General features: G+C 42.9%; 2 protein-coding genes and 2 long non-coding RNA genes across 8 annotated transcripts; all 4 read right to left on the reverse strand.

The window, feature by feature from the left end:
- Positions 1–21,650: 21,650 nt before the first annotated feature.
- LOC128145153 (uncharacterized) lies at positions 21,651–24,902 on the reverse strand. Its single transcript, XR_008236358.1, has 3 exons — positions 24,792–24,902; positions 23,474–23,813; positions 21,651–21,902 (listed from the first exon to the last, which is right to left on the reverse strand). It is a non-coding gene; the product is annotated as an uncharacterized LOC128145153 (long non-coding RNA).
- A 44,669-nt stretch (positions 24,903–69,571) lies between these two features.
- On the reverse strand, positions 69,572–71,613 carry LOC128145297 (uncharacterized). The gene is made up of 2 exons (XR_008236417.1): positions 70,738–71,613; positions 69,572–70,130 (listed from the first exon to the last, which is right to left on the reverse strand). It is a non-coding gene; the product is annotated as an uncharacterized LOC128145297 (long non-coding RNA).
- Positions 71,614–72,367: 754 nt separating this feature from the next.
- Positions 72,368–119,404, reverse strand: MRPS6 (mitochondrial ribosomal protein S6; the record flags this gene model as incomplete). The annotated part of the gene is made up of 3 exons (XM_052795084.1): positions 72,368–73,025; positions 85,303–85,442; positions 118,757–119,404. Coding segments are annotated over 3 exons (969 nt in total), but the record flags the coding sequence as incomplete, so codon positions are not given.
- Positions 96,602–118,887, reverse strand: SLC5A3 (solute carrier family 5 member 3). Of its 5 annotated transcripts, none has more exons than XM_052794959.1 (3): positions 118,757–118,887; positions 114,665–114,740; positions 96,602–104,977 (listed from the first exon to the last, which is right to left on the reverse strand). In XM_052794959.1, exon 3 carries the CDS (start codon positions 104,673–104,675, stop codon positions 102,534–102,536), a length of 2,142 nt encoding a protein of 713 aa, XP_052650919.1. In that variant the 5' UTR covers positions 104,676–104,977; positions 114,665–114,740; positions 118,757–118,887; the 3' UTR covers positions 96,602–102,533. The 5 variants fall into 5 exon arrangements, with proteins under 5 accessions (XP_052650919.1, XP_052650917.1, XP_052650918.1 ...); XM_052794957.1 differs by having other exon boundaries at positions 114,468–114,740; XM_052794958.1 differs by lacking the exon at positions 114,665–114,740 and adding an exon at positions 109,558–109,845 and having other exon boundaries at positions 118,757–118,873.
- Positions 119,405–133,928: the final 14,524 nt, after the last annotated feature.

The raw sequence follows: 133,928 nt of genomic DNA on the forward strand, positions 1-133,928 counted from the left end.
GGACTCCATAGAGACCGGTGTGTCCCATGAATCAGAATAAACTGGCTAGTCCAGTATCCTTCCTGCTCAAGGGATAGCTCTTACTGAGGAACAGCTAGCATAGCAGTTTTGCACCAATTTACTGTGTCATTCCAACTCAACAAGCATGGGGAACTTTGTTCACATGGTGCCTAATAGCTGAAAATGTTTTTGGGGGCCTAACCAGCCTGTTCCTGATTCCAGGACTGAACATTTCAGAAAAGGGAACAAATCTGGCTTCATCTTCCCATCTTTACATCCCAGATGAGTAAATAAGGAATGACAGATAATGAATAGCCAATGTATAATTTGTACATAGATACCCTTGCTTGCGTACTATTTAATATACTATTTAATATCATCATCAATGACATAGATAGCGGGATTGAGTGCACCCTCAGCAAGTTTGCAGATGACAGCAAGCTGAGTGGTGCAGTTGATACCCTAGGGTTGCCATCCGGAACAACCCTGACAGTCTTAAGGAGTGGGCCAATGTGAACCCCGTGAAGTTCAACAAGGCTAAGTGCAAGGTCCTGCACTTGGGTTGGAGCAATCCCCAGTATCAATACAGGCTGGGGGATGAATGGATTGAAAGCAGCCTGTGGAAAAGGACTTGGGGGTACTGGTGGACAAAAAATTGGACATGAGTTGGCACTTGCAGCCCAGAAAGTATCCAGCTAGTCATATGCTGGGCTGCATAATAAGAAGTGTGGCCAGCAGGTTGAGGGAGGTGATTCTCCTCCTCTGCTCCACTCCATGAGACCCCACCTGGAGTACTGCGTCCAGCTCTGGGGTCCCCAGCACAAGACAGGCATGGACCTGTTAGAGTGGTCCAGAGGAGCACCACAAAAATTGGGGCCTCCCATTTGGGGAGGCTGGAACACCTCTCCTACAAAGAAAGTCTGAGCGAGTTGGGGTTGTTCAGCCTGGGGAATAAAAGGCTCCAGGGAGACATTACTGCAGCCTTTCAATATACAAAGGGGGCTTGTAAGAAGGATGGAGGGAGCCTTTTTACTAAGGTGTGTAGTGACAGGACAAGGGGCAATGGTTTTAAACTGAAAGAAGGTAGATTTATATTGGACATAGGAAGAAATCTTTTACAATGAGGGTGGTGAGACACTGGAACAGGTTGCCCAGAGAGGATGTGGATGCCTCATCATTGAAAGTGTTCAAAGTCAGGTTGGATGGAGCTTTGAGCAACCTGATTTAGTGAAAGATGTTGCTGCACATGGCAGGGGTGTTGGACTAGATGAGCTTTGAAGGTCCCTTCCAACCCAAATGATTTTATGAGTCTATGTATGGAAAAGGGATAAGCTATCCCAAACAGCAGCGTCTCCTTGTGATTGCCACAAAAAGTGAAAAGGTTGTGAATATGAGGGAGATAAGCAACTGGAAGGGATGCTGGCAGCACTGACCTGCTTTCCTTACCGTTCGACAAGGACAAATCAGTCATGCCCCCTTGCCTGGCCTCTTACACTTGCTTCAGTTCATCCCTTTCCCACAAGAGGGTGATGGTCCTCCCTCTCCGGGCAGTAGTACACAAGTGAATCCCAGGGAGGAGGTAAGACCAGGTGGAGCAGTTAGAAATCTCCAGAGCATGCAATGAGCTATAAACCATGGCTGTGAAGGTTCCTCCACACTCCAGTTACCTGGCAAACAAAAACCATAACTACTTTATCACAGCCTACTGACAGGCTTCTGTTAAAAAAGCCAGGATTTAGCAGTCCAAGGATGGAGCTGGAGCCATGCTAACATCCCTTCTCTCCCGAAAACTTCACGCCTTGCTGGCAGTTGCCTGGCTGCACTGTTTCTCTTCCTCCTGTCTGACCTCCTCTTCCTCCCATGGCAGCACAGACTCCCAGTGTACCAGAACTGGCATTACAAACCTATATAAGAAACAATTCAGTAATCAGTCAGCACAGATTCCCAGCACCTTGTTGCATGTGGATAGTAAACATTCTTCACATTCTCAGTAATTCGTTAAAAGAAAAGCCAAATCAAGATATTGCTGTTTTTTCAGTTTGTCTGCTTCCAAATACCTAATAATAAAATATTAGTTACATTAGAATTGATTCACACAGACACTGGGCTTTGAAGGGGAGAGAGGCACAGTTAGTACGCAGCAGAAAAGGCTGCCCACATTATTTGTTAGCTCTGGAAGTAAAAGACAGCAGCTAGCAGAGTGGAGTCCTGGTCCCAGCCTAGGGCTCCAGGCCATGCCTGTAATACTCCTAATAAATAATCTTGAACATATTGCTGAACTCAAATTTGGGTCCCAGGAGCTCTCCCAAGCTCTCCCTCCACAGCAACCTTACAGTCCCCATAACAACCTGGCTAGTTCAGCTGTCCTTGTCTTTCTCAACAGTCCAGTTTCCCACTGCTCTGTAACAAAACATTCAGACTTACACCCTAAATCCCTGTCCCTCTTCTCTTCTGCCATTTCTGCTTATGTTCCTCTTTCAGGCACTCCCCTTTGTCCCTTCAGCCCATCCTCACAATGACCTGTTCATGCTAGGACTGGGGTGACAAGAAAAGTGCACCTCAGAGGTACCTGACTGGGGTACCTAGCACATCTGCTCCCAACCCCTACGTTTGATATCATTAAGGAATTTTCCCCCAGGAAGCAGAAATCTGGGTTTTCTTCCATTCCTGTCCCAGCAAAGGCTGTCCCCTTCTCAGTTTGATCTGGGTACTTTTATCATACCCCACCCCTACTACTGCAGAAATCAAGCATGTTGATGGTTCACTTGGTCAGACCTGATTATGTTCAGTCACTCATTTTGCTCTGACAACTTTTGGTGCAGGTTTGTTGCAGCTAGCAGTTTTCAAACTGTGGTTTGCAGACCCTGTTGAGAGGTTTGTCTGTGGACAAATGCGTCTGTGGACACATTCCTTCCTACCTTTAAAGGGATCTGCAAAAGGACATTTTACACTCCCTGTGCAACACTTGCAAATCAGCAAGTCAGCACCTCACCTGCGAAGTTGTAGGGGTCTACAGACTGGAAGGACTTGAAAACTCCAGCACAGGAGGTCGAGGGCAGTTTGTGCCTGTGGTTGGTGAATGGTGGGAGAGACTGCTTCTGAAGTAACATGTTGCATGGTTGCCTGATGCATCTACAATGTCTTGCTATTTCTTCCAAGCTTCCAAATCCTACCAGGTATCTGAAAACTTACTGACTCCCCTCCTTTTCCCTCTGCTGAGCAATTACAAAGAACCAAAGGTCTGGAAAGTATTTCAAGCAACTTAGAGGGAACTGTCAACAAACACTGACTGAATTATAAACTGAAAAACTATCATTATCCTGAATGATGGATGGTGGAGGGCAATGGACTGAGAACATGTAGAATTAATTTGTCTTTTCTCGAGCTGGTTAAAAATTATTTATTTAGAAATGTTGCTGCTTGGGGGAAAAAAAAAAAAGTCTTTTTGTGGTTGCGCCTTTTCTTTTTCGAAATCGTCGCTATAGGCAGAAAGCCCTGGTATTCAGCCCGTAACACAGTTAGGCCCATGCTGTACACGCATCGGCTTCATGCCTGCAGAATGGGCTGCAGTGCCCCAATGCTCTGCACCTTTCAGCAGAGAATCTCAGCTCTTCTGTAAACGCTGCTGGAGTGTTTGCCAAAGGCAAAATGAGAACAAAAAGCCCTTCTCTGTCCGGCCACTCCCTGCCTGCCTCCCTCCCTAACTGCACAAAAACAGTAATTCTGTGTGTGAATAAAACATGTTTGTTTGTGTACTTTTGGACAGTGGAACTGCAGAATTCAGCTAAATACATCCCTGATCTGTGAGAACCAAAGCACAAGTGCTCTCATTTCCCCCCCTTCAGCCATCTCTTTCAACAAACTTACCCTTCTGAGCCATCCATTCATTTCCCTGAGGCTACACTGCTGCTTAAAAGAAATTAAATGTTCAAAATATGGTAGAGTAAACCTATTTTGAAGAAATAAGGAACAAAAACTGGAACAACCATGTATCTGTCAAAGCCTAATAACTCCAACAGCATAAATTTCTTTCCCTGACCTGCCTTTGTCCATGATACTTTGACATTGAGCGAAGCTTTCCAGAGCATTGCTACACTTCATGAGGCCATGCCCAACTTTTAGATGCTGGGTTGCCATGGGGAATTCACAGCATCCAAGATACGGGGGCCTCCGTTCCCACAAAGAAGCATGAGAACAGCACGCCTTAAAGCAAGAGCCACAAAGTGCAGTTTGCTGAGCCAGCCAAGGGAAATGACAAAAACATGGGTATGTCTCAATACTGTCCCTCTCCAGGACTCGGATGCCATCAGCAGTTTTCAGAAAAGTCCTCTCCCTCCCAAAGCTGGCTAAAGGCTTCTCAACAGTGTAGGCAAAACTGAATTTTGCTGCTCCAAAACTAACAGGCATGAAGAGGCAAGAGGTAGACAAAAGAGTAGTGCTAGATGGAGAATCAGGGGATGGAGACTGGAAATCCAGGGTTTGCTGGTCCTGCTGGCTTCCAAGGAAGACAGCTAGGGGCAGTGATTCTTGCAGGCAGGATCATCATGGTCCCAGACACCCAGACTCTTCCCTGGGTAGCAGCAGCAGCAGCATCCTGCCTAGACTTTCCAAGGCTGACAAAGGAGACAGTAGGGTAGTTTTGCCTACATTATTCCTACATAGGCTGCTGCTGTAGATACCTGTACAATCTGCCTGTGCCTGGTCTTCCTATTCATTGTACAATAGTATCACCACTTGCAGCCATCCTCCTCTTTTCTAAATATTGCCTTACCGGCTGGGCTAGGGAATTACAAGGCACATCTGTGCAGTCAGACACAGCATGAGACTATGTTAGCTCTGCCCAAGCCAAGAGGATGCAAGCTGGTGCCAGTCCCAGCCCTTTGCCACCACTGACCATGGGACTGCACCTAGCTCTCAAATCCAAAAACAAAGCAGACCTCCTTACTGCCAAAATGGCTCTGATCCAACATTTGTAGGATTGGCTCAGGTCCCACCAGCTCAGTGCCAGCATGGAGCTGGGATGACACTGACCTCACCTGCTTCCACAGCCATATAAATCCACACCGTCCCCCCCACTCTTCTTTCAGGTTCTGCTGAATTTGCTAATGGTGTGCCCCAGACATGGCTCCAAAGGGGCTGCAGAGTGAGTGCTCCCCTGGGTCACCTGCGATACAGATCCATATCTGGTCAGGCAGGAGGGGGAACTCGACCTCGATGTCCTGCAGCAGGGATGAATGGGGAGAGCCTGGAAATAAGAGGGGTACTCTCAATCTGCCTTTCTGTGATGGGTGATGAGGTACAGGGAGTGTTTTCTGGGCACATTTGGTCAGAGCAGGAGTGCAGCAAACACAGACTGGGAGCACCAAGCTCATGATCTTTAGGAGGTTGGGCATAAGAGAGAGTCTTGTTGCCTTGACTCCATCAAAACAGCATTACTGCATAACACCCAGAAACGAGATCTTAGCTGCTTTCTCATCAGAGAGGCAGATAAACATGGACTTCAGCTGCCCGTGAGGCAACTCAGAAGTGGAGCTAAATTTTGAATCCAAACATTTACAGTGACGTTAAAGTAGCTGGGTCCCACCTGGGCTGCCTAGCAGGGCTGGCTCTGAGTCTGAAGTATGTGGTGCCAAGGACTTTTTTATCATTTCATGAAGGATGGGCCACAGTAGTGAGATACATTGCTATGCCTGTATATACTCAAAGACAATGATTTTGGTCAATCAGTAACAAGGAAACCTATCATATGCCTGATTTTGAGCCACTGACCTGAAGTTACGTAACAAAAACACAACATTCATTTAAGCTTCTCCATAATATAGGGGTGTGTGTAGGGAGACGGGGAGGGGGGGAACCAAAAACAAATAAGTTATTCTTGCAGATTTGATGAAAGGTTCATGGGCCAAACAGTTTTGCATGAAACCCAGTAATTTTTACTTCCCTGCTTAAACTTGAAACCAGCCAAACTGCGTGTGGTTTGTGCTATTGCTGTGAACAGCTTATATGGCCATACTAAGAGCACTAGTAATTAGACTATCACAGCTATGCATTAGTTAATAAACAACAAAAATAATCATATAAATGTCATGCTTTGATGCCAGAGCTCAACAAATTCAAGTAAATTCAACAGTGTTTGGCACAACGGAGCATTCTAAGAACTTGTACATAATCTGCTTTTTTGCAAACCTTTTGAGAAGGAGATATTTACATGGTAAGCATGTTTTTCTTCAAGAGATTATACTCCTTCCAAGTCAATTAACTACATTCCAATGAAAACAGGGAGAATTTTAAATAAATGATACTAGCCTGTTCATAAAGAAAGAGAGAGGGAGAATGAGAACACAATGGAAACTCTGAAATTGTGGTCACCTAAATAAAAACCCTTCTGTGCACAGCTGAAAACATTTGCTCTCCTAAAATACTGACATTTTACCATGGGAGAAAGAACAAGAGCATTAATCTTACAGGGGTTTTCACTTGTTTTGGTTGCCAGAGTGTCTCTGTTACTGTCTTACATTATGATTGCTATATTAAAGACATTAATTATACAATTCAGTGACAGAACAATCAGGAAAAAAAGGGCAAGAGAAGTTTTCTGTGGAATCAGAGCTGAACAAACTGAAGGATAAAACAGCAAGGATTGGAGTACAGCAACTTTTCTCTGCTGAAGGCACCACTGACCTTTCCAACATCTTAGGTAAGCAGCTTATCTTAGCATGAGCCCACGATACCACCCAAAAAATGACTACCTACCATAAGAGGTGAAGATGGGGTTCTGAGGCAAGGTGTTTATATGGCCATTACCCAGGAACTCTGACACAAGGGGAGGTGATCAGAACAACATGTCACAAGCAACTTGTAACCCCAATAGGTCCAGCTCACTTTGACAGCTGCTACTCCTGGTGGCCCCACCATGTGAAGAGCAACTGCCTCTCAAGTGAAATTCAGCAGGCAGCAGCTTCCACAGTAGCTTAAGCCGCTAACAGGCTAAAGGAAGAAAACACTGCATTCCCCATCCTGCCATCTTCATTACTGAGGAGGAAGAGGACACTCAGTCTGAAAGCATTCATATACTTTTCTGTGCGGTTATATTTGAACAAAAAGGAAGATCCTAAAAGCTGAATTCCCTCCCTCTGTGTGCCTTAAGGGGAGGGGAGCCAAGATGGCTTGGCTCCAGAGAGGAGCTAAGCTGGGTTGGGAACACTGAGTGTTCAGCTCTTATACAAGTCAACGCCTTCACATCTCAATAAATACCCCACGAAATGCAGGCATCCTCTGAAGGTGTAGCATTTGTACAAAGTCAGGGCTGCCAGAGTCCTTGGAAAAGGATAGCTCCTGTCTGTCACATGGAGAAAACCACTAGGTATAAAAGAGGTTTGGATATCAACAACCTGTGGTGTGGTCACTATGCACTCAGAACTTACAGGATGTGTTTTTGGTACTTCAGATTCCACACTTGGGTGCACATGTCCAACCCTCCATCTTCAATGGAAACCTATCTGTCTATACACAAAGGCAGAGCCAACTCTCACATTCCTCCTCACTTGTCACATTGATAAAGCACAAGTCATATTCAGATGTCAAAAAGGGTCCATCCACACAGAGCTTAAAAAAACTTTAGAATTCTCTCTTAGGACAAATCCCAGCCTATTGCATTCTTTGTCCATCCTGTGAGGAGCCCGCTCTGAAAAGGGAAAGACTACTGTTGTTGTTATTTCTACTCCCTTAACACTATGGACCAGGGCCCCTTTATTTTAGGCACTGTACAAACAAATTACTCAAACAGTCCTTCCCTCGGGTGCTCCCCAAATAGGAGCGCCTAAAATCTTTCATTTGTCTAGACCTCCCACTTCCTACAAGAACATCTATTTACATCAGGATTTCTGAATGTGAGAAAATAGCTGAAGTTCATCTTCTGTAAGCTGAGCACTGCCAAGGTTAGAAAGAAGCTTTCCCTGGGTTCATACATCATGCAGTGGTGGGGTTGCTTCTCTGGAGCATGTGGTTCCTGGTTCTAATCTCAGCTGTGGTGACAACCAGTGTGTTCAGCTACTACATGAGAAAGTTTGCTAATTGCCAGTGTCTGTGCTAGCATCTGACAGATACAGCAGATGTCATGGCCAATTTTCAATTATGTGCAGAAATAAACTGCATACCCTGGGAGAAATCAGAATTTTCAGGACTTTTGCATCCCCCAAATCTTAGGTGTTTCATCTGTGTGCCAATAAAAAGAAGCCACAGTGAATAACAGATTAATAAAAAGCTCTTCCAGCCTAAAGCTTTATTAGGGAACTTGAAACATCCTTTCCTCTCTTTCATACGGACTGTGCTGTCTCTTGCAGTCCAAGATGCAGGCAGGAACTCAAGGCCTTGAAGAACAGTGCTCTCTTGGACTGTTAACAGCTCTAAGAAGAGCTGTGTTTGAACTGCTGTCCATTGCCACTGTGCATTTTATAGTTTTATTGCCCGTTCAGTAGACAAACACCCACTGTTCTTGCACCACTCCCAGATCCAAACCAAAGGCATGCAGGCCACCTTTGGACATGCAAGCTGCACTTCAGTAGCTTGGTTCCAAGGAACTTTCACCAGGCAACTGTGGTTCTCTCTCTTGGCCAACCTTGAAGTTATAACAAGCCTCTTCTAGCCAGTTTCTCTTGATCACCACACCAGCAATTAGCTGAACAGCCTCCCTGGATTTCCGCATTATCCTCTTGTCTTCTAAATCAAATTTAATAATGTTTCCAGGAGTTGAAAAATATCATAGACCAAGCTATAATTGCTTTTTGTCTTTGATGCCTACCAGAAGCAAGTCTTGACTAATAGGGCTCCTAGTAATTGAATTCCACCTTTTTGTCTGCTTCCTTTCCCGGTGAGCTGCTACAAATGAAGGTTCAGTTTCCCTGGCAAATTCCACAGCTGTGTGAAGTGTTCTTAGCCTCCTTTCACATCTTGGTCTGTAAATCTAAGTCCAGCTGAACATCTACAAATTGGCCCGCTGTTAATTTATCTTGGAAAGTCTCATGTGGCTATGCCTGGAACCTAAGTTTTCTCAGGTCCTCAGTCCCCCCAAGATGGGGCCCCTTTTTTTCTCTTCTAAGTCTCATGTCAGGAGTGTGAGCCAAATATGGATATATGTTATCCTACATCCGGATCTAAATAAAAACTGTGCCACAAATCATATTTCCGAGATTTTTTTTCTTCAAGCAACTTGTCTTTTTTTCCTGAGGAGCACATTCTATGGTACTATTAGAGCTAGTTGCTATTAGGTTTGTTTATGGAAGGAGGAAAAAATTAATGACAACATCAGAGACATTCTTTGGTGAGATCCTATTTACAAAGTATGCCCACAAAGTCCTGTTTCCCAGAAAAAAAGTAGAAACAAATGACAGCAGAACATTTTCTTGCTCACAGTTACTAAGTCTCCCCCTTCTGTCAGTTCTGCTTTTTTTCATGATGACATGCTTAACTGTCTTAACTCTATGTTGCCTTGCTTTTTCTCTCGTACAGTGATTGTCAGTGACTGTAGACCCTCCATTTTGCAAGTAGAGAATACCTCAGCCCTTATTTCTTAGCATCTGACTAGGTCTCATCTGTTTTTTTCCTCCCATTTCACTGTGCAAGGATCTTACTATAGAGCAAAGATTTTGCCTCAAGGCAACTAGTAACACCTTGCTATAAACAGCTCAGTATCACATGCTATATTCTACTCTGCATCTTCTGAGGCCATAGTTCATCCCTCAGTCATATGAAAGCTCTGTGCTGCCAGGTCACGTAGCAATTGAAGGCATGGTCATGTGGGCAGACTGTGAACGGTCACTGCTGTTAGCTAGATCACACAGCAGTGATTTTGTGCCATGGACACACTGCCAGGAGTGTCCCAGAGTGCCTCATGCTCAGCTCCCCACTTGTTTTTCCCAAGAACGGTCGAATGCCAGCAGAGGGAGAGTGAGACTGGGGACTTGATGCTGGCTTTGTACCTTCAGGACTGCTCTGACTGGATACCCTGTAATGCCACAGCTATTACAAATCATGAAAGCTTCTCCAAGACTGCTTCTCTGCTATTTCCACAGCCCTTCTGTCCATAACTACTTTTTTACTCCCCCATCCCTAAAACATTTCCTGTGATTTATCTTCTTGGGCTACATCAAGGGCTCTTATCGTTATCTACTATCTCACTGTGCGTAACCTGCATATGTCCTTCAAAGAAGCTGGATTCAGACCTTTCCCAATCACAGCAATTGGTTTTTGTTGTCCTTTTCAGACAACTGCTTCAGATCATTCCTATGTAGACATGTACAGACAGACCTGAGGTGTTCTGTATGCTCCCTGATGGCTTCATGGCATCCTAGGAGTCCTAAGGCAGCTCTTTGACTTCTCGGTAGAAGTTAGCCTGTACCTGTCCATGACGATATGCCCTCTGACAGGTTTTCTGATACTCCCAAGTACAAGCCTGGAAAATAAGTTTTACCTTGCACAGTTCTCCCTAGTGTCATTTCTGGATGCACTAACTCTGGAAAAGCAAAAGCATCCTAGGAAAAACCAAGTTACTGCATTTCCCAGAGGTGCAATCCCTTTCATCTTGTTGTAAAAGGTAAAAGAAAACAATTGTTTTCCTTCACAATATTCATCAACTTGTTGTTGTGTATAAAACCTTCCAAGTCAGGATTAATCTACCACAAATGTAGGCTTCCCCCAATGCAGTCACCAACCACTGAGCCAAGCTTCCTTTGTAGTCAGCCAGCTGAGGTGCTTTGCAGGGCATGATTCAACCCAGCCTCAAGCAGGTATCTAAATTAGGGCAACAAAGACCTCAGGGAATCAGCTCTGATAGGGACATCTACCCCTAGACATGTAAAGTTCAGTAACATGAATCCCACCTCCAGACACTTTTCAGCTGATCCAGTTTATCAACAACTGTCATTTACCTCAGCAAAAAGCAGACACTTTCACCTGTACTTTTATTTCTGTACTTTTAATGAAAACTCCAAGCTTGCACCCCAGATATCTGGGAAAGACTAGCCCTTCAGACAGCACCAGGGCCTTAATAAGAATGGAAACATCTTCACAACGCACTGACTTCTAGTTTGAGAACTCACCTGGACTTTTGTCATCTGATTTCACACATAGCTGCATTCCCAAATCAAATATATACTTAATCAAGAACCTTACAGGACTCTGAAGTATATATTTTGCAGCATTTCAGCCCAAATTACCTACTATTTACTTACCATTATTGTTCAAACAACTCCCAAGACATATATGGAGCTTTATAAACACATAAAGCAGATAGATCTCAGTCCATAAAAGCTTTGAATCTAAACAAAACATAGCAGCAAAGGAAGACAGACTGTTGTGTGGGGGCTGAGGAAATGGTTACAACCAGCAAGGATAATTTGGTATAGACTTCATATTAAAAAAAAAAAAAAAGTTTGCACATTTTTCAGTTGATATTTCTGGCCCTGGTATTTTATGCTTGAAAAGCTTCTTCCTGACCTGTCTGTTTTTATTTGCATTGAACCATTTGCTTCATCGGAGTTTCCCAAGAGACTGCAGGATTGTCATAAACTCCCTGCTACTCTATTTTAAGCAGACTATCAATGTACTTGAGCATTCAAACTCTTAGGATCTGTCTCCACCCTTGCTAGCAGGCAGGGAGCGCTGACCACAGGCCCCTCTCAGGTTGTCTGCTAAGGTGCTTTGAACGGTGGCCTTCCTTGGAAGACCCCACTGTTTCCCCATAACTGGCAGCCTGGCTGAGGAGGAAAGGAGATGGGAAGAGCTTCGCTTCCTGCTGCACTTTTGCACACAAGACTCAGCAGTCTGGCACCTCATTTACTGCTTGTGCCAGGCACAGAGGAAGTCCAGAGGTGCCTCACCAGACACAGTCGAGCCTCGGTGGGGCATGCAGAGGCGTAACAGGAGCATGGCAATGCTCCTCTCCGCACCTCTGCCTCTCTCTGCACCACCATGGCTCATGGTGAAGGAGCATGGAGAGGCTGGGGAACCACTCCACACCAAGACTGTGTCTCTCTCCCTGTAACCCTACAGGCTGTTCCCAGCCCTCTGGGCAAAATTTCTGTGCCCTGCTGGGCAGGAGAGTAGAGGGAGCCAGGCTGGCAGGGGACAGCAAAGCTCACTGCAGTGGGGAATGTCACCTGCGCTCAGGGCTCAGCCCTGTCCTTCCCTGTTCTCAGCCAGCCCCTGGCCATGCTGGCTGGGCCTCACAGGCAGCTACGCCATTCGCTGCAAAGGGGAAGAGAGGGGTCATATGAGGAGGAGTGCACCTGTAGCACAGAGGGTGGGATTGCTCACTGCCCCCCTGCAGCCCAAGGCAGCTCTGCAAGGCTCCTGCACCAGGCAGGCAGGGAGGTCAGAGCTGCTACCCACGTGGTTTCCAACTCCCCCATTGCCCGGACAGCTGGCTCCCAGGCACGACCTTGGAAGCCACCACAGCTGACAAGATTGGTATTTTGCAGTAACAGACAACAAAAATTTTAATTATTTTTCATTAATAATATAAAATATCTTAGCCTAGATATGATAATTGGATATGATCGTATGATCTTGTCCTACTATAAAGAAGGTAAAAAATATGTTTATTGGCCTCCTGACTAGCAGAGAATTTCTTCTGACATTTTGACCCAGCTCATTTGTCTTCTCTCCACAACTCCAATATTTCCTGATCATCTAACCTCTGTTTAACATACTTAATTCTATGCTGACACACACTGCCTGCAAGAGCTATTCATCCATCCTAAATTACTACTCTTATTCTTATCGTAATTTGCCTCTAGTAGTAATTACATATCACCTCATGCTAAATCCTGAATGTAGGCCTACCAAGACAGTTAGGATTAAATGATACCACACCTATTAGACAGCTGTTCATGTATATATGTTGCTGAGCACAATCACAGTAGGGAGGCAACTCCCTCTGCTTTCCCTCTCCACCTCTCCCTGCCTGCATGCCCTGAAGCTTGTGTCCAGCACATTGGCTTGCAGCAGCACGAGTGTCTCTGCTGTAGGGTTTAACATGCAATGGAAGGAATTGGGGAATCTCTGACCACCAACTATGGGGTCAAAATACTCACCAGGACCTCTGCTACCACTACACTTCAAGCAGTGCCAACAAGAAAACATCCAACATGCCTTTTAAAAGAGAGCACACACACAAGAGGTTTTCTGTCCTACCCCCAGCTAGTGTTGAGGTTGTGGCACACATCCCCTTTTCTCACAGCTGCCAAGACCACTGTCACACCCTTCCATCAGGAACAGCCATTGACACAGGTTCTGCATGTGGCGATGACTTACCCATTGTGGTTATAACTATAGGCACAGGAAGCCACACAAACATGCATAGCATGTCTATGCAGAGGTCTTCTGTTGAGACCTGCAATCCCCCAGCCTGGGGATGCTTCTCTGAGCTTTCTCTAAAATGCAGGCCAGGATATCAGCACAACCTCCTCTGTCACTCTGGTACAGTCATCCTGCTGATTGTCCTAATGATAGTCAAACCCTAGTAGTGCCTGCCCATTACTACTATCCATAAAACACAGGGATGAAGCTCCCCAGTAGTCCGAGGAGTGTTGACCGCTGTAATTCCCCTCAACCTCCCTTCAGAGAGCTTGCAGGGAAGCCTTCAACAGAGCATAAGCTCTTCCACTTGCTGCAGAAGGGTGAATATTATCTCTAGTTCTTGCATACTGTATAGTGGCATAAATTAAATCAAAGTGGAGCTGAGGAAATCAATTAGAGTGAAGCCTCTGCAGGATTTAGATGGTTTGCAGTAAATAAGGCCTGAGGCCACACACTGAATGCTGAGAATGAACCAGTAATAACAAATTGCGACCCAGTCAATGAGCATCCAGCCTGCACACTAAAGGGGCCATCCTGTCACAGAAAATGGAGCAAATGAGCGTGTAATTGGAAACCACATCATGCTGCATACATGCAAGCAGCTGGGATGGACAACACACAAGCAGTTTAATTCTTCTTCTTTGTAACTTTTGTGCGCTTTACGTCCCAATCTTTACACTTTCTCATTTCTTAGATTGAAGGTACCTATATGTTGTAGGGCAGAGACTTATTAATCACTGGTATTACCTTCATCAAACTCAGCTCTGAGAAACAACCAGTGAAACCGCATCCTGAAGCAATCAAGGGGTATTCAAAATAGGCACATGGGAAGTAGCTCATGGAAATGTACTGGGCTGGAGCACACAAAATGTGCCTGAATAACCCCTGGGAAAAGCATGGCTACATGCTGTTTTGCAAGAGAGGCTGCACTCTGCAGAGAGGTAGTTCAAAAATCAGCAAGACTACAAATTCCTTTGTGTGCTGTCATAGTATCTTATTGTGAAAACATATATGGATCTGCAGAAACTTATTCCACCTGCCTTGAAGGGACTAAGATACACGGTGCAAGCTTGTAAGGGCTGACAGTTGTAGAACATCAATAATTCAAAGTCTGTGTATGATTCACACTGCCCAACCCATCCCCCTAAGGTTACTTTTACTTAATATTCACAGAAGGCACATAGTTATTTCTTCTTCAAAAAAGTCATGAATAACTTACCATTCATTACCCAAGCACTTTGTTTTTTACAATTGACTTAATCTAAAGAATAAGTAAGGGTTGAAAATGTTGATTTCCCAAACTCTTAAAATCTTCTTAGCTCATTGTTGTTGAGCATAAAAGTATTATTCAGAAACGTTTAGTTTACAAAAGACTATATTTGGGGGTTTTTGTTTAAAGGGCTTAACTTTGTTTTGTAAGCAATATTCACCTCTGTTCCTAAAAAAGTAACCCAATGAAAAAAGAAGGCAAAAGCCAGACTAGATGAACATTTCCATTTATCTACAAATTAATATATCAGAAGTCACACTTCAGACTACAGAGAAATGTGGACTGCTAGAGTCCTGCTATACCCTGCCTGGCAGAAGATGGTAAATTCTCAAGCACTTCACCTTGGACCATTTGAAATGTCCCAAACCAGAGTGGGTTCCTCTACCCATCACTGGAAGAAGCGATGTCTCCATTGCAGGCCTCTTCCATGGGATGAGGTGGAATCTGTCACCAGTCAGCTGCTGGATTTCTGCTTGTGAATCATGTATGAACCCACTGGGAACAGCACCTCTTTGAAAGCAGTGTGAGGCTTGTCCTCAGTTACCACAGAAACAGTGGTTTTCACAGAATTGGTCCACCTGGTTGAGATAGAATGTACTTCTTAGAGATTTTATTTTGGTTTCAAGAAAAGTGATGGAGTTGGGATGGGATTAGGCCATTCTTTCACCATCACCGTCAGCCAAAATGGAACCCCCCAAAGGGATCTTGCCCTTAGACCCCAGCTGCTCAGTCTTATCCCATGCTGCTCACTTCCTCCCATTGTCCTATGCGTTTGAGATGCCATGGGGCAAATCGGGATGCTGATCTATGTTAAAACAAACCTTTTCTTTTTGAAAGCGTGACTAACTTGGACTGGTTCCCAATCCAGTTTTCTCTGTGGCCTTGAAAACACTTGTGCTAATGTGTCCAAAAGAGGTGTGGTATGGGAATTGAAGTAAGCATTAAAGCAGTGAAAGGGCAAGGTTGTTTCACTCACTGGTGTCTGCTAGTATAAAATGATCTTTAAACTAAAGCACTAGTGTCACTGGATGAAACGAGCATCTTATTTCTAGCCTGAATTTGCCTCTCTTCTGGTTAAACTATAGCATCCTCTCTGTTTTCAGATTTTTTTTACTTATGTAAATACCTAAAACTGTGATATCTCCAACACCTTAGCTTCCCGTTTATAAGGAAAATCAATTGGCCTTCATGAGTGTTTAACATGCCTATTTCATGGCACAAGTATGGTCCCCCATATGACTTTCTTTTTAAGTCCTGCACAGAAGGGAAGGGATGATATCGCCTTGTCCTTGGCACTTCAGCATCTGTTTGGTACAGCAGCTTCACATCAGGCACGTGGTCAAATGCAAGTCCATGCTTCACGCCTCTGCCAGTGCAAGCCCAAATGGGAGTGCAGAACATGCCTCTTCGCATCTTTCATGTAGGCTTTGCACGCCCACGCCCACACCCACATGGCTTGCATTGCCAGCACGTCAGCCCCAGAGGAATCATAGAATTGTAGAATGGTTTGGGTTGGAAGGGACCTTCAAAGATCACCTAGTCCAAGCCCCCTGCAATGAGCAGGGACATCTTCAACTAAATCAAGTTGCTCAGGATCCCTGTGCCTCTGGACACTGGTCAGCCAAAGGGGCAGGAGAGGCCCTTTACAAAATGAAGGGCCTGTGCGAAGATTTCTCTCTCCAACTGCATTTCTCCTCTCAGGGAGGGAGCCTGGTGTAGCTACTGCAACACCAGCAGTGACTCGAGCTGATCTGTCCACTTAGCACAGAGCAGTGCCAGGAGGAGATGTCAGCCTGGGTCTGGGCTGAGCTGAACAGCCCTGCATCCTGGAGCCCTTTCCATGGGAAAGTCTGAAGAGGAGAGGGACTTTCTACTCTTTCTTGAGGTGGAGAAAAGGCCTAGAAAGTTTTCAGTTTGTCACCTGAGCCAAACATATGCCCATGCAGTGAGTGAATGGCTGTGCTCATTCCCTCACTCTGCTCAAAACCTTCTTCCTCAGCATTGCCCTGATTGATTGAATTTTTCTCTCTTCAGCTCCTGCTGTGCCTTGTCAGTCCTACTGACACAACTCCTACATCAGCCCTTTGGCTCAGAGCAAGCAGAGCTTTCTGCTAGTCAAACAAGAGTTTACTAAGGAGAGTGCTGAAGTAGCCCTTTACTCCTAATTAAGTTCAAAATGAAATCTCATCCCCTGGGACATAAACATTCTGCAAAACCACCTCCTAGAACAGAATACAGAGTGAACAAAAATACAGCAGAGAGCACCAACACTGAACTCAGAGATCAACAGATCCAAAAAACTTTGTTAATGGCAAAATGCTAGTGAGCAGCTCAGGTTTTAGCTCTCCCATCAGCTGCCTAGAACCAAGCTAAGCTTGGGTTTTCCAGCAGTGCTCTGCAGTGGCAAAGAGGGGTTGAGACAAGGAAAACACCTAGAGATCTGTGATGCCTAAGCAAGTTAAATCGAGCAACATACCATTAGTATGTGCCCCAAAATGCTTGGAAATTATTTTCTAAGCAACTGTGGCTTTAATTTGCCTCCCACCATCACTAAAACCTGAAAGTACATGTAACACTACCACTATAAATACAGGGTAAATCTAGCTAGCAAGTGACTTACAACTGTAATAGCCATGCCACTTTTAAGTTTATGTATGTGTATATATGCATATATATATTACATCCATGTTTATATACACACTTATACATATACACACACATACATATAAAACCTTTTTTTCTATGTTGTTACGCTATGGGCCTATTTCCAAACCCCTATCCTACAAGGCATAGTGAGCTCTTTGCAAAAATCAGCAGTTCAGTGTCTCATTAGATGCTGCTTGGTTATGAATTTTTTTTTTTAAATCTTACTCCATGTGGGGGTACCAAGCACCAGTTTGGTCAATTTAGACATTCATGTTTAGCTTCCATGAAGGAAAAGTTAGTGCATGACACTTGAACTATTGGACTAAAACCTGGCCTCATGTGCCACTAGAAATTCAATAGAAGAAATTTAGCAATACAATCTAAATCCCGGCGGTGGAAGTCTTCTCTTTTCCCTGCAGAGTCTCAATTTCCCAACTTCTTCTGTCAGCACTAACAACCAAGCAGAGAGTTCAGGGAACTGTCTGAACTCAGATCTGCATGTGATCTCACCTCTGGGTTAATTTTTCAGTCAAATCAACCCTTTTCAGTAGTTCACTGGTGGTCACATGTACGTGAGGACTCCCTTAGCGTGGAAGTGTCAGGCAGGGTCAGAAAAAGGGGAGCTTTGACAGAGAGCAGCTCAAACCCCTGTTGGGCAACATCTCGCTCTTGAAAGCTGTTCTGCTGTGTATAACATATTCCCTGGGCCAGGACTCAGTAGCACAGAAGTGGGTGGGAGACCTTGGCCTTGAGGTAGGACCACAGAACCTCTTGGTATTTCAGCACAGAGTGTAGAGCACTCAGGGCGCCTGAGTTATCATGTAGCCAAAGAGATGGGACACCTGGTCCAAGCCACTCATTAGCCAGGCAGAGGCAGCCCTTGGATCTGGTATCCCACAGCCCAACAGTTAGAGAAACTAAGGGCTCACCTCCGCTCCCCAACCTGGCTTTGAGTGGTGCCATTGTCCCAGGTACTGACACCACTTGTGCTCAGAGGAAGCCATTAATTACCAGCACTTTCCCAATGACTGAGACAGCATTTTCCAAATAATGTAAAGGAAGGAAGGAAGAGAATTAGCCAGAGACTTCCTTTCAGGTGACAACTCTGCAAATAGCAGAGGTGAGCGACCCTGGTAGCACTCTGCCCACATACACACATGTGGAGGCCTACGCACGTGCATGGCCAGTGCTCTGCTCTGCCTAACTGGTTTTCAAAGCTTCTGAGCACTGCTTGTTGCTACTTGTTACTGCCTGCTATTGCCTACTTTGAGTGTGTGGACTCTGAAGGCCTAGCATAGGCAGTATGCACTGCTAGGAGCAGCGTATTTGCCACATTTTAAAAATAACACAATGCATGCCTCACGCCTTTGCTTGAAAGATATCTAAGTGCTTTATAAATATGCATGAAGCAATCCCTAGTGATGTGCCAGAAATGTTCTATAGACTGTGCTGAGGCGTGTTCCCAAGAGTGGGGATCTGCAGAGGCAATTCACAATAAAGCAGCATCATTATTGCCTGTTCCTCCCAGTTCACCTTGAGAAATGAGACGTAAATACTGTAATGGCAGCTCTGTATTGTTTGTGCAAAGCAGCCAGCCTCAGAACAGCACAGTAAGGAAAAAAGTATTTAGATGCAGCTCCCAAGTTATATTACTTCCTATGAAGACACAGCCCATTGCTTTTTCACATGTATAATGCCCTCTATTGCTCCTCAAAGTATGCTAAATCACATTGCTGCCTCTGCTGATTAGCAGAGACTTCATATGAGAGCTTATATGCAACATGCTGTTGCACAAACCCAGAATTATAAACAAAATGGGTTTCCAAATCATGGTATCAAGTAGTTTGGCACCTACCCCTCCAGCCAGCTCTCTGGGTCTGCAGTTAGAAGGTGTTGAATAGGGCAGAGCTCTGAATTTGGAGAGCCTAATATGATCAAATACCGAGAAATCTGTTCTGTGACTATGCAGTCAAGTGCATGAGCCTGGCAGGAGGAGATTAAACAAGATTGGGGTGTAAATTTACATTAGTTGGAAGTATAAATCAGGCCTTAGACACGTTAAGTAGACACTAGGCCCATAAATAATGACACAAGCACAATAAACAGACTCTTGGCAGGAGGCTTTCCTTAGGACACAATAGTAGAGGCTCCTGAGATTTGATTAAGGGAGAGAAAATAACTAAAAAGGGAAGGGAAATGCTATCAGTCCCCAGTGTGTATAAACAGGGGACTAAACAAATCAGAATAACCTTGAGGTATGCAGGCCTCCCTGATGTTTCTCAGCTTCTCGACTGCCCACATTCCACTTGCAAAGATGTAAATAATGAAAAGAAGGCTCTGAAGCACTTCAACAACAAAGCAGTTTCCAGGTATTCTATCAGCAAAAGCAGTTTCCAATGTTTATCATGGAGTTAGAACAACAAAAACATTGCTCAGGCTTAATCTCATTGGCCACTATAAGATGGAAAACAAAACCAATCTCCTCTATCCCTCAACTTTTCTAAGTTAACTGATTTGCTCTACATTGGCACTTTTGAGTCCTCCTCTGAGGTGGAGAGCTCCAGAACCTTTCCAGTTAGTCAAAACACTGCTATCTAGGTTACTAGGACAAAGATACAATCTCTAAATAAATAAGATGCTTTTTACTTTTTTCCCCCAAGATTCATATGGGGGTTTTGTCCTCTCCAAACTCAAGATGATGACCACAGGGCTTATTTGATCAGCACCATTAAGAAAGAAGGCTTTTGGCTGGTTTTGGAATAGGTTCTAGGTTGCTATTCAGTCACTGAGGGATGAACAGTGGGTGACCTTTCCATGTACTCACGAAGACTTCCAGTCCACACCCATATTCACATTAGAAAGTGAACAGGAGTGAAAGGACATCTATACAAGAGGGAAACAGACGGGAAACAAACACTAGAAATATTTGTGCTTATCCACACATGCATAGGACCTGGCCTCCCTATGGCTTGCTGCTTCCACAAAACCCAGTTTGCCCAGCATGGCCTAAAATGTCAAATGGGTAACTGCAGAATGACTAAACTACGAACTCTGCTCTGGGTGTGTTTTGGTCAAGTCTGCCCAGTATGCTGAGACTTCCCTCCTGTAAGCACTCTGACTCTGTCTATCCCTTCTGCACGCTGGAGAGGGGAGCTGAGCATAGCATGAGCCTCCTGTACGACACCGTGAGGCAGGAACAAGGGGAAGATGGTGCTGGGTTCTGTCACCGAGAGCATAAGCACCAGGGGGCTTTGACCCCAGGTAGCATAGAACTCCTGAAGTGTTACTTTTGTCCAGCCAAAAACTACATCACTTTGTCAATCTTGGCCACTTCCTCCAGGAGGCAGGGAAAGAATCTGTACTGCCAAGCCCATGTTCATCTGCCCAGACCCAGACTGGTTTTACTTTGCTTCGTACCCTCTGCATCACTGACAATGCATCTCCCCATTTCAACAACTCTACAGGCAAAGCTGCAGCCAACACCGGTCTCAGTCAGTGCACAACTCCGGTTCATCCAGGAGGCTGCGTCCTAGAGGAGGTGAGTATGCCCATGTAAGTACAGGTGATAGCAGCAATGCTTACATAAAGCAACAGGGATTAAACTGAATTTGCCTCCTTATCTTTAATTCTCACCATCTCCCATGTTGAGTCTGATGGTCATAGCCAGTTGTAGTCTGTACATACTTTGTAAAAACAGATCTCCATTACTTGCTAGGCTCTACTGATCAAATCTTTGTCTCTTCCTTTTCAGCCACTTGTACTACCCTTATATTCCCTTTTTAGTAATCCAGAAAAATTTCTCCATCTTGCTTTCTGGCATGCTTTCTGGAGCACTAAGAGCACACAAAACATTCTTTCTGCTCTCAGCCTCTGTGCCTAGCACTACAGCATTCCCAAGCAGCCACCTATAAACTTCTGCTTAGCTTCTGAAGCTGTGGTTTGAGTGGTGCCAAGTTTTCTAAATCTCTCTACTGACTACATGTGCCTGTCAAATTTCAAGAGTTGCTAAGCAGGCCAAATAGAGGCAATTTATCTTGGAAAAATAGCAAAAGGCATGCCCCTGACACTGTGGCATCCCATTGCGAAATCGCAAGCATGGAAACACCAAAGCTTCTCAGCAAAACCTCTGAAAGAATTTTATTTTTTTAATGCAGTGTGGACAAAACAACAATTTTCAATATCCTTAGTCTTGGAAATGATTGAACTAATCTAGACAAGTCTTCCCCAAAAACATCAATCTGAAGTGGCTACTTGACCCAGGAAATACCTACTAAAATAGTTCAAGATTAGCAAAACCAAGTGAAAAAAAGGTGTAGGTCTAAATTCTGGACAATACAGGAGACCTACCTATGCTATATATGTGCATGCATATACTCTTGCATGTCATGAGGGAGAATAATTAATTCTTTAGTAACAAGCATCATCCTGCTCTGGCACCATGTGGGTTCTTCACAAGTTTGTCTGGCATCTAAGCAGTCTCCTGGGGTAGCAAGACAGGTTGGAGCACATCCAGGTTTCACCCCCACTGGCTGTCAGGATGCTCACAAAGATGTGTACTCAGAGGTAAGATGTGCTGCCAATGCCAACAATTTAGAAGTAGCTGAAGTGCCCCAAAAGCTAGGAGGAAGGACTGTTTGGAAAAACAGATAGGTTTAACACAGTGATAGCTTTCTTTAAAGTCAGGCAAAATGCAACACTTTTCTCTAGGACAGTAACAGTTTCTGCGGCAGGGGGAACACATTGCCTTATACCAAACATTTCCCAGGTGCTACAATGAACAATAGGCCTCTGAGAAGCTATCTTAGCTGTATCCATCTGCATCCCAAATGTGAAACGCTGGCACAAGTGAAAATTCAACTAAAGCCTCTTTACTCACATCCAGAATCTACATGATGTCCCACAAACCCAGACATGCAGCCATCACAGCCACGTGCCTGTGCAATCCCCACTACACTCTTCTTTCCCATTTCCCTTAAGGAATCTGGATGAGGAAATGTTTATAACAGGAATGACTAGTGTGAGTGCTTAAGACAGAGATTTTGAGTCAGGGAGAGACTCTCCCCGCTGTCCTCCTCCCACGAATTTCACATTTATCCTTTCTTCATATGAGGTGTTGCTCTCACTACACAGAATATGACCTAACACTTAGAGGTGCAAGTTTTGCTGCACTCCCGGAGATGCCTCCTTCTCCCACTCAGGTGAGACCTCACAGGCCAAAAGAAAGGGGAAGCACTGATGGATCAGACACCTAACTGCATCCCATTTAACTGGCGTATCACCCTTAGGAGATAATGGGTGGGCTGTCAGCAGGAGGCAGTGGAGCAATCCATGTGTGCATGTGTTTCAAACTACTGCTTGCACCAGAGTCATCATGCATTTAGTTGCTATCATAGTTCTCAGCAGATGTGGACTGGGAATTCCTCTCTTGAGCAGCCCTGTTGTGACAGCAGATCAGTATTTGTGAGGAAAGCTGGCATTCAGCTTTGATACTTGTTAAATGTCACAACTGGTAGTAGAAATAAGAAAGTAAACACCCCAGTCAGGGGAAGAGGGAGATTCAACTGGAGTTACACTCCTCAAACTCATACCTCTATTGAAGGGAGAACTTGCATGCTTTCCAAATACTCCCATGCATTCACTCTCAAATCTCCCTCATCTCTCCTGTTGTGCACTACACAAATTTATAGGTCTGTTTTCCTCCTATTTATTTTGTTTAGCATCTCATTTCTAAGGAGCAGCTTCACCGTGCATAATGGAGCAGCTGCCAGTAAGTCACTAGGATAGACAGCCTTGTTTTCCACAGGGAAGTGTGTGTAGTCAGAAAGAAATGAAGCATCTAAAAATAATGCCCTTAACACTCTACATGCAGCTGGTTTTCTCCAATTTTCCACTGGCCCGCTGCTGTATGCTGATGACAGTGTAAGAGGAGATCAGAGAGCCAGCTCAGTACTTTTCCATGGAAGGATGAAATCTCTAAGAATAACAATTTATCAGAGGAGCTGTGTCTGTTTGACCTGGCTCATTTTCAGAGATTAGAAACCAAATAACTCACAATGTATTGTGTTGACTTTGTGGGCTTTTTTTTTATCTAAGAAGTGATTTTCATGTTTCATCAGTTCTCAGGGGGTGGGGGGGGAAGAATGCACATCTGTCTTCCAAAGTGGATCAGTGAGAGGATAATAACAAATAATGAAGACTTACCCATGTGGAGTGCCTTTCATCTTGAAGGATCCCAGAAATGCTGTAGTTTGTGGTCCAGTCCTGAACTGCTGAAGACACTGCTGATTTCAGTGAGAGCAGAAGCATAACCCAAGGCAGGGCAGCATTGCTGCAACCCTGCAGGTAGCTGGCTAGCCTGCAGAAAGCTACAAATATATTGTTGGGGAAATAAGTGCTTTTGAACTGACAAGTCATATGCTAGTAGAATTGGCACACTCCTGCCTTCCTGGGGCAGAAAGTGAACTTATACAGAAGCAACCACCAGCCCTGGTCTTCCACACTGCCAAATGAGCAGGTCAGTTGAAGGGAGTGGTAGATAGCCCTGTTGTGATGGAGGAGACAGTCATGAAAAGAGCTTGAAAAAAACCTCATCATGACAGTAACTGACAGGCTCACTATCACGATCTCACATATAGAAACAGACCCTGCATCACTGGCTACACATGTACTAGTAGACTGCACAGTGGCATGGCTCATGCACTGACCCTGAGGTCAGCTGGCACAGACTGGCCACATCTATGCTATTAAACTCTCTTAGCCTACAGATCAGGGTAGACGCATTCAAACTGCCTGTTAGGAATGGCCCTTGCACTGACGGAGCTGGCTGCCCCTTGCAACCACCACCCCAGGAACTATTAAAATATTAACTTAATAATTAAACAGTAGGGAAAATCAAGTTGCAGTGCCTTGGCTCAGGCTCTTGTAGTCTTTTTTTTACTAATATAGAAATAACTAGTGGCTTCAATGAAGTAGTGTTCCATTTGCTGCTGGGTTGGCCTATACCCAAAGATGTGGATGCACACAGTCAGGGACAAGCTGGAAAAGCCTTAAACTCCTTGCAGGTTTTACCAGGCAAAGCCTGCCTCCATGCAAAGCCAAGAGAGTGGAAATGAAGTGGCCAAGGATGCTTGCAGATTACAATACTGAGATGAAAAAGCAAAACCTGTACACCAGCAAGGAGTCAGATTCCACTGTTGGTTAGCTCCATGCACTCACAGGCATTTCATTCTGCTGTCTCCTCCCCATCCTCTTTCACACCATACAAAACCCATTTGTGTTAAGCTTGAGATGTACATTCTAGCTCTTTCCCAACTTGAGCCCTGACTACTCTGATGACTTAGAAATGCCAGGTGCAACTTCAAAGCAAGAACTTCATTAGGTTATTAAAATAGGGTCTTCAAATTAGATGTCAGGGACACACATGTTAAAAATATAATGACAAACAATGAAGATATGAATGCATTCTTGAGCCCCTAGACAAATTGCTGAAATTCCCAACAGAGAACTGAGATAGAACTACCTGGATTCAGTGCTGGAGAATGACATGAGGAGTCCCATGCAGGAGGCTTGCTGAAGTCCCCAGCCAACCTAAGGCACAGGGAAAAGATCTTTCCCATCTCAGCGGACATCTGTCAAACAAAATGGGATACATTTTCAAGGGCTCTGCCAAATTTAGATGTTATGTACTCCTGCCTGGCTGTCATGACCACTCTGGAGGTCACACAATAAGAAATAGTTCTCACAGCACAAACCCAAGTGAAGCAGATTGCATAGCAACCTACTTTTTCAATTATAATACAGGCTTCTCCATTCCTTCCAGGAAAATCCTGTCTACGTGCTATGATGCCACATCCCATCTTGAGTGCTAAATTTGTCCAACACACAACATCTGGGAGATATTCACATGCACATGAAAAGCCCTGTCCTGCAACACAGAGGGAGGAGCCACGTGGAACCACACTTGCTCTGAATGTTTGCTAGGCAAAATAATACTGGATACTATATATAAAAAGGTGCAATTTAGAGGCCCAAATCTGCTCCTCCTGAAGGCAATGGCAAAACTGCCACCATCTGCTGCAACTGCTGATCCTTCAGGAGACCCTCAGAAGAAGCAGCAGTGAGACTCTGTTATTGGATTGGCAGCAGAAGCTCAACAACATGGTGGCAATACATGCAGCAGGTGGCCAACAGTCAAACACACAGCTGTTGCAAATGCCTAGCAAGGCAAACCCCAGTGAGAATTACAAATAAATTTAGCCCTTCGGAAAATACTTATGGCTCATATCATAGTCTGAAGTTATGAGCTGGGCAGCAGTAAAATCCATTGTTGTTAGGGATGTGGCTTTTTCTCATCTAGCAGTCTCTTTCCAGATGTTTCTGTGATATTTTTCTGTGAATTTTCTTTCCAATAATCTCATTTAAGAATCCCAATAAACTTAGAAAAACTCAAAATATGCTGCTGGGGTGCATGCCGTATGCTGCTGCAGCGTCCCAAAAAACCTCAGTCAATCATGATGCTATGCCTGCACACAAGTCTTAGGCCCACTCTGAGTACAGCATTGTCAAGACGCACTCGGACATGAATCAAGGCTGCATTTAAGAATGGCAGAGCAGATCGAGAGTGTTCAAGTCAGTCCCAATAATACTCCCTTCTTTCTCCAGAAACATCTATCAGACAGCAGTTTCATATCTTTTCTGCTAGCCTCTGTTTAGCCAATACATATCATGCTGTCAAGGTTATTCTCATAGCACAGTATGAACCCTGATTGTCCCCATGAATCTGGAGACTGGAAGTACCTGAAGAGTTAAGGTTAACTGTTCATTAACATACTCTCTGACCCCTGTCACAGTGCTGGTGTTTTGCCACTTGTTTTGGCCTCCGCAGCATCTGCTCACTATATCCCAGCCCAAAGTCCAGTGAAACCAAAGGAAAATTTCTGAATTTGAAGTCTTTGCTCCAGAACAGATACAAAGTGATCTAAACTGGATTAAGAGTGAGCAAGCTAGAGGGTTATGTGCTTTGAAACAAGTGGTTCTTAGAACATTCGGATTTGACCATTATTTTGTTCCATTTTAAAATTAGGCTTGGAAAAATAAATGTATTCTACAATCAAATAATATTTATTTTGTTCTTTAATGTTCTAGCATGTTACAATGAACGTGTACTGCCCTGAAGGCAACTCTGTTTCAAGGGAGTTTACTTCATAGATCATGGTTTCTGTAACAGAAGTAGAAAAAAGATTAACTTTGATGTCCTGTAGCCCAAAGCAGAATTGTTCATGAGATACACTCTACTACAAAGAAAGGAGCCTTCTGGGTGTCAGCAAACTATGTATGAAAATAAAACTTTTAGCATACAGTAAAACTGTTGTTGATTGTAGAAATATTCCCACAGCTTACGATGTCAGTCTGAGTACACAGGACACTGCATGATAAGGTCTCCACGGCCAAGAGAGGAACTGCATTTACAGTATTATACATCACTCCTGCTCCCATCTTTTCAGGAAGCTGAGTTCCCCAAGTATTAAGCAGGCTACACTGAACTAGGTCAAAGGCAAGTGTACAGGAGGATGGGGGAAGAAGAAATTCTCTTGTTGCAGAGTTTCCTCCCAGCTGTGCTACTTTAAGGGCCGGTAGAGCAGGAACACTCCGACCCTTCACCACAGATAGCAGGCCCTCCTGAAACACTGAGAAGAGCTCTCTGTCCCCGCCATTGCTATCAAACTGCAGAGCTGGGAAAATCATTACGTCTCCCTACACCTCCATGTCCTGAGCAACACTCTGTCAGCCTTGGCTATTTGGGCCATGCGCTTGTTCAGCCAGGGACTTTTTCCTCCAAAGTGTTTGTACAACGCCTGGCACGCTGAGATCTCCAGATGCTCTCGCAACACAGAAACCGATAAGAATCATCATCGTGCCCAAAGCCTGCCAGGACAGCTGCTGGGGCTGCATTGAGGAGGCACAGTTGTGTAATGTCTCTGTGTTTAAGTGTTATGACTTAAAATTTCCATTCAGAGCATATTAGGCACTACTTGGGGGGGGGGGGGAACAAGAAGTACTGAAGTAGACTACACTTGGAAGCTCCTAAGTAGGACACAGAGCTAAGTCTGAACTTTCACCCTCACTCTGAGCTCATGACTTGCAAGCACTGGCCGCCTTAGTCTAAACTTTTCCTTCATCTTAGTTCTCACATGGAGTAGGGGTCATGTGTAGCCAGGAGGTTCCTTTTTCACATCTGCAGTTGCCAAACTCTGCCTTCAGGTAGATAGAGTGTATCTGCATGTTGCAATAGAGAATGCTGCCAGTTGTCCACATTTCTATCTTTTTCCCAGGTGGATCCATCCACAATCCTCAGATTCACACACCTGGGAAGGCTTCTCTTCACATGCCCCACAAAGAGAAAGTTGTGAAGCGTCTAAAGTTTCCTACCACTCTGGGGGCACCTCTATTCCCCACACAGTCTTTTCCCTGGGCTGTGAAAGCACTGTCAGCAAACCCCTTCCTCACTTCCCTGTTCCTTAGCCCTGATTCAAACAGGAAAGAGGGTCAGCAGCACACAGCTTATTTGGCCTGGTGGTGCAGTCCAGAAGAAGAGCATCAATGTTTGGGACAGAAGAGATATGAATCTGCTTAATTCCTGTGCTTGTATTACACAGTTGTTGTAGCTAATAGAAAAAGCATTCAGTAAATGCAGCAAGTGTAATCCCAAGATGAGGGATACTTTGCTTGAAATATTTCTGAGGTAACTGTGAAGAGCAGGACTTAAGTACAGCCTCAGTGCAGGACAGAAGGTGGTATATTCTCTCACCCTGACTCTAAGAATCTGGAAAACTGGGGAACAAATAGAGAGGATGAAAAAGGAGTGAAAGAGTCCCTGAGCCCCCATAAATCTGCCCCGGAATTGGCACAATAATAATATATTAAAAAAACAACATTGTTTACAATGAAATGAATGGAAAAGAGGTCAAAAATCATCCCACAGAAAGAGAGATGTGACAAAACACATACCCAGACATGGTCTGTAGGCATATCTTTGCATATCTTTGCTCTTGCTCTAATTGTTTAACAGAGAAAAATATGTGAAAATCACCTGATTTCTTAATTAGGCAGTAGAAAGATTACTTGGCCTAAATCTACAACCGCAAGCAGGAGGTAGTTTCTGGTGAAAACAATCTAGTGGAGTAGGCTGAGCTCCCTTTGCCTTTTTCAAGGCCTATGACATTCATCTGCAGGACTATTATCCTCAAATTAAATACTTCAGTGATTTTCCCCCCACCCTCCCTATCCACAGCAGTGCCAGAGCCTGGCAATCATGTGCAACTCTGCAATAACAAACGAGCAAATTCACAATGGAAGTAAACCATTTCAATTAGGAATCAGATTTCATTTTTAAGCATCCAAGAACTTATTTAACCAGAAGAAAAAGAAACCATTTTCCTCCAAATTAGGAATCTGCTTACTAAATGAGAAGTAGCATAGGGCTGATATAAGACACCCTTTACTGCAGAATATTTGGTGGAATAGTCCACTGTTATCTTTGTATTATTATTGGTTACAAAACAAACAATGAAAAAAAAAAGAAAGAGAGAAAAGTTTTAGATACTAATTTGTCCAAACATCAGTTTCAGCTGTGCTTGTGCAACTCCAGTGAGGCCAAAGGATAGCTCAGGGACATTATGTAGAGCAGAATTTAGACTACCCAGTGCAGCGATCATCTCTTAAAAGCCTAACAAGTACACACCTTACTGGTAGGACAAATTTCTGGACTAGAGCATCACTACAGGAAGGAAAGGCAGGAATAAACATGGAGGTTCATATGTCCTCTAGCAGACAGATCTATGAGTCTCAAATAAGGGAAAAGATGTTAAACATCAGGTTAAAAATAGAGATGAAAAAAATGGCACCAATATCACGTTAGAAAGTTACTAAAGACCACTTGAAAAGGGAGAGGGGGACAAATGAGTTTTTTCTTGAGCAAAAAGCAGCAGGACCCAAAGAGAATATCTGATGGTACATAGGCATCTCGTGGACAAACAGTTCAGTGGGACAAGTGCCTACAACATGCTGAGTGCAGCTTTTTATTTTAGGTGGAGGAAGATGCGAACGCTTGACTATGCCTTTTGTCCAATTTCAATTGATTGGCAAGTGACAAATTGAGAGATAATTTGAATGAAGTGCCAGAGTTCAGTATCCTAAGAAAAAGGAAACATGAGAGGAGCAGAAGAAGAAGAATAGATCTCAGGAGATCAGACTTCACCAGCTAAGCAAGTGGCTGGTAGAGTCTTCTAGGAAGATAATTGGGAATAGTTGTGAGTTAGTAAAAGATACTATATTGAATATGCAGTGGCAAACCACAAGATTCAGAAGAAAGGTATTGATGCAACCTCTGAGCCTGCAATGCTGAGTTGCTTGTTGACCAGAATATCAAAAAGGGCTTGTGCAAATAATGAAAGTAGAAGCATGTAACTAAGGATGAGTTAAGTGGAACAGATAAAGCACATAGGAATAAAAATGAATGTCAAGTGACAAGGGATATAAAGGCAATAAGAAATAAATTAGAAGAGTAAAAGTGGTGCTTTTCCAAGCAGGAATGGAGAAGAGCCCACAGAGGTGTAAAGTATATGATAACATACTTCTTTCTGAATTCTGTAAAAAAAAGTTAACTATGACTTAGTATTAACAAGGAAATAGCAAGGTAGGCCACAGTGTAGAAAACAGAGGTTAAAAATATTTTAATAAATTAAGGATGTTCAAACCATCAGGGTCTGAGGAAATCCTCCCATGCATGATAAGGAGCTAGCTACAGTAATCTGAGAGCCTTAAGTGATCACCTAGAATGGCTGGTAGATAGAGAACACAGTATTTCTCTTTAAACAGGATGGGGGAATTAGACCTGTCAGCAAAACAGGGATCCCTGAAAAACAGAAACTCTTGTTAAATAAAACTACCATTTTTCAAGTACCTAGAAGATGATAACAAACAGTTATACTGGGCTTGTCAAGAACAAATTGTGCCAAACTAATACAATTCCCTCCTTAGAAAAGATGACAGACCTAGTGGATTCGGGGACATTATGGTACAAAATGTTGTTTGGCCACTGGATGCTGACTTACATTCTCTTCAACAAGCAAAGATGGTAGGGTCTAGGTCTAACTCTGGGTCTGTCTGGTGGGGCTTCTCAAATAGGAGAGAACAAAGCACCATGTCCCTTGCAAACCTTGCTATGGCACGGGCATGAGGCGACTGTCTGCTGCGTGACATGATGCTGAAGCCAAACTTGCTGAGGGGTGCTGTTTGAATCCACAGTTATCCTACTCTGACCTCATGGAAACACTCAGGTTTTTAACTGAAAACACAGCAGAGGTAATATTAAAGGAGGGCTCCTCAGAAGCCAGGTGCTGGCCCTACATACTACAGGGACTGGGATTTCCTGTCTTAGACCTAATCATGGCCCAGCAGACTTGGGTTGAACAATTCCTCCACTTAGCGAAGGAGAGCAGAAAGGGGAGTAAAGCTAATTAGAATATAATGATTTATACATTCCCTGTTGTAGGACAGGGATGAGACTAAAAGATCTCTCAACATGCTGTTCAGCTCACTATTTCTATGATTATTTTTTTTCCTTCAGTGTTACAGAGCCATTTTGACTTTCTATAGCAAAGTACCTTCTTTATCATCCACACCAGCTGAGTGGTGTCTGTGTTCCTCTTCACTCTGCATTGGCTCAGGTTACTCTCAGCAATAGACCATAGCCTGGCAACCAGTTGAGTTAGAAGACAGAGTGTTTTAGGTCCTTATACAGCTTTGCTTCTGCAGTAGGGGAGCTGGGAACTAGTGAAAGAGGGCTTGAAGGGTGGTGGAGAAAGACATTATGAAAGCATGAAGGAGAGATTCTGACTATGCCAAGAGAAGCATGGGGCTCTAAGACGAAAGGAAGAGAGGTTAAGGGAGGAATGATGATGCTGTGGGAGGAGGATGCCTTGCGAGACACAGAAATGCCAGAAATGATAGAGAATTCAAGAGGATGGGTAGGGAAAGACAGCCAGCAGACACACATTCCTGGGGAGGGAATATTTTTGGAAACCTCATTTAGCTATTCACAGAATCTTTCCTTCTCTTGCTCTCACACACAGAAAAACACACACATCGTGCACACACAGAACAATTTTATCCAACCTACTTGTGTTAACAAATACATGCAGCTAATCTCACGTATCATGGCCCCAGAAAATGTCTTAGTTATATTCTTTATCTAATCTGGTTTTGGTCAGAGGGTGATACCAACATAGAATAGCTTAAAGCACTGAACTTCAAAGCTGGTCTCCCTGGGCATACCATATGGTTAAGGGACAGAGAGAGGTTCCTCCAAGAGGAAATTGAGAGCAAGATCCTGATTTACATGTCCAGAATCATGCTGAGTAGCAGGTTTTCTCTCTGGATTACACAGACAGCCTAGGAGCCAGCCTTCTGAATTAGAGACCTAAAATTAGTGCAAGTATGAACTAATGTGTTTCAATAGAACAAAGTAAGTGATTGCTTTCAGAACACACTTGGAAGTCCAGGTCATTTTTATGTAAAAAACTTACCTGCTAAATACAAATATTTTAATTGATTTACAATCTTCCACTGAATTTTTCAAACTTTCACCGCAAAACTGAAACCCCTCCACAAACTATTTTCCAGTCGTCTACAATCAAAAAATATAACCCCAAAAATTCAGCCAGTCAGATGACAACTAGCCAGTTTGTTTAAGGTTAGGTTGCCAGACACAGGAAGATTTTTTAGCTCTCAGTTTTCCTAATGGAAGACATGAAAATGTAATTAAACCCAGATATTTTTACCAAGGAAATTTCCATTTTGGCTAACATTACAGTCTTCATTTTAAAAGCCATTTCAAGTAAAAAATTCCAATGAAAAGACATTCTAAAGAGATTTCTACTGCAGGCAATGGTGCAATATAAATATCTAGACTGGACAGGAGAGAAAGAAGTGGATGCTTTAATTTGGCAATGTACCTAAACACGAGCAAACTCTGACCATACAAGTAGTTCTGCTGAGAACACACACTGCAGGACATTGTAGTTGTTACACTAGATAATCAAAACATAGGTACCTTTGCATTTGCCGTACTTAGAAACTGCCAATTCTCATATTTAAAATGCTGCTTTGGCTTACAGTTGCAGGCTAGCTCATGTGGTGGCCAGTTACTCATCTAGGATGCTGAATCTTCTCTAAAACCTGAGAAAAGGACAATCATAGATTTATGCTGTCACTTAGTGACACACTTTCTCAAGACAGACTGCTGAATGAATGAGGAGCCTTCTGTAAAAATGCACTTTTATTTTATTAGATAGACAAACCCAGCTAATGTTTGGAGAGTATTAAGAAGGTAGATTAATTGCTTTGCAGCGGGAATTAGTAACCAATTCATTGGTGAAAAAATAATTTTCTTGTCAAGAAGAGCAACCAAATTAGGATAATTCACATCATTTTCATCAGTAAAGATGTTTTCAGTCTGAATAGAGATGTTTTTGTAGCTAGTAAGAACATCATGTGCATACAAAGAAGCAAAGTTTCAGCAATTCTAACTTTAGTTCTGGAATAATAAAAGCTGAATAGCTACTCGGTTGAAGATATTCTTTAGACTTATGTTAGTCCCTTCATTCCATGTTCTGCTGTATTTCACATGGACTATGACTACCGCAGTCAGAAAGGCCAGTCTAGATCTGGATTAATCAGTAAAACAAAAGAGAAGAAAATACTTCAGAGCTGGTCTTCACTATTTGTTTAATGTCAGCAGACAGGCTTGGGGTGTTGCAGAAAATGCACGTTGTATTTCCCTCTATGACAGATGCATTCTCATTTATTTATATTGGAAATTATCACATGTCCATCCAGTTATGATGTAGTCAGGGCTGTGGATGTATAACAACATGCTAAGGTATCCTGAAGACCCACAAATCAATCTGAAGTCAATGAGAGCCTTGTGCTTCTCTAAATGAGGTTACCAACATGGTGCCTACCTACAAAGGTACCTGGACATACAGTACTTAACACTGCAGCTTCTTCAGGTCTGGATGCTGGGCTCTGCAGTAGGATTCCCAGCACTGAGCTAGGCAGCCAGGCTCATTATAGGGTGCCTAGGGATCTGCCCAGACAAAGGGATTCACAAGAGGCCATTCAATGGACAACAGATGCTTCAGAGGGCTCAGAGGAAGTGCCAAGGACATATATTCAAATCCTACATCCACCCCGAGGCTCAGCTGCCTTATTCTAGGCTGTATGAAGTACTTGCCTCTATGCCACTCCACTCTGAACCCTCCCCTGTCTTGAAATACCTCAGCATTTTCTTTCACAAAGAGCAGGGCTAAGCCACTCCTGTCTTGCCACTGCCATCCCAGCCAGTAAGAGGAACTGAGGGAGCATTCAAGAGGGCAGGGGCCAGTTCCCTTTTCTGGTGAGATTCAGACCTCTCTCTCCCACATGAGCATACTAGCTGCCAGGCCAGTTTCCCCTGCTGTGTGGGTTGGCCTGTCAGGGGATAAATAAATAAAAGAATTGGTTCAGGTACAGCCCAATCCCACAGCAGAGCACTGGCTCTGAAGTGAAGCCCTCTCATTCCCACCTGTGAGGTACAACAGGGCTTCCCTCACTCTCAGTTCTCTGAAGGATGTGGTATGGGGCTTGTAACAGTCAAGAAGAAAGCCACCCCTGACACTCTTTCAGTGAAAGGTAGGGGCTTGAATAGCAGAGACAACCAGGGAGGAAAATCCTTCAGGTTGCTCAGTGACTACTGAAAATCAGACTCTTGAAGGCACCTCAGGTGGGATGACCAAGGTCATCAGCCACATCTGAGACAGCCTGAGGAGTTTCACTCATAATAAAACAATAGGTGAATTAAGCAATCTGAAGGCTAGAAGACACAGAGAAAGAAATACTCCACCAAGGCCAGCAGGCTGGCATCAAATGGAAGAAACTTCTTCAAATATATTTTAGGGTGAGTTACAAAATCTGAAAGGCTTCCAAAATGCAGAATATCATTATAAAGTTATCTTGTAAGACAGAAACTGAGAAGAAAATCTGACACACAGGACTTTGACCCCAGAAATCATGCTCCCAGAAGGTAGGCTGCCTGATGAAATCTGTGCTTAGGTGGGTTCTTTTTTCATCTGCGTGGCTTTTCTGCAGACATTCTATTGAAGGTAGATCAGAGCAACAGGATCAGCAAATGGCTGTCCAAGAAGATGCCTTCTGAAGAGAGACAGGAAGGAGGTACACCACAGAGGGAGCCCTTGGAAAGTGGGTGTCTAGATAGCTGTAGTATCTAGGGAGAATGGGGATGAAGAGTCTAGATACAGCTAGACTGCACAGCTAGCTGGACTGATACAAAGAGACATCCCACAGAAGAAACAGTGCTGGATACCACTCAGATTGACACAACCAGTCCAGAGGGGTCTAAAGGAGCAGGCTGGTGAGTGCTCACCCAAAGGTGCCTCTCTTCCCCTGCAGATCAGCACAGACCAAAACCACTGATACTCTCACACAGATTTCTCCTAAATTTCCATCTCCACATGAACTCCTTAGCACAAAAGTGAATATTTGGTGATGCACTATTAGACAGGCACTAATGGTTTCTTTGCCATTTAAGAAAAACTCTGAACTGACCCAGGTTAACTGGAAGTAAGACACCTGGAGATGAAGAGCTCTTATTGCCATCCAAGGAGTTTTTAGAATTGCTTTCAGATATTACTGCAAAGGAAGCTGATTTCTAAATCTTTAGACTATTGAAAATATCATCAAGCCAGAACCATCAGACAAACAGAAAAGCTGTGATTTAGCATCTTGAGTAAGAGTGACTCAATGTCTGAATCTCTTTCTTACAATGCCATGCTCCTACCTCTTCACTCCCTCTGCCTGCATTCAGAGAGCAGAAAAACAAAAGCCTTTGACTGCAAACAGAAAAAACTACCACTGCATCACTAGTTCTTTCCATGCTGGAGGACACATCACAGCTCTGAAAACTAGGTTAACAACTGTGTGCACTTCTAGCAAAAAACAAGGCTATGCCAAAGGGAAATAATCAATAGAATTGGTTTCTGTCCTTATAAATGGCTGATAATTCAGTATTAAAGCCTGATTCTGCTCTCACAAAATTCAGTAGCAAATCTCCTTCTGTTTGCGTGAAGTGAGAGGAAACCTTGAGAACTCAGTAAGGCTTATGTACTAGTGTGCACTGAACCAGTGGAGTGGACCCAGCAAACAAGTTGAGAAAAGTAAAGCCACATTCAGGATTGGATTGGGTTTCTTGTCCTCGTTTTTACTTAGAGAGGCACAAAGAATACCCAGAGGAATAGCCAGTTTGATAGTTAAAAGCTCCAATGCATTGCCAACGCTAGTTGTCCCACTGTTACTGTCTCTGCCAGCAGTCTAATGATGGGAGATTTCCTCAAGTATGCTACTGTAGACACAACCACAGCGTAAATAGTTGGGCTGCTGCTCCTCTGGAAAAGGCAGCCATGCCAAGAACTGTCAAACAGCAGCAGCAACCAAGGTGGACGGCTCTCTGCTCCTTCTTGTTCACAGCAGTGATGGATGAGGTGCAGAGGATTAAACAGGTCTGTTACAGGGCTCACATTGTTGTAAGCAAATATTTTCTTCTCATTTAAAATAACTGAAACAACCAAAAAGGAAATTAAAACAAATCCAAAGAACTGCATTAACATAATATAAGCACCTCACACTTAAAAATCATACATAAGTACATACATAATTCCAGCAACCACAGGAACAGAGGAGAAGTAGCTTTTGGGTAGCCAGACCCTCTTTTCTGTCCTGTTCCATCTACTCTTCAGTGTGTCCAGAAGATGTAGCAATCCTAATGGGATAGATGAGACTGAGTACAGGGAAAGGGTGTATGAGACAGATGGAGACTCATCTACCTTCAAATCAGCCTCTTAGCATAAAGACCCTTCACAGCATTGCTTGAAGTTTCAGCTTTTCTCACATTTAAAAGTTTGTTTTTAGCAGAAACTTCTCCCTGTTCTGTTCTACAAAGGAGCAGCATTGCCTTTCCATTTAGCAGTCTTGAAAAGTGTCAGGTTAAGCATTCTAGAAGCTGGAGTTGCCCATGGAGCCATAGACCAAAACCACCTCTGGCTCAGATTTCTCCTAAATTTCTGGCTCCACATGAACTCCTTAGCACAAAAGTGAATATTTGGTGATGCACTATTAGACAGGCACTAATGGTTTCTTTGCCATTTAAGACCAGCTCTGTTTACAGATGTGACAGAAGATAAATCACCTGGTTTTCATTTCCAAGAAGGCTCCTTTATACATCTCTAGTAGTCTAATAGGGGCTTAAGTATAGTTTACACCAATTAGTTTCCACCAGATGACACAGAAGCATTAATATACACGAGAAGCAGGTCTCCCTCTCTATTTTTTATTTGCACAAGAAAATTATAACTTTTATGTTTGCTTGCAGTAAATGGCAAGGATTATAATGTAAATAGACAGGGCAGTAGGAAAGTACTTAGGGAAGATGTAGCAAATTCATTGTTTGCAGTGATTCTACTAAGTTCAAAAGCAGACCTAGCAATTAATTTGCTTTGATAGAATCATGTTTTTCGTTACACTGTTCAACATATTTAATTATGTACTAATCCACCTCCAAGAAATCAGAGTGAACTAAACTAGAGAACCATTATCTAAAAACATGACCAGGAGCCAAGCATTTGAAATTCACTTATTGATACAAAACATAAGGCAGACTTCCAGCACAAGTGGTCCCTCGGGTTTAATCTTAAGATCTATAATGAAAAATCTCTTCTCTTTACCACTGTAGTCTTTCATCTCTTCCCAGGAGAGAGCAATCATCTTCCCAAACCCTCCCTTGTGGTCCTAATTGTCAAAAGGGAGTCTTTCTGTTACTGCAGCACTGTAAGGCTAATGAATTTACTGAAGTAAAGATCGTATCTAACAAAGACCCACTACTGAACTACAGCAGTGTACTGATTCCCAGCAATGTGTTCTGGGGAAATCACCTCCAGTCAAACCAGCATCACTGAAAAATTACTGGTTAGTTTTCATGAAAGTGCAGTTTGTCACTAGCTCAAGAGACACTGTCAAGTTTAAAAAGTTTCATATAGGGAAAATAGTTGCTCCTTGCCTGGAACGGAATACAGACTGTTGCCCAAATCAGGGCTGGAAGATTCATTAGGAAATGAGCACACTTTCAGGGAAGGAGAAGACCTTTCTCTGGCAGGTAGGATGGAGTGGATTTTGGTTTATCTGCTATTTGTCTCTAGCTGTGGAGAGGGTGGGGTGCTGTGGTAAGGCTAAGTTGACATTGCAGACTTGCATTGGGCCAGCTGAGATGGTCAGGATGGTGAGGAGATGTGACTTCCAACTATACAACTTCAATTGCTGCAAGCCCAACTGTTAACCTAATTATCCTGGCAAAACTGGACTTCTCCCAGGATTGCTAGTTTCCCTTGGCCGGGAGAGGAGCTTGCTTCTGTAATACCCAGCACAGTTACAAGCAGCCATATTTAGACAGACCCTGAATGAAATGTTTTACGTTCTGCAGCATTTCTTTCATTCCTTTAGGTTTGGGATTTTTCTTGTCCAAGATGGTTTGGTCAAAAGGCATACATTTACAAAGCCTCATAGTCAATCCCAAGCTTGCTTTCCCAGGAACTACAACATTTTGGATGGAACTTGCAAATGTGTGTGCCATCAGGCCATCAGGACAGCTTGAGACCACAAAGATCCAAGAGATGAGGCTTTACAGTAACAGAGTGGAAGTGGAAAAGAGGCTGTCTCAATCTTTAAGGCTTCCAAGAGACCTGCAGAGGCCATTGAATAATCTTTCTATGACTGTAGTTAGCAAAACAGAGCATGACTTATGGGTATATTCATGCTACGACTTTCTGCTATAATAACTTGAAAAACTGATGAGTAAAGCTTTCAGGACTGAGTCTTTACTATGTTACTGAAAGAGAAAACATTTAGCATTGATCAAGAATACCAGCTTTTGTGGTACACCAAGGCCATTTCCTTACGTTTTTACCCTCTCCTTGATAATAGCTGTTAACTTTAATTGAGTTTGTGCCAGGACACAACACAGGCACTGATGAGAAGACCGAACTGTCACAGTTCCACCATGTCCAATCACCTGAAGTTCAACAAGAGGCAAATTCTCCTAAATGAACATATTTTTCAGAGCACCTTGGTGACTCAGGTTCCTAAGCCATTTCCACCCAGGACAAAAGATGTGTAAATGTAACAGGGCACATGCATTTCAGGGTCAGATCCCCAGAGGGGACTTCCACACTGTGATGCTGAGTGCTGAGCTACTAGTCACTGAATGGAAGCCATGATGTTGGTGTGAGCACTGAGGTCTTCAGGAAAGAGCTGCTTTGATATCTACAGAGAAGAATGCAACGAGCAAGGAGCTGCATAAACCAGCTAATGGTGAAGTTCCAAGGACTACCAGGTTCCTTAAATCCCCCCCACCCCTAGAAACCTGGCACTTTACAAAGAGAGGCAATGAGGCATCTCTCTCCCTGCAGAAGTCACAGCCCTAAATCCTCTCCTCATATTTGGCACTTACACGCATCCATCTGGAGACAAAAAAAGAAAAAAAAAAATCTGCCAAGAAAGGAAGCACCTATGTCCCATTTTCATCCAATAGCTCTTTTGTTGTTGCACTCCTCCAGGCCATGGAGTTAGTACCCACTTAAAGCTGAGTCAAGGATCTCCATTTTAGGCTTAGGTAGCTAATATTGCTGTTATACAGCTGTATCTAACCACCCTTGGTACCCAAAGAGCTTTAAAATCTGGACCTTAAGATCCCAAGTTTCTCAAGTCAACTCAACTATGATTTCTGCATCCTCTTTGAAGATGGTTATTAGGGTCCAAGGTCTTTTGAGGTGAAATTCTTTGAACTGAAATGAAAATATTTAGTCCACGATAAATATCTGGAGTTCCCCTCTGATCAGCCTATACCTCCAGGGATACCTTCAGGTATTCCATCCTATTCCAAACTATTTTTGAAGGAATGATTCATAATTTTGGTTTGCTTCCACTTTATAGCAAGCATAAGTACATAGCTCTTAAATGTTTGCAGAGCTGCCGAGCAGCAGCTGGGAGGCTCAAGAGACTTAAAAAGAAATTCATTTTCTAACAGGATTGTCTGAACTAAGGTGCACTCAGACTTGTCAGCCCACAGCTGTTGAATTAGACAGATCTGATAAATGCACCATGGTAGAGTCTAACACAATGGCAATGAGATTTGGAAAGTGACATTCAGCTTCTTGTGATTCTGTGCTGTCTGGCAATCATTGTCGAAGGAAGCAGAACTGGAGTGTTTTCTCTGAGCTGCTTGCATTTACTGATAGCCCAGATATAGGAAAAAGAGGCGTCAAAGAGCAAGGAAAACCAAAATCCCCCCATCTACAGCCACACACACATTTGGAATGCAGCTCAGCAGGGAGGCTCCCAAAATCATTGTTGGAAGAACAAAGGCAAGTTTTAGATGACAGACATTTCAAACAACAGAAAAGTTTGAGGAGACCAATAAAAATAACAATTAGAATGGGAAAGGATTAAGTGGCCAACAGAAAACAACAAAAGGAAAATTAACATCTTTTCAAAAATCACAAAGCAACTTCAAAAGCAGGGTAAGAACAATGAAAACCCCAAATTATGCACAGTTTAGCAGCAAAGCTCACAAAGAAATTAAGTGACTCCTGCAGAGAAAGGGTGTGGGGAGATCTTATAAATTTACCAAATTCCAAACAGGATAAAAAAAAAAAATCTCACACACATAGCCTGGCAGGCAGCCAGTACCACTCGGTGCCATGATTTTTGAAGGCCAAATTCTAAAATGCATTTCTAATGCTAACAGTTTTGCAAAGGGAAAGCTAGAAAATGAAACGATAGTAACAAAGTCCAACTGGGCTTAGTAGGAACTGCCAACTAGTGACACAGCACATTGTGCTGTGTCAACACCTTGCTTTTGTGCACCCATCACCTAGTCAAACTTTAACAATTTGGGATGAAGGTTTTTATGACAACCACTAAACTCAGATGGAATTCTGTCTGTTGTTTGTTTTGAAATGTTCAGCCAAAATCATTGTGCTCTTTCCCAGAATGAGATTTGGAGTCGATAAATTATCTCACCACTTAAAGCAAAAACTTTCCTCTGAAGGGCTTTACTACTCCCATATCATTGGAGAGGATGTTAAAGTTTAGCAGAAGCCTAAAACTTAGCCTATCTGTGTTATGGCTTTACCTTCTGCCATAAAGGTCCAAGTGAATTTAATTATAAATCTTAGAGAACCCACACTTCACAGGTCCTTAGCAGAGACTTCCTCAATTTCAACAGCTAATGATACTGGCAGTTCTTTCTGAACCTTTCTTCTTCCACCCTGAACCTGTTCCTTCCACAGCTCTTAGTGTTGTTCAGGCTGTAGACAAAACCAGGGAAAACCCTGCAAAGGCTGCTTTTGGCTGTTCCAAGCTGGCATGAGGCCGGGCACTGGACCTGAGAGAAAGAAACTGCTTTGCTACACTCTGATGCTGCCCCTGCTGGCATCCAACAGTAGAACGACTCAGACGCTGAAAAAAGAAAAAGGATTCGGGAGAAGGAAAAATACTGAGATTCAGAGACAATATGAGAGAAACTGTGATGGAGAGTTGGAGGAAAGGACTGGAGCACATCGGGAAAGGAGTTCCTTGGATCAGGAGCTGGAGACAGCATGGGAAGGGAAGCTGGGACCACAAGGCAAACAGCATGTGACTGGCAGCCACAAGGATGGAGGGAACAGGGGATCTGGTCCTGATAGGGGCAGGAGCTGGAGCCACGGAAGGAAACAGAGAAACAGTTGAAGGGGAGACACAGAAATGGATGTGGAGCTTAGAGGTGAGGAAACAGACACAGGCAGCAAATGACTGGAGAGAGACACTAGGAGGGGGAGCAGCTGGGGGGAAGAAAAGGTCAAAGAAAGAAGAGGGAAAAAGGGGAGTCAGACCTTACTAGTGTCTGGGCATATGCAACATTGAGAAACATGAGCCTGTTCAGGCAAAGAAAGAGAGAAAAAGTCAGGGAGGAAGGGTCTGGAAACAGGAGAAGACCAAGACTGAGGGAGAAGCCCAAGGAAGGAGAGTACAATGTATAAAAAACAGGGGACATAAGACAGGGCTGTAGCATGGAGGCAGAGCAAAAATAAAAATCATAGGAGAAGAGAGAGGTATCAGACAGAGAACTGGAGTATGCTGTGCATCAAAAGTAATTCCTGAGGGAAGAGAGGAGAATTACAAATTTGCTAAGTGAGGAGAACAAGCAGGGCCACAGATTCAAGTCAAGACCTTTGAGAAGGAGAGACTGGGACAGGGCAGGAAGATGGGTCAGTGACCCAAGGAAGGACAAGCGAAAGGCGGGCAACATGAAGCAACACTGAAGGGCTGTCATGTAGCTGAGCACTGAGCAGAACTGAAGGTGCTCACAGCCCACCTTTCCAGTGCACCTGTGAGACACATTGCTGTTGGTCCAGACTGGGAAGAGCAGCTGCCTACCACTCTTTATTAGTGTAAGTGCCTGCACATGCTGTAAAGATACCCTGCATAGCTAAATGTCCCAGCCTTAGCATTCAGAGGGCTGGACACAGGATCACTCTCCTTTTTTTCCAAGCAACCAAGGAATTTGCACACAAAATGACTGCGTTCAAAACTCACAGCATTGTTGTAGAACCCTCATTTACCTCTCTCATATCTATATGCTCAGATAACAGCTTTTAACGACACAATCACATGTCATTTTCCTTTCAGGCCCATGCCTCAATCCACATGTTGAATGGATCACATTCTCTTAACAAACACCTACTTGTTAGTTTGTTTTCCCATAACCATTCAGCGCTGGCAAACTTTATTTACAGCACACAATTCAAATTGTCTCTGAAGAAAGTCGTTATCTCTCACAGTAAATTTCCTTCAGCTTATATCCTTAAATATATCCTTATTCACTTCCTTACTGATTTCCTTCTCTGTGGCATTCACAGTGTTAGCATTTCTAAGGCCTAAAGACTCAATAGTTTCTTCAGGAGCCCAAGAATGCAGACAGACGTTTAAATAGAGTTTTAAATAATTAGGACCAGCACTGCTGGGAGTGTTTGGTATATTGCCCTACATATTTGTCTGTATTTGAATAAACACCTTTGAAAATCTGGCTCTCTGTGCTTGCACAACATTGATTCATTTATTTTCACAACACTTCCCAGAGGGCAGGGCAGACAATATTATTCCTTTGTTAGGAAATTGAAGCAATGAAAGTGTCTGGTCAGAGCTGGTGCCCAAATAGGCAGGAATTGCTTTTCTGTAGCATACTATTGGCAGCAGTTCTGCATGCACCTCAAATGAGCCCCTAGGCTTGCAAGTAATTCAGGAAATAAGGAACACACCATTCACGACTACCTGTGGCTGCATGAATGATTGTCCCAGGATCACACAGAAACTTTGTGGCAGAAAACATGGACAACAGCCTGCACTGGAGTAGGCCAGCATGAGGCTTTTACCGGGCAGTTGTCCTTCCACCACCTGCAAGCCCATGTTTTGTACCTTATGCCTATTCCTACTTCAGCAATGAGTGACGAGACTCCAGGCAGCAGCCTCCTTTGCTACACCATGATTCATCTCTGGAGGAATAATCCTAACCCTACAGACTGCATCCTGTTAAAAACCCTTTGTAATCCCACTGTATACTTGACAAGATGGGCACGTCAAAGTTGCGCAAGCAGCGTTGAATCCGGCCTTGCCTAACTTCTGAGTGAACAGAAGCCTGTGCACTTTATTCAGCTTTAATCAGCATTTGTTTCAGAGCCATGCACGCTAAAGACTGGACATAGGATGAACATTCTGGACAGCTGGTTCTATTGCCAGCTATACCACCAGCCTGTAGGGCAACTGCAGCTAGGTTATCTACTTCCCCAGGTCTCCCTTTCCTCTTTTGTAAAATAGGCAACATTAATATTGACATCACTTCTAAAGCATTTTGAGAACTATCGATGAAAGGCACTATTTAAGAGTTAGGCATTATTACTGTCGTTGCACATAGCAGGTTTGATATGTAATCCATGCATACATGTATTTTAAGTGGCTGCTGAGCTGCTGGAGGTAACATACCAGGCTAAACAAACCACTGCTCTGGTAAATCCTGGATTCAGGTCTTCAGGCAGCTCCTCATCATGATTCCATGGGCTGAGGACACAGACACATTTGAGTTTATGCCTTAATCCCAAACTGAGTATAACTATAATATTATAAAGATGAACGGGTTGAGTTAGAACAGCAACAACTGGTGGAAGGACATAAAACAATGCAGGAAAAATCATTGTATCAGCCTTACTATGCCAGTTTTGCTACTAACCCACTACTAACCTGAAATTTACACCATTGTTGAAATTCCCCATGACTTGTTCACAGTCAGCAGAGAAGCTGTGTGCATAACTGATCTAGATGTCAACATAGCTTTTTCACAGTTATTTTATGCAACACATCTAAGCCAACAAGTCTGGTGTACAAAGGGGAGAAGAACAAGCTCTCTGAGTGAACAGAAAACTAGCATAAGCCTTTGGGTTCAGAACCTTTTTCTTTGTTTGATTACTGTGCCATTAAACTGACATTGGAATGGTGCTTGAACTGCACTTGAATTTTGTAGCCAATTGCATCACAAATTGAGATTTGTTCTTGATCACCATTTTGAAGTGCAAACCATCTTCAGAGAGCTTGCCTATAACCCATGTAGTTTGCATTGTGTCATATTGTTACAAAGTGGTCAGAAATGGATTTAGCTGCAAGTTTAAATATCAAGAGTAATTTAATAAAAGCTTTGCATTCTGCTACTTTGTTTGAAAACTGCAGTATGAGTATGCACAAGTAGGCATGATGATATGGCCACACTTTAGGTAGCAAACTAATGGCATTTTTCTAACTTATTACTCTTCCTGAGAAAAACTGTCATTTTCTAGATTTCAATTTTCTAGATACAAATGATATTAAAAAACCATTCTGGTTGATGAGATTTAAAAGCGGGATTACAGAAAGATTGAAAAACTCCATTCAATTGGAGAAAATAATTCACAACTCAACAGATTTGCGCTTTGCTGCTGATCAGAAGATAATAAAACCCACATTAATACCCACGTTACCGAGCACCATAATACCATACAAGAACAACAAGCACACACTTGATGAGATTGCAGTTCCATACATTTGGAACTAGTAAAAGGAAATACTTCTCAAAGGGGTCCGGAGCCAGTCTGGGGAATTTTCTGCAACAGAAAGTCATTGTGATAAATAGCACAACCATCTTTTTGAAAAGAACAGCATAATTTTCTGGACATTAAGCAGCTATGCTGGTGAAGATAAGGACAAATAGAAACACACACATCTTTCCAAGGACAGCCTTATTTTTTTCAGTATGTGGCCTTCAATGAAAAGAGGCAGCTCAAGAAATAAAACACTGGTCTGCTGCTGTGGTTAAGTCCATGCTCATGTCTCTAAGTAACCTACTTCAAAGTTTCCATTGCCTGAGCTTGGCAGAGAGCTAGCCTAGGGCAGGATTCAGGCCTCTAGATAAGCTTTAGGTCAAGCATGAATCAGAGGTAAAATGTTTATGGAGTTCAGGGACTGCAAATCCCATAAGCAGTCGGATGAGAGTTCATGTAAATGTTAAATCTTATGGGATCATCTTTCTTATAAGCTTGGTGCCATCTTGGGCTGTAATGGCATGCAAAAACAGCTTTAAAGGAAAATTTCTGAATACAATGCAACCCAAAACCCAGAGAGCCAAGTCTGGTGCTAGGAACTGCTATCCAGCTCAACACTGCTGCAAACAGCTGACTAGCAGTAGCATTGATATTGAACTGATAGCAAATAGCATTGACTGATAGCAAACAGCATTCACACCAGAGGGGCAAGGTGGAGCCTACCTCTGCTGCCAGAGAAGACCATTTCACTTTGGCCAGACAAAAGGAAGAGGAGCAAGGGGATGCTGAAGGTGCAAAATTTGCACACATTCCCCTCAGCACCTGCAAAACAATTACAGCAACACACTCTGTGTATAGACCACCAGAGGTTTGTTACCCCTGAACCAAAGACTGCACCAGGCAGAATATGAGAGTTAGCCTTGCTAACGCAGCTCGCCAAACTCCTCCCCCCTCAGCCACCCCACTACTTGGAATAAAAGCAAACAGAAAGCTCAGTGTGGAGGTTTCCCACATGCAGGTACAGTCCCGAAGCTCCCCGGAAAGGGCAGTCCCAGCCCCTGCAAACTGGCCAGCACTTCTCGGAGCCTAGAGACCCTCCCCTCCACACCTGGTTTTCATGACCTGGTTCAGCCATCGTGATGTGTCCAAGAGTGAGCACTGAGGAAGGACACAGATGCTGTGCCACCCTAGTAACTGTATTTCCATCCCAGTGAGGATTTCTGTCATATCACACGGAAAGAGTTTTACAGTTTTCTTTTTGTAGGAAAACACATCTATTTCTTAGCAGCACAAAGTTAATTCCCTGCCTTGCTGCCTGCAGCTGGGCTTTGCCACATTTTACTACACTGGGCTACCCATTTTATTACACTGACAGTTTCACTTTCTCTGCACAGTGTGTGTTTTTGAACTCACTCCACAGCATGCTGCAAAGCAGACAAGGGAGGAGGGAGCAAAGAAGGAAGGAGGGAATGAGGGAAGGTGGATCAGCCCCGTGGAAATGTTGCACTTCCCTGGAGATTAAGCTTCTGTTTTCTCAGTAGTCCCAATAAGGGAATCTAAATGTTTAGCAGAGCAAATCTTAAAATAAGATTACACGTACCACACTGTCCTAGCCAGAAACATTACCCCTGCTTAGTGGCAGCCCAGATGCACTGGCATGAGTTTACACCAACTTGTTGGTGGGTGCAGAGAGCAGAATAACTGTTTGTGTTGTCTGCCTGCAGTTACTCCACCACTTACAAGCCCCATGAAAACACCTCAAGGGGCTGCTCTGCATTATTTGCCTGCCACCATAAATGTGGACGGCACAAGGGAAGGTCTGCTTCTCTGTTGCAGGAAATACCCATCATGAGCCAGTGGAGCCCTGCTGATTTCAACCACAAAACTGCTGGTGTACGGTAGTCCCATTTTCAGCCCACATCCCTGCCCTAAGCACCTTACAGTTTATGGCTTGAGTCTGCCACACAACCCTGTGGTGTTTGACCCATGCCATATGGACAAACACTAGCCACTGAGCTAAAACCCTCACAGCCCTTTCCATTAGCCCACACCTGATAAAGAGGTCACCTGGCTCATTGGATGTCCAGAGCACTTGGCTAGGTGAGTTCAGAAAAGCTTTTTTCTTTTTTTAATAAAGAAAGCCTCAGCAAGTTTGTAGTCCTCCATTCATTTCTACTCACTGTCTGCATTGACCGAATCAGACGCAGTCAGTTCCCAGCTAATTTCCTAGGTTTAGCTAGTTGAAAGCAATCCAAACGCAACTTGCCCACTGTACCCTCGCAGTTCCCACATGCAGTCTATTACATCAAGGAAACATCCTACGGTTTCATGCCAGGGAGTACAGTTTCTGGGAAAGATGCCACCACTTCTTCTAATCAATTGTTTTATGACACTACTTCACCATGGCTGAAAGTGCCACTCTTGGGGACATATGAAAACAATTCCTTCATTTTTAGGTCAAACATTGCCCTACAGCACCGCACAGCCCACATTACAAGAGAAATTGAAGTGAGAAGAGGTCCATTCTAGTATTGTGGTGCCCAGAACAGAGCACAGAGCTCCTAGTGTGGTCCCATCTGGAATGTCCTTTAATATCCAAGTCAATGAGGTTTCGAGTCAAGAGGATTAGCTTAATCCAACTAGTCCCTCCTCCTTGGGGGTAAGGGAGGGGATCAGTAGTTTAAGTTTCAACCTCAAGTGATATCTCATTCATTTAGAAAAACCCCCAGCTAAGAGGGGGGATGTAAGGCCTGAGATTTCTCACATAACAAAAAAAAAAAATATCCAGCATTAGCAAGCCCTAATCCATTTGCTGTGATAGCTATTTATCAGGCCATAAAGAAGCAATGAACAGACTAATCCATTTTTGCCTTGGTAAAGGCTCAGCTGTAAGGGAAACCTGAGCTTGTTATAGTTTTCCTACTGAACAACATGAAAAATTCAAACAAGATGGATGCTTCTGAATCCCTTGGACCTGAGGAGCAGCTCACAGTACCTGAAGCAGCACTGCTTCCCTTTGGTAAGCCCATTTGGTTAAGCACCTTATCTGCACTAGATCTCTCTGCCTGCTGAGCCTTAATTAGAAGATGAGCATATTCAAGAAAATTGGGATCAATTATCTCAGACCGCATTCCCAGGAATTATATCAAATGACACACTGGCACCTATGAAGGGCCAAGGAGGAACAGCAGGAGCCAAAATTACCCACCTTGCCCTGCTGGCCCTGCTGTTTGATACACGAATAATTCTATAGCAGCAAGGCTCACCTCTGCCACAAAGCTACAAAAAGCCTTTACCCTGGCATCAGTGAAAACACAGAGAGGTGGGAAAGCACTGAAAACACTTAGAGGTGGGAAAACATCTGAGGAATTGACTCCTCCTGAAAGACACCTCACCTTAGGCAAACTCACCAGGACGAGGAATTGCCAGAGCACATTTTTTCCCAGCCCAAGAGTGTTTTCACTGCGATATAAATTTGCTGACTCAGGCCAAACCCAGAATTTCATGAACTGTCTTTTCAGTGCCCTGCACCCATGAAGACCAGGCCATGTGCTCACGAAAATAGTCTCATGCACACAAGCAGGACTTTAGTTAAGCCACTGTAGTAGGCAGGCCTATAATTAGGAAATTTTGATTTGATGTTAAACATGGCTGGATTTGGGAGTCAAAATGTAGGCTTCTTTTACACAGCTGACATGCTGCTTGATTTCACAGGCTGCAAAGGGTGACCAGGAAAATGCCAGAACTAAAAGAATTTTTCAGTAAAGAATCCAGTTCTTATAACAATACCTGCCTGCAGTTTCCCACAAAGGAGATAATAGCTCAGTGAATTGTTCACATATAATCAGCCATCTAATTGTGCGTGCAACTGCCAGGCTGGAATATGAAAATCCACCGGCAAAATGAATATGTGCATTCTGAAAAGTGAACTTTAAAAGGTCTATGGTGACAGGCAGCCAGCAAGGTCTAGTTCCAAATGTCTTCTACAACCTTATCATGAAATAAATGGCACTCAGTTAAGTTCTAAATCCACTTCTGACCATTTGACTTTGAGGTGACTTTTCCTAGCTACTAAACTGCTTTCCCTACAGTCATCCTTCACACCACTGTGAGACCATATATAAACTTCAGGAAGGTTCTTCATCAAGGTAAAGTGCACCAGCTCTGCTCCATCTCCTGTAACAGTTCAGAAAGCCGGTTCTTTCATTTCAATCATAAAACAGCTGACAGTAATTGCTTGTTCTGTCTTGCTTCCAAGCAAATGAGAACAAGGACCTAAGGAGCAATAGACTAGAAATGACACTTGTGAAACAAGCATGTTGTAAGTCCTAGATAATCAACTATGACAAATGCATTCATAAATGTGTAATTGTTATATGAAGGTGGGGGGGAAGCTGGAGAGGTGCTGTGTTCAGACTCACAAATCATTGAAATTAGAGAGGGAAAAGAAACAAGCCACCTGGGGCCAACACAGAATCATCACCAATGGTAGTTCATTAATAAAAGGCCCTAAGGAAATAACATATGCCTAAATGGGAAAATTCAAGAGGCTATTCAGGACTAGCATGCAGTTGCATGTTTGGAAAACCAGCCATAATGAAGGCAATGACAAATGACTGTGAGCAAAAAAAACAAGAGAGAAATCAGAAGAGCCAAAATCGAGTTTGAAAAATAAATAGCCCAAAGTATTAAAACAAATCAACTAGAGGTCCTTTCAGGATTTGTCCACATTAGTGCTTCAGTTCCAATCGGGAGCATGCTTTTGAAGCAAATCTCTCCATCTTCACTTAACATGCTGTGTTCATGTCAGAGCAGACAATCTAGATTCTTCTCAGATGAAACTAAACCAGAAGATGCACTCCAGGAATCCACTGAATGTGCTCCAGTTGCTAAGTGGTGGTCACTTCATGGGACCAGGCCAGAACAGATCTAAAATAAAAGCCCCTTGAAATTTGTAGAGTTTGTGGATCCCGTATCGTCATCAGCACTAACTGTTCCTGCTTTGCAGGCCTTCTCCTACTGGCCATCACCATGTGCTAGCATACATACAGCCTCAGTGTCTCTGAATCTTGAAATGAGAATCTGAAATGAAATCTGAGCTGGGAAATGTGTGAGGTAACCTGGGCACTCGCTAGGTTAGGGAGGCTTTAGGGAAACAGTCACAGCAGAGACTACATTTCTGAGAAGCTAAAGGATTCCTCTGCACCCACCTTTAGCACTCAAGATGTTGAGGCGATACCTATCCCAAACCTGCATTTTTTAGTTCCTAAAACAGTCTGACTAGGAGATGTGTCAGCAATAATGGCTTATGCTAGAGCATAGGAATGAATTTTAAAAGCACCCACTTTCCAGGTTTACCTTCATGAGTCTGGGTGAAATCAAGTCAGGTTCTTACAGAAATAAGTAAACTCATTAAGAACAGTCCCTGTTTCAATGGTTGGGAGGACAGCACAGTTTTATACCTTTTTTTTCAGAAAGCTGAAAAGCTGAGTTACACACCACTAGGCCTCACAGGTTAAAATAGTTTAAAAAGAGAACAAGATGTCCCCAGAAGATCACTCAGACATGGTCATTTCTCACAAATGTGGTTTCTGTCCTACAAAAATCATGTGTCATCTGTTTTCTAGAACTTATTCGTAAAGGCACTGGAGAACCATTTGACAAAGCTTTGCAGGCACTCTAAAGACTGCCAACAAAGGCCCTGCAGAAGTCACTACAAGTGTGGGGTGGATGTAATTGATAGAGTCACTGCAGTTTATTGAGGTAGTACCCATCAGCTGATCTGCCAAGGCTCTCTATGCCATTGTAACAGAGCGACTTTCACTCAGGTGTCCATGCTCTGCAGACACAAAATGATCCTAGGCTGTGAGACCAGGTAATCTCATGTGGCAACAATAATCTAAATGGTGTGAAAATCAAGAGAGAATTTTCCTCATGGCCAAAGGTGGCAATGAGACCCTTCCAGTGCCGCACTAGGTTTGCTGTCTTTAAACACAGGCACTGATGACCTGGAAAGGGAATTAGGCAGGGAGGCAGCAACATTTCCAAAGGGTGCACAGTTATTTAGGTTAGTCAGGCAATATGATTTTCCAGAGGGATGGACAGTAGCTATATGATGCCAAGCAAAATGTAATGCTCATAAATAATGCACAGTGCAGGGGAAAACTGTCTTTCATTGTTGCAGAACACTGCCAGAACTGCATCAGCTCAGCAAAGGGCTGTGTGTGCCACTTCAGATGAGTCCAGGGTACCCTGACTCAGGGTTTTAGTGCAGCCAAAGAACTAAGATATATTGGCTGTAGAAGAAATGGCCTGCAGAACAATGCAGAGAGATGATCATTCCAAGTTCCTACATAAGTGGAGGTGCAGGCACAGCTGGGAAAAGGCACTGGTCACCTCATTTCAAAGTCAGCATCACAGAAGTCACTACTGATCACTGACCTCCTGTTTTCCTCTGCCTTCTGCCAACTCAGTCAAAATAAGCTAAGTTAATTTAAATAGTTTATACAGTAGGGTTTTGCTGCCACAGTAGACTCACTTTGATTGGAACAGGTTAAGGAGTACTCACACAGGCAATTATGCCATCAAATCAGAGACAAAATAAGTTGTTCATGCAGTGAGGTGTGAGAAATAGCTGGGGACAAACTTGGAGGAGTGTGAAGGGGTAAAGAATACAACGTTTAACTACAGCACCAGAAACAGGACGGATTGACTGTACCCAGAAACTGGAAGGCAATTCCAATGAGGCTATTCAGTTATCTAAGACCATTAACTGTAAGTACATTTAATGCGTTTTAATGTGATGGTAGATAAAATGTTTTGAGTACCAGCCTTATGGACCAATCTTTCCAGGCCTAGTGTGGTAAATGTTAAGCTGAGAGGATCCAGAAGAGTAAACTGAGAGCATGTTCTCATTGAAATCTCTCCTTGGACATTCTGCATTTGTGACTTCTCCCAGTTGTTAGCACCCAAAGGTAAAATGCTTGCAGTCACTAGAAACTCCAAAATGCACCCAAGGCTGCTGAGGTAACACTCCCATCCTCTCGCCACTACTCAGGCAGGGACAGGTAGTGGCCCCAGCACTCAGAGATGAAGCTAAGCAAACTTCATGGTCATCCTCGCAGCTGCAAGGCTTAGATCAGCAGCTCATTTCCCATGTATACAGAGGGCTTGGGCTCATCAGCACTCTCCATTCACTTACATTGCACGGGGTGCTATCTAATAGACATGCAGGTAGCAGTTTGAATTCACCAGGCGCTGTCACAGGAGAGGGGTGGGGAAAGAGTTAAAAGTAGATAGATATTGGCTATCACATGGTACTCCCCTTTTTGCATTCTCAATGTTTACAGTTTTTGGCCACAAAAGGATACATACGTTGGAATTGTTTGTTTGGGGGTGGAGGAAACAGGTGTTATGTTTACCTGTAACCATCACTCTCACGTGGCATTGTATGTACTTGTTCTGTTAGCCAGGAGCTAGTATGCCCAAACAGTCTTATGCATACAAGTAAACAAAGCTTGAATTTACTTAGGCTGTGCTTACATGGTTACTTTAATCCAATACAAGTGCATGCTGCCACTGGCTGAGGCTGCTTGGCTCTTGCCTTTGCCCCACAGCACATCAGCATGCTCCTCCTCCCTGCCCAGGGCTTTCATGCACCAAGAAATCAAGTAGCCAAACAGTGATCCAGATCAGGGAACCAGTTCATCTGCAAACAGGTCTTTTTTTTCCTGTTAAGTTGCTTTTCAGACAATCAACCTGGCACAGCATGCAACTGCAGTGGCATTAAAACCATGAGCATTTTAGTGTAAAGGAGAGGTCAGAGGAACGTGGTGGCCTTCCCAGCATAATCATCTGCTTATCTGTAGGCTCATACTTAAGTTCTCTTGCTGTCAAAAGGAACTTAGGCACATACTTAAAACTGCTCTTGGGTCTCAGATGCTGTATAGAGCTTTTTAGCAGTTTTAAATTCTAACATAAATAAAACTCTATTCTACTCATAAAATCTCTACAAGCAAGTTTCACAGAAGTAAAATTCTCCATGTATGATGATCATTGATATTATGCAATATTTGTATAGCAGCATGAAGTCATAAAACACGGACAAGAAAAAGAAAATTACCTGAGATCACTTACGGCTGTAGTTCCAACAGCATACATTCATTTCAGAGCTGATTGAAACTCAGAATTTCTTTTTTCATCAAAGTTTGACATTCTGAAATTTGGTTTTGATCCAAGGATAAAACCAACTATTTCAGCAATTTCTCAATAAATGGGCAATCTGAAGGAAAACAAGAATTAAGAGGTGGTTAAAATTGTTTAAATTAAATCTCGTTTCCAGGGTCAATTTTAGGACTTTGAATTTTCATTTTAAAATATATTCTATTTTATAGAAGTTCTTTTACTTCATATTTTCCAGTTATTTCATGACTAATCAATAGAATTATGCACTGACTAATACCGACATGTCATAATATCACATATCATAATTTAAATATCCTTCTATTCTACCAAAAAGTGTTATTTTTAAAACCATTAAGGGTAGTTGCTGCCTAGTACTGATCAAAACACCTTTTTTCTCTCATAGGATAGTTTGATGCTTTGACACAGAAAAGAAAGGAAGATAAATATTTCAGTCAGCACTGAGCAGAAGCTACTCTAAATAACATTTAGAATAAAATAAAAAATAAAATTTAAGTGCTAGAATGTTTGAACTTCATGTCATACTGTATGTACTATATCAATGCTAACAGCACATACAATATCTAGAAATAGTTTAAAACAATGAAAAATATAAAATAAAACAGAATTTAAAATATTTTTAAATAAAAAAGAATATTTTAATTATGTAAAATTAGGTTATTTTCCAAAACAAAATGTGCAGCAGGAGGAAGAGAGTAGCAATCCATGTCATTCTGCTGCAATTTTTGAGCCCAAATCTGGCTCCATCTTACTGATGAAAGCATTTTTCTTTGAAGCTGATATGACACTTCTGTGAGAATAGCGAAAAAAAATATTGGCTCAGAAAATGTCTTTCTCAAAGAGAAGGAAGTGATAAAAAAATATATTATACCAATTCTTCTGGGTTTTTAAACACTTCTGTGTTACTACTAACTAACGATCATGCCTTATCTCTAAGTTTTCTCTAATAACCTTCAGGTGACCTGGAATATATTGGGATAATACCAGAGTAATTTTCCCCAGCACATTTAAAATACCAACACAACCAAATTCAACGCATGGCCTCTGTGACTTTTTTCATTTGCAGGCGAACATACTTATGCAACATCTTTAGCTCTGCTGATGCCTCTGCAAAGAAAGGGAAAAGCCCAAAACACCGTCTGTCCATTCCAGTGACTCGACAGGGACCCACCAAACCACTGAGCAAAGATAAAACTGGAATTTGCAGCTGCAAAGCACAGAAGAGAGCTGCAGTCGTGCAGAGGCACATTCCTCCTGGAAGATAAGGCCACAGTGGGCAGCTCCTCAGAGCCAGCAGCGGGCCCACGCCAAAGCAATGCGCTGAAATATTGGCATTTTTCAGAAAGAGCTCAAGCATTTCAGTTGCCTGACCTGCAAGGCAGATTTTTATTTAATTAGGTTTCAAAAACAAAAAAGGGCCTAGGTTTCTGGTCCCTCAACACGCCATTTGCAATGCGCATAGTGGAGTGTGGCAGCCATTACATCCCCAGGAACCACCAGGCCCCCACCTGCCCCTCAGGCCCTGCCAGGACTTACCTAACTGGTGACCTAAGCAACTAAAAAAAAAAAAAAAGATAAAATTAAAAAAAATAAAATAAAATAAAGGGTTATTTTTGATTAAGGGTCCAAACAGGTGGATAGTAGTTCCTAAAGTCCCCACTGTGAGGAGGCCACCGGACAAGCATCACTCACATCATGGCTGCCCCTCCCTGCACACCCCAAAACTGCCGCATGCCAGGGGCCCCCTCCTGCTGCTGGCTGCTGAGCACTGCAGCAAGGTGGACACGAGGCTTTTTGGGCACAGCTGTTGCCACCCTTCGCTCTTACATGAAGGTTGAACATCGCGATGCTTGTTGCTGGGAACAGTGTAAGGTGCTGACAGGAAGCAAGTCAGGGTTGGTTGGGTGCTCGGTTTCTCTCTTTCCCCACCTCACAGAGAGCCTGAGATGTAAGGAAGCCCATTTACATAAATGGAAGAAATTCTCCTAATGAAGAGTGGAGAAAACAGCTTCATCACCAGAAACAGCCCCCCGCAGTGCTTGAGATTGGATTTTGAGAACTTGCTCCAGACAGACTCCACAGTGGGCCGAGTTCAGAGACAGCGTCTGACAGTGGCAACAAAACCCCACATCTTCTTGGCGGAAATAAATGTTTGAAGCTGGAGGATGCATGATCTGTATCTTAATATCATCCCTGATTTAACAGGAAACCATTTCATTAAAACGTGGTAGTGTGATGGGGGAAGACTTGTTCATGTTGTAACATCTCCCTGCAAATCTTACCCTGAGTGCAGCTGTTGACGAGGAGAAATAAAGGGGACTTTTCTCACAACCTGAGAATGACAGAGCATTATATGAATGGAAATTCTGGCACCTGCTTTTAAAATAAGCAGTTAATTTCATTTCTGTGTGTCTATAAAGCTCATAAGGGTTACAATGACACACGCCCAGATGCAGCCTTTCATCGCCAAATGTTTTTCAAAGAGTTTTACAAACTCAGCTAGTTCTGCAAAACTGTATAAGCACACATGCACATTAGCAAATTCCTGCCTGTTCCTGAGGTGCAGCTGCCCAGTAGAGGAAATAAAACCTTTTTTTAAAGCAGCAGTGCAAAGCAGGAGATAATTTAAGGAATGTAACGGCATGCCCTCGAGCATCTTCATTGCCCTTGCTGGGACACAGCAGCTCTTGAGTATTCATCTGCAGAGCTACACACACCTTTTATCTAAACATCCATGGCCATACTGGAACTGCCCTGACCCAGACTTTATGCAGGGACTTAGAGGGTGCTCTGGTCCTGGCCCTATAACATATGTAGGTAGGAGGTCCAGTAAAAGCCAAGTGCCCGCATGCCTGTGAGGCTCTAAATTCCAGATATCCCAGGGTGAATAGCTTAAGGACTCAGGGTGGGACAAATTCCCTGCAGTAAAAGCTAGTAGGCAGAGAACTATACGACTCATAGTTACCATTGCTTGCCTTGCAGTGGCCACTCTTCAGCCTTACAACCTACTCACACCATCCTGATGCCAGTCCCTTCCCAGGCAATTTTCTATGCAAGTATGGAAGCTGAGTGACCCTTCCAGAAGGATGGTCCCTGTTGTAGTTAGCTACAACCCAGAGTGTGATCCTCTGGTCCACTGTCAGCAGACTGGGACAGCATCTTCTGCAGATGGCTGCGGAGAGCAGAGCAGTACAGAAATGGAGTCTCACGATACAATGACTGAAATGCTAGGCAAGTGTGCGTATGCCGGCAGGCAGCTTTAGGCATACAGAGAGTGAATGGGCAGTAAGTACAAAAGCCAGAAAACAGACCCAGGTTGCTGTGGGAAGGCATTAGAAGACTATCAGAACCTGGCTTATAGTCTTTGATGCCCAGATTCTGGTTAACTTCTTACTGCCGGGCAAACAGTTTGAAACACTTTGTTTTACGGTGAAACTAAAGCCCTGGTATCCGTTCCCAGTTAAGTCAGCAAGCCTAAGCTTTCAGAAAAGTGCCAAGAGTTCAGTGTAAGGAAAGAGTCTCCCATGTAAGGGGAAGTGATCTGTGGCAGGGGAGTTTCTCCTAGGTTCACATACCAGGTTATTAGACATAAAGCCAAGACCCTAGCCTTTTATGACCATTCAGGTTCTTGCCATCAGGCCTTGCTCTGTGTTCTTACCTTCTTTAGTCCAACCTGCAGCAGCCCCATCTGCAGAGGACAAAGGTTTTCTTGGCCACACCAGTCTAAACACACAGCAGTCAATCCTGAAGGCTAACAAAGTTCTTTACCAGCAAACTGGAAGCGGTGGACCACGCAAGGGCCATCTTAGTCAGGCAGATCTCTTAGCTGTAGTAGTAAATCTTCATCTCTGGTCACCTTGACTTTGTTCACACTGTCAAGGTGACTGGCCTGGAGTCCAGACCTGAGCTTGGAGATGTAAGTAAGTGGTGTGAGCTGGTAGCATCGAAAGTGCCCACAGGAGCAGAGCTTGATTGTAAGCTAATCCCCTCCTACACCTACCCTTTCATGCCTAGAGAGCAAACTGCTGCACTCCAGGTAATGGCCAGAGAAAGTCAGCACACAGGAAGTGTGAACAGGGAGTTCAGGCTAAAGCGTGAACACACGGCCTAAAGTACACATACATTTTCTGTGTTTATACCTTTTTATCTCAAACAATTTATGGACAACTTAGGAAATAAAATATAATAGTGCTGAAGGCCATAATTTCGATGATTTATTTCTAAAATTCATTTATTTCCTCACTCTTCTCTTGAATTGTCTTCTTCTTGATTAGACCACTTGCTTTTTTTAGTGTAGTGTTTTCTCAAACTATTTCATTATTTTCCTTTGCTTCAAGTCTCTCCCTTTTTTTACTGAAAAATATCAAGTTTGGCCATCGCTTTTTCCCTTACTCCAGGTTTGGTATCTTTTATTTCCCCAGATTCTCTCCCTCCTACTGATCCTCCAGGGAAAGGCTCTTGGGAGGAATAGACTTATTTGCTAGTAATATATACAAAGCTACCAATAAACATACTAGCTATATAAATATAGATGACTTTTCCTGCAAAGTGTCTCATAAGGCTGTTCCTACAAATGGGAAGCTGTACATCACAGAAATATCATAATGAGCAGTATAAGACTTAAAAACAAGCGTTCTTACGAGTATATCTTGACTTCTGCTTCTGAAGGTGACAGGCACCATGCCTCATGCTGCCTTTTTTCCGAGCTTACACCTTCCACTTTGTGCTTCTTTCACTCTTCCAACAGTGGAGGATGTGGAGAAGCTTGTCTACAAAAGCAACACCAGAGATGGTATGAACGGTAGCAGAAAGTGGGCAGATCTGGAAAAGCCCTGCATCTAAAAAGCACTGCCTTAACAATATTTGATATTAAAAGAGATCGGTTGCTTTTATCATGTGATTGGGAGAGTGGAGAACCAGAGATCCCACCTTCCTTTTTTTTTTTTTTAAGGTCCATGAGACAAGGGGAAGTTTTATTTCAGAAACTAAATTCATAGATTTCTCAAACCCAAAAGTGGGAACCTGCCTCTCTCAAACAGATGGCAAGTTGTAGGAAGCCAAACAGAAACAACACTCATATTTTACAGTGAGAGTGATTAACCAGTGGAAGAGGTCCTCCAGAGGAGGGACTAGATTAGCTTTCATTTGAAATCTTCATCTGAAGTTTGGCTACCTTTCAGAGAGAAAATCTATGCCAAACCAAACTTGTTGGGCCAACTCAAAACAGGTTGGAGTATGGCGATAAGTAGAGTCCGTGATAGCCAGTAGATTAAACTGAATGATCTAAGGCACCTTCTGGCCCTTAAGGTGTGTAGGACTATGAAGTCTGCAGTTCTAAAGAAATGCTTTGAGACTTGCTGTACACCTCACCTATCTCCTCCATAATCTCTGCAGAAGACATGATAGATCAAGTTCCTCAAACAGCTCACTGGCCATGGACAATGATAGAAGCGCTCAATTAGAAGAACTCAAAAGAGAAGAAATTGATTCAGGAATGCATTGGAGAGAAGTGTAGAATAATATGTGAAAATTAATCTAATTATAGAAAGACACCTGAAATAGCTTGAAAGTCAAGTAAGGGCAAGTACCTCCTAAGTCTAGAGTTTCCTACCATAGAAAGAGGATTTTGAAATGGTTTGTCTCCTGACAATGAGGCTCAAATTAAAAAATAAAATTGAACTTCTTTATGGTAAAAAGTATTGTAGAAAAACTACAAAGAACTGGTCAAGGGAAAGATGCCAGAAAAAAATGGCATCTGTTTATCTGTAGTCAGAAAAAGTCTTTATCTTTCCCTTAGCATGCCTAAAACACGCCAGCCTGGAGAAGCCAGCAGGCTTTCCATAAACTCTAGAAGGCTCTCAACCAAACACTACAAGATATTTTCAAATAACGGACACACATAGCAAAGAGGAGGAAACTCATTAAAGTTAATTGGCCCACCTAGAGAGTCTTCTCTCTGCCAAGAGTTGCTTTTTCTTTTTTTTTTTTTTAAAGAACTCTGTTGCTAGCACTGATCAAAGTCAAAACAGTTGAACTCTCAGTAAAATCTCCCAAAATTTCTACTTTCATCCAGGTCTGAGAAAAAACTAACATCTGAATGGGGAAATAACTGCTATGCAGGTAACCTGCTAGACTTTATTTTCAGGATTTAAAAAGAACACAACCTATTATTTTTCAAGGAACGTTTGTTAGAAATCTTTTAGGAGAATTCTGCAGAAAGCTCTGAATTTTAAACCTGGATGACATCAAGTAAGTTGTTGATCCTGCAAATTTTCAGGTATGCGCTTAGCTTTGTGCAAGTAAGCAGTCAGATTAAAATCAACAGGGCAAGGAAAGTAAACACACGTTCTCCCCCAGATCCAAGGAGAAATCAATGACAATGGAATAAAACAAAGCATGTGCATGCATTTGCAAGAATGAGATACCTTGATGACCATCTGGACTTCTTAATTTTTATCCTCAGAAAAATACCTTAGCAAATACTTTTGGTAAAACCAGCTACCATGGACTCCAACTGGCTTCAGTGGGTTGACCACATTTACCATTAAAAGAACCCGTAACGTTTCTGTGGATTCTCACATGAGGAAGACCACTATTGTACTTTCTTAAATGCCAGCATTTAAGGACCATGTAATTCAAATCATAATAACACCCAGAGGGGGGCTCTTGCTCTTCACAGTGCAATTAACTGAGGGGTTTAGACCACAGCTGTTTTTAGAGTTCCCAGAGGTCAAGAGGAATGTCACGTGCAGGAGCAATTATAATGCTGTGATTTACAATCCTCTTCACAGTCATCGGCCCCGCTCATCTCCGAGTGATTACTCAGTGTCAGCGGAGGCTGTGGAGAAGCCGGCAGCACAGACCTACACAAGAAGAAGTGCCACACTTCTCAGTAGTGATTCACCCACTGAGCACAGAAACCCTTCAGAGAAACCTGCTGCAGCCTTCTTCAACTGGAAAGATGGGCTGCGTCTACACTGCTTTGTTGGCATGCTTCCCGGCACCCCTTCCCTGTTCCTCCGTGCTGCCCTGGCCTCAGACTGTCTGCAGGGATGCCATGAGACCCCCCCAGTTGTTATGACGGGCTGGGAACCTCATCAGTAGCTTTCCCAGAGCTGCCCAAACCCCTTATGCACCCGCAGGATAACACAGCACCAGCCAAACCACTGCACACACAAACTGCCCCGCCACAGACAGTGTGTATCCTCCGAGGTCACACATCACCCGGTGCACCAGTGCAGGGGGACTGCAGCAAGCTCCAGCACCAGAGGCAAGTCCTGCTTGCCACTCATCCTGCCACCAGGCCCACGGACTTTCTCCACCCACACAGAGCCTGGGCAGTGCCAGCCAGCGCAGTGAGCCTCTCTGGGCACAGCACTGCATGCATGGGCCTGACACCATTTTGTTGTGCGCCAGATTATTGCTCCCCATCCTTCCTGTCCCAGCCAAGCCCTCTCCACCCACCCTGGAACCTAAGCTGCAAAGCCAGGGTGCTGCAGAGGGACAAGCCCACCCGGTGCTGTCTCCAACTCAGCCAGGCATCAGCCGCCTGGTGTGAGAATGCACATCCCAGCACACAGAGACCCCAGGTCATAGAATCATTTATGTTGGAAAAGACCTTTAAGATCATCAAGTCCAACCAAGGGGATGCACTTGTCCCTTGAGGACAGAGAAGGAGGTGCATATGAGGATCCATGAAGTGACTCCAGCTCTGGCCTACCCATTTACCAGCAGCTGTGCCACCCCAATCTCTGCCACAGGCCACCTGCCCACACCTCATTCTGGCTTCTGTTATGGCTTAACCGAGCAGGCACCTAAACACCACACAGCCGTTCGCTCACTCCCCCCCACAGTGGGATGGGGGAGAGAATTGGAAGAAAGGTAAAACTCGTCAGTTGAGATAAAGACAGTTTAATAGGACAGAAAAGGAAGGGAAAATAATAATAATAATAATAATAATAATAATAATAATAAAAGAATATACAAAACAAGTGATGCACAATGCAATAGCTCACCACCTGCTGACTAATGCCCAGCTAGTCCCTGAGCAGTGGGCTGCCACCACCCAGGCCAACTCCCTTCAGTTTTATTGTTCAGCATGATGCCATATGGTATGGAATATCCCTTTGGCCGGTTTGGGTCAGCTGTCCTGGCTGTGTCCCCTCCCAGCTTCTTGTGCACCCCCAGCCTCCTCACTGGCAGGGCAGCATGAGAAGATGAAAAGTCCTCAACTTAGTGTAAACACTGCTCAGCAACAACTAAAACATTAGTGTGTTATCAACATTATTGTCACCCTAAATCCAAAACACAGCACTATACCAGCTACTAGGAAGAAAATTAATTTCACCCTACCCGAAACCAGGACAATATCCATCCTTATTCTATACCATCTACTTCATGCCCAGGTCCCACACTTTCCAATACATCCCAATTAATCACCTTCACCTTTCCTGTCTTTTGATATATACACACAGACATAATTCCCTTAGTCTATGGGCCATCCCTCTAAAATGTCCATTGAGTTCATTTACTCCATGATTTTGGGGTCTGTCTGTCATAACAGTCCTTCAGGGCAAGAGAGATGGTGTGTGGTGTTGGATTGCTGCATGCTGAAGCCAGTTCTGGTTCCATCACCACTGCACTGGTCCGGTTCTATCATCACTGCACTTTGCTCAGTTTCATCAGAATTCATTCTTCATTAATCTGGATAATTCTTACTGTAATACCATTGATATGGCATATAGCAATCACAGTAGTGATGACATACAGTATTGTATAGCAATTAACATCTTACAGTTCAAATCATTGGCTATTCTCACCCAAAATCAAATCCCCTTGAGGTGTACATGGGACTTCCTCACCTTTCTGGATTTCCCACCAAGTCCGCCCAGATCCTTGATCAAAAGCAATCCCATGGATGGGTTTGTCTTTGCCCGAGGCAGGAATAACCCAGACTGTCTTCCCCAGCATATTTTTAAAGTGCACTACAGTGGCTTTATCCCCTTCTACAGTATGTGAAAATTTTGATTGGGCAGGGCCAGCCCAATTGGCAGATCCCCTAGTGTTGACTAACCGGGTGGGTTTTGCTAAATGTGTATCCCAGTGTTTGGATATCCCAGCACACATTGCTCTCAGTGTAGTTTCCAACAGTCCATTGTATCGTTCAACTTTCCTGGAGGCTGGCACATGATAGGGGATGTGATATACCCACTCAATGCCATGCTCTTTGGCCCAGGTGTCTATGAGGTTGTTTCAGAAATGAGTCCTATTGTCTGACTTGATTCTTTTTGGGGTGCTATGTCACTGTAAGATGTGTTTTTCAAGGCCTAGGATAGTGTACTGGGTGGTGGCATGGGGGACAGGATATGTTTCCAGCCATCTGGTGGTAGCTTCCACCATTGTAAGCACATAGCGCTTGCCTTGGAGGGTTTGTGGGAGTGTGATATAATCAATCTGCCAGGCCTCCCCATATTTATATTTCAGCCATCGTCCTCCATACCAAAGAGGCTTTAACTGCTTGGCTTGCTTGACTGCAGCACATGTTTCACATTCATGGATAACCTGTGCAATAGTGTCCATGGTCAAGTCCACCCCTCGATCACGAGCCCATCTATATGTTGCATCTCTTCCTTGATGGCCTGAGGTACCATGGGCCCACCAAGCTATAAATAATACACCCTTATGTTGCTAGTCCAGATCCAGCTGACCCACTTCAATCTTAGCAGCTTGATCCACCTGCTAGTTGATTCGATGTTCTGTAGTGGCCCGACTCTTGGGTACATGAGCACCTACATGACATACTTTCACAGCCAGGTTCTCTACCTGAGCAGCAACATCTTGCCACAATACAGTAGCCCAGATGTGTTTGCCTCTGCGCTGCCAGTTGCTCTGCTTCCATTGCTGTAACCACCCCCAGAGTACATTTGCCACCATCCGTGAGTAAATATAAAGCACTGGCCATTTTCATCAATGAGCAATGTCTAATGCTAGCTGGATGGCCTTCACTTCTGCAAATTGGCTCGATTCACCTTCTCCTCCAGCAGTTTCTGCAACTTGTCATATAGGACCCATACAGCAGCCTTCTACCTCTGATGCTTTCCCACAATAGAACAGGACCCATCAGTGAACAGGGCATATTGCTTCTCATTGTCTGACAGTTTATTATACAGTGGGGCCCCTTCAGCCCACATTACCTCCTCCTCTGGCAATATTCCAAAATCTTTGCCTTCTGGCCACTCCACGATCACTTCCAAAGTTCCTGGGCAACTGGGGTTTCCTATTCAAGCCCATCGTGTGATCAGTGCGACCCACTTACCCCACGTGGCATCAGTTGCATGATGTGTAGAGGAGACTCTCCCTTTGAACATCCAACCCAGAACCAGCAGTCGGGGTGCTAAGAGGAGCTGTGCTTCAGTACCAACCACTTCCGAAGCAGCTCAAACCCTTCATATGCTGCCAATATCTCTTTTTCAGTTGGAGTATAGCGAGCCTCGGATCCTCTGTATCCCTGACTCCAATCAGCCTCAAGTCTCCCCAGGTGCTTTCTGCCAGAGACTCCAGGTAGGGCCATTCTCTTCAGCTGCGGTGTAGAGCACATTTTTTACATCTTGTTCTGCCTGGACTGGCCCAAGGGCTACTGCATGAACAATCTCCCGTTTAATTAGTTCAAAGACTTATCGTTGCTCAGTGCCCCATTTGAAATTGTTCTTCTTCCGGGCCACTTGATAGAGAGGGCTTACAATCAGACTGTAATTTGGAATATGCATTCTCCAAAACCCCACAATGCCTAAGAAAGCTTGTGTTTCCTTTTTGCTAGCTAGTAGAGACATAGCTGCTATTTTGTTGATCACAACCATTGGGATCTGATGAGTCCATCTTGCCATTTTATTCCTAAAAACTGGATCTCCTGTGCACATCCCTTAACCTTACTTTGTTTTATGGCAAAACTGGCTTTCAGAAGGATTTGGACTATTTTCTTCCCTTTCGCAAAAACCTCTTCTGCTGTGTTGCCCCATACAATGATGTCATCAACGTATTGCAGGTGTTCCGGAGCTTCACCCTGTTCCAGTACAGTCTGAATTAGTCCATGGCAAACGGCAGGGCTGTGTTTCCACCTCTGGGGCAGTTGATTCCAGGTGTATTGGACACCCCTCCAAGTGAAAGCAAACTGTGGCCTGCACTCTGCTGCCAAAGGGATTGAGAAAAATGCATTAGCGATATCAGTTGTGGCATACCACTTGACTGCATTTGACTCCAGTTCATATTGAAGTTCTAGCACGTCCAGCATGGCAGCACTCAGCGGTGGCATGATTTCATTCAGGCCACGATAGTCTATTGTTAAGTCACTCTCCATTAGACTTTCGCACTGGTCATATGGGACTGATAAAGGGTGAGTGAGTCTTGCTGATCACCCCTTGGCTCTCCAGCCAACGAATCAACTTGTGGATGGGAATCAGGGAGTCTCAGCTGGTGCAATATTGCCACTGGTGCACCGTTGTGGTAGCAATCAGCACCCGTTCTTCTTCAACCCTCAGCAACTCCACAACAGAAGGGTCCTCCGAGAGACTAGGCAAGGTAGACAGCTGTTTAATTTCCTCCGTCTCCAAGGCAGCTATACCAAGAGCCCACTGGTACCCTTTCGTGTCCTTGAAATACCCTCTCCTGAGGTAGTCTATGCCAAGGATGCACGGGGCCTCTGCGCCAGTCTCAATGGAGTGCTTTTGCCACTCATTCCCAGTTAGGCTCCAATACAGTTATCTGTTGGGATTCCCCTGTCACTACAGAAATACAGACGGGTTCTGACCCATTATAGCTTGATGGCATCAGGGTACACTGTGCACCAGTGTCCACTGGAGCCTTATACTCCTGTGGGTCTGACATGCCAGGCCATCGAATCCACACAGGCCAATAAACCCGCTTCTCCCCCTCCTCCACCTGGCTGGAGGCAGGGCCCCTCTAGTCCTGGTCATAGTATTCGTTACTCACTTCTTGTAAATATGAATCAGAAGTCCCTTTATTAAGATCAGAAGTGAGATCAGCCCTTCTACTCTGTCTAGGGAACTGCCCACCGGAAACTGGAGCAGCAATTTTCCTGGAAGAACCCCCTTTTGTGATTTGTTTTTCCTTGCAACTCACATACCCGTGCCTCTAGGGTCGAGGTAGATTTTCCATCCCACTTCCTCATGTCCTCTCGTGGTCACACAGGTAAAACCACAGGGTGGCTCATGGTGTGTACCCACTATATCCTCTCTCTTGAGCAGAGGAACGCTTACTCCTAATAGCTGAGATACTGGTCTGTACAGGGGGAGAGTAGGACATACCCTCTTTGAATTGATGAAACTCCCCGGACAGTTTCTCCACAGCTGAGACGCAGGCCCGTAGGGAGGAAGAGAGACTTCCTTTGTATTGCTGGAGTTGGCCAGCCAATTCATCCACCGTTTGTCCCTCTCCATCTTTCCAGGTCATTACTGTCAATGAGTTGGCATACGATAATGGTGTGCTCCATACAAGCTTCCGCTACATGGGTCGTGTACACTTGACTTCATCTGGATCTTTGGATAACTGCTTGTTGTCCAGGTCATCATAAATCACCTCCAGCATGGCTAATTCCCTCAGGTACTGGATACCTCTCCCTATGGTGGTCCACTTGCCTGGGTGACATGTAACATCTTCCTTGAGGGGATACCTTTCCTTCATGCCTGACAGGAGTCACCTCCAGAGGCTGAGAGCTTGTGCTCCTTTTCCAATCGCTTTGTCAATGCCCCCTTCCCTACACTCTAATTCCAGGCTACTGGCCTCATTATTCCAGCATCATAGCAGCCAGGTGATAATGTGCTCGCCTGGACAAAGGCTGAAATACTTTCACGTATCTTGCAACTCACTCAGGGGTAGCATGACGTCATATGGTATGGAATATCCCTTTGGCCAGTTTGGGTCAGCTGTCCTGGCTGTGTCCCCTCCCAGCTTCTTGTGCACCCCCAGCCTCCTCACTGGCTGGGCAGCATGAGAAGATGAAAAGTCCTCAACTTAGTGTAAACACTGCTCAGCAACAACTAAAACATTAGTGTTATCAATCAACATTATTCTCACCCTAAATCCAACACACAGCACTATACCAGCTACTAGGAAGACAGTTAACTTCATCTCAGCCAAAACCAGGATACTTGCCACCAACATTTAAACTTGGGTCTCATGAGAAGTTCAAGTGGCTGAGTTGGCAGTCTCTGGGCAGGGGTAGCAGAGGATGGTGGGGGAGTGCTTCCTGGGAGGTGGCTAAAGCAGGAGAGGAAGAAGGAGGAAGGAGGAAGGCAGGTGCACCACCAGCACTCACTAGCCATGTCTCTCTGTGCACTCCGTAACCTCTATGGCATATCCAAAGACCATCAAATGAGCATTTCTGTCAGCTCTGTCAATCACAGGCAACTCCTGTGGACTGCAGCCCAAAGCACAGCCTTAGACAAGGTAAGATCTCAGGACAACACCAAGCATCTAAGTGTACATTGAACAAATATGCGCACATCTTTTAAAGCCAAATCTTGGGCCCATCAATCAGCAGTTGACAATTGTTTTGCAGTTCTCTAACCAGAGAATAAAGTTTCCTTCAGCCACAGTGCAAATATCTCCCAGCAGCTCTGCCTGTATATCCAGCCCGGGGAGAGAAACCCTTCACAGCTCTATCTCCTGATCCACTAAATCACTTTTCAACGAAGCTTAACAAGGGTGCCAGAGCAAGCCAGTAGCAATTTCTCCGCACATGTGGAACACAGAAGAGCCACCACATCAAAGCAGGGGTGGTCACTACTGACCCGGAGGCCAGTCAGTGTAGGAACCCCAGCATGAAAGTCCCCATGAACAAGTAGCTGAGCATGACCCAATGTACCAATCCCCCGTCTTCCAGCTCAGCCTGCATCCTGCACAACAAACAAAGCCTTGGGGTCTGGAGTTCCTTGAAAACTACTTTTCCAACCCAAGATTATGCAGATTTTCCTTCCTGATGATAGTCCTCCTTTCTCTGGCAGGAATCCTAAGCTCTCCTAATGCGGCTCAGATGAATCTGACCAGCATCACGAGCGCACTAGTTCATTTTTTGTTTCGTTTATTTTTTCCCTTTTGGCTGGGTGTAGCTGTTATGTAATTTTTTTTCATCAATATAGGGGACGGCATTATTTATAGGGGATTACAGGGATTACTAAAGCAAACCATTTGCACTTTCCAGTGGCTGGTACAACTTGCAATATCCTACCCTGCCTCATAGTTAGCAAGTTGGAGGATCAAACAATTTTGGTTTGATTCTCCTCCAGCATGCTGATGCAGCACAAGTCTTGTGTCTACACTTTGAGCGTGCTGGGCACAGACCCATACCCACCAGCTGCTTCCAGTACTACTCTGTGCAAACATATATATTGCTTCAGGGTAGGAGGGAGGGATGCGCTTTTGTTTCCTCCCCCAGTATTCCTACATGCCTGTGGCCTGTACTTAGCGTGGGTCCCTTCAGCTTCTCCACACAGACCCTTTACTCCTTTGACACCATTCCCCATCACTTTTCACCCAGTGTGGTCTGTTATGACCATTGCTGCAGCCACTTACCATTGAATGGGATGCTTGGCCCCATTCACCCCTCCAGCCCAGTGCTATGGATCCTAGCACTTCTAAGGTGCCTAGCCCCTTGACATTTAAGGAGTGAGTGTATTTCTTTCATGACATTCCCACTCACTGAGCAAGAGAATGGGAATGATGCCCATGCATTAATAAGATAATGAACATCCTGCTCTTTACATTTTCCTCAGTCATGGATCTCCCAGGTACCAATGCATACAGACAGAACAGATTAAGTATGACATTTCCATTCTGCTCATCACATACAAAAAACAGTGGAGCAGACAGCCTGCAAGAACACTGGGTATGCAACAAGCCTTCTCCACCCTGCCTCACCCCACTGCTGCTTCCAAAGTGAATTGTGAAGGGAAATTCAAAGCCTTTTCTCCCTGCATGTAACTTTCATGTCAGCCCTCAGCAGAAAGTTCAGCTGAAGTTACCTCGTTACCACAGTCAGAAGCTCCGCGAGAGCCCTGCATGTTAGGCATTCTCCAAGGTGGACCACCCAGCCCCTGCATGGAAGTGTCATGCGAGTCTTCATCAACAGAAGTTCAGAAGTCTGCAATCCCTGCTAAGATGGCTAAAGGATTCCCCTTGGGAGGAAGTGCATTGCACTGTCAGGATACATCTGCTCCTGCAGAACTCAGTCAGAGGCCTCCTACTGATTCAGTGGAGCTGCACTATCCCCCAAAACTATCCTCAACATAAATGTGCTGAAGATTTCAACAAGACGGATTTTCAATGTGCCAGTTAGCATTCTCCAAACAAGGTTGACTTGGCAGCCTAAGCACAATGCAAAAACAACAGGGACGAAAACTCTCCCAGGTTTACAGTGAGCATTACCTCCCATTAAAAATGCTTTTAGAAGGCAACTTTGAATATTCCAGAAGTTGAATCTGTCAATGCATCACTCCCCCTCTTAACCAGCATTCAATAAGTGGTGACTCTCCCACTCCCCCGCAGCGCTGCACAAATAGCTGTGCAAAGAGGAGCAGCATTAGCCTAACATAGTCCACCAGCTGCAGCCTGCATGTTTTTAAAGGTCTGTTGAAGCAGCACTAAGCAAGCAACACATTACATAGGTCATGGAGAGTAACACGTTTTTAATCTTCCCTTTGTGCAGCAGTTGGGAAAACACATGTTTTGGCTCCATATCAATTCTCACTTTTATCCTATCTGAACCTCAGAATTCTAGGAAAGGACACAATGATGATTCCCTTTTTAATTTCCCTTGTTCTGTTTCAGTGGGTGGAGGGACATAGCACCAGTCCCAATGAATTTATCAAGCATCTCATTTGCTATAGTTGTGTTTTTCTGAGAGCTCCTCAGTTCAGATGTTACATGAAAATCATGCCAGCAACAAAGTTTGAAAAAAGTGAATCACAAAATCTAAAAGGCCAATAAAGAGAACCTCGCATTTTAAACAATACTCATGATTTTTAAGCTCATGATTACATGCCACGAGTTCAAAATATCTGGGGGGTTTGCCTTATGATTCTTGAACATTTATGCTGGAGACACTGGCAGTGCTGGACAGATCCTAGGAGCTCCTCTGAGCAGAAATAATGTGTGGCAGACTGGTCATGTCTTAAGAGAAATTTCTGTGACTGCAACAGCACTGCTTTAAATTTCAAAGACTTCCTTCATGACAGAGTGTAGCAACTTACTAAACAGCAACTGATCTCATTAAGGGACAGGTGATGTGTTTCAGTGATCAAAGCCTAGATTCAACAGTAGGAGCCCATGAGTCATGTCAACTGGTGCCATTCTAATTACTCCTCGGATGACTTCCAAAGCAATACATCCCTGTGTGCTTGTTGTACCCAGGTCAGCCTGCAGCTCTGAAGTAGACAACCAGCTGAAAAATGATTTTCAGAGTGCCATTAAAACATTTAGTGACAGAAATATTCTGCTGACACTGAGGATCCTGAAATTCTGAAGTTCACAACATCAGTCAGCTGCACAGAAGATGCACTCTCAGTCCATGGGACCAAATCCCTGCATGCACAAACTTCCTGAGGTCAAGCCAGTGATCACAACGAGTGCTCTGCAAACAGAATGCTTTGATGGTGCAGTGCCTTCAGTCTGCTGAAGAAACCTCCAGAGTGCAAGATTCAGCTAAGAAAGAGCGGCAAGATCAGGAAAACGGAGTGCCTGAAGACGTACCCAAGATCTTCACCATAAAACCACTTGTGCCCATTTGTTTGCTGAAGGTTAAGATGGAAAAGAGAAAACATTTCCGAGCCAGGAGAACTGCCAGTTGTTATTTTAATAGTTACCCAACTCTGTGTATCTATCTCCACAATCCACAAACAAGAAAACCAGAGTATCCAGGAGCATAAAACTACTTATTTTATACACTTGGGAACATAATCTAAGGAAGGGTTGAAAAGCTTCACTATCGGATTCTTTGGTAAACAAAATTTAAAGTACTGGTATTCAAACTGTTTAGGCCTTTGGGAATGCCAACAGAGTTTGACATTTTAGGTACTTGGCCACGGTTTGGCTGCACAGACTCTTCTGGCTCTCCAGTGACACCACATAGTATCCTGAAATTTTATTCTTGGAGATCAAGAGTCGCTCACAGCCCAGTGGGACAAACCGGCTATCGACGATCAAAAAGGCAAACACATCTGAAAGACGTGCTAAGGTTTCCCTTCCTCTGCAGGGATAATTTATGATTGTTCAGGGTACAGTTACTCGCTTTCTTCCATGGCACAACTCAGACTGTTTGCTCAAACCCAGAACCGCTCAAATCTTCTGATACACTCCAATGTCCATTCCTGCGTTTACAACTATTGAGAGAAAAGACACACACTGTTACACATTAGCTTCCCAAAATAGCTAACTACCAGTCTGGGTGGCTGACTGAGCTAAACAAATTGCAACCCAAAACTCCCTCCTTAGCCTCCCCAACCCCACCCCCTATTAAAACAAAAAAATAAAAAATGTTCATATTAGAAACTATCAATTACGAAGAAAATAGTACATCCAGTTGAGAGCCAGCTATTCAGCAGACCTTTTATAAATAAATCCTGCTGCTGAGAAAGCACCAGTGCGTATGTAACCACGCACCAGTCCAGCAAGCACAGCTCTGCTTGTGGCCACTGGTTTCAGTGGTCAGTGTTTCTATCCCAAAGGCAAAGACGACTGCCAGTCACTCCCCTCCGCACACTCAGTACTTCAGAAAACAGGATCAGCTGTGGCTCCAAGAGATGCACTACTGCTGATCCGCTCTTGGGACGAGATGGACTCAGGAGCCCAAGTCGTCTGCTCTTGACATCCATCAATCTTCTGTTAAGATCAGAAATGGGCCCCACGGAAAAGAGGGGTATGAATGCCTGACTGACCAAAGGTCATCACTCACAATATTGTTCATATTTAATAAGCTGATGGTCTCACCTCTAATGAGCATCTAGGATTTTCCTACTGAATGCAGGCATCAACCTAGAAATTGGAACAAATTAAATGCAAAATTTAATACCATGCTAAAGGAAATTGAATAAGGACAAACATACAACATTTATATGTGTACAGCCTCTGTTGACAATCTTCTTCATTTTGTGAAGTTGAAAGCTTATACATTCTCCTTTCTACTCAAATGAAATCTAGGGCCTGACGTTCTAGCCAAAGGCAAAATAACTTTAAACTACAGGCTTTCTGTTCACTTTCTATTTAAGAAAAGCTTCTGAGAAACTTTTGAGTAAAACACATTCTTTAAAGCACTCTGTATTTCCCTACTGGTAGTTTGCACTTTTTACACTGCGAATCTGAATTTTCAGCAGCCCATCAGACAGGGCAGCTCAGGGAGCCAAACCTGTGGCATAGACTTACAAACCTCCTGGCTAAGCTCACACCCGTATGGAAGGAAGGTCTGTCCTACAAGCAAAAATCATAGATAAGAAAAGCTGTTCCTGGAGCAGGCACCAGTGCACGCAGCACAGGATCAAAACTGGCAGTAACTACTGGCAGTAAAAAGAAGCACACCTAATATAGATCTGGCTTCAGTAAACGTGTAGTGCATTCTCTCTATTCTCCCAACATTTTCTCCAGGAAAGAAGAGACAAAATGTGAGTCTGCTCTAAAAAGAAAACCAGATTTAAAAACAGAAAAAAGAAAAAACACCAGGAAAAAAACCCCAAACCCCACGTGCATTCAGGTCTCCTAAATAAAGATGCACAGAAAGAAAATTTCCTCTTTTGTTTTTCTAATTCAATTTTTCCTTTAAAAAAGATACTCAGAAGAAACACTGGTTTCTTTTCCCCCCCAAAGTTCTGCATCCAAGGAAAAAAGCAGCATTACCCCCACCCCCCAAAATTACTCAGTTACCTCCACGAAAAAGAGGGACAAATGCACGATGAAATAGCATGCTGGAGAGTAGTCACACCAACAAGACCTGTCACAGGTCTCTGGGAAGCTGACCTTGGCCTCTGGACTGGCCTTCCCTTTGGCAACGCACAACGCTGCAGTGCCAGAGGAGGCAGCTTCTGGATGAAGCTCATTCAAGTAAAGAATATCCTCTTTGCATAACAACGTATCAGTGTCAACTTACTTTCTTCTACAGAAATAACTATCCACACACTCTCCTTCGGAAGGAGAAATGGCCAGCGCATTCCTTCAGTAGCATGGGGGAAATATGGACACACTCCAGAAACTACTGAATTTATTTCCAACCTGCAGGTCGTACTACGTTAATGTCATCTTTCACGTGCATTGCTTTTTCTCTGGTTTTCACAAGAGCAAAACAAAGACAAAATATACATTAAGACCTTTGCCCTGACGTTTTTCTCATTTTGAGTCCACCTGGATCTAGCTGATGGTAAAACAAAGCATCTTTTATTCTTCTGTTCCTATATAAGCATGGTTATTCTCTAACCTGCTGCCTGGAAGTTTCTGGCCTTTTCTATAGAGACTAATTTTTTACCTGTAATTTGAACAGACTTATTACCTTAAAGAAAGAAGTATGACGTGGTTTTTGGCAGTGTAAGTTATTTTTTCTTGTACCTTTTCTGCTTTTAAAAAATGAGTCAAGTTTTATTTTTAATCACACTTTTATTATCTTTTTCCAAAAACAAAAAAACCCACCTCCAACAAATCAAAAAAACTCCAACAAATCACATCCTATACTGCTATATTTACACTGTAGGCTTCTTAATCTCTTATGTAAATATACATATTCTGAAGTAATCTGTCTTTGCAAAAGAATGCTATTTTTAGCATTCTGATGATGGATGAATCTTCATTATCAATGTAATGCTCAAAGAGAAGAGAGAAGAAAATCAATTTTCAAGTTGTCAGATATCAAGATAAGCATACAGATTAAGTCTATTCAAATTATTTTAAACAAAAAGAAACCTCAAATGTTACAATAACTTAAGATAGTGTACTATACCACACACAAAACATGGCCAAAACTGATTGGTTTTGATGGACATTAGTTATCACAATTTTTTGCCAAAGTAGGAATAAAAAGGTTTTTAAAAAGTTTCAAACGTGCTATTTGGAATATTCACCACTTCTTCGCATTTAGTTTATCTTCATAGTTGACTGGAATTATGCCACTGCATTCTTCTGTCTTTGATACAGGATGCTTTATAAAAGCACGTCTAATTACATCAATATCACGTCCTAAATGATCCATCATGGTCGATACAATCGAAGGTGGGCCCTCTAAGTCTATCAAAAAATACCTGCAATGAGAAACATATACACAATAAAAAAATATACCTGTACTGCAACAACTTTAATTGAAGTAACTGTTCTGTGGGATTTCTTAAGTGAAATTTTCTAATTTTTTTCTTGTATTTTGGTACCAAATGGTTTGAAATAAAAGCTCAGTATTATCTTGATTTCAAATAAGAAAACTTCAATTGAAGCAGGCTCACCCTCAACTTTTCTTTGTTGTACAGCATTGCTTACCCAAGGAGATTAAAGAGAGCTTACTCTTCTTGACCTATTCCATTCATTTCCACACCTTAATTTGAACAGTCTTAAAAAAGAAGGTAGGGTGGCACATTCATTTCAGTTACAACATGCATCCTGCTTCTTCAAATTCACAGCATTGTTTCTTTGGGAACCAGATGTCAGTGTGAAACATCTCAAGCTTATATACATACAGGCACATTTCTGCCTTTAAAGTTCTGCTTCGGAGCTGAATGGAAATTTAAAAAAAAAACAGCAAAAGAAACCCAAGGAGATAGACTTATCCCAAATTAGGCACATCTCTGATACGAACATAGCTCCAATTTTCAACCTGAGGGTTGGAGGTGAAGCCACATACAGGCAATACCCACTTGCGCAGTTGGCACTTGATGACCATACTGTTGTGCTGACCTTGGCGGGACTGAAAAGGTCTTACTTCCACACATGCACAGCATGTATAAAGCATACTGCTCCAGGTAAGCACTTCATGTCCACCACACAGCTATCTTCGACCCAACTGCCTACCTACAGGAAGGAGAATGTTACTCCCCATTAATATCTTAGGTCATCAAGGTTACTTCTACAATAAATTCCTTTGCTGAAGAACTCCACCTTCTTCGTGAGCTCAACTATAACTTTGCAAGAGGCTTTTAAAACTCCAGTACACCCGAACAAGCAAAGAGGTTGTCATGGTTTAACCCCAGCCAGCAACTAGGTACCACGCAGCTGCTCACTCACTCCCCCCCACCCAGTGGGATGGGGGAGAATCAGAAGCAAAAAGGTAAAACTCATGGGTTGAGATAAGAACAGTTTAATAGAACAGAAAGGAAGAAACTAATAATAACAACAATAATAAAATGACAATAATAATAAAAGGATTGCAACATACAAAACAAGTGATGCACAGTGCAATTGCTCAGCATTCACCAACTGATGCCCAGTTAGTTCCCAAGCAGCGATCCACTCCCACCCCCCACCTGGGCCAACACCCCCCAGTTTATATACTGGGCACGACATCACATGGTATGGAATACCCCTTTGGCCAGTTTGGGTCAGCTGCCCTGGCTGCGTCCCCTCCCAAATTCTTGTGCCCCTCCAGCCTTCTCGCTGGCTGGGCATGAGAAGCTGAAAAACCCTTGACTTAGTATACTGAGCGTACTACTGAGCAACAACTGAAAGCATCAGTGTGTTATCAACATTCTTCTCATACTGAATCCAAGACATAACACTATACCGGCTACTAGAAAAAAAGTTAACTCTATCCCAGCTGAAACCAGGACAGAGGTCTACCGCACTTCATGAGCCCCATTTCAGACACGGGACACAACTACACGCTGCACATCAACTTAATCTCAGATATGCAAATTCAGATCCCGTCTCTTAACACGAGATGTACCTTAAATTCATTAGCAACATTATGTCTGCTTTTCCTGCAAGTTATGAGGGACCTGGTGCCAGCCATCATACTAATGCAAAAAACAAGTGAGCCATGTCACTGGCCATCCCTCCTCCCCTGAAATGCTGTGAATGAGCCAGCATTGTCAACAGAGCTGTAACCAGAACACTTTTTAATCACTTTGTCTGCATTTGGCATGGCACTAATGACACTACAGTAAAAAGACACTGCAACTGTCTCAGAAATCCTACTGAAGAGAACTAAGCACTCACCTCGTTTCCAAGACTATCAGTAATTTAAAAGCTAAATGTACAGCACAGCACTTCCCACCTAGCTATTTCATTTTAATCTTTACACATCCTCTTATTAAAGCTCCCCTTTCCTCCTAGTCCACTCAAGCACACCTCCTCATGAAGCATCAGTATAACCTGAAAGTGATATCCCTTAAATGAAGTCATATTACCCAAGCAGGATCAAGCATCCCAGTTTGATTTAAAAACTGTACCTAACAGAGAGGACTTTTTTCTGCAAGAGGTATGGATTCTTACTAAGTCAACTATAGTGTGAGCATCACAGTCCATCTTCATAGAGGTAATCTTGGAGGGTAGTCCCGAAAACCAGAAGTTGAACTGGTAGTCTGAACAGGAGATAAAGGAGATGGGGTCATGGACAACAGACACACTCATGTTCTTCATGCTGCATGGCATTCATTTTCATCCAACTAAATGTGTTACATCAAAAATATTACACACAGAGGAGACCTGTCAGGCCAGAAATGACTCAAGCAGCACGTGCTGGATTACTGCACAGGGGTGGAATCTACCCATGGAAAACATGGCGAAGATGCTTCTCCTTAGCCAGACATCCTAACCCTGAAGCTCTTACACAGGCACCTGCATTAATAGCCACAATTTGTCTCTGAAGTCTTTTTCAGAAAGACCAGATTAAAGCACTGAATTCTTGTACATGAGGGGTCTGATCGCAAAAAATCTCCCTGCATCCCATACTGAAGCAACAAGTCCTCCAGAACAGATGCCCAGCTGGTGCAGGCTGTGGCCGAGCGTCACTGAAGCCAAGGGACCAGTGCCAGGTCACATCAGCGAAGGTGCTGCTCCTCTGACTGCAGCAGGGCTACTGAGAGCTACAGGAATAACTTGCCTGAAGAAGAATTTGAAGAAACTCTGGTGGGTTCAATCCTCCTCGCAAACCCTCACAGGCTTCAATGGGGAACAGGATTTGGCTTAATATATTTGGAAAACTGAACTGCCTACCATCTTCTGGTCTCCAGAATTAAGACATGCCACCTGGTTAAAAGTTTAGGGAGAGAAACAATTTTTAAGCTTGGACAATTCGTTAGAAATACTGCACAGCAACATCTGAAGGATGCACACCCCTTAAAAAGGGAAAGTCATATTTTCTGTTAAAGCCATTAAAAGCCACTGGTAAAATTTAACAGATGACACTTCACTCTTCTTGGGAAGGAGCCTTCCAAATCCTCTCACAGTTGCAACTAACAGAAAGGAGAATGGGGGGAGAAATTCTAGCTGGTGATCCACCACCACTTTCATGCTCCCTTCCCTTAGCAAGAGCATTTGTTCCCTTTGCTGCGCTGTTTTAGTCCCACCACTTCTCAAGAATTTAATTTCATTTCTGCTTGCAAGTCGTATGCTGCTTTTCTTGTGTTCCTAAAATGGCAATAGTTTTTTTTTTCTCCAAAGGCTGCTTTGCAACTTTGTGCTTTCTCTCACATTAGCAAAGGGTGGAAATTTCCACTGACGCACTGTTGATAACTGAAGGAGAAGGGGGGGATGGGAGGATGAGCTGTTACAGCATATCTTTATGACTCCTCGCAGAATAGGTATTTTATCCCAGCATACAAAACTGCAGTAATTGGGGACAATGTGAATTTTTAAAAACAACCACCACTCTTCAACGTTAACAAGCAACGATTGCCTTCCTGTGCCAAAAAAGAAAGCAGGAAAGGAGGGCCAGCGTAAAAAATACTATTTCTTCATTAAAGAAAGAGAAGAAACTAATGGCTGCAAAGGTAATAACCAAACACAATTGACAATGCAATCCCTGACGAGATCTGGAACCCCTTCCACCCAGATATACACATTTAAATCAGCTGTCACAAGGCAGTGGGGTTTTTTTAACCCACCCTCAATAAGGCATGCAGCAACCTTAATTTCAGGCAGTGATCTATGACCCGATACGCAATGCTGTAGCTACTGTTTGTGTAGTAAACAAACCCAAATCCCAGCGAGACTTAAAGATAGGGAAAAATACAGGAATGCAGGAGGGAAACCACCTCATTCTTCCAAGCAAAAATGCAAAAGCATTTAGGCTCTCTAGGAGTCAGCCAAGTCATCAGGGGAGAAATGCAGGAAAATTCCACCGATTCACTATGAAACCACAGTTATTTTTGTCATTCTGCTCGACTGTAAATAGAAGGATGATTTAAATACAGGAGAGCAAACTGAAACATATTAAAACAATGCATTAACTGAAAAAAAAATTAAAATATCATATGATCTCAAATAAAGGAGGACATGACTTTGCATATGAGAGAAGAAAAAAAAAAAGAGGGAAAAAAAGCCAGGTTTCATTTATCCTTTTTAACATATTCAAGCCAGAAATTGTTTGAAATTTGAGTCCTAAGGATACTCAAATATTTTGCTTTCAAATGGACAGTCTAGGACTTCAAAGAACCCTGAAAAGTACCTGGATCAAAACTCACTTTTAAATCCTCCTGGAATAGAACTCTGTCAGCCTGGGGAGCCGAGGGAAAAGCACATGTATGGTGGACTTGGAAGAGGCTATGTGGTCCCATGGTTGTGCCCAAAAAACACCTGTATGCTTAAATTTCTCCTTCACATAGTGGCAGTAAGCATATGTAAGCTTTCCCAGTGGGGAGGTGGAAGATATAAAGCAAAGAAAATGTTCTGATGAACAGGTAGAGGTGAAGCATTGAACAGGGAAACAGGAAACTGCCTGGAGGAAAGCAAGCCGCAGCACTCGTGAGAGCAGCTGGGCATTCATTCTCATTAAGGTAATTCTATATAAATTTTTTTTCTACCTGAATGATCACTAAATCTTTGGGACCACTGCATTGTTCTGAAGAGAAGTAGTTTGCTTTTCTTCTCAACTCTTGTGGTAGCTACCCTTCCTCAGCAGGGCAGGCAGGCAAGTTCATGCTCAGAAAAATTATCACTTTGTAGCTGGAAGGACTAGTATACGTGTTACTTTTAGCTTTTAAAAAATACTTAAGGAATAGATGGAAGTCCCTTGAAAATCACAAGGACAGCAACAGGGAAGTACCAGATCAAAACCAAAAGCTGGTACCTTGGTAACTAGACTGTGCCACAGCAATGACGCAAACAATCAATAATGAGTGAGTACTTTGGGGAAAAATACATTTTACCATCCACAGTCTTCAGAAATTTCATTTGCCAAATTCTACACATAGATGCCTGCTATTAAGCTAATTAAATAATGGAAAGACATTTTGCAGCGTTGCAGAAAAATAAAAAAACCAATGTTTGGAGTATTTGAAATGCTCACTGGGCAGCATTTGAAAAGTTTGCAAAACTGTTATAAGCAGGGCTGAAGTTACACAGCAAGTATTAATTCTGTATAATTTACAGCGTGAAAAAAACCAAAATAGTGACTGATTCCCATCCCACTAAGACCACTATTTGAGAGCGGCCATCACATTTAATCAATGTGCTCGCACAAGGATACTACAGAATTTAGTGCATCAGAAAATGATAGTGGTGCCTCAACATCACAAACTACTGCACAGTGCCATTTCTTCTGAAAAGCACCAAAATTGCAAATTGCACTCCCACTGGTAAGGTGGAGGAAAAAAAAGTATTTCAGGGATCCGATACTTGAAGCACATCCACACTTACACGTATGTGCATGTGGACAAAAGCATTTGAAGGAAAAGTGATGGTTCAACTCATCAATGAAGAAAGCCCCATCTAGTGGAAGAAGACAATCAATTTAGCAGAAAATACTACAAATGTGCATAATACTCAAATATTCAAACTGGTTTTGTTCTCATCCAAGTGCATTACAGACCCAGAACTCCTTTTTGCTGAAACAGATCAAGATTCTAAAAACTGAACGGAAGCAAACAACACAGGTTGTGCATTAGCTATAAATTTAGTTCGGTGGTATTAAGAAAGGAAAACTTGCAACCCCTTTCATCTGTTTTTCTTTCCTCCTCTTTGGTCTTCAATAGCCATGAAAATCATCAAGAGAGTCTACCTGAATGAAGCTAAACATATCGGTACATTTATCCGCAGGATGAAATCCTTTAACTATGTAATAGTTTGTATTTTACTAGGGGGTGGAGAGAAGGGAAGGGTTATTAAAACTTGTAAACACCCCAAAGTACAATTCTGATGAGTAACTATTATTTTACTCTTACAAATAAAGTAAATAAAATTGTATCCAGACAATGTGGGTTATTAGAAGACACTTCACTTCAGCACCCCTCGTCCACATGGAATACTATTTTGCCACAAGCTGCTTGTTTAAAAATAAGTTGTGTAAGTACAGCTCCTAAGCTCCGATATTTTATGGAAAGAGGAAAAGTTTGAACATGTAATGTAATTTACATAGATATGTTTCCAAAACATTCAAATGTCTTAAACAACATGATGCTCAATTACTGAAATACTCTTCTTAATAACTATCTGTTCCTTGCATATTAGGCCACTGAGGCACCAAGAAATGAGAGAGAGTCATGTCCCATTTCCTGAGCACGTGCTTTGGCAAAGCAACGTTACGTCACGTGCTACAGAATGAAGGCAAAACACAAGGTGCTCCCGCGGGAAGGCCAACCGCTTCAGACCCTAAACCACTCGGAGGAGGTGGGAGTGATTTGTGGGAGGGCCAGGACGGCCTCCAAGCCTTCCCCGCCGTAGCAGAGGGGAAGCTGGTACTGAAGCTTGGTGCTCCCAGCTGCTGGGGAGTAATCGCAGCGCTGCAGGGCCTGGAAGCCAAGCTGAGTTCATCATGCTGCGTCCTTGGGAAAGGACCTCCTTGCCTTGCCATTTTCCCCATCACATAACCAAGTCCACAGCGCAACTAAAACTGCAACCTGGATTTTCTGACTCCTGATCCCATTAGATGCTATCAGTATATATCCTGAGCTCCTCAGTGGACCCTGGCAATCACCAGGGTCCCTGCACACCTCCTACAGAAAATTCCCCATGCGTGTGTTAAAATAAGCTCCCAAAATACAATTCAGCAAGAACAAAAGTAAGACCTGAGTGCTATTTCAGAGAACAAGTGCGCTGATGAGATAACTGGGAGTGAACAGCAAAACAAAAAGATTAAGAGACAAGCAAGCAAATAACAAAAGAAAATTGCCATCTTTTCAAAATCAAATTTGAAAGGGAAAAAAACAAGGCAATGAAAAACTGACAAATAGAACATGGAAACTGTTATGAATAATCAGAATTATGCACAGTTTAGCTGGAGAACTCACAAATAAATTATATGAAATAATAAAAATGTGGGGAGAAATGTCTAAAAACATTACTATATTACAGGTAGATTTAATAGGGGAAAGCACACACGTGCACAAAAAAAAACGTAGAATAGAAAGGCCACAGTGCTCTACTGATTTACAAAACCATGCTAAATCTGAGCACTGACCAGGCTGATGTATACCAACTTTTCTACAACGGAGATTACAAAAATAAGAATAGAAACAACATTTGGAGGGAAACAAAATCACTAACAACAAGTCTCTAGAGACAGCACAATACCCAATATTCAAAACCCAGTTACACCTGGGCACTTTCTTCTCCCCAAAGTTTCTGTCATAGCTCCTTCCAGTTTAATAGATTCCTGGTCTGCAAAAAGTTTGAGCCATTACCTTCCCAAAGGAATGTCTGAAATCTTATTTTTTTTAAAGATCTGTTTTGGAGCCATCCTTGTACCATCTCCCCTAAAGTAAAAATATCCTACATACCAACAACGTCCCCCAAACCACCTCCTTTATCTGATGCCCTGAAGCATGAAGTGTCACAAGCGTATGATTGAGGCATAGCCTGGCAAGGCCAAAGAAAACAGGTATGCCACAAAGTGCAAACCCACAGATTGTGCTACTGAGATCTATCATTTTACAAGCAGTTACAATATTCTCCAGTTTAGCAGTGACCAAGTATGCGCAATGGCTCTGCAATGTCATCACCCAGCCCCAGTCTGGACCCTTTATTTGAAAGCTGTTTTGAGGGATTCAATGCTTCTGTATCATCTTAAACAGCAAACAAATCCAGAGTTTAAGATTCCTTGAATTCATTTACTAGCACACATCTTATTTAAATCAGTTCACTTTTGTTTGTTCCAGAAATAAGCACCTCCTGATACATGTAATACAATATTTAAAAAAAAAAAAAAAAAGCATCATGTTAAAAGCAGTTTAAATACAACTCATTAAAAATGATAAACAAGTAATGACTGGTAAAACAAATACTTGGCACAAATCTATTGCTCATTAGGAGATAAAGTTGGTAATCCTTATTTACATTCTTCCACTGCTTTTTCAGAGAGACGGTGGCCATGGGTACGTCACTCAGGTTCAATGCCTCAACTAAATTTACATACCTAACCCACACTGGAACTTATGTGTCCTTGTTACATTTTATTCATCTGTAAGGTGAACAGTATTTGTTACAATTTTGTTACAATGTTGTGAGCTGTTACTTCAATCAGGGCTCTTAAATACTTTAAAAACAAAATATTAATGTTCTACTATGGCAATTAATACCATCAATGTAGAATAGTAGCTAATTCAACTTCAGTTTAAAATATCAGTAAACCAGTCATTTAAAAGTTTGATTCTTCATAGTCACACAGTTCCTGAAACATACTATTTTCATAATTACTTAAATGCAAAAGCTGTCAATATTAGGTCTCTAAAAAAAGGAGGGTGTTTTCTGCCAAAAGAGATGCATTTAAGAGAAAGACCTAAATTTGTTTTATTATACCCTCAATGCACATGCACCACCTGCTCAGTGAATATAATTTCCTGAGAAGAAACAAGTCAATTATACATACGATCTGAGGTCTTCAAAGCTGCCTGGGAGAGTAAAACTGCTCATTCCAGTGACAGCTGTGGGCCACAATCACCTGCAGAAGGCTTTGAAAAATCTCAGCTTTACAGATCAATTGGCAGTAAAATTCTCATTCTCTGTAAAGTCTCCTGGATATTCTTAAATTTGTAATGTGCCTGTAATGCAGTATATCCAAGACAGATGATTCCGAAGCACTACAGGACTCAGAGTGGAAAATGAGCTTTATTAAGGACACAACTATCCTCCCTATTGACTTATGAATAGGTATTTTCCAGTCTAATTCTTTACTGTTCACTAAAGACACTACCAAAACCTGGCTAAGTCCAGCAGTATCTTTGCTGTGCACATGGCACTTGTGTGTCCTTTCACTGTCAATCACTCAGTTTTATGATATGCTGTATATAAAGACTTGAACTGCAATTAAAAATGGAATTAACTAAATGAAGAAAACGTATGGCAAGTTCTGGAAGAAGGATGACTACTGGGCATGCCACAGAGCACATCTCAGTTGACCTGTAGAATAGCTGGTGCTGCCCTACTGATGGCCCTTGATTTGAGGTTAAGAGACACAACCTGGATAGCACTGGGAGTTTTATAAGGGAGCAAAGCTAGGCTCACTACGCTGGTGAGGAAGTTTGCTTTGCTTTGTTTTGTTTTCCAGGCAAACACCCCATGCAGGTAGGGGGATTCCATGTCATTTGTGCAGTGGTCACTGGAGCTGTCTCCAAGAGACATGCTATTAAGCTGTGACCCATGCTATGACTATTGTACTGCACTAATTTTCATAAAATTTGTTGCTACAAATACTGTGTTCCACTAGTTTTCATATAATTTGCCAGCCAGGAGGTCCAAGGAACTAACAGATTCAGCGTACATCCTAAATCTCCAACCATCTACATACTACTGGAAACTAAACTAGCTAAAGCTCTGCTAGGAATCACAAAACTAAAAAAAAAAAAAAAAAAAGTAAAATTTAAAAATATTTTTTAAAAAGAAGAAAAAAAAAAAATGAAAAGCTTTGAAAGATTCAACACTCTACCCCCCCAGACACACAGTATCATTTGCACTCTCACAGAAGCCCTTTCGGTTACTTCAGAAAAAGCCCAGACTAAGGAAAAGGTGACACACTCCGTACTACTTAATATACCACTCCACACCAACTTGCTAAGAAAGGGAACATACACAGAATTAAAAATTGGCTATGAAGGAAAAAAGACCTTAGAACTTCTTCCTAAGTACAGGTGTATATTCAGCTTAGTGAGGTATCTTGAAAAGCCTTTTTTTTCCTTTTTAACTTTGTCCTTATAAAAAAAAAGATTACTTTTTACAGATGCTGTAAAGTAGAACTGACTGATTTTATAAGGTGGATCAAGAACTGCCTTTTCACTTCCCGTTCCTAGATTATGTTTAATATCCTGAGTAACTTATCCTCCAGACCATATAAAATATGGGATGCTATACCAGGAATCCACCATACCTGTACACTGAACTGCAATCTCCCCAGCAAAATCCACAGAAATACAATTCTCGCCCATTACCAGGTACTGAAACTGCCTGCTGCTTCCCCTTGTAAGATCTCGTGTCTCCCGAATTTGAGTTCTCTAATTAAAAGCACACAAAACAACTATTTCCTGCAGTACCCTCTCTCAATCACTTCTCCCTTTCAAGAAGCCAAGCAATTTAGGGGAGGGAACTGTCATATCCAAACAGATATCCAAATCCAGAGGCAAGCAGAATGACTGCTAAATATTTAGAGACACTTGAACTGGGAGGTGGAGGAGGAACAGCGATGGTGACATTAATCTGATGGCTTCCTGCCCGTGTTTCAAGACATGATCGCAATTATTTACTAACAAAACCTTGTCTCATTCAGAACACAAAATATGTCTGCTCTGAAGACTCTGCAAAGAAGAGGGTTACAGTCTAAAGATCCCCTTGTCCTGCTTCTTAAGTAGGTAATCTGCTACAGTAAATGAGTTAAGCTAGTTTACAGGTCTGAAAGATCCCCTGGAGAAATGGCTTCTATTCATCTCTGCTACATAGTTCTTGCGATGCTGGTTACTGTCTTCTCCTGTCCTGGTTTCCCTGTTGAAGAACCCAAGATCTGATCTGCAGAAGTACTGCCACCCAAGCCAGGTGGAAACTGTCATCCAAAGTGGTGAAATGTTAGAGTGCTAAGTACTCTAGGAAAAAAAAAAAAAAGCTAAAAGCTAAAAGTCTCAACTTCTGCATCCAAAATGAGTGGAACTTAGTCCCTCTGCCTTAGCTTCCCGCCTGTGCAAGGAGAGTAACACCAGCTCCTTGTTCTGCTGAAGCCGTCAGAAAAGACTTTAATGTTTATAAAATGCTTCTACTCCAACAGAAGGATGAGGTAATTAGTAATTCTGTCTTGAGACAAGGCTTTGATTAGCTCCCGTGTGTAGTCCTTCATCCTAAAATGCAAAACTGGCAGGATCAAGCCATGTTTTGAAGGACACCACAGAGCAGGAGCGCAAGACGGTCATGGCCACACCACCATTTCTTTCAGTTAAGTAAGAGGCACGTGGTGGAGATTTCCTTCCCTACCTACCCTTTCTGTCAGTCTGCTTTAACTGGCAGCTGTCACCACTCCCACTTCACAGGAGAATGAAGAGGTCCTCAGAAGAGGGAGTGAAACCGTGAGCCCACCCCCGGGGAGATGATCCAAGAAGGGCTTCATAAAAGGAGCACCTCTGGAGTCACCTCGCCTCCCCCAGTGCCAAGGAAGACGGTAGGTGGGCAGGTTGGCCAACCATCCGATTAGGCACAGTTGCATTACAGGGATTAGGAGGAGCGTGTCGCTAATTGTTATTTTGATTACCGCCGGCAGCCCCAGCACAGCGCGGGTTGCCTAGCAACATTTCTGTCCTTGCCAGAGCCAGCATCCATTTCAGAGGTAGCCTCAAGGAGCAACAACACACCAGCGTAAGCAAGCAGGGGGTACAATCCACAGCACCTTCCTCCCGCACTGCGGGGGAAGCCCAGCATCCGAGATGCCAATTCACAGCTCCATTTACATTTATCATACTGCCTGTAAACCGCACGGTCATCTTTAACATCCTGAACAAAAACCATATCAGAAACACAAGCAAGTCTTACACGGTACACGTGGTAATTAACATTTAGTTCAGATGCATTACAGAAAAAGAATCAATCCTGCCAATTAGCAACCAGCAGATTAAGTATGACTTTTACCAGTAGACAGCCTGACTGTCTTGGAAAATAGTTATGTAAAAATGACATAACAAAATAACATTGTGTATGTTGGGGAAAGTAGTTCTGCAGGCCTGGACTCAGGCTACTTGTAACACAATGACTAAACACTAACAAAAAGCCAACACCACACAATAAAAGACACAAAACACTTGAAGCGGAACACACGCACGCACAAACAGCCACATAACACCTTCCTGAGATCACAGACATCACAGGTGTGCTCCCAAAAAGCACAAGAAAGACCAAACAATGAGAGTTACTTATGTACATTTTAAAGTAGCACTTAAAGGATTTTAAGGAAAAACGCATCATGCATACCCTCCTCTTCTGTGGCGCTCCTTGTGCTTGGAGATTTTGTAAGGTAGAGACCTTTCTCCCAGGTTTTCTAGGTTCCTCACAATGGCTCCTCTCTCCATAAGAGCCTCAACAGTGCGCTTCAGCACAGCTGCAGTCTCAGGCTTTAAAAGAAAAAAAAAAAGAGCAGGAAATGTACACAAATCTGGTTATTCTTATTACGCGATTAGAAGGGACACCTGTACTTGCACGGCTCAGTGCTGGAAGAGATCATTCTGTAGCCTGCGAGGGCAAAGTGGAAGCAGAAGCAGACCTCCTCCTAAGGAAGAAAATTTTTACGAACAAACAGCCAATTCCTCTGTGAATTACAGCAACAGCAAAGTTTCCACCAATTTCAAAGTCAGGCCCCAACAACAACAGGAAAAAGGAAATAGTTAATGGATTTAACTCACCTGGTATCACTTTGGCTGACCCTTGCACAGGTGTAAGTAAATATATGTGGCAAACAGCAATTATGAATTGGCAACAGTTTTACGGTCCCTGGACCACCAATACTCATTAATGTTGTTCACCACCATATTTAAAGTGAACAGTGTGGGGGGAAACAGTAAACCGTGGCTTGCTACAGAGACAACAATTAACACCACATTCATTTTATATTGTCATTTCAACTGCACATGCATAATAGATATTTGGACCCTTGGCTAAATCACTGCACATCTCATTACTTTTGCATAGCTGACATCCAAGCCTTTTTAAGAGTTAAGGAACTGATGTGCAGTAATTAGTCTAACATGCAGAGTTTCATTCCTTAGAAAAACAAGTTTGAGGGACAGGCAGCCAAAAAACAGTAGGTAAAACAGATGCAACATTTTCTTGCTCACCGCATAACAGGGCTCTTTAGAGCGCTGAATCATTTCAGTAATGACACTCAACAATATCTACAAAAATGTTAATAAAGTACAAATTAGAATGTTTTGAAAACAACTGCAAACTTATACACTCTCAGCAACAAGAAGTATTTTAAGAAACAGATCTCCTACAGAGAAAGGAAACTAAATGGATGTCCAATGGAACACAAACCAAACTGTATAGCTTTCTTCTGCATTCCTTGCACCATTTCACATCAAGATATATTCCCAAGTCTACTTGTCCAGTGACATGGCAACAGCTGTAAATGGAAAAGTAATAAAAGAGCTGATTTTCAGCTTTACTCAGATTTCATTTTTTTAAATCAGACCACCATAATAATTTCACTGTCCCTTCTCAGCCAGAAGAAAACTTGTATAAGCCTTCAATCACCTTATGTATAAGATGACTGAAAGTTAGTTTCCTAAGTCTAAGGTAGAGTTGTACACCCTGACTAAGAAAAAGGGTTGTTTAATGTCCAGATCCCTTAACAGAAATTGGTGGAAAAAGGTGGTACCAGAATCTCACAACATGCCATGCAGCCCATGCTCCAAAGTGTGAAATTTCTCCTTCATTTTCCTGAGGATACAAGGTGATATGAAAGAGCCTCCAAATGCAGAGCAGAGATGTTCAATGTACGACGTTTTGCAACGCTGACTGCTCTTAGAAAGACCTGAAATACAGCCAGCCTGAAATGTTTTCTTGTTTCCATGGGCTAACTGCCCTGTGGCAGTCAAGAGTCAATCACAGGATCATACCTACTGCTCCTCACTATCAATCAGAAATTTTATCCCCCTTTCTCCAGCTGTATAAACTGTTTGGGAAATTTATTTTCAACACAAAGAGCCTAAACAGTTATAAGGTCAGCAAAAATGCCTGAACTTTTTTTTCAACAAATATTTAGATTGTGTTGTAAAACAATTACGGGGATCAGACAAGTATGTTCACACATGAAGAAATGTTGCTACCTTGCCAAAATTCTTCAGTGCATTAAAACTATTCTCACAACAAATACTAAAGATATCTCTTGTCACAGTGTGAAAAGTTAGGATGAAGGGATTAAGAGATCTTATGGATTCTACTATATTAATTTACATCGTATTTTAGCTCAAAATCAGGAATAACACTATTCTTCAGTTGACTTAGGATGGCTGCCTCCATTATCACTCATTAGATTTTCAGGTAAGCACCTTTCATGCTTAGGACCTCCTTCCCCAAAAGATTTGCAGAACTAATTGGGTCTTCTTACAACTCTTTTTGGCCTCTTGCCACAAAGCAAGCTGTTTCCACAAAAGTTACAGGAGTCTGAATTTCTGAGATTTCCAAAGGTTGTTCGAGCTTACCTGGAACAAAACCAGTGAGTTCAAAACTTACGAAGGAGAGACTGACAGATGGGCAGGCAGACCACAACTATACAGCCCTTTGCTAAAAAAATAGCATAAACCCAATTCTGTAAAATCATGTAGGCACTCGCACGTCAATGCTACAGCTGATGATGCTGACCAACTATTGATGCTGACCATGTTAATATTTTCATTCCCCCCCCCTTTAAATCTCTCTCATCTCTCAAATACTTCTGCATACTACATTAAAATACTAGACAGTATCCCATCAACACAAGGATTTTCTTCCAAGACTGGATTCTTAGTCTTCTCTATATGCTCATATTTTGTGTTACTTTTCATCCTCTAATACATCTGACAACTACCACCAAGCAGTCACATGCAGTCCTCTCTTTCTCCACAAACCCAAGTAGAAGGACAAGCAAGTATTATCAGAGAAGAACTGGAAAGCAGCAGCTATGGCATGTTAGTCCCTCAGTACTTTGAGCAGTACTCAAGGAGTGGGAAGGGTGACTGTCAAACCTGTTGGCTGAGCTGACAGGACTGAAGATGAGGAACAGAATCAAGAAAAGCCAAGTAAGGATATTAAGTAGTGTCTTCACAATAATGCCAGCAACTAGGAGAGAACATAGAACAAAATCTCTTATTCTGCATCACACCCACGTGTTGTTTTGCCATAGGGGAAGGCATTCTTTCAAACTTCTGCTATTGGAGAAACAGCAGTAACAACCAGAGAAAGGCAGCAGCTCCACTTTACTTGACCCTGTCCTCCACACTCCACAAATGCCAAAATGCAAGGGCAGAGAGGGGAACAGAGGCTCTTTTCTTAAGACTTTCTCCATGAAGAATTTCTACCCAAGGTCCTTATGGCTGTTTTAGCTTGACTTACATGGCACAAAGGCAAGAGAAGCTGGCCCAAACTCTAGACAGGTTTTAGGCTGCTTCCATCAACACAGGATCTCAGCACTCAAACCCATCTAAATCAGGAGCTACTGGTGAGACACCCTCGTTTGTTATGAAGCAACAGCTTCACACAGACAAGCCAAAAACTAGGGTAACAGTTTAAGGCTGTAAGAACTACACTAGAAATCTGGCTTCAAGAAAGAAGAGAAAAACAAGAACAACTGAGTTTGTGAATCAGGCACCAAGGTACGCATTACTATCTAGAAAGTTTTGCCTTTTAAACGAGAATCTGACACCAACCATTAGGATTTTACTTACCCACATTAGTAAGGGAAATGAGCAGTTTTAGGAGAGAATGGGCAGCTAACTTCACAGCTTTAATATTTTGTGCACTGCAGCACACCTGTACTGCTTCCAACCCTAGGCCTGAAAATACACTCTTGGAAAGCAATAGGATCTGCCATTCAAGTCTTCTCCCACTGTGCCTGCTGTGGGTGGTTAGGTTGCAGAAGCCTCCACGGTGCTCAGACAATTATCGCAGGATAAATCTGGCAGGTCGATGAATAAAAATACTGTTAAGTTTACTGTTGCTACCTGTCTCCCACTTGCATAAAAAATGCTGATCCATAAACACAGCTCTGTTCAAAAGAGATCTTAATTGATTGAGACCTTTAGACAAACAGCTGTGTGTCCAGCGGCAGAGTTGTCCGACATACCCTTCTTAACAACCATGCAGGTTTAAGTCAAATGTTATTGGGGAAGCTTACTCCTCTACATCCCTCATCCCTCAAATGACACATAAGCTTTTTGTCTCTTTTATACATGCCAACAGATCAGCACATTCCCTGAGTGGCTGCATGTCCAACATGGTGTGCAGTTTCTAAACACAATGAAGCCTAAGATCAAGTCCCATGTATTTAAAAACAAAACAAAACAAAAAGAACAAGAAAAGAAAGCCACAGATTTCTACATTAAGGATTGTAAAATATTACACATTTTTGCAACCTCCCCACTTGTGGACATACTTTGAAAACATAAACTAATTGTTGGTTTTGAAAGCTTGTCACTGTAATCCCTCTCATTCTTCCTCTCCAAAAAAGATCATGGTTTATCATAGCTTGCCTAAAGCCATCAACCAAACTATATATAGGCTAGCCTTTGCTAACCATAAGATCCACAGACACAGGTTCCTTGGTTTGCCTCAGAGCCAGACCAGTTGAGGACATAGCAAATGGTATCGCCTGGCTCCCAACCCAGGAGCCACAACATTTTTTCCTGAACAGCCAGCACTAATTCCAGTACCACAGATGTGGGGAAGCAAAGATAGGGGAGAGAAAAGGAGAAAATGGAAGCTGGTGCCAGGATATCCATGCCGGAGAGCAGGAAGTGCTAGGAAGAGTGCATAAGCCCTGGTATGTAATTCTAGCTCTGGTTCCCTCTCCTGTGTGCACAGTCAAGCCGGAGCCCTTTCAACTGGCTTCACCCTTAGTGAACTTGGTGAACTTTGTCAGTGAACTTGGTTCACTATCATTCAGCCACGAGTAGCTACCTTGTTCTCAGAAAGGTACAGCCCTATGGACCTGACCAAGCCGTGGAAGGAAGAGGAGGGAGGTCACTGCAGACTGTCCAAGGGCTTTTCCTTGGAAAACTGCCCCTAGAAGAAGTAATTGAAGGACTGCTGCCTAGAGATCAAAATTCCCCACTCCTCTACCCCCACTTACAGCTGCCTAGAAGAAAAATGTTAACTAGCATGTCAACCCTGCATCTGTCGGGCAAAACAATCACAACAGAGGTATGTTACAAAACATACTTTCTGCGTATCATTGGCTTTCTCCACAGATGAGGATACCTGCAGCCACGCTTACCAGGCAGCTGCGCTGCCACAGAGACCTCGCGCAGCTGCTGCCAATGCCGCAGGAACTATGCGCATTGAGATCACTGGGCACCCTTCCACAAAGACTCCAGTTCAGTGTATTTAAAACTCCACTATTCCCATGAAGTTATACATAGCCCCAGGCATCACGCAAACCACAGCTGAACACCATGCCCTAAGCACTTCCTCCATACCTCTGGCTTCTCCGCTTCTCTTCGCCAGTCTTTCAGCTTAGCATAATCATCACCCAAATGAGCAGAAAGCTCTTTAATGCACAGCCTTCTTCAGCATCTCCCCAGACTGCACAATTGGAAACGGATGGGGGTGCACCATCAATTACCACCCAGGGTCAAAGCCTCAAACGCATGGTAACAACCAGCAAGTACTGCAACACAGCGCCAACAATCTCTTTTTCAGGGCAAGTTATATACCACCAGTGTGACTAAAAACTACAGCATGTTTTTTTATCAGTCACACAGAACTCACATGGCAACTGGCAAGTGTATTAAAAATAGGCGAACAGAAAAAAAAACGGGGAATACTCTGACGGCAAAGTATCTTCTGTTCTACTGGAGGCAAAACAGACATGAGCTCGGCAAAGAACAGCTTGGAGACAGACCAGAAACATGGCAAGGGCTTGAAGTAAAGCTTTTGTAATGCTGATGTCTCCTTAAAAACAAGGAGCCACCCGCCCAATCCTAAAGGGAAGGACAACACTGTGGCTGGAATTAGAGCCCTGTGAAAGGACTCTGCGCCACTGCTCAATTTTCCATCTTGTTAGCTGGCCAGAGGGAGCTCAAGAGAAGACAGAAAGTCAAAGGGACAGAAAAAAACAAACTGGCTAAAAAAGAAGCCTTCTCAAGCCACTGAAGCTCCTCCAAAAAGAGTCTTTAGACAAAGAAAAGGAAGCAGACACCAAATACTTAGTTTTAGGGCTAGAACTGTACTCAAGGTCTTCTGGCCACTTACTCAGTTTAACAGGAAGCATTTAAAGTCAGTGGGCATATCTCTAAGTTATAAACAGAAAGAAATCCATCATAATTAGCTTGATTATCCCTTCAATGTAGTAATAGTAGGATAAAATCATGTCTTCTTTTGGTTGTTAAACAGTTACAAAAGGTTGTTCTGAGATTATTTACTGAGGTGGAAATCAAAGAATGCAAAAATGTATGTTTAGAAGAAAGCTGCAATTCAAAAGCAGCAAAACTAGGGGGAAAAGCATTGTCATTTACCACATAATAAAACACTAGAAACTTATTAGTGAAAATGATAAAAAAACCACACATACATTTGTGAACTAGCCAAGATCAACACTGGCATAAGAAAGAAGAGCTTTTGCAATGAAAAACAAGGGGAAGCTGGAAAGGGTCATATAATTGTCACACCCTGTTTCAGTACACAAGACGACACAGCAAACAGATGAAAAAATAATCAGTAGATTAAGAATGGACAGCAAAGAAAAAATTAATGCTAATATTAGTAAAAACCTTAGCCAGGCATACAATACAGCTAGTGGCAGGGTTGTTCTTTATCTGCCTAGGAAACAAGCTTGAACTCCTGGTGCAAGATGCAAAGCTGCAATTACTATAAAAGCATAAACAACACAGAACAGCAGTTCTAAGTAGGGTACAACCACTGAAGAATATGTACTATTCAAACAAGATCAAAATAAAGATAAAAGCAGTAGATCAAGCAAACAGAACATGTGGGAGCCGTGCTGCATCCCTGCTAAAAACAGCCTGCATGTGACCGATGAGCACAATCAGGATGTCCGGAAACTGAGCAACAAAAACGTGAGGACTCTGGATACCTGCCTGGAAGTTCAGACCCAGGCAGCGGTGGGGAGGGATCGGTCTAGGGAAAGCTGGACATAGGGCAGCACTAGGTAGGGACAGAGGTTTCTGTAGCTACGACAGTACAATTTTTCTGATATAGAATAAGGACCAAAGGGGAGAAACCCAGGTGCTCCTGAATGCGATAACCATTTCATATTTCCATCAAACATTGATTGAACAAAAAAGCGTGATACTATTCTAGAAATGGATTTGGCAAATAGTGAGAAAGTTATAGCAGGCAAGTCACCAAAAATAAGTTTGGGGGAGTGATCAAAATTGACTCAGTCTGAATTAAAAATAACACCCCGTCCTCAAAACAGATCTTTAATTACCATTTTAACAGGGTATAAGCCAAGGAACTAGCAACTTTACCTGATGCGACTATGAAGCCCAGGGACTTAGATGCAGAGGAAGCAGCAACTTTTAAAGTCAAAGCGATGCTAGTATTTCTTCTGTTCCAAAATCCACCTTTCTTCTTCAAAGAATCTAAATTCCACAATGTTTTTTTTTTAACTCAGTATTTAAGATCAAAGGAAATTATTAAAGAAACTGAACTAAAAGCCAAGCAATACAAGTACCCTATAAATACCATGTCACAGTTAAATTAACACACCAGTCTCAACACTGAACTTAGCTGAATTTAATTCATTTTAGAGAGTTGATACTCTGGATAATTTCTAAAAAGAACTCTAGAAGGTGTCTTGTAAGTCTGAAGTAAACAGCAACAAAATCCTCCATTATTCAGGGCCATTTCAAGGGTTTATTACCAGAAGCAGTTAACATAACAATTGGCCACAACTTCAGAATCAATTAAACACTTTCCTTAAAACCCCATTTCCAAACATAACCTCTTCTTCTCAACCACAATAAATTATAGTATGGACTTCAATGTAACACTCCTGGCCAGCTAAAATCTACTTATCAGAAACTTTCTAAGATCAAGCTTACCAGAAACTACAAGTAAGTTTTGTTCCTCTCATGACCTTTAGATCATAGAATCATAGAATGGTTTAGGTTGGATGGGACCTTAAAGATCATCTAGTTCCGACCTCCCTGCCATGGGCAGGGACACCTTCTGCTCCACCAGGTTGCTCAAAGCCCCATCCAACCTGGCCTTGAACACTTCCAGGGAGGGGGCATCCACAACTTCTCTGGGGAACCTGTTTCGGTGTCTCACCACTTAGTAAAGAATTTTTTCCTAATATCTAATCTAAATCTACCCTCTTTCAGTTTAAAACCATTAACTCTCATCCTATCACTACAGTCCCTGTCAAGAGTCCCTCTCTGGCTTTCTTGTAGGCCCCCTTTAGGTACTGAAAGGCTGCTATAAGGTCTCCCTGGAGCTTTCTCTTCTCCAGGCTAAACGACCCCAACTTGCTCAGCCTGTCCTCACAGGGGAGGTGCTCCAGCCCCCAATCATCTTCAAGGCCCTTCTCTGGACCTGCTCAAGCAGGTCCATGTCTTTCTTGTGCTGGGGACCCCAGAGCTGGACGCAGTACCCCAGACGCTGGGGTCTCACCAGAGCAGAGTATAGGGGGAGAACCACCTCCCTTGACCTGCCGGTCACTCTTCTTTTGATGCAGCCTAGAATGCAATCAGCTTTCTGGGCTGCAAGCGCACATTGCCGGCTCATACTCAGTATTTCATCCACTAATACCCCCAAGTCCTTCTCCTCAGGGCTGCTCTCAATCCATTCTCCACCCAGCCTGTATTTGTGCTTGGCATTGTCCCAGCCCCTGTGCAGAACCTTGCATTTGGCCTTGTTGAACTTCATGAGGTTCTTTCAGTGTAATTGTTTGGGGCATGTTCAGCATTTTTCAAATCAGCTTTCACACCTGTAACTGGGGGAAATCTGCACAGCAGCAAAGGAAACGGGCAATGCATGCCTTCAGAAGACAAACACTAGTTTGGTTGAGTTACAGCTGCGAAGGCCAAACACAGTTAATTTTTACATTCTCTGGGTTGGAGGCTTCCAGCCTTGGAGTGCCAGCAATGGTCCAGCTTTGGGAGAAATACCTGCGACTGTCCAAAGCATCCATTGTAGCAGTCAGGCGTCAGGATATATTCTAACCAAGTCCCCAACGCTCCAGACCTAAGGTGTACCACTAGCACCATCCAGACTAGTCTAAGCCATTAAGAGCTCCCTTCTACGAAAAAAATCTTTTAAGAACTAGAGATTGGTTCCTAACATGTAGCTGTTACACACATCATGCACACCCTTACTGCCACAGAAGAACAAAGAAGAGTCAAGACTAAGAAAAAGCTGAACGTAGTTAGTAAAAAACCTTCCAAAGAGTGTGCGAGGACCATAGCCATAATTTTTAAATCCTCACGCTTTTGCAGAAAAGTAACTATCTCTGGCTCTGAACCAGAATAGCATTTAAGGTGGAAGTCGCAGTGTTTTCACCAACTGGTATGCACAAGCGAAAGCAAACTTTGGCAATTTCTTGCTCAAATTCTCCTGTACACTACAGCATATATACTGAGATACTCAAAGCTAACTTACAAAACTAGTTTCAAGGTTCAGGTAAGTATTAAAAATAGTTGCTGACAAATTAAAGGGTTATAAACATCATGACCATGCAGTCAGATTGTCACCTTATTCCTATTAGTCTACGAACACATAATAAAACAAAACCAAAAACAAAACATCAAAAAAGCAATTCACTAAGTACAACCTGATTAAACATGCTTGCTAGACAGGCAAGAAGAAAGCATGGAGCTGAAACCTCCTGGCTTGTTCACTTTCCTGGCACAAGAACATGCAGAGGGCAAACTGGGACAGCCACATCCAAGGAGGGAGAATTCACTTCAGAGCCAACAGGCAAAGAGTACTCATTACCACCATCTCCTTGGGTTTTTCCAGTGAACCCTCAAAATAAATGCTGCTGCAGCATTTATTGAACCTGCCCACAACTTGCCTGGGCCAAGACTCCACATCCGAAGAAACATTAAAGTCTCAAACATCAGTAAACTAGGGATTGACAGAGTCTTTGCCAACTAATACAAATGGAACCAGCTGGTGACAAAGAGGCTTCTTGAACCTTTTTTCAAATCAGTGAAATGGAAAGCTACTCACTAAATAATCACCTAATAAACTAATTAAATAACCAATTAATTAACAGCTAACTAATGAAAACACAGGAGTCCCACTCCCTACTGGAAATCACAAACCCAAACTAAGTTTGCAGGCAGGAAACTCTGCTTATTTTTCATCCCAAATCCAAAGCTTCCCCTCTGGAATGTTTTTTATCCATTCCTTCAACAAACAACAGCAAAGTTTCCACTTTTCTTTTACGACACAGCAGCAAAAGAATACCAAGAATAATTTTGATGAATGCAGCATTTCCTCTGCAACTGAAAATCTGGGTTTAACATCCTTCTCACAGTTTTTGCCAACATCCCATCTCTAAAAGAACATCTTAATCCCTAATACACAGGTGATTAAACACCAGGCCTGTCCCCTTCCTTGCTGAACCATCACTGCTGGACAACTAAGAAGTCATGATTCACACCATGCTTTCCATGGCAATTAGTTCAAATATGTCCTTATGGGGGACAGGGATGTGAGGGAGAAGGAAGTGGAAGACTCATGTTTGGTCTCTGCTTACAGAACTGCATTGATGTTTTAATCTTTTTGAAATAGAAATCATGAGAAGGTATCCTTCCCTCCCCAAAGGCAACCATCTAAGCACTGACTACCACAAGCTGTAACTGCCTCCTACAAGGGAGAAGACAGCATCACATGTATCATTCTCAGAGACTGACTGCTGGCACAGGCTCCTTGGAGGACCTGGGCACTAGGACCAACTTCTAGATCGCAGTCAGAAATAAACACAAGACAGACACCAAGGCGTCCAGGCTGGGGCAGTGAAGCACAACTGGAAGTATTTAAGGGCACTCCAGAATCACATAAGAAGGCGCCCATCCCACTCAAGAATTGGTTAAGCAGCAGCTGAACAGGGCATTTAAAGAAGAAAAAAAAAAAAAAGAAAAAAGAAAAAAAAAATCACAATTTTGCATGGTAACCAACAAGGCCGCTCTGCTAAATGAGGGTTTACCCATATTTTGTTTTGCATGCAAGCTGCTGCTCTGCAAGGTGCTTCAGGCAGGTAGCCTTGCCCTGCCAGCATCCTGAGCTTCAGGTCATAGAAAGATCAGTCCACAGCCCAGCCCACCCCAGACTCACCTCCCCACAACACAAGCTGGCCTAAAGTTTTTGCGGCCAAACTCTGCACCCGTATTTTAGATCCTTAAGTTCTTCTTGCAGTTTTAAAGAATCTAGTTTGGAGTTTTTTTGCTTCTCTAACCAAATGCCCACACCCTGCTTCAAGAGGTCTGCCTTTTAGTAACAGGGAAAAAAGGGAAGTATCTTTATATATAGTGATGCAACGCTTACTACAAGTAAGAATACATGACAATTATGGACAGGTTCTCCAAAATAGCTTCACAAATATCTGTTTTGTTGTTTGTTTGGTTTTTTTCTCTATTTTTATTGAAACTTTGTACAGAAGTTTTAAACATTTCCATACAATACTTTTAGACAGGACAAAATGCCATGGTAAAGGAATGTAAACTGCAAGAAACACAGTCTGAAGTATCCAAATACTCTCTAATAAGAGTTTTAGTTTGAAGACTAATGCAGTAGGCAAAATAATATGCATACAGTATACAAAGAACAGTATACACAGGGCCAGCAATGCTAACTATGAAAATTTTGCATCAGATTTACTTCAAAGATTTATAGCAATATGATAATTCTATACACTAGACCAAAATTAATTTATCATACATCGTTTCTATGACAAAAAGCTTGTCATTAAGGACAGTAGCAACTTACAATATAATTAAGCTGTATTAATCTCATTAACACTTCTAAATCTATATTCCTACTACAATAATTTTTTTCAGTATATTGTCTTATAAGATCTTAACAGACCTTTAAATAACACTTTACTAAAAGAGACCTGGATCCATTATAGTGATCTTATCTACATGCCCGTTTGGCTTATTTCAAAAAAAAAAAAAAAAAAAAAAAAAAGAAAGAAAGAAAGAAAAAAAAAAGAACAAGGGACAAGGAAAAAGGCAGGTTTCAAATGGTATATGATATCATTTGGTTTTGGTCTGAAATGTATTTTAGTTGAATAGTTAAAAAAAAAAGAAAAAGGCAGTTAATTAACTGGTATTTTATATAAAATCTGCAGAAAAATACAACAGCAACAAAAACCAAAAATACTTCACAGATATCTAAAAAAACATTTTATCAGAGATACAAGGTAAAGCAGCATCACTTTGACACTGTGCTTTAAAAATAAGAAGATGAATGAATAGACTGCTCTAGTGATATTAAAAATTTGCTTTCTTCTTGAAGAAGACTACTAACATTTTGCACAGCAACTATTTTTATAACCACCTCATTTAAAAACGTGTATTCATAGACACAGAGAATTGTCATATCATTACCATTTTTGCTCAAAGTGTCTGACTTTACACAGTGAAACTGATAATGCTAAGTGTCACCAGATGTCACTATACCATGAATATTAGAACAGAAGTGAAGCAAATGCCTTTAAACCAACACCATAAAAGAAATAATAGAAAGTGTTTTGTAAACAAAACAAACCACTTTGCAAAACAAGAGAGTTCAGAGATCTCACAGTGAAATCAGAAATCCTAATTATATATGTTTACATTCTAGGACTACTCTTTACCTTAGGCCAATTAAAGCACATTAAACCATTTAATTATATACAAACATTTTCTTAAAAAAAAAAAATTTAAAACATTGCACACAAGTCTGCTTTTTAACATCACATAACAAGGTTAGTTTTATTTTCAAAACAATTACATTTAAGGGCACAGAACACACAGAATACCAAATTAACAGATGAGTACTTTTGCTTCGCTATACATGCTAAATCCAAAGATTTCCTCAAGAAAGCTAGAGCTTAGCAACTCCAACTTCTTCCATGTATCCTGTTCTCTGAAAGGGAGCATCTCCCAATACCTCCTTTATCTTAGGATTTAAAAAAATATATATATAAAAAAAATAAAGCTGTACGTTTTAAAGTTGTAAGCATCTTCTGCTTTATGTGTTCGCACAGAGATCCTTTGATGGCTCTGCCCACTTCACTGCAACGTTGTGGGAAATCCTTTTCACTACTCAGTTACAGTACTCTCATAACTTGCATCAGAAGTCTCATGCTGGCCCTTCTGGGATTAGGGTGGAAAGGGGAACACAGAAGTGGAGAAGTAGAAAATACACAGGTGGTACACTGAAGGCCATTTTAATTTCTTACAATCTCTCACCATTTCCTTTCAGGTATTAGTAAAAGCTAACAGGAAAAATTACCAAAACAACAAAAACCCCTAAACTTTGGCAGAGAATAGCATCAAATCAGTCATTTAAAAAAAAAAATAATTAAATAAGAACAGTCTCCCAGACTGTACTATGGAGCTCTCAAGAAGCCTCTTTTTTTTTTTTTTTCTTTTTCTTTTTTTCTTTTTTAAATAAAAGGCTTCTAACAAATTTCTGGGAGAAAATTCAAATATCTTAACAGAAAAATAAGTTAAGGGAAATAACAACAAAAAAAGGTGTCATTCCAAAATAAGTTTTTCAAGACTGTCGTTCTAAGCACAAGGCAATAAATAAACCAATTGCTGCAAGACAGAAGCATGTGTCCTCCTGGATCTACCCCTGCATCACTAGCCAGTCCCACCGAGAAGGAGGGGGCCAGGCCAGGCATTAAAATTTATGGAACTGATTGTCCATTATGGGAGACACTTTGTAGTTTTACTGGACCAAAAGTTGGTGTTTAAACCAAAACATATTAATCTGGGTTAACACCTCTTCCATGTAGATCATGATCAGAAGATTAGCAAAGGCATGTTTACGCTATAAAAAAATCCTCAAGCAACTTCTTATACTAAGGTCCATAACATAGGGCAAGGTACTTGCTCACCAATAAACAGTTTGCTTGAAGCCTTATAATTTTTTTTTTTCTAATAAAGGCCTTTTATTAAGTGGTTATATGCAGCAAAGAACATTTGCAAGTTCTATGACAGCTCTAAGACATAAAAACAGAGCACGACTGAAGAGGCCGGCATTAGGCAGAGAGTAGCACAGAAACACATTTTTAAATGACTGAAGAGAAAAAGCACTGGAAAACTAATTTGCTTAAAAGCTTCTTCACAATAACAGGTCTAAAGATGGGGGGATGCAAAGTATTACTTTATTAAGATCCTGACTGACTGCAAATTACCACTGTGATTAATGCAACAACTTGTTAGTTTAGCAAAAGTGAGAATAAATTAACTGGGAGATGGAGTATCTCAGATTCAACAGTCAAAGGCTACAGCATATATTTGCGAAGGACTGTGACTCCCTAACACAGTCAAAGGACAATTTCACCATGGATCTGACTGTAGTTATACTGAACAGGATGCAGGCATCCTGTGTATTAACTCTTTAAACAGCTTTCTCTTTAAACAGCAAATGACTCGTGGAGGGGGGGAGAGCAGAGGAAAAACAAGCTGGGAAAAGCCATTATAAGCAAATCACTCTTCAGGTGGCAATAAAAGCCATGCTTTCAGCTTCATAACCATGTAAGGCACCCTGGGAAAAAAGCAAGCACAGATGAAGCAATGGCAGCCAAGCAAAAGGGTCCCTGAACTAACCTGGCTTCACAGGTTAGGTGGCAATGCATTTGTTAATATTGAGAGCAAAAAGGACTGGTCTGGAAAATCCAAGTACCAGCTGCCGATAGAAAGACATGCCAAGTTACTAAGGGACAGTGCCTGGTACATGATTCTCTCCTTCCCTGTGCCAAATTAGGCATATCAGCCAGATCCCAGCCTTTTCAAGAAGGTATTGTTGGACTGAGACTGATCTTTACCCTCCACGAGTTGTTATTTTTCATCCTGCTAAGATAAAATTTTGCCCTAGATGACTTTATCCTGCATAGAAACAATTAACTATGTTTTATATCTTTTTATAGCACCATCCTTCCCAACTCAGCCCACTAATGAAGTAACTTGAGATGCCATTAACATATTTCACATGCTACAATTTTACCATTAAAAAGGATTTGAAGTATTTTTCTGAACGAAGCCAGCCACACAAACCATAAGAAAATCTGTCTTGTACACTGGTATCAACATCAAGACTCAGGTATGGTAACTCTCCTCTTCTACATATATTACAACACTGCTCCTACGTTTATTACTGTATTTCCAGTTAAGAGTAGTCTACTTTACAGCAGCAAAAACTGAACAAAGTGGAGAAAGGTGGGGCATCTTGGCATCTGTCTAAAGTCTCAGAATGAATGGGATTCAATCAATTTAAAAACAACACAAAACAAACAAAAAAACCCCCACAAAAATGAAAGTTAATCATTTTATCTGAAAATATGTATTACACATCATACTACTAAAAGCTATTTGGACAGCCTGCAGCTTACAGCACCACTGTACTGGAAAGCAAACTTTCTCCCGGAGTCAAAGGCAGGATTAACCCAAATTTCATTTCTACAGAACCATTTCACCCGTAGGGATTGGTTGTTGTTTATGTGCCAAGGAAACATTGCTGGACCCTTGAATTGATGCTGTTGAACTGTCAGCACGGTCCCTTAGACCATTTTTGGCCTAACCAGTTTGTGCTCTCCCAAACAAGTCCCGAGAGGAGCTCAGGAGCAAAGACAGTTGGAGAAATTATTTTCACAGGAAGCCTGGATGTGACCCCTCTATCCTGGAGGGTAAGGAAGTTTAATACCACGAGTGCAGCCACACGCTGTCAGCTGGCCTCTGTGCGCGAAAACAGGCCCTGGCTTGGTTTAGCACAAGGGCGAGAGCACCCAGGATGGCAATGCATTCCCCTGCTTTACCAAGGTGGAAGTGGACCGAACTCTGCAACGTTTTGGTCTGTTGAGTTCCACCGACCTGCTGCACACACCTCCTCCACACCTGGGAACTGTTCATTCCCTGCCCCAGGCATCCATCCTTCGGGAAAAAAGAACCTCAGCACCTTGAGTCCTACTGATTGTCTGTGATTGCCTGGGAAAAGTTTCACTTTTTTGAAGAATCATAAGGGCAGACCTCAGTTGCCAACAAAGATTACAACTGCACGCGCTCCTCTCCTGACACAGAATACCTCAGGAGTCATTCCTTAAAAAGGAAGATTTGACAGGGTGAGAGAGGAAATGGGAGAAGACATGAGGCAAAAGGACTCTGGAAAGTAAGGACCACTTCCTCTTCTTTCCCCCACTCCCCCTTCCTCTTGTCTTCCCACTTTTCTCCCCTTACAGACTCCATATATGCAGCAATGGTAGGGCTGCAGAGTATTTCCTTCTAGGCGTACACAGCAGAGGAAAAGAGTTCTCAGTGTGCTTACCAAACTGAAGATATGCAATGTTTCACATTTCTCTTTTTCCCATGTGGTAGAACCTACGTACAGGTTTTTCTCTAAAAAGAGGCTAACCCTAATTATGTCCTAAAGGTTTGGGGACTGAAGAGGCTGAATATATAGTCTTCTATTTCAATATACCACAAAACTCAAATAAAGAGTATTTCTTTCTTTCCTTTTCCCCCTCTCCTCTATTGCCAGTTTGTCATCTCCGGGGGGGGGGGTTGTTTTTTGTTTTTTTTTTTTAAATACGGCAACTTTTCAGTAATGGAATTTACAGTGAATAAAATCAAAAGACAAAAAATTTCTTACAGAGAAAAAAAAGACAGAAAGCTACTAACAGCTATCATGTTTTAAGTGCTACAAGATGAGACAAAATATCTTCCTGTTGTTGCCATAAGAGAAATGAAAAACTGAAAAAAACCTAGCAGCAGCGAGCAAAATTAAAAGGTGCTAAGTTGGCCAAGGTAATACAGCTATGTTACAAAGAACAACTACACAGCAATGTGCATTGCAGCCCTACATTTAAAAATCTTTCAACACTGCTTTAACCATTTAGATTTTACACATCGGTAAATGATTACTTGTTATCTTCACCTTAATGCTGACTGAGCTCTGTAACTGCCTGACTTCAAACACAGCCACCTGCCTGCCTTTGGTATATTTATACATGTATACATGGAAAAACAAAAGGTTAGTACTGCAGATGAAAAAAAAAAAAAAGACAAAAGGGAAAAAAGAAAAAGACACCACACGACACGTTCTGCCTTCAGCAGATAGGACAACATGTCTCAAATGATCTCTAAATAGGCTAAAGTTGAGTTGATCTTACAATTATAGCGTAAACAATGCCTGGGTTGCGGTTATGCTGTTTGAAAAGAAAAACAAACAAACAAACAAAAAAAACCCAAACAAAAAACCAAAACAAAATCTCCAGAGACCTGTATCAACTTCTGTATGTTTAGCCATACCCTTAAAAGTTCACTATTCACTCACAAAGAGAAATAGACAAACATGAATATTCCAAGCGAACAGACACAGACCAGTCCAGTATTTAGTAATAGTTTAACTTTTGGAGTCTCTTCCAGCATTTGTAAACAAACAGTCTCTTCCTCCATCTCCCGAACAGCTCTCTTGTTCATGTTTTTACTTTTAAAGCCACAGAACCAATCTATGAATTTCAAATGTCTGTCTCTATCATCAGTCTCTTCCTCATGCTTTTTCTCTCCCATCAAAGCTGCTTGTCCATTCGAGTAACAATCTACTGGCGTCTCGACTTCAGAGTGACTCACAGAAATCACCGGGTTGCTGTCATCTCTGCAAGTAACCAGAAGATTTATATCCTCCGGCTTAATATTTTTAATATTTTCTTCTGATTTGCCGTTTGGAATGATATGGTTAGCATTTTCATTGCACTTGAGGATGTTCTTTTCTTGCACTTTGTACAGCTCCCCCTTTGAAGCGTTCTCTTTTACGTTCCTGTTTTTCACAGCCCAGAAAGTGGTCGTCCGAACCTGCTCCTTCGTAGGCGGAGGTGTGAGAAGGCTTACTACAAAGGTCACAATCCCAGTGATCCAGAACAGAGCTGTTGCAACATACATGTAATGGATGTTTTTGATAAAGCTTGGCCTAGTATCTGGCTGGTTACACTCCGGAGCACGATAGATAAATGCCAGTATCAACCGTATCGCTCCAAGAACAAACCCAGCCATTCCGCCATAGAAAGCCCCCTGCTCATTGCAACGCTTCCAAAAGATACCCATAAGAAACAGAGCAGCCACCGGTGGGGTCAAGTAGTCTGCTACCTCTTGAATATAAAGGTACATCTGACCACCTTGCATTTCTACAATTATTGGGACCCAGGCAATGCTTATAACTACCATGAACGCAACAAAGACTCTTCCCACAATCATCAGTTCTCTAGACGTCGCGCTCTTCCGAATGAGTTTGTAGACATCAAGTGTGAATATGGTGCTGGCACTGTTGAATATTGAGTCCAAGTCACTCATCAGTGCAGCGATCATCACAGCCATCATCAGTCCCCGTAGACCAACCGGCACAAGTTTCATCACCAAACGTGGGTAGGCAATGTTAGAGCATCCAGCTCTGCTCCCGCAGACTTGAAAACAGTGTTCCGGATTAATGCAGGCGATATCATCTGCAAACAGTATTCGTGAAATCATCCCTGGGACAACTATAATAAACATCGGCAGCAACTTTAAGAAGCCTGCCATCAGAGTGGATCCTTTGGCATGAGCAATGTTTTTTGCAGCTAAAACTCTCTGAACTATGACTTGATCAGCACACCAGTACCAGACAGAAGCTGGGGTCTGTCCCAGCAGAAATCCAGGCCAGGGAATATCTTCATCTGTTGGCTCACGCAACATTTTAAGAGCATCAGGCTTTGGGTCGACATTGCAGGAATTGGTATTGGAAATGTTGTAGGTTAACAAGATAGACGTAATATTTGGTGATGCTAACATATACCTTCTTTTAACTTCTTCAAACCCACCAACCTCCGTAATACTTATGATCATAAGTGTGAGGGCACCAATAATCATAAGCAGAGCTTGAAGTGTGTCTGTGTAGATGACAGCCACAAGACCTCCAGTCACAGTCAACAGTGCAGTCATTCCAATAAGGAGGATAACTGACAAATAGAGGTTCCAACCTAGCGATTCTTGAATAAAAAGCGCCCCTGAATACAAGTCAACTGAGAGTTTGGTGAAGATATAAAGAATTAGAGACAATGCTGCAAAATATATTTGAATTCTATGCCCTCCAAAACGCTTGGACAAGTATTCAGGCATGGTGTATACTCCTGACCGGATGTAGACTGGGACGAAGACCCATCCTAAAAGCTGCAAAAGCATTAAGGCGTTGAATTCCCATGCACCTACTGCAAATCCACTCGCCGCTCCAGATCCTGCGAGCCCAATGAAATGTTCACTTCCAATATTGCTCACAAATAAAGATGCACCAATAGCTACCCAGGTCATAGAACGCCCTGCCAAAAAGTAGCCACTTACGGTGCTCCGATTGTATTTCCACATGGCAAAAAAACCTATGCACATTACAAGCACGAAGTACAGTGCCACAATGGCAATGTCTGCTGTTTCCAAAGAAGCCCTCATTTTTGTAAACAAAATGACTTCGCACAGCTGACGTCCACTTCTCGCCCCCCAGCAAACGTCTTTTAAGCAACACGTGAACCAGTTAACATATATCAACACTGTGGATCAAATTCTTTGTCCCTTGGTTTGCTGTCCTGATGCTGGTGGTTGTGGTACATTTACTTTCTCCGCTTCTCAAATGGAAATTTGGAACTTAGCACGCACTTTTAATCCACATTCCACAAGAGCATCAGCCTTAACTCAGTTGATGTAGGAGAAATTCTTAGTTGCAGCTAAGTTTAGTGAGGCCTACTGTACCAACCCTGCAAGGCAGCAAAGACAAAAGACAAAGATTGAATTAGAGAAGAATTTCATGAAGTAATGAGAAAAAATTTGAAGTCTAGTAAAACAATGACTGAACACCACAGACTTTTTCCCCATTATATTTCCTGCTGTATTTATGCAATCCATAATACACATAATTAAATATTTGTAGAACTAAGTAGTAATGCCTTTTACAAGTCAACTTTAATGTTTACAAGTACCTTAAAGGACGCAGCAATTCTGGAGTATTAAATGACCCAAATTCCCCAGAACAAGGCAAGGAACAGAAATATATTTTATTCTTCCTTACTTTAGAGTCTCACAAGCCAAACTCCTCAAGCCACTAAACAGGCCTGCCTCTTTCAAGCAATCTTAGGAAAAACAAACAAAACAAAAAAACAAAAACCCATCGCTAAGGAGCATTAACCTAGCTAGTCATTTCCTGTATTGCTTTAGCACTGCACCCCACAAATCTTGTTAGATCCTGGCATCACATGCATGTACTTGAGACACCAGCTGGCTGCTAGAGCTAAAAATCAAAGTGAAGTCACTGTCAAAAAACAACATAAATTTAAGATCAGCTGGACAATCAAGGTTATTCCGCAGGTTTTAGACGAGTTTGCACCTGTTTGGGGTACAGATGATCACAGGGTTACATTTTACTCTGAAAGCTCTTCATACATATCCCACGTAATCTAAGTGAAGAAAAAGTCCCATTCAAGCAAATGACAAAAGCAAAACTACGCCCAACATCCAGCTTTAGGCTATTTCTGTCTGCCATGTGCCTTTTGATAGCCACACCCGTGTGGTTTCAGGATTTTTTGGGAGCACCCTAGGCACAGGAGGGAGAAGCAGATGGATTTTGGGAGTGGTCACAGTTGCCAGGAAGCGCTGTTCCCAGCACCGTCCTTTTGCATCCAAACATGAAGAGGATCACTAACATCAGAGGTAGAAGGTTTTGAGGCAAAGCATACCCTGCTGCTCTATTCCTGAATCCCCAGTCACACTCAATTCTACCTAAGCAAGTCAGGAAACAGGCACTCATTTAGGCAAGCAGGACTGAAGTGCTCAGTGTAGGGAAGGGCATAATAAAAAGACTTGCTGGCAGACAACCAGACAGGTGGGAAAGGGAGGGACACTGAAGAGCTGCACACTGGCTCCTACCTCTGCCACAGAGATAGGATGCTCCTATCTCCTATTTATGCCTTGGGAGGTATCATTTAACTATACCCACCCAAAACCTTTTAATGGGTTTAGAGAGTGCTGGACGTAAGATTCTTCTACTTCCTACAGTGAATGGGCACAGCAAGGGAATAGAAGACCAAAGCAAAGAACCAGTTTAGTCTAAAGATCAGAACAGAAGTCTTTAGTATTCAAGATTATTACACAAGAGTAAAGAACAGGGTCCGACTCCATTCCTCTTCCATACCTACTGGTAAAGGTAATGTAGGCACAAAAAAATCACTAGATCTTTTTGCTGACCATAAGGTCTACCAGCCTTAGAAGCCTTACAAGAATAAGCTTCAGGCACTCCCTCTTCCACTGCATTTGCAGAAGTGCTCTGGCACTATGCTGAAGCTCACATTTCCCTATTAATTCATCTGTGATTAACACAAACACCCAGATAACATATTCTGGTATTTGGGTGGTTGCTGTAGCATATTCGTTTTGTTTAAAAAAGAGTAAATAAAAACATTACAAATTCTCACAGAGACCATAATAAAAACTATAGTTAAGGTAGAAAATGCACACACTCCCCCCTCTGCCTTACTTTGTGCATTACTGAAGGCAGCAACAGTGCCGATGTAAGAATGTGCACTCCTCATTAAGGCAGATTATTTTAAAAATAGCTTACAGCAAACCACAACTTCAGCCTTAAGGAGAAATTCACAATCACGTTATTCGTACAAGCTGGCTGTTTTTCAAGAGTAGTTCAGAATCAAAAAAAGATAATAAGGGTTCCCTACCACCACCACAAACCCACATGAGAATACAGATATTCATTCTGCTGGAGTTATAGCCAATAATGAGAGACTATGGAGACATGGCACAAAATGGACTGATTACAGTAGTGTGCTAAATTTATCATGCTCATAAGCCTCAAACCACAGATATATTTTAAATTCTTCCACAGAAGAATTTACATTTATCCCCACCCGCAAATGCGGGTTAAATGGTCTATTAGTTTAATCCAACACAAAATTGTAAACACTTCAGATCCTATGACACCATCAGATACAAGTATAACGTACTATTCTTAGTTTTAAGCACTTTCGAGTAACACTTTAATAGTGTTGTATCTTTTACTATATTCACTAGATTTTCAAATGCAAATACATTATAATGTTTATACCAGAAGTATGAGTATTTTAAGGGAAGGGCAAAAAGAGATTTTACTCAGACACAGTGGAAAGAAGAAAAATTACTATACAGAAAATTAAACTAATGGGCAAGCTAAAGAAATAGTAACAACCAATATTTTCCCTCTTCTATTGTCCTGCTGTTACTGAAAAACATTAAGACTTGAACTTTAGTTCACTTCCCACCATCTTCCCTGTAGGTTAATTGATGACCTTGCAAAACTATACTGTACAGTAATACGCATAAATCACAAAAATTTGTTAAAACTAGGTCTATTTGATACAAGAGGTACCCAGCTCATAGCATGACTATTACAAGCATGTTCAAGCCCTCTGAAAAGCTTGTAAGTAGAAGATGCAGCTGCTTTTGAATACATTGTGACATTTCTCAATTAGGATACTTGCCAAACTACAATGGACTCATTCTAACCAAAATAAACAATATGTGAAGTTTCTTGAGCATTTTCCACCAGAAGGTACAGCCAGATCATGCATTTGAAATAATCAGTCTACAGCGACCTGAACCATCACCTTTGTAATCAACATCTGAATTTTGCAGGGTTCAGCTTGCTTGAGCAGGAAGGTGGAAAGTTTTCAGTAGCCACTACAAATTTGCTGCACTGTCACTAACTTACTGTACTAAAGTAGCTTCTTGTACCAGTTTCTTAGACCTAATTCTAAAATAACCCTGGAACTTTTTTTCATTACGAAAATGAGATTCGTCCCTCTGAACTTTCAGCAAGTTATGACCTCAAGTCTTAAGAAGGACTTTTGAGACGCCCCATGCGAGTTTAATCTCAAGTTATTAGAACAGCGTACACTGTGGCACTGACAGAAAAAAAAGACAGAAAGACAGCACTGCTGCCAAGGACTGTGAATTTTTTTCCCTAAGGCTGTTTTCTGGCTGGATCATATCAAAGACACAAAACAATGTGCTTCCCTCTTGTCTGAAGATAGAGGGCTACAGCTTTGGTGAAACAATGCATATGTCTCTCCAACAGGCAGTCTGTCCTTTAAGGAAAAAAAAAAAAAAAGAAAAAAAAAAGTCTTAAGCAATTCCCTGAAGATATACTAGATAATGTGAAGCAGATTTAGGGTGGGATTTTTAGGAGAAATTTTTATGATTGTTTTAAAGGAAAACTTTCTCCACAGTGCTTTTCTAATAAGACAGGTCTTTAAATATGCCAGAATCAAACTGCTTTCTGCTCAGTCTATTTCTCTTCGTGGCAGATAGGAAGTTTCTCAATTGACTCCCCTTTTCTCTTACAGTTAAGAGAGTCAGTCCCAATGGGCAACGCTTTAAGGGTTAATTTGAGGATGGGGATGCCCACATACCACACAGGAGCATCCACTGCTATCATTTGTTAGCAAATTAAGTACATACTTAACTTTACTCATAGACTTCAAAGTAGTTTTGAGGTTTGTTCTTAGAAATGTTTTTCTTCTCTACCTTCTTCAAGCACAGGTATGTTAACTCATACCGGTAGCATTTTACCTACTGAACAACTCACATGCATGGACAAAATGTACCCAGATCGCCAGGCTCAACACCTACATGGAAAATACTAACAATCAACAATCTCTCTGCCAGAAAAAAACGGAATACAAGTATCATGTCTTGAGCAGGCCTGTACAACATTCAATCCCTTGAGTGTGTTGTCTGGCCTGCTCACACTGCAGGCTACCTGCTATGGACACACAAGTGAGTTCCTGCCAGTCCACCGCTCCACAGTAAACACAGGGTTGTCTGAGGTAGCCTATCTCTTGGAGAAAAAAACAACAAAAAAAAACAAAAACAAAAAAGAGGAAAAACTTCATTCCATTTATTGCAGCGCTCTAAAAAACAAAAAAATAGGCGCACAAATGTTCTTCATGGAATGACTGGTACATATCAACTTATCCTTACATAGTACATGCCCTTGAGAAAGCAGGGGCTATCCTTGCCAGCTGCTCAACAGAGCCCTAAACCTCCAGGACCGCAGTTTCAGGACCTTCCCTTGAAAACCAGGAGCTGGGGCAGAAGAGCCGGGCAGGAGTCCCACCTGAGACAAACAGGGTATGTCATAGGAAGCAGGAAAGCTCGGAGGCAGAAGTTTACCTGTAGCATCTAATAAATAACTTGAGTTAAGGTCTGGACTAGCATTCCCAGCAGCTCAATGGGCTGCAGTAGAAGAGTACCGCATTTACAAGTTACCTGAACCAGCAGCAACCTGACTAACCTGTTTGCCACACGTGCTCTGCTGCTGCAAAGTGGTACTGCATCAACACTTCTGCTGGCCTTGGAGAACACAGGTGCCGCAGAGGCAACTCTATAAATCATCACTACCATAAAAGTCCAATTTGAGGTGCAAGGTTCAAGTCAGTCACTCAAAGGAGTTATGAACACATAATGCACTTTTTTTGTCTGGGGTTTCAGGAATTGCTCCAGTTCTGGTCTTCATTTTACTGCAGCATCAGAAAAAGAAGCTTGCTCCACAATACATTCTTCTCAATTCTTTTCTAAAGGACTGCAGAAGGAGACATGAGAGAAGTAAGTAACCTCGCAGCACGCAGTTCAGCAGAAGAAACAGAGAACTACATTGCATTTGCCAGTCAGAAATGTAATGCTACTGTGGACTATTACAGAAGCAGTAACTGGAGTACTGTAAGGCCAACTGAAGCTGAAGGGCACTGTGACTGACAGTGTTGGATTAGTAGATCAATGTAGTTGTTTTTAACCATACTTTCCCCCTATCCCAAGTGTATACACCTACTTAGGTCTCCCAGCAAGTCACAAATTAAGAAGGGGGGGGGGGGTGGTGGAGCAGAAGAGGATACAGCTTTATTGCAGTGCTCATTCAGTACTCCATAAACACAACAGAAGTTACAGTACTGCTGAACTGCAAAGCAAGAGGAAGATGGCTTATTTTCTGAAATCTATATCACTAGCAGTGCCTCAGCAAGCCACTTCATGCCACTGCCTGGGGCATTCACATTTGGATGGTTTCTTTCCCCACAAGTCACTCCCCAGCACTCTGTCAGGAATAGTGGATTTATTTGCTTCCACTGTTCTTCCAGAAACTCCAAACACCTGAAGGGGAAAGGTGGGGGGGAGGGGTGGTGGTGGGTGCTAAGCTGGGGACAGAAGAAAGGAGACAGAAAGTTCCTTTTTATTTGTTAAAATAAAGAGATACCAGAAAGACTAATATTCTCCATGCCTACCTAGACATACTGTAATCATCTTACTCAGTTCTTAAGAAAGACTAGTCCATCAGCTTAAGTTTAACTTAAAACTGACTATTAGTTTAAAGAAAATATGTAGGCAAGTACTTCCTTTTCCCCCTTGTCAGCCCAAAGAATTGGTTTATGCTTACACGGGGGACAGATGTTATCTGGGTTCTCTGAAGAGAGCTGAAAGTACAGCTGCTGCTCACTGAGCCACTCCTCCCCGGCAAATAAGCAGAATCATTCATGTCTCTGCCATAACTCAAGCAGATAACTACCAGAGGCTCAGATGCTCAAAGATGGGTTGTCACTATAAGCAGCTCCATTCCTCAGCAAGGAAACCTTTTCTTTGCAACTGCAGACAGATGACGTTCTTCCTTCTACAAAGAACTAGAAGCAGAAGAGGAAAGAGGGTACTGAGAAGGCATGTAGTCAACATAAAATAAGTAAAGAGCACTACAGGGCAAAGAGGGAAAACAAGCCATTTTAATGGAAGTAGGAGGGGGCATCTCCCCCAGGAGATGGCAAAAAAAAAGATAGAAGTTTCTAGCAACATGCAGCATCAAGCAGAATTCTCCCTGCCGGGTATGTGCATCAAGACATCAGCTTACATACCAAGTTGGAAGCTGCAGAGAAACACTGAGCCGAAAGACTCAAATTCCTTCTTGTGGCAACCTAAAGTTCAGAAGCCCAAACATTTTCACTGCCACTGGCAAGTACTATTTACCTGAATTAGTTTGATGAAGTACTTAGTCGCTAAGATCAACAGCAGAAGAATGGGTAAAACAAGCATAAACATGCAAGTATTTGATTTCTGTATTTAGGACCACAGTCAAGTTTTCTGGATGTAGAGGACAAACATTATCACCCTATTAGAAGCACGCCATCAGAAAGTGTTGTAAAATCTCTACCACTACTGAAGACGACCATTTTCTTTAGCTGCAAGGTACAATGGTGTTACCCATTTGGTGGTTATCACCATTCAGCAGTAACTGATGTAACTGGCATACTCCTAGCCTAGAAAAATGTGCGGGTTCACCCCATTTGATTTTGGCTAGGAGAGTATAGAATTCAGAAGTTACTTGGGGAATGAGAAAAAAGTAGTGGAAGTGTCAGTCACCATGCAACTGGGCAAAATACTAGGAAGAAATTCTTCCTAAAATTTCTAGGCAGAATAAAAATATAAAACCAGACTCATTAAGCTTATTTAGGACTTCCTCAAGTTCTTATCACATTTATGGCTGCCCACAATCTTTCCAAGAACATAAAGCATCACAAGTTTTATTGAAAGGTGAGACAGAAGTTTCAGGGGTATATATCATCCTAGAATTTAAGTTTGAGACCCTCCAAACTTCCTAGTCTGCTGGGTGCTCTTGCAAGATTTCTGATCCTTCTTGGGGATTTTAAGACACCAAAACAAGGCTTAAATAAAGTTATATTGGTTATAAAACAGCTAGTGCTATTCTACATCAAGCTTTGCAATTACCTATATTAAAAGCTACCAAACATTAATTTATTTTTCTAATAGTCTCAAACACATCAACTCCACTGAACACATTCCCCTCCTGTATCAATGCTCTGCACGTACCTTTGTTTTTGATTGTTATTCCTTAGATATTTGCATAACTGAAGCACAAGGACTGGCTTGCAAGTGGACAAACCAGGATTAAACAAAGATGTGAGAAATAGCAGAACAACAGTTCCTATGTAGTTCCTCACAATCTTATTTCTAGGGTTCATCACCCTTCCTTTACACCATCTGCTTCTTTCCCTCTCCTCTCATCCCCAGGGGTGCTGCATCTTCTTTAGTATCTCATTTGCAGCACCAGTATTTGCACTAGTGCTCCCACTGCACAGGCCCTTCATTTACACAGACATTGCCTTACTTTCCATATTTTCACTTCCCATCTTTCCTGTTCCACTTCTACATAACAGTTATATTTTGCCTATCTGTCTCCCTTTTGTTTCTCTCTCCCTTCACCTTCTTATCAGCTCTTCTACAGAATGCACACCAGAGATATTCCTGTTGGTCCACTGGGCAGGCAGTTTTGAAGGGAACAACCTGGTGCCCAGTGGTTCCTGCTGCCCTTGGATAAGCAGCACAGACGCTGCTATATGCAGCTCTATCAAGCAACTGCTTCCACATCAGCAGCTCTTACATTGCCACAGACTTGTAGCAGGGAGGTTGGGGCAGCTGTAGCTCAAAGAATTGGCAGCCCACTCTGGCTGGAGTCTGACAAAAAGCAAGGTAAGTTACTTGATCATAATCAACAACCACCAAAGTAATTTTTGGGTGGAAATTGCCAGCGTTATGGCCTGGAACAAAGGAACTGGAGAAATCAGCTTCTGAAAGAATATATAAAGAAAGCAAGAACTTCCATCATTACAAAATATGGTATGTATAACGTACTAGAAGAAAGCAAACAAACACACATTCATACTTGAATTAATTTAACAGCTTATTCTCAGTGATATAATGGACATCTTTAAAAGAGTCAGTCACTTTTGAGGGTTCTTATAACAATGGAGAGCAATAATGCTATTTTGTCACAACAGGTTCTCCTTCCTTCTTTTTCAAGAGTTAAAGGATAGACAATCTGCTCTCATGCTGAAGTTTACAAACATCTCCCTCTTCATGTACATGATGCACCCACATATATACATACACGCAGAGAAGAGATACACAGCCAAGAGAGAAGAGCACATTGCTAAGTAGGTAACAGGGGCAAAGAGAAGTCATATCTTAAAGGTTAAGTAGCCATTCCTGCCCACTGAAGAGGGGCTAGCCAAATCCCACTGAAGTCTGCCAGTCCCAGCACGGACACAAGGACCTACCCACAGTCCTGCCTCGGTGCTCAGGCTTGCAGCTCTACAGCTTAGGGAACAAGACTGGCAGAGTTAACCAGGGCATCCCATTACCTACGCTCACTCAAGCACATCAGTCGATACGCTGCAGAAGCCTGTATAAACCAAGAGGCTTTTGAGTCCCTTATTCTTGCTATCAACTTAGTACTCACTTTGGACAACTTTGCCAAATGCACTGAGCTAACAACTATCTGCTCTAAAAAGGCTTAAACTATTTTGTAAAAGAGAATAATCCTCTACCTCCCCCCATACCCAAGCCAGGCAATATCCCACCTTTGGCAAAAACTTAGAAGACGACCACTCTCAAGTCTTAAGATTGAAAAGTGGCAAACGTCAGCCAAGAAGGTACCATTCTCAAATGCTGTCTGTATCACACACTTCAAAAGCCAGTTATTCTTATGGAAATGCTTAAGGCAGAAAACAAAAAGCTGACTCCTACAGGAGAGTCAACGCTAGATCTTGTGGTTTTCCAATCTTGACTTTTAGTTCCAACTCTTTGGTCTTCCTTCCAGCACCACCCCATGACACAAGGGTCCTTCCCTGCTAGGCATAATACTGTGAAGAAAAGCCTGTTTCAGCCTACTAAAAAAGTAAAAGGAAATAGAGGAAAACTTGTGTAATTTTAACCTGCTAAGTACAGGAGAGGGGCAGGGAAGATGTACCATTCAACTGTAAGAACAGGCAGGTTCGCCAGAAAGGAAAGAAAATACAACAGTATCTGCCTGCTTACTGCCCTCTTCATCCTCCCCGCCTTCTTCCTAGCAACTAAGATATCAAAAGCCCAATTGCTGCAGCTGCCTACACAGCAATTAAGTGTAATAGTCAAGATGTCAAGCAACGCTACTGCCCATTACTTTGGTTTTCCTAAAATAGCCCACAATCTCCACAGCAGGTAGGGAATTTTTGAAACACGGCAACCCACTCCAAAGGCAACAAACAGATGCTGAAGACAAGTTACATTGTGTGAACATGTCAGTCAAACCGAGAGCCCAGATTCACTGTAGTATTACAGAGGTGTTTGCTGAAACAAGGTAATGAGGTTTTAGACTAGGACACATACTATGTACAGGTGAAGTCGGGGGAGACGAGTATGCTGCTAATAAAATATTGATATGCTTCCTCATTTTTTGCGAAATACTCTAATATAAAGTACTTCCAAACTGTCCATTCACTTCAAACAAAGTTGTTTTGTTGAAGACGGGTGTCCCAGCTCGCAACAGTCGAGCAGCAGCAAGAACAGCAAGGGAATACCGCCACCTTCTCTCTCTGTCCTAGGTTCCCCGGCTGCCAATTTTCCTTGGAGGGTGTCTCGCATTGCCGCCCTGTGGTCAGTCTGCAAAACAGCATCAGAGCAATAGGAAGCCATTTCCAGCTCTTCCTTCCCCTTCCCCCCCACTTCCTTCCCCGGGCTCTCAGGGGAGTTTCGGCAGGTCGAGAAGGGTAGGAAGAGGAAGCCTCCCTGAAGAGCTCTCCTTTCTCCAGCAAGCGACAACTCCTGCTAATGCACTAGCGGGTCACTACCCTTTCCTGCTGAAGGTCCTGCTCTGCCATAATCCCCCTGCTGAAAGCTGAAGATGACTCTCCTGGGAGAAAGTTAGAAACAATTAGAAATTCATCTTTTGCTATGAATAGTAAAGTTTAGAGCATGAACAGCTGTGTCTTCATTTTGCACCTCTACCTTCACCACAACAGTAGTCTTTGACTCGGGCTCTTGAGGGTAGGCAATGTATTCTGCACACACATCTGCACGCTACTGATAACAAGTCTGCCATCGAACTCCCCAAGCTCACCATACTATTTGTTACTTGCATGTTGGAGTGTAGAAAGACACACACGTGGGAAAAATTCATTATTTCCACCCTAAGTTCCAGTCACTTCACTGGCCTCACACCTTTCTTTTCCCAAAGCATCTCCTCCATATACTCACACACAGAGTAACACAATCCTCACTACAGCTACTCTTCAAATACAGTGATGCCACAGAGAAGAAGTTTTTTATTTATTTATTTTGGGGGGTGCTTTTAGGATTTTTTTTATTATTGTTTTCCCTAAGAGTCACTGACTGGGGTCTCTGCTGAGCAAGGTCTCTGTCCACAGGCAATTTACAAGTACAGTATTTCTAGTGCAAGTCAATTACCTGATCACATGCTACCTACAAAACGGGACAGAGAATGGCTGCTCAGCTTTGACTTCAGAATAAAGTCACAAGGTTTTGTGAAAAGTACACGCAGACAACCGGTGACAAAGTTTGAAAGTAAAGGTTTTCTCCCTTGGCTTCCCCCCTCCCCGCCAAGCTCTTTGGTGTTGCATTTTTAAGACACAAAAGAAAGCCGAAGAAGTCTGCCAAGAAGCAAGGGGACATGGGAGCATCAGGCAGGACCGAGGGGTCATGCTCACCCTGTAACCATGTCGAGGCTAGCTGGGCAGGGAGGAGACCAGCTACACAACAGACTCCATGGTTCACAACAGAAACTACATGCAAGAAAAGAATGAGGAGGGATCCCTGACTTGAACACAAGCAGTGCTAGGGAGCAACAGAGTTTAAAGCAACAAAAATGAATTTGAGGCATTTATTCTGCCTACATCTATGAAAATGCCAAGGTAACTATTACAGAAAATTGGGGGGAGGGAGGGAGAACCCCACAGAATCATGAAGCTTGCCTCTGAAGAGACCTGTGAAAGTCTACCAGACTGTAGCTCTGAGAAGGTTTGTGCTCAAGCTGCCAGGGGGCTCACAGGAGTTAATGACAGCCCTAAAGCGCAAGAAAGCCAGGTGGCAGGGGCTTATTTTTTTTTTTTTGCAAGGCAGCGGAGCTGTCAGAGATGAGGAAGGATGCCACAGACACCAAGAGAAGAGTCAGCACTTGCTCAAGCCTCAGTAGGCACCAGAGCACACAGCCACCGCACAGAGGGACATGGCAAGACAGTGAACACCTGCCCAGGGTAGCTTCATCAGGAAGCATTAGTGTTAAGAAGCAATGTAATTTATTCAGGACTGTATATGATCTCTCCAACTTCTACAGGAAGGAGTTGTGCAGTCAGTCCATAATTTCAGACTGTTTTATTAGCCCCATATTCAGGTCTCCATGTTTTCACTAATTTAAGTTAGCATTACAGTCAATATTATGCACTGCTATAGGGGTCATTAGAGAACCCTTTGCCAGGATTTAGCAGCACCACGTAGCATATAACCACTACAGAAATTTTTTTCATTACACAAAAAAGGCAGCAGTAGCAAGATACTAGAACGCAAAAAAGCACCTAGATCTGGTGTACTGTCAACAGCAACAAAAAAAACCAGCATCAAGAGACAGACTCTCTAAATTTTAGAGTTACAACAAGGGTAGGTTAAAAATAGCAGTACACCTGAACCAAAACTTAAGTGTTTTAACATAATCACTGAGCTAAAAAACACGTTAAGATACATTTATCAGGAAAGAATATACTGGAGAGTCAAATTTCAAAGAGGAAAAGGTTGCAGATGTTAAATCCTGAGTGCATCAATGCTCATTAGAAGCATCTTACAGCTAAAAGCTTACCCCTGCATCTCTCTGCTCAGATCCTAGGAACCGAAGATCCTTTCCACTAGACAGCACTCCATGGCATCCTTTCAGAGTAGTCAATTTATTTGTGTCTCAGTATTATGTCAGATTTGCTACGCTTTCTGTCCTGCTCTGCACTGATAGCATCTGCACAGCATAATGCATCTCCCACATTAACAGCACGTATACAAAAAGCATCTCATCACCTTACCTATGGCTTATACACTGATGAGGAGGGGTGTGGAAAGAAAAAAAATTTTAAAAAAATAAATCGTATGTTGACAACCCAAGTCCAAAAGCAGAGTGTTTTGTCAGAGCAAATGCTGTTCCGTGAGGTGGTGCAGCAATGTCACCAGATTTTTTTCCCTGTTGCTGTATTTCTCCACTAGAGGACTCACCTGAGAAGTCTACTACAGCTTCTGCAGTTAAGCCAAGTTAAAAAAAAAAAAGCCAACCCTGACATGTGGATGGTACATGTAAAATGAATGGAAATGTACTAGTATATGTAGCACATGTAATACATGAAGACATGCTTCTGTAACTACAAAAGAAACACAGCAATGCTATTTAGCTTCTAGCTATTCCATGACAAATATACATGTTCATTTAAATGAAGGTTAAATGCAAGAGCAAGCATATCCACGCTGGGTCAGATCAGAAGGGTTACAGCCTAGTGTAAGTGCTGCTACATTCCAACACCAGCACTGCATATTAAGCTGGAAAGTAGCAGATAAACAAAGGCTATAGAAGGTACTAGAGAAGGGCCAGTATCAGCTATTATCTTCCAAATAAAGGGTCCCATCCACACAGAGATGCTTCTATTTTATTATTATTTTTACGCACAAGTACACACACCCCCCGCACTGATTCAGCTCTTGTAAACCAGAAAGAGCATCATAAAACCTCACTTGCTCACACCACAGCTTATCATCATGCCGCCAAAACCAGCGGCAACGGCTAGCAACCCTTCCCATGGGTGATACAGCGAGCCGTATCAGCAGAGCTCAACTGGTGTTAGCAACGGCAGGAAAAAAAAATAATTACTGAGACTTCCCGGGTACAGATGGGGGCTAGAGAGGCAGGGAGCTGGCACCCCATGAGGGGAAGCTCACCGGAGCGAGCTCTTGCTTTTCCCCACCAAGGCTCACCACAAGGCCTCCCAGAGGTGAGGGGACCTAGCGTGGGGCTGCTGCGACCTAGCCAGGTACCCAGCGAAGCCATGGCAGGTGCTGGGGAGGGGGAAGGGGAGCACACGGCAATGGAAAGAGCTGGTGCTGCAGAGGAAGAGGGGGACGTGCTGGCACCCATGTTTAAGGGCAAGGAAAGGGCTAAGTTCACTTGCACTAAGCTAAAGGGCGGGGTGGGGGGGATAAGAGAGGGAGAAATGCATCTATTTCGCCAAGCGTGGGATCTGCTTACCTGCGGACCAAAGGGGAGGGGGGAGAGAAGGGGACTGCGGCTCTAAGGGAGCAACTAAGCAAACTCTCCCAAGGAGCGGGGGTAGGGGAGGGAGGAAAAAAAAAAGAGGAAGGGGAGAGAGGGCAGAAAAAGACACAGGAGCCTGAAGCACCCTGCGCAACTCCACTTCAGAGCGCGGAGGGCAGGGCTCGCCCCGGGGGAAGGGGCCGGCCGGGCCGCCCCCCGCCCTGCCGGGGGCCCGGGCGTGAGGCTGCCGCGGCGAGGCCGACGCGCGGCGGCATGGAGAGGAGGCAACGAGGGACGCCGGGGGGCTGGGGCGGGGGGGGGTGGGGGGTGTCTGTCAGGTCCCACCTGGCTCCCTCCCTCCCGTCTCCCCTCCCTCACTCACCCTCTGCATGGCTTTCAGGATCAAAGCCAGTTCATAGCGGGGCATCTTAGAGCTGGCTTGTGGCAGGAGGAGCGGGGATGCGTCGGGGCAGAGGGTGGGGAGGTGGGGGCGGCGGCGATGCCGGAGAAGGGGGGGAACTGGAGGAGGAAGGCGCGTCCCCGGCGGCTGGCGACGACTCCTACCCGCGCGGCTCCCAGGCTGCACAGACACCCGGGCGGACGAGCGGGCGGCGCGGCTTAAAGGGCGCCGGCAGCTGCGCAGGCTCCGCCGCGCCGCCCCCCGCCCGCGACAAGCGCCGCCTCCGCCGCGCACACGCCCGCCCGCCGGGGGGCCGCCGCCACCCGCCCGCTCGCGGGCTGCCCCGCCGCCCCGGCCCGGGGAGCGGGGTAAGGGGAGGCGGGAGAGGGGGGACACCCGCCGCCGGGGAGCGGGCCCGAGGCAGGCGGCCGGGCCGGGCCGAGCTGAGCCGCGACGCGGGCGCCGCCTCCCCGCTGCCGGCGGCGCGGGGCCTGCGCCCGCCTTCCTCCTTCCCGCCGCCGCCGCGGCGGCTGTGGCTGCTGCAGGGAGTGGAAATTTCCACTGTGTCCGCCCCCTCGTTCTCCCCACCCCCCCGCTCCGAGCGCACACACACACCCGAGACCGCACATGGAGGGGGGGGAGGGAGGACAGTGCCGGCGGCGCGGGGGGCCCTTACGCCTGGCTCCTGGCCGCCGGCGCCCATGGCCGCGGCCCTGTGGCCGTCGTCCCCGCGCACCTGGGTGGGCTGGCACCGGCAGCAGGCGGCACGGCGAGGCAGAAGTGCCCGTGTGCCGGAGGACGAGGCGAGGGTGCCGTGGTGGGACAGGGCCACAGGTGCGGGGCACCCCCGGCTCTTCTGGAACCTTCCGTGCCCTAGTGCCTCGGGGCACCTCAGTGCCTGTTGCCCACTGACAGGAGTGCAGGTGGATGCGGCCCACCCGCAGCAGGCTGGGTGTGGGGACCCGAGGGGCGACGGGGTCGAGGGAAAACGTGTGGCCAGAAGATAGCTGGCCTCAATGCCCGGGTGCTCCTGGCGAGGGAGCTTCTGGCCAAACGTTTCCCAGCCAGCGGTGCTCGGCACGCACCCTTGGCATTGTACTCGCACGCAGCCATCAAGGTCGGCGGCAGAGATACCCTCTGTCAGCAGCACGTCTCATGCTGGCGTCCAGCCATGGCTGCGCCAGAAGCCTACAACCACCTGCATCCACCAAAGAGGGGCATTTGGAGAGCCTGGCGGTACACCAGGCTTGTGTCGACAGTATTTTTTTCTTCCACAGCAGCGTCCCTGCAGGGGTACCCCCTTCCCTCACTCTCACTCGTACCCCAGAGCACCCAACACACAGGCTGGCTTTACGGAGAGTGAGTTCACACCAAGTTCTGCCCAGGGTTTTGAAGCCCTCATCGCTTGGCCCTGTCTGCTCTTGGAGTCGAGGGAGGCAGGGGGTGAGAGAGCAAAGCCATAGCTCAAGGGGAAGCAGGGAAGAAGGCAGATCTCGAGATTAAAAAACTTTAATGAAATAGCTAACTATGAAATGCCAGCCCCACCCTGTCAAGAGAAGCCTCAGCATCTCACCTGGGAACCCCAGCCATGCCCTTCCACACCAACAAGCAGGGTCACTTGCTTTTGCTCTGCTTGCACAGGAGTGATACCATAGTTGGTGAAACGAATCCCAGGTGCAGGTATTACTAACTGAAAAATTTTCCCAGCACTTTCCATTGTGACTTGCAGCACAGCCAGCACTGGTAGTGCTGTGGGCCTTCCTTGTCTTAAGCAGATGTGAGTTCTAGGCAGTTCCCTACAGGTACTGTGCCCTACAGGCACAACAAAGCCTATGTGGATGCTAGGAGCTGTTTTGTGTACCACTACAAGTTATCAGCTGTTCAGGATGAATTGCTTATGCAGAAGTGTTTACACATATTCCCAAACTCCCACCCCCCGGTGCTTAGGCAGTAATTGCCAGTCAGCTGACAGGTATAATTTACTGCCTGGTGGTGCTTACCACATACAAGCCCTCCCTAGGTTACTTTGCTTGCTTTTTTTTTAATACGGTGTTGTCTGGCCTGAGTTTCTTCCTTGTTCTGAACAGGTGCCCAGTCAGTTCCAGAGGAAATCCAGATAGTTTGTAAGTGATGGTCCCCAATGGAGGTGAGAATGCCCAGGTATCCCTGCCATACACACATGATCAGACAGCCGTTCCCACTCTCCCAGTGCACCCTGCCTGTGGTGGCACGGTCACACATGAGCCACACTGTTCTCTTCCCCCAACATGAAACCGCTACACCCTGCTGCTCTACCAATGCTCTACCTGCTTACAACACTCCTTTGCCAGAAAAAAGGAAACGCATTCAATCCCTGTTCCTGAAGTCTTTCTCCCTCATACGCAGAACCTTATGCAAATCCCCAAGTCTATATACTGAAATATCTAGTGCCGCTTTCAAATGCCAATATTTGATTCTCAGTTGGATATACATTGATATTCACCGTTCATATTCATTTCTAACTACATTCCACATGCAAGCCCCGCAAATACGCATCTGCATGTGGCCAACAAACCCTGCCCCCCTTTTTTGTGAATCCCACCCACCCACCCACCCCTGTACTTCAACGCTGCATCTCAGGACGCTGCAAACTTAAGACTGAGCCTGAGTCCACTTACATCTGTGCCTGGGATTTGCTCTCACATGCAGAAACACTTATGCATAAGATCTAATAAACACACTCCCAGACAGGCGTTTATATATTCACTGAATGTAATCTGTATGCCTGAGGGTCTCTCATGCATATTAGCAACACAGATACAGTGACTATATCTGTGTCTGAATGCCACACATGTATGGGTGCTGGACTCATGCATCATGCCTACGTGTAGCCACGCACACTCGCTTATGCACTGACTACTGCATACATCTGCGACATCCCATATCTTTGTGGGAGTTCCTAATGCTTTCTGATTTTCTTGCTACTGAGGTAGTGTGTCCACCAGGTATGAGCTACCTTGAATCTCACAGGTTGGTTTTTTCCTCAAAGCACTAACCACAAGTATCCAAAGGTTGTAGGAAACTCTCATTTAATATTTAAAAGCACATGGTTATAGAGGAAGATCTGAAAAAACATGTAGTGGCCATGCCCTAAATACTCAGTAAGGAAATATAAACTCCCCTAATATAGAATTATTTATTTTTTTTAAGTAACAAGTGTAAACTTGACTTTTGAGAGGCTCAAGTCATGACTTTTTCATGCTGGAGGTTGGGCGTGCTACAAAGGCAAACCATCCTCTGCATCTTAGTGTCTTTCACATCCATCCCTATGCCGGAGAGCAGCACAGAGATCGCTAATGAATAACATCACTCTTTCTAATAAAGCACAAGATAAAAATACATCCTCATGCATTCTATATGGATATGTAAATACAGAACCTATTCTGTGAAAAAGCTGTTGGAAATGTTTTATGGAATTAAAAAATGTCATGCAATATCTCATAGACTCCTGACAAAGAAGCTAGTCCAGCATGGCAGGATTAAGGGGAAAAATTACTGCACTTTTAAAACCTCAAAATTACCATTAATAACGTCTCTAAGCACAACTAGATTGCACCTCAGTGATCTTTTCTTATGATGGAATATACCTAGTTTTGAAACAAGTATTCTGTGCACCATAGAAAAAGCAATTCTCTCCTCTTAATAAAAGCTTTAATTTCTAGCTGTGATACGTTGCACAATATCAAAATAAAATCAAAATTTATCACAGGTTTAGGACTAGGATGTTGGCTGTCTTGAACTTCAGATCAGGACAGATTTTCAGAGGTGTTAGTAGAAAACAGAATTGCCTGTGGAAAGAGTAATTACGCTGCCAAGTGTGGTTTTGTTTGCTTGTACTGCTGTTTGTCTATAGACTATAGACAGGGATGTAGATACAGATACAGATACAGATAGAGATACGTGCCTCTTCTCCCTAGTATTTACTCACCTTCTCAGTAAGGTTTGTAGCTGAGCATTATACATTTAAGGTAACAGCAGGTGAACTAGGGAGTAAAAAGTCTGCATGGGAATATCTGGATGGCTCTGCAGTCATGGCAGTGATTGTGGTCCAGACATACTCCAAAGAGGTGATGGGAGTATCTGGGTCAGAACAGTGAAATATCAGAAGTCATCGGGTCCCAAGGGAGCAGATGAGTGAGCAAAGCTGAAGTGAAGGAGATAGTATTAAGAGATGGAGCTGTTGTAAGCTTGTACATAGGGCTCCTGAAGTATCTGCCTGGGAATATGTCTCTTAGACACGTGGGCAGGGTTGCCGCTGGAGGAAGGATTGAAAGGAAGCAGAGCTGAGAAATGAAGGAAAAGTGGGACTATCAGGGTAAAGTGTGGGCCAAAGAGACCAGAGCAGGGACAAGTGGGAAGGAATGTGGAGGAGATTGTGATGTGGTGCTCTCAAACTAGGGCTAGGATCTAATGAGAGGATGTAAAAGAGAGGGCAAGGGGGAAGGGAGAAGTAAGAATGGATGGAAAAAGACTAGGATGGAGAAAGGCCAGTCTTGAAGAAGACTAGGACAGGGAAAGATGGGGTAGCAGGAAGCTGAATGGGCTGTGCGAGGAGAGAGCAGGAAGAATCATGTCTTTCAGACCTTCTAATAAAACCACAGATCTCTGGATTCCCCACACCCACTCATCCCCTGCCACTAGTCCTCTTCTGTCAGCAAATACCTGTGAATCCCCCAACAAAGTAAATTTGTCTAATATTCCTCCTGTCCACACACGGATGACAAGCCACTGCTCTTACCGGTTCCCCTGTTAGCTCAGAGTGGCAGTTAGCTCTGTGGTAAAGCTAAAAGCTTCAGCCCTAATGACATTTACAACAATATGATGCTGCATGATGGAAAGGGGGGCTTGATTTTTTTTTTAACTGTTTGCTTTTTTAAAAGCTAGATAATTGCACATATAAAATCTGCTTTAAATGAGGACTAGGTTGCAAAATCAATACTACATAATGAGGAGTGTTATTTTCTCCTTCCTCTCCTTTGCATATGCATATGCAAAGTATATAATTGCATACTTTTCTTTCCATGGGATCTCTGCCACATTTCTTTTTCAGGGTGGAGCTGCTCTGGAGCTGTGTCAGGACTACACAGTGGAGGAGGCCACTGTCTACAGGAGTTTTTCCACATTTGTTTCAGCAAATGGGAGATGTGCAGTAAATGACAGCACAGGGTCATGTGAAAAAGGATGAGCTTTTGGTTAAAACAGCTGAGCTCTGCCTTAGGAGTGGATTCAATCCCTCCTTTGCCGCATAGTTCTTGTATGATGCTGGATTAAGTCAGTTAAACCACACTTCTTGCAGGTGGCCACAAATTTCATGCTCCTAGTTTCTGGGTATCTGAATTCACATTTTGTGGTCTAATTTGCAGAAGTGCTGAATGATCCCAGATGAAACTGAATTCAATGGGTGCTAGACATATAAAGTGCTCTGAATGAAAAACGTATCAACTACTTGAAATATTAACTGTCTCAAACTAGTAACCAGAATCTACAAAACCTTAAACTACAGACAATTCTAACCCAAGCCCATCACAAAACCATTGCACCCAAGAGGTAACAAAATGTATTTATGGCTGATGATTCTTTTCTATGGAAAGGGGAGGAAGAGGCATTTCTGCTGTTCAGCCTGATACTCCAGGAGGTCTCCTGCCCACCGAAAACCCAAATCGACATGGTGTGGTAAGGTTGCTGTGACTCACCTGGCCCTCTCACAGAGACCCTATACTGCTCCTTTGCATGTGTGTTAATGGTTCTGCCAGGTCGGACCATGAACAAGTCAAATACAGCTGCATGGTGGTGGGAGTGACAGTGGAGGTGTCAGGAGATCTGACAGGGTCCAGTTCTTCCAGGCAAAGGCACTGGCTCTGGCACACTGGAAATTAATGTGTGGTTGGGAAGGTGGAGTCACCAGGAGGGCTTGTGTGACTTTTCAAGAACTGCTGAGTGCAAGTGGGGCCTAGGGAAAAAAGTGGGAAGAGAGGGCTCAACTCTGTAAGTAAGGCTTTAAACTAGGAGGTAGGCAGGTCAGTGATACGAGTCCAAAAGTAACTGTAGCAAATGATAGTTTATGGGGAACACAAGATGACAAGGAAATATCTACAAATGCATGAGCAGGTAGAGGAAGACCCTGGAAAGAAAGCTGCAGAGCCACAGCAGGTGCACCATCAGTTTCTGTGCCCAGCTTACAGGCAGCAACTTGTTTAAATCTCAGTAAGTAAGTGGCTCATTAGCCCTCCAATGTGACCATACACTACAGCAAACTAAGGACAAGAATAAAAGCATAAAAGGAGCCTGTAAGAATAAAATCAGAAAGGCCAAGGCAAAAAAAGTCAATATAATTAGCAAAGGAAAGAGAGGGTAACAAGAAAGCACTTCTATGCTTTAGAAGTTAGAGAAAGACAATGGCAAAAAAAATTATCTACCCTTTGACAAGGATGGAAAGCTAGTAAGAGGTGACACAGAAAAAGCCAAAGTGATTAATGTCTTTTTCCCCTCAATCCTCAGCAAAAAGAATTAACTATGATCAATTGACTAATCATTAATGTCTAAGGCTAAATAACAGAAAGAACAGAATGGACTACTTTAGTAAGTCAGTTATTTTCCAGCCAGACAGAAACTAACTGAGAGCAAGTGGGAATCTGGCTGAAGCAATCCTAAAGTCATGAGGAATCCTTTCCCACAGCACGTGGGGAATGAAGACCGGTGACAGGGGATTGCAATACCCGTTTTTAAAAAAAGAAGAAAAGCAGCTTGAGGAATATAGGTGGAGAAAACAGCCTAACTTGAATTGCTGGAAATATATTGAAACAAATAATTAAACAAAGTTTTCTTTTGTGTATGGGAAATAATGAAATGATAAGTAGAGGCCAAGAAAGATTTGCCAGGAACAAATCATGCTGAACCAAGCTAATTTCCTTCTCTGACAAGTAGCAGGTCTTATGGACAATAGATATTGCATATCTTGACTTGAACAAGGCTTTCAACACAGCCTCTTGTGATTTCTTGTAAGAGAGCTAAAACGAAACTATTGTAAGGTGGACTCATAGCTGCTTAAAAAAAATAATAGAAGAGGAATTATCATCAGTTCATTGTTGAAGTGGAAGAATTATGGAAAGCAGTTCTGCAGATTCCCTTCCCAGGACTCGTACCACTCACTATTTTCGTTGTGTTTTGGAAGATGGCATATCGAGTATGGCTACCAAATTTGTAGAGAAAGTTCTACAAGCACCTTGGCAGGATTAGCATCTTGATCATTTGAAGAAATGGTCTGAAAACAATAGGATTCAGTGCAGTAAAAACAGGTGTAAACTATTACATGTAGGTAAGAATAAACCCCCAAATAGAGAGCAGCCACCAAGGCAAAAGACCTACACAAAAATGCCTTGGGGATTTTGGAAGAGTTCAAGCTGACTAAGAATTAAAAACCCCATACTGGTGTGGAAAAGCAAGTATTGTGCTGAAATGTATAAACTGGCTAGGTGAGATATGTGAAATAATTTCTCCACTCCTACTTAGCACTGGTGAGGTCTCAAACTGGAAAATGGACTGATTCACTTTGGTCACTAAACTCAAGAGAGGAATGGGCAATTAGGGAAAGTCCTGAAAGCAACAAAAAGTACTAAAAGTCTTAAAAAATGACCCAGGGGGGAAATCTCAAAGAATTGGACTTGTTTAATCTAGAGAAAAGAGGACTGAGAAGAAACACGATAATAGTCTTCAAATATGTTAAAAGGTAGCTGCCCAGTGGAAGGCAGTGGGTAACAGTCAATGCTTAGAGGGGAGCAGGGAGCTTAAATAGTATCTAGAGTTACAGTTTCTGTTATATATAAGGAAAAACTTCTAGCTAGGAGGCTAAGAAAGCCTTGGTGCCAGTGTAGGTCACTGAGTCTTTAGCACTGATGGTTTTAAACACAGCTGAAAAAGGCATCATTTAGATATTGTTGAGTGTGTTCAGGAAAGAGGGTACTAGACCCAAGGGCAAGAGCTTGTGAAGCAAGTGTACATAATAACTTGCAGACACATATTTGAAAGGCATACGTAGCATCTGGAGCTGGGAGTCGTGGCATCATTAGAGTGGCATCATTGGATGAAGCGTCTCTCAGCTCCCAGTAAGTTCTTTCCAGCACATGTAACCTCAAAGCAGGGAAAAAGAAATCGGATCTAATATGCAAACTTTGACAGGTTTCTGACCCCTAGATAATTTCTTGAGGGCTCTTCCTGCCTTATACAATTGTAAATAGACACAGGCTCTGCCAGAATGGCCAAATTGCTGCTGCAGTGGTTTCCTGTTACAGGTGAAAAACAAATATTAAGCCTTCACTGGTAATATATGGGAAAAAAAAAATCTAGCTATATCATGTGCATTTCTGGCAAAAGGAGCTTGAAATCCCATCACCTGGGAGACAACCAAGAACTAGCATTTCTCCTTCATGAAAGGACTGAAAAGTTTTGTCATGAACCTGAAAGACTGTTTTTGTTGCGTTGCTTTGCAAATATTTGGGAGGCAACAGTCCTTGTCCTTGTCCTGGGGGCCTGCTCTTCTGAATAGCCAAGGCAAGAAAATGGTGTGAGAAGCAGTAAAGGTACAAACAGAGGGAAATTACATGCTTCAAGCTGCACAAAATCGGTATGACATGAGTGGGAGTAAAACCCAGGTCTTTCTGGTGCTCACACCAGTACCATCCATCTTCTTGCACTGCTGTCATACTGTAACAGCATTGGTTTCAACAGTTAAATTTCCTTTACAAAGAACTCATGTGAAGGTTGCATTTTATGTTGGCAATGATCACAGACTGTGTACATTGCTAAGGCATCTTTCTAGTGCTATGAAAGTGATAATGTAATTCTATGCAATTAAAATGATGCCTCCTACATGCATAATGCCTCTCCCTAGCTTTACAGCTGTTCGCCATGTTCTCTGTGAGGGCATTTGCTGATAATAAATTGTGTTGTGGAAATATAATAACATGAACAAGGAAATCTAAAGTGATCCAATTCTTTAATCTAGTTTAAACCTACATTTTCTCAGAGGAATCCCTAACCCAGATTAATTTAGAGAAGTGATGAGATTTGATCCCATCAGCCTTATAAATCACACATGCAAAATGCACGGTATTACATTGCTATTAATAGTGCTGACATGTATATGTATGCTCCTAATCTTGTAAATATATGAGAAAAGCAAAAAATAAACAAGAAAACACAATTCAGCGGAGCCCACCTGTCTCCTGCTTCTGGGGAAGCCCTGCATCTTGGCTTCAGATTATTCTCTTCCCAAACTCTAGTTTATTAAAGCAAAGAATGTTCAGCCAGCCAGCCTTTGTCTCTGCCTCTCTTACGGAGACACTAACTTCTGCACCAGGTTACCATATACCCAGGTTTCCCTGGACATTTATTCTTTTTCCATTCAAAAACTGCGTCTGGGCAGAGAACGCAGATTTCATATATTTCTTCCAAATTTTCAGATATCAGACAGTCTGACTTGAATTGTGACTTTGAGCATGGCTGATTGATAGGTGTCAGACTGTCATTGACTCACCTATTGCACCACCTGCATATTAGCTCTATGTTTCATGCACGGTGAGGCTGATGCTTCCAAGAAGTGAGAGCTATTTTGCATATGTTGTAGAGTTGATTATCACCTGTGCAGGACTTCTGATGCAACAGGAACATTTTGGATTTACTATGCATTGGCAGACCAACTATACCACCTTGCAGAGCAAGTCTAATGATTTCAAAAGCCTCAGATTTGATGCACATGTGTTATCCAGAACATGCACAAGTATTTTTGACTGAGAAATCCCAATGAAAAAAATAGCCCCTGTAGGTCTCTCTGGAGATATTAGAAATACTCAATAAACAAGAAATAGTTAAGTCTAAAACCTAACTTACACTATGCTTTCTCAAAGGTGCAGGGGAAAGAGCAGGTGCGAATCTGTTGAGAAGAGAGAGGAATATTTGGGAGGAACAGTCAGTTTATGCCAAGTATGTTTAGCAGGTGAGGAGGCAAATCTACCCCTCCTCAGGCTGCCTGCCTGGCAAGTAAGCTAGCTGTGACATGCTTTACTCCCACTTTGAGAAGTGTTATATATCCCACATCATTCATTCCACAAGATTAAGGAATTCTCTCTTGGCATGACATAAAGAGTATTCATCAGGCACCTTCTCTGTTTCCCTCTCATGCTGCCATCCAGAGAAAGATTGTTGTGGGGAAAAAAGGCCTTGCTATTAGTCTTGGTTTCTTCATTATGAAGTGACAGTTTATAATTGTCCATAACAAACAAGACCCCATATTTTTCCCAGGATTAACTTCAGTGAACAGAGCTCACTGGAGTCATACTACAAAGGAATTTAGTCCTAGCAATATTATATTAAGAAAGCTATTCAGTGCAATGTGAATAATTTCAGTTAGAGAATTTTAAATCTTTTGGATAATACAGTTATTCATGCACATGCAACCTGCCATAGATGCCTATCTGGTTACAGCTGGAAGCTTCAGGTTCAGTTTTTACAGATGACTAATGCAGTTGTTACTCAATTCCTACAATTAACATTTGTGCAAGTGTACTATCCTTTACAAAGGTCAGGCTGCTTACAGGTGTTCAACGTTACTGATATCTACCTGGGAAATGAGATCACCTGGGAATTATGTAGGTTTTAAGAATTTAGTAGTAACAGTTTTTCTAAAACTATTATGAAATTTCTGGTAATTTGTATTTCTGTCAGGATGCAAATTCAGTAGCAAAATACCTTTTTGATGATAGCACTTCAAAACCCTGCACAACAACAAGACTTCCAAACTGAAAGTAAAAGCCAGAACATTTGTCTGAACTCCTCCAAGATCTGGAAGATTTGGGGGATTGGAATAAAATTATAAATTCATGTCTAAGTCTCCCTTTATTTTTCACAAGAGAAAAACCCAAGTCTTGGAAAAGTTATGAGACAACCTGATACACACTGCACTGGAATGACTTTTGAGAATCACTTGACTCTTCCCTTCTCAAAAAATGGAGTCAGTTGTGTCACAGAAAAATGATAGATAGCTTATAGAAGGTTAGCAGCTGGCTAAGGAAGCGTTGAACAGCTCAGCCTGAAATCAAGCAGGACCAACACAGTCACGATGGGACAGGAAAAACACTGTAAGAGGCTGGCAAGCACACCACCTTCTGCTACTGTTTAAAGCACTGCCCCTTCATTTAGCAAGGAAGTATGAAAGAATCACTCCAGATTCTGCAAGTTGCAAGAAATGCTTTCTCCAAGCTTCAGTTCAGAAACCATTCCACTTCCTTCTAATGAACATACAAACATTTTGGCTCGCCTACTTACCTCTCATCATTAGAATAATCTCACATAGCACAATCAAGAGCAGAGAGTGGGGCTGTGTCCTTGTCCATCTTTGATGTTTCTGCACTTCTCAAGTCACACAAGAAAAAGCATAACTTTGCTGAAAACACTTAGTTGAAAATCATCTGTAACATGAAGGTATTTCTGGGTACAAAACTGGTGTTTGGTCCAAAGGTCTTGCAGTTGTAGGTGCCTAATAAAATGTGCAGACCACAGAGATGCAATCTGGTGATAGACTGGGATCATCCATGACCTTAAAGAACTAAGACTCCCGACAGGTTGTTAAACCACTCACTCTTCCCTTCTCCTCCTCCTTGCAGATTCAGCTCTGCCAAGACAACTCACCCAGATCTTACAAAACCAAAATTGTTCAGGTCTTTGTTTGTTTTCATCTCTTAATCAAGAAGAGAAAACACTGTAAATGAGCTAGGAAAAAATGTGTGGGTGAAAAAAAATTATCACCAGAAATTAAAGTATTACAAATGTTAAATCATCTCAGTGGATATTGGGGAAAACCACACTGCGGAAAAAACCACAGTACAGGAGATCTTCACAATAAAAAATACTGATACAAAAAAGGAGAGTAAGCCAATGTTCTTTCTGTCACTAGTGTAGATTGATTTGGAACAACCTGTCGTGCTTACTGAGATCCATTTCTTTCTTCAAAAAAAAATTAATTTCTTACTAAATTATCCCAGTGAAACTTTCTAGCTAAACAACAAGTATATAACACAATGATAATACATCTGGTTTTGGTATCACATCTTCACCTGTCTGATTCAACTACAAGTATAATTTAAGTTCTCTTAAGACAAGAAACTGATACAAGTTTACTAATTTTTTTCATGGAATACAATATAATGAACACATATACTAAATAAGTAATCTGCTGTCTCGCTTTTTATTATATTTTTAAAATTTAAGTAAAATATGGGATTCTGTGAAATGATTTATAGCAAGCAAGACAACATATCTGCATGGTAAATATATTCAGCTGTATACTTAATTCCCAGCAAACAAAATCAGTGCATGGATCTAGTGTATTTATATCATGGGTATATTCAAACCAATCTACATTAAGAATTTAGTGGCTTTCAAAAAGTTAATGAAGCTTGTAGTAAATCTTCAGCGTAATATACTGCAAGTTCCTCAGTGAATGAAGTGACAGAATAGTACAAGTCTGTCTTAGTGGCAATTACAGGCCAGTTCTACATTTGTGAGCATGAAACTTTCAATTACTCTGAACTTTTAAATGGGATTCTACCATGAAAAAAGGCCTGAAATAGGAATCAGGGCTTCCATATTTTTGTCTCAACAATTTTTGCAGGAAAGGTGCTCCACCTAGAAATGAAAGCGTACTCTGACCTCCAGACCTGAAAAAAATATTGCCCCTGAGGATCAGCCCAAGTGTATTTTAATGGCATATGCATAATTTCCAGTCATAAGGCTTGTTGGCCTTTTTATGCCCTTAATGGCATCTTAGCTATCCCATTGCCTTCGGTGAATTTGCAGAGAGTTAACTCAATGTAGTACAGTAAACAGCTCTGTCTCATCTGTAAGATGGATAAAACTCCAGCTTTTTCAGTCTTCTTTTTATTCACAGTGAAGTAACAAAGCAAAAGCCTTGGAAGAAAACACTGCAAGCAAGAATATCTGAATGTGTAAAAATGGAGGATCAGCTATTTCTTCCATACTTTGAATAAAAACTCAGAAATGTCTCTCAGGACCGCAACCTCAAAAAAAAAAGACCAAAATGATGAAAACCATTTACAGCATCATTTCTTGTAGATACCAATCTGCATCCAAAATCTCTAACCTCTTAGCTTTCAAGAAAATCAGTAGGATCTGCTTTCTACTTACAGCCCTGCTGGGTCTGTTCTGCAATTTAACACACGATTTAACAACACAGCAAGCTTGGTAGGAGCAAGAGTGTGTTGAACCTGAGTTACTAAGCACAGCAAGTTAGGACACGCATGGAGTCTGGCAGCAATGCACACAGCCCTCCCAAGTGTACAGTATTGACAATGCTACCATAACCAAGGTGAATCAGAACAGAACTTTGCTTTCAGAACTCTATATTATATCAGCAAAATGTGAGGATCTACGTACAGAAGTTAGGATTAGGTAAGTCACAGAACAACGTCTATAGCAAATGTGGGTGAAAAACAATATGTGGAAGATACAGCAAAACAGATGACAGTTGCAGGAAAGTAGGAAGTTAAATAGCCCCTTGCAGAGATGTTATGAATGCTGATACACAAAAAAATTATTCTAGCAATTCCCATTTCCGCTGGTGAAATTAGATACAAAAAATGGACACCGTGAAACAATGAACTGTGTCATTGCTTTATGGGATGTGGAATTGTCTGTATTGTGTAATAAGATGTTACAAGTCTGTGAGGCAGAACAACTTGTGCTATTCTCAGCAGAATAACTCAGGGCACAACAGCAACTCCTTTCCTTGGTTTTTAGCAGTGGAGTCTGCGTAGTTCCCTCCCTGAACAAAATTGTGCAGAGGATATGATACAATCAGTAATTCCCAAGATCACTTCTTTCAGCTGGCGCTTCTTTAATGTGTCACATTCCCAAGTTCTCATGGAAAACCTAGATTAGAAGACAGAAGGTACCAAACACCTACCTCGTGTTAATAGGGCAGTAATGCACATAATTATACCCAGTGCTTTACACCCTCTTCCCCTCCAATATTGGCAATGCAGCAGCTGACAATATTGGCATGTTTCCATTGGCACAACCAACTACTCATGCTCAGAGCTGTGCCAACATCCCCTGATGTAAAATTAGAACAGTAAGACCACATCCTGCCTTCCTTTGTTTGCTCACCTATTTAGGCAGCGGTTTCAACTGAGCCTGAACCATCCACTCCTATGTGCATAGAGGGAACTGTGCACAAAGGAGCTGTGCTGTCCAGCACTCCAATGGCACGGTGCGATAACACAGATTGATACCAGTGGAGAGAACGACCTCTCTGCAGTGGTCACAGACTACTGCAGACACTGGTGGTGCTCCAGGCAGCATTCACACTGGGGATTGTCTTTGCTGACGGAAAGCCCCCTACAACACCTCTGTCTTTTCTCTGCTCATAGAATATGTGCAATAGAGGCTAAAGTCTTAGCTGTAGCCAGTAATTAAATGATATGACATTTTCTCTTACCTGAGGTACCAATACAATGATCTTCCAGTGGTTACTTCAACTTCGGAAGATACAAATGCTAGCAATCCTTTTTACTGGCCATGATAATTTCCATGGCAATGCTGTTTGTCTAGTGCTTTGTGTGTGCCAGGCACTCAGTGAAGAGGAAACAAGACAAAGCCAAAACTATTTACAGTTTGATGACCTGCTTCTGCAGCCTATGGTAGCATTTATACAGTAATTCCAAAGGTATGCATGTGTGTGTACACACGTGTACATGTTCATAGAGGAGTTGTGGGGCTTGCTTAATTTTCAGCCAGATCAAATCCATGGTTTGGCTCAACAGCCAGCCAAATAAATGCTAGTCTTGGCAAGCGGAGACAAGAGGAACAAGCATGTGGAGAAGAAAGAGCAGCAGAGGCAAGGTGAGACCACATTTTTGGTGGCAGCATTAGCATAAACTGTGGAACTGCAGTACCAGCATCACTGTAATCTTGTCTTTTTGGTGGCTTAAACTGCTGTGGAACTCTGCAGCAGGAACACCTGCTGCAGAGATGCAAGCAGCACACTTGTGCAAAAGCTATTGCAGGTGAGTGTGGGTTGCAGAACCAGGGGACGAATACACAA

The sequence above is a fragment of the Harpia harpyja genome, chromosome 8 (assembly GCF_026419915.1).
Source record: "Harpia harpyja isolate bHarHar1 chromosome 8, bHarHar1 primary haplotype, whole genome shotgun sequence".
NCBI classification, from domain to species: Eukaryota; Metazoa; Chordata; class Aves; order Accipitriformes; family Accipitridae; genus Harpia; species Harpia harpyja.

Coding starts and splice junctions, on each gene's coding strand:
- SLC5A3 (XM_052794959.1), bottom strand. CDS start 104,675: ATGAGGGCTTCTTTGGAAACAGCAGACATTGCCATTGTGGCACTGTAC.